This window comes from Chelonia mydas, chromosome 3, assembly GCF_015237465.2.
Source record: "Chelonia mydas isolate rCheMyd1 chromosome 3, rCheMyd1.pri.v2, whole genome shotgun sequence".
NCBI classification, from domain to species: Eukaryota; Metazoa; Chordata; order Testudines; family Cheloniidae; genus Chelonia; species Chelonia mydas.
This window is the reverse complement of record NC_057851.1, coordinates 148,961,309-149,105,487: the sequence shown is the minus strand read 5'-3', so window position 1 is coordinate 149,105,487 and position 144,179 is coordinate 148,961,309. Positions and strand designations below refer to the sequence as shown.

At 47.6% G+C, this 144,179-nt stretch overlaps 1 protein-coding gene and 1 non-coding gene across 3 annotated transcripts; one reads left to right on the top strand and one right to left on the bottom strand.

The window, feature by feature from the left end:
• Positions 1–5,446: 5,446 nt before the first annotated feature.
• Positions 5,447–5,533, bottom strand: TRNASTOP-UCA. The gene has a single exon. It is a non-coding gene; the product is annotated as a tRNA-Sec (tRNA).
• A 34,628-nt stretch (positions 5,534–40,161) lies between these two features.
• Positions 40,162–117,801, top strand: LOC102947796. Of its 2 annotated transcripts, none has more exons than XM_043543518.1 (5): positions 40,162–40,876; positions 64,341–64,419; positions 68,231–68,721; positions 98,239–98,289; positions 115,363–117,801. In XM_043543518.1, exons 1-5 carry the CDS (start codon positions 40,772–40,774, stop codon positions 115,489–115,491), a joined length of 855 nt encoding a protein of 284 aa, XP_043399453.1. In that variant the 5' UTR covers positions 40,162–40,771; the 3' UTR covers positions 115,492–117,801. The 2 variants fall into 2 exon arrangements, with proteins under 2 accessions (XP_043399453.1, XP_007071745.1); XM_007071683.4 differs by having other exon boundaries at positions 40,201–40,876; positions 98,236–98,289.
• Positions 117,802–144,179: the final 26,378 nt, after the last annotated feature.

Sequence of the window (144,179 nt, the reverse complement as noted above, 5' to 3'; positions counted from 1 at the left end):
TCCAGGCTGGACGGGGGGGGGGCCAAGGACACTTGGGCCTAGTGCGAGGGAGCTTCATTGACACTCGTGGTCTTCCATCCCCTCGAGTTACCTAGTGGCCATGCCCCAGTGTCCCCAACAACTACATGATCCATCAGACCTTTTATCCACACCTTGCTGGGACTCCCTTTGCAACTGCAGCCGTTCTCTTAGTAAGGATGAGGCAGAGTGTACATAATGGCAGGTCAACCACTGGGACATTATATGGATACAGCTCAGCTGGGTGTGCACAGAGTTCTAATGCTTACCTATATTGCTGCATCCCTGCCATGACTTATGTTTCTATTGGTGCTATTCACGAACAGAATCAAGGCATACACCTCCAGACCGTTTAACTGTCTTGCTTCACAAGAAGAGTTCTGTATCAGAAAACCTGCAATTTCCTTCCAAATATTATTGCCATACACAGGATATACCATGTTAATACAGTTCTCCAATATAGTTGCCTTTCATGACTATTATTTTATCAATGACATTCACCTCCTTTTCCTTTTCTCAATTTTAAAGAGCTGATATCAACAAACTTTAGGTCCAAAATTCAGATTTTTTAAAAAAAAGGCTGTTTTGCAAACCTTAATAGGAATAGAAAGATTTTCATAGACTGAAGGGAATAGAGGAATCTTATGGATTTAAACAAAACCTCTGATTTGTTGTGACCCAACAGAACTGCCTTGTGCAAGTGTGTGAGAACCAGGAAGTGAAACTGACTTGACACAGATTATAAACCAAAGGACTAGCATAGTTTCCAAGTCTGAGTGGAGTGAAATGCAAAGAGAAATTGAACAACATCAGTGGTAAAAATATATATTTTTAAAATCTTTCAGTTTTAAACTCTAACCAGTTATTTAACATTTAGTAAAAACTTTGGAACATATTATAAACTTAGTCCCACTCAAATACATGAGTTCTATTTGTAACTTTCAGCAAAGCAGAATAGCATGGAAAGTAAAGAAGAGACAGAGAAGTCAGATCTATACTACAGTTTGGCTATAAAGAGTCTGAATCAGCTGAAGACATTAGAACAATGCTTCTGAGAGTCTATACGCTGGCAATAAACTCATAAAAGATCTGGCTATATACCTTACAGTACATGTTGTTTCTCTTAGAGCCATCAGCTGCATCCTATGAAGTGCACAGTACCTCCTGTGACCGCTAAGAGCTCTTAGCTCTCATTGAAGTCAAATGGCATTGTGGGAGCTCAGCACCTCCCAAAACCAGGTCCCAAATCCTGTTTCTGATACTCATGTGAATGGCACTGCCCACTTGAGTAGGGAGAGATGAATTGTCCCTAAATCCCGCTGAATGTGTATCCTGTGCATGCTAGATTGAAATAAAGGGTTTACATTCCTGACTATATGTTCCTCTTTTTTATTCCCACATAGAATGAGTTACCAAATAGCAAAACTAGGGCTGGACAAAACATTTTCTGCTTCAATTTTTTTGATGGAACATTGGATTTTTAAGACAATGAACGTTTTCACAGTGAGGGTCTGCTTTCCTTGAAAATTTGATTTTTCAGCAGAAAAAACCCCAGAAACTCAAAAACTCCTGATCAGGGAAGAATTTCAGGGTTTGATGTTTCAGGTTTTTGACGAAATGCTGAAGTTTTCCCTGGGGCGGGGAGGGGGGCGGGAACATTTTCTGACCAGCTCGTGTCAAACCCAAAGAGATCATTGCTGGATTTGGTCTGGGAAGTATGCTGGAGGGGAGGTGACTGACACCTTTCTAGTTCCAAATAAAGCCTTGCAGGATGGGGGACTGTCGAGCTCTACCCATTTGTGTGAGTCACACCAGCCCCCGTTTTGCCAAGGGAGTGTGTCTGTTGACATTTAAGGAGTTCAGGTCAGTATGCTACTAGCAAACACTCTTTGCCTCTCTGCTGCGCTCCGGCCTCTGTAGCTGTATGTGTGCGTGTGGGATGCACACAGGTACACTCTGTTCAAAAGCAAACCCTGGCTGCAGTGTTTCCGTGACGTCTGTGACTCATACAGACAACAATAGCCACTGGCACTTGCCCAGGCTTCAGAACTCAGCTTTCCCCATTCATAAAAAAAAAAAAAGGGTTGCACACGTAAGCACAGAGTGGCCCAAATCCTGTGCTGTGGTGCAGCTGCTTTGCAGTGCATCACCAGCACACTTGGGCCCTAAAGCTGGCATAGCTGGATCAGCCCAGTGTAGGGAGCCTCTCCAGTGGTAAGGAACCAGCATAATGACAACTCTCAAACTCACACTTGCCCCTGCTCCTGTGTAGAGGGGGGCGGCTTTGACTTCCCTGCTGATTTTTAGTTGCCACATTAGTCCCTAGGGAGACGACCCCAGCGCACAGGCAGCCTAAAATCAGCTGGGCACAGAGTTCAGCTTTGCACCCCCCACTTCCCAAGCTTCGCTCTGTGCTCTTCAACTGTAGCTGATGAGCTGGGCCTGTTTGTGCATATGTACCTCACATTAACCCAGCATGGGGCTTTGTTCCCCTCTAGTGGCTGGACCACAAAAGAGATTTGTGAGTGCTACTTCTTCCAAACTAATCGGACTGGATCCAGAAGTCCTGGGTTCAGCCCTCACAGGCAACCTAGGCAGAGCCATTGTTATCTGCACACAAAAACACATGCAGTTGCACACTCACCCATAAACACGTGTTCACTGAGTCAGATCCCAGTCAGGCATACGCACAGGGAGCCACGTCACCCACATTCACCCAGGAACACCGACACTTCCTCCACACCACACTGTGATTCCGCTTGGAAAACAAAGCGAGGTGACTTCATTTCAGCAAAAGCAAAACTCTCGTGCAATGTGGGTCCAAAGATTCCATTGCTTGTGTTTTAACTATTTTTAGATTGTTCAATTAATTTTAGCTTAGCCCTTTGCATGTCGGGAGTAGCGCTCATTTGGTTCAGACACTGAACACTTTACCAGACCAATCACTGAATGGCCATAGTTTATACAAAGTTTTTAGCTGCTTGTCCAACATGATGTAACCAATTGGTTCAGCATTAATGTTCTACTCTAGCCATAGGGTTCATCGGATGGTACCTACACAAAGAGGTTACCACTCTTCCAAGGGCCTTGCGCCACCCACACCCCTCCAATACATCAGCTGGAAAGCCAGCTTCCAGTTCCCCCATCAAGGGGCCATTCTGTCTCCTGTACCAGTGCAGCAGAGAATGAATCCACTAGCTACCCTTCCACATTGACTGGATTAGTTTGTGCCCTTAAGGTTCCTGTTTACCACAACCTTCATGGAGCAGGAGATCTACTGTCCTTCGGGTGATGTGTCTGCCAGTCAGGAACCCACTAGCTCCCCCTAGGGGTAGACTACTACCCACAGTCTAAATCTGCTACTGTCTTCCAAGACGATTGGATAGGAGCGGGTTTGTTCTTGTTGCTTTGCCGAAACAAGCAAAGTCAACGCCAAGAACAGATGCAAACTGATTGGTTGTGCAGTTCAATTCTAGCTCAGAGCACATAACCCCCATCTGTGTGCTTGTGTGTGAGGCGTGGGGTGGAATATAAGAATTTGATTGTCATAATTTAATCCCAGATTACTTCTTGGAAAAAAACAAAACAGATACAAACAGCATGTTCCCTTATAAACCACACATGAAAGAGCCTTATTATGTTCTGTTATGAAGCTGGCAGCTAGCTTTGCTGTTCTCAGCTGCCCACTGTAGGGCAAAGGCCGTTCCAGAGCTACCCCTGATGGAAACAAAAGCCCAAAGCCAAATTGCATTACATTAATTAATTTTTGAGGCCATGGTGGTATTTCACACAGAAAGTGCATTATGAGCAGGGGACGCAAACTGACTGATTTACAGAAACAGATGGAATGGCACAAAGCGGATAGCCATCTGGGATTCATGTCGCTTCTAGCTGCATTGTGGAAAGCTCACGCAAATATCCTACACATAAATAAAAAGCCTTGATGTGACATGTGCACTTCAGAGCATCAGAAAACTGTTGCCCTGTAGGCCAGTTTATTCATAAAAATGACAGTACAGGCTAGTGCAAAAGTGGAGGTTTTCTGATTGGTGGCAGCACTCAGTAGATCTAAGGCAATTAGGTTTCAGCCAAATATGCACCTGCTGTCTATTACCCCAACATCCACCAGACCAAATGCGTCAATTTGCGTAATGGAAACAGAGTCACTCAGGGTTAGCAATAGGCACAACCAGCAACAACAAACACACACTTGAGGCCTCATGATCTTGTGTTGTCACAACACTCATGGGGTAGTCCATTCCTGCCCTGCAGCAGTGGTATTCACCAGTCAGAGCACCCACTCCTGACAGTGTGACCAGAGGGGAGGAAATTATGGTTCAAGTTCTCTCTGCCCCACTCTGGAGCCTTCTGCTTGCTTGATGCCCTGCAAATCCTAAGGTCAATGCTGGAGCTTCTGCAATTGGACATCTCAGAACTAATGCTTCCTACCTGGACCATATATTTTTCAGCAACACATTAACCTTTATTTTTCATGGGGCTGGGTGACATCGTTAGCACCGATGTTTATCGCTGGAGTGAAGAATCTTCATGACAGGGTATATTCAATATGGAGCAGATCTAAAGCATGGTTTCCTTTATTTTTTTCCTCTCTTGTAGGATGTGAAATGACACTAATAAAGATCTGCTTAGCAGAATCCAATTAAACTTGGATTTTCCTTCCGCATACTCCATCTAAGTCCTGTCAACTTACTCCAGCAGTGCTGAGTACCAGTGCATGCTTTGGTCAAAGGAGGAAGGCAACAGCAGCAGGGTATCAAACTCAGGGAAGAGTAATAAACATGGCAAACTTGTTTTGATGACATGCCCAAATTCAAGAGTTCAGGAAAATGGTGGCTCTCCATATATATATATATATATAAACATGCAAAAAATATCCGCCTGAAGCCACCAGCTCATCACTTATAGGGAAATTCTCTCAGCAATCACTCAATAATAGGGATTCTCCTCAACCAATATTACCCTTCATCCATTTAATCAATAGTAGGGACCTTCACTAATCAATCAATAGAAGGAAATACTACTAATCAAGCAACTCCCACCAGTCAACAACATCAGCAGCCAACATGAAATAACCAGTCAGCAAGAACCTAGCCCATCAATAGCACTACTAATTATACAATAGTTATTGTTATCATACAATAATAAAGAACTCCATCAATACCAATCAATACTGGTGAACTCTCTGCAAAGCATCACTAATCAATTGATAATCGATAGGGAAATTCACAAATCAATAACACCCAATAATCAGTCAGCATTAGGGCCTGCCTCAGTAACAGTGGAGCTGACCAATCAGCCGTAATCGCAATATAATTAGAAGGAAACCCACCAATATTACTACCTAAGGGAAACTCACTGGTGGGGGGGACTAGCCACCCAGCAGGGAGGTGAAAAAGGGGAACATAGACGCCCGAAAGGTGGAATTGAACCACTCTGTCGCTAGACAGCTACAGGTTTGAAGCCTGCACCCCAGACCACTGAGGATCATCCGGGCAATTATATAAATCCAAATGCAACACTATATAAAGCATACCTATAATTTTTAATTTTAAAATAGGGTGAGCAGCATTCTTTTTTTTTTTTTTTTTTTTCCCCCCCAGTACTATCTCTATCTTAGACTTATTAGTGTCTGTATATCTACTTCACTCAGTGGGGTTCAGGGCACTTTCCTTCACCTCGCTGGAAGAAACTATCCCTAGGTGCCCCTTTCTCACGCTTTTCCTACCGAGCTGTCTCCAGCTGCTTTATGCAAATATTGATGAAGCTGATTGGTTGATTCCCCGCGGCAGCCGGAAGGAGAAGGGCCCAGGCCAAGGCGGGGGCGTTCTAACAGCTGAGCGCAGGGCCGGGCGGACCGTGGCCGTCCCTCACCCTGTTCCCTCTGGCGGCCTGAGCCTGGGAGGGGAGCCAGCCTGGGTGCCCCCGGGAGGGGGGTGACTGTCGCCCCTAGAGGGGTTAGTTGTGGCTCTGCCCCCGCCCATAGTGGGGAGGTGGTAGCCAGCAGGGGCTTCCCCCTGTGATGGGGGAATCCTGGCCAGGGAGGGGATGCAGGTGTGAAACCTGCCCTTAGTTAGGCCTGGGGGAGCCGGTGGGAGTTGGTGACTCACGGTCCATTCCCAGAAAGAGCAGCAGCTTTATCCGGCTGTGACTGAGCCCTCCAGGCCCCCGCCATCCTCACCCCCATCCCTTTTCCCGGATCTCCCAAGGGATCTTTCAACATCTTCCCAAAGGCAACATACATGGGCTTGTGCAACGCACATGGGCAAGGGGGAGAGGAAAGCGTGGGGTAGAGGTGGGGGTGGGCAGTCGTTGCTTGTCTCTGGCTTTTGTTTGTAGAAAACCAAATCCTGCTTTCTCTCTCCTCCCCCCAGACCACGGATCAGTGAGGGGGTTAGGGAACCTTGGCTGTCAGTGTGGGTCAATTGCTTCTTAGGCAGGCGGGACACTCCCTTCTTCTGCACTGTAGAGTTCTGTGGTTTCCATTGTCATCTGCTGGATACAAGGCACTAGGTACCTTGGTCTGTTGCAGGGAGACCTTTCTCTGACTCCCTCCCGCCCCCCCAGGAATTTCACAGCTAGATCGCTACCAGGAGGTGCCAGATCAGGACGTTGGGGTATTGGGTACTAACCCTCATCGCTCTGCATCAGCATTCTGTGCTGCAAACAATGGAAATAAAATGCCTACTTGGGCAAAAATTCTTCTTTGATCCACACTTTGTGAACCCCAACAAAGGCGGTGGAATAACACTGAATCTGAGTGGACACAGAATTAGCAGTCTGCTGTACAGGCTTGAGTTCATGTGTACTCCGAGCTCTGCGTCCAAAATCTGATCCCATTTACACCTACATAAACCCAGAATAACTCTATTGACTTAAACTCAGAGTAGAATCGGACAAGGTTTTAACGGGCATGTCCCCTTTTGTTGTATTTTCCACAAGGGAGATGAGGAATCACTGTGTGTGATTGTGTATCCAGGTGGGGTGCCAGCTAATTCTAAGTAAATGTTGTTTCAAAGAACTTTCAGGCACGGAGGGCAAAGGAAGGGGAAAAAGTGAATGAAATTGTCATGAGCCTTAACACTGGAATATGCCATTCATAACTGGGCAGCCTGATCAATACACATAACATGCTGAGTTTGAAAGTTCTTAAAACTGGGGAATATATAGGAGGGAGACTGGCCTAGTGGGCACAAAGCCAGGGACGTGAGTTCTATTCTTGGCCATTGATCTGCTGTCTGTTCTTGGGTCAGTCACCTCACCTCTCTGTGACTTTGTTTTCTCTCCCATCTTCTGAATGTCTGTGACTATATGTTTGGTGCCAAGCATCATGGGACTCTGATCTGGATGGAGGCGTCTTGGCACTACTGTACTACAAATAATAAAAACCTGGTTTGGACACTTGACCTTATCTTTCATTTTGCCACGGTGTAAATGTTTACAGAAAATGCAAGACCGTGCAGAATCAGGCCCCTAGTGTATCGTAGTCAGAAAAAAACAATACCATCCTGGCACTTCTGTGTATTTCTTCTACCTTAAACATGCTTCCCACATGCCTTTAATTGGTAAAGGAAGAATACAGGGCTAATTTCTGCACTTACATCCATGGGGTTGCATGGTTAAGGGCAGAATTTGGCGCACAGGTTTTATCATACTAGAAGACCAATAGCCTAACTAGAGCAGTTTCTTTCTTTCTTTCTTTCTTTCTTTCTTTCTTTCTTTCTTTCTTTCTTTCTTTCTTTCTTTCTTTCTTTCTTATGGTGACCAAAGCGTTTAGGGGAATGCATAAATCCCCCATAATGTTCCTCACAGCACAAGAGTGTCCCATGGGAGAAAATTCCTTCCTGACCCCTAACTGAGGATCAGTTTGTGCCCTGAAGCATGAGGATTGAAAACCCTTGTAATTTTATCCTAGCAAGTGTAACTGTAGACACTATTCTCATAAATGTCTAAACTCTTAAAATATTACTAAGCTATTTGCCTTGAGAGGTTCCTCTGAATCAGAGCTATCTCTTCAAATACATGTGGTTTACAGGGATTTTTGGTGAGGTGCTTCTTTTTGGTATAAGTGACAAATAAAGCTGTAGATCTGATTCTCCTCTCACACCAGTGAAAGTCAGGAATAACTTCAATGGCAGTTCACCAGTGTAAAACTGGGGAAGTCAGAACAGAATCAGGCCCACAAGTCCAAAACTGAAACCATTTTTTGTAGATGTCAGCAAAACCAAGTAAAATACACACAGGGGACCAAAACCTGCTTCATTTACATCCAGGCAAATCTCCTGGGCCTGATTCTGCTCTCAGTGGTGTAAATCTTGAGTAAATCCATTGGAGCTCCACTAGTATAAGGAGAATTGGGCCCATTGACTTCAAGAGAATTGCATGGAGATATCTGAGAGCATAATTTGGCTGCAGGTTTGTAATGAACAAATATTGTAGCAACTTAAATGTGATTCGTTTCAGAGTAGCAGCTGTGTTAGTCTGTATCCGCTAAAAGAACAGGAGTACTTGTGGCACCTTAGAGACTAACACATTTATTTGAGCATTAATTTGTTAGTCTCTAAGGTGCCACAAGTACTCCTTTTCTTTTTAAATGTGATTGTTCGACTAAAGCATTTTTTAACTATATTTCACAGGAGGCAGGGTTACAATAGGGGCGCATGGGGAGGAACACAGCTCCCCTTTATCTGTTAAAGTCAAAAGGGAACTCCCTATCCTCTCCCTGGCTTGAAGGAGAAGTGCTCCTCCACAGCTCCTCATTCCCCTTAGTTGATCTGCCAAATGCTCCCACTCCTCTTTCAATCTGTAACGGAAGGTGCCACGCAGCAAGCAGCTAGTGAAGCAAAAATGCATCCGGTGAGGAGCTGGGAATGGGGGTGTTGAATTACTGATGGTTTCAGCATGGTTGCAAAGGTTAGCACAGAAGTTTGAGGAAAGCAAGTGGCCTCAGAGATCCCTCAGGGCTTCAAACCAGACCAGTCCTGACGTCCGCAAGGAGATGCACGTCAGCAGAAAGATAGGTTCACTTCAGCCCAAAGGCATATGACCCCGCTGACTGTTCAATGCTGGACTAGAATGGCTGACAAAGGTCAGAGGAAAAATTTCTAGCTCGTATGTTTCTTTTTAGTCAAACCTTTATAACTCTTTCACATGCTCTTTATTTTTTCTGTAGCTTCTACCTTTTTGTGTTGCGACTGTGGCAAGGAATCTCCATTTAATATGGTACCAAGTATCAGAGGGATAGCTGTGTTAGTCTGTATCCACAAAAACAACGAGGCGTCTGGTGACACCTTAAAGACTAACAGATTTATTTGGGAATAAGCTTTCGTAGGTAAAAAACTCTCTTCTTCAGATGCATGGAGTGAAAATTACAGATACAGGCATAAATCTATATTGGCACATGAAGAGAAGGGAGTTACCTTACAAGTGGAGGACCAACGTTGAAGCCCAGTTTAGTCAGGGTGGATGTGGTCCACTCCCAAGAATTGATGAGGAGGTGTCAATACCAAGAGAGAGAAAATTGCTTTTGTAGTGAGCCAGCCACTCCCAGTCCCTATTCAAGCCCAAATTAATGGTATTAAGTTTGCAAATGAATTGTAGCTCAGCAGTTTCTCTTTGACGTCTGTTTTTGAAGTTTTTTTGTTGAACAATGGCTACTTTTAAATCTGTTATTGAGTGTCCAGGGGGATTGAAGTGTTCTCCTACTGGCTTTTGTATGTTACCATTTCCGATGTCTGATTTGTGTCCATTTATTCTTTTATGTACAGACTGTCCGGTTTGGCCAATGTACATGGCAGAGGGGCATTGCTGGCACATGATGGCATATATCACCTCTGTTGGTGTGGCTGTTGTGGTTGGGTCCTACGATGGTGTGGCTAGAGTAGATATGGGGACAGAGTAGGCAATGAGGTTTGTTACAGGGATTGGTTCCTGGGTTAGTGTTTCTGTGGTGTAGTGTGTAGTTGCTGGTGAGTATTAGCTTCAGGTTGGTGGGCTGTCCGCAAGCAAGGACTGGCCTGTCTCCCAAGGCCTGTGAGAGTGAGGAATCATTTTCCAGGATAGGTTGTAGATTATTGATGATGTGCTGGAGAGGTTTAAGCTGGGGGCTGTACGTGATGACCAGTGGTGTTCTGTTATTTTCCTTGTTGGACCTGTCCTGTAGTAGGCGACTTCTGGGTACCCCTCTCGCTCTGTCAATCTGTTTCCTCACTTCCCCAGGTGGGTACTGTAGTTTTAAGAATGCTTGATAAAGATCTTGTGGGTGTTTGTCTCTGTCTGAGGGACTGGAGCAAATGCGGTTGTATTTTAAGGTTTGGCTGTAGACAATGGATCGTGTGATGTGTCCTGGAATGAAGCTGGAGGCATGTAGGTAAATATAGCAGTCAGTAGGTTTCCGGTATAGGGTGATGTTTATGTGACCATTGCTTATTTGCACTGTAGTGTCCAGGAAGTGGATCTCTTGTGTGGACTGGTCCAGACTGAAGTTGATAGTGGGATGGAAATTGTTGAAATCCAAGTGAAATTCTTCAAGGGCCTCCTTCCCGTGGGTCCATATGATGAAGATGTCATCAATGTAATGCAAGCAGAGGAAGGGTGCTAGGGGACGAGAGCTGAGGAAGTGTTGTTCTAAGTCAGCCATAAAAATGTTGGCATACTGTGGGGCCATGAGGGTACCCATAACAGTGCCGCTGACTTGAAGGTATAAGTTGTCCCAAAATCTGAAATGGTTGTGGGTAAGGACAAAGTCACAAAGCTCAGCCACCAGGTATGCCGGGGCCTCATCAGGGACACTGTTCCTGACAGCTTGTAGTCCATCTTTGTGTGGAATGTTGGTGTAAAGAGCTTCTACATCCATGGTGGCCAGGATGGTGTTTTCAGGAAGATCACCAATGCATTGTAGTTTCCTCAGGAAGTTGGAGGTGTCTCGAAGATAGCTGGGAGTGCTGGTAGCGTAGGGTCTGAGGAGAGAGTCCCAATAGCCAGATAATCCTGCTGCCAATGCCTGAGATGATGGGGTATCCAGGGTTTCCAGGTTTATGAATCTTGAGTAGTAGATAGAATACCCCTGGTCAGGGCTCTAGCGGTGTGTCTGTGTAGATTTGTTCCTGTGCTTAGCAGGGAGTTTCTTGAGCAGATGGTGTAGTTTCTTTTGGTACAACTCCTCAGTGGGATTGGAGGATAGTGGCCTGTAGAATGTGGTGTTGGAGATTTGCCTGGCAGCCTCCTCTTCATAATCCGACCTGTTCATGATGACTACAGCACCTCCTTTGTCAGCCCCTTTGATTATAATGTCAGAATTGTTTCTGAGGCTGTGGATGGCGTTGTATTCTGTATGGCTGAGGTTATGGGGCAAGTGATGCTATTTGTTCAGAATTTCATCCTGTGCACATCTGCGGAAGCACTCTATGTAGACTTCCAATCTGTCATTTTGGCTGTCAGGAGGAGTCCACACAGAATCCTGCTTCTTGTAGTGTTGGTAGGAGGGTTCCTGTGGGTCAGTGCACTGTTCAGTGCTGTGTTGAAAATATTCCCTGAGTCACAGACAGCAAAAGTAGGCTTCCAGATCACCGCAGAACTGTATCATGTGTATGGGGGTGGTGAAGCAGAAAGAGAGTCCTCGAGGTAGGACAGACTCTTCTGTCGGGCTGTGTGTGGTGGTTGGATAGATTAACAATATTGTGTGAGTTAAGGGTACCACTGTTGTAGCCCCTTGTGGCATGTAGGAGTTTAAATAGTTTACTGTCATTTTTCCCCTGTAGAGAAGTAAAGTGTGCATTGTAAATGGCTTGTCTCGTTTTTGTAAAGTGCAGCCACGTGGAAGTTTGTGTGGAAGGTTGGTTTTGTTTGAGAGTCTCCAGTTTGGAGAGCTCATTCTTGGTCTTCTCCTGTTTGCTGTACAGGAAAGTTAAATGTAGGCTCTAGAAAGTATATACTTCTATGTAACCTGTTGTTTCTTTTATTCTTACTCACTACCTGTTACATCTTGCTCTTCGATAATAAATGATTGTTTGCACTATAAATATATCTTAGCGCTGTGCTGTTAAGTGCTGCTTCTGAGTGGAACCTAGTAAGCTGATGAGTATGCTGCCCCTTGGAGACCTCAGACCTGGGAATTGTGTGAGTGTTCTGTGGAGAAGGGCTGGACACTGCAGGGAAATGCTTCAAAGGGTCTGGAGGGCTGGGGTGCATCTATTGTTAACCTGCAAGGCAACGTAAGGGCTTTCAAAGCCCAGAGCAGGGTGTTTGGGTGGCCAATGGACTGGGGGTGTCAGGGAGCTGACCCCCAGGTTAGCACAAGCAGGCCTCTCCCTCACTGGAGGCGGGGGGCAGGGGGAACAAGGAGATTCACAGTCCTGGGTCCCCTGAGAACCATAACTGCTGACTGGTAAGAAGAAAAGGGGTGAGCTGCCCTTTGTATCCAGATAATACTCAGCTCTGACTCCATCCCCACAGTTGGGTGTATTCTTAGAATATGGGGTCCTGTCCAGCAGCAATGACACTAGTTCCTCTCACAGAAGTCCCCAAACACTTCTCCGAGGCTAGTGACTTTGGGCCAGCTTTACAAAGGGATTTAAGTGTTTAAAGATGCAAATAGATGTGTAGTGGGATTTTCAAACCCAGTTAGGCAACTTGGGTGCCTGATTGATTTCAGTGGGAGTTAGGCACTTAACCTGCTTAAGCACTTATGTAAATCCCACTCAGCACCTAAATACCTTCGTAAAGCTGGCCCTTAATGCCTACCAATATGGAGCAAATTGGAACGGTTGATTGAAGGATCAAAAATCTCCCCATCTGGCATGCTGTGCTCTCATTTAAAACTCTTTTCAGTGACTTTGGGCCAATCTCCATGACCCCGCATCTTATGCAGTCACCAAGTGAGTGCAAACAGGGTGTCAAAACCTCCCAACTGCAGGCTTGATTCAGTGCCCACAGATGTGAATGGAAAATCTCTCCCTGAGTTCACCAGGATTTGGATCAGGCCCCATGCAAGTGAGTGGTGAATTCTGATGTGGCAGTGTTTCACACTCACATTGCACAGGTACCGGTGACTGCAAAAGGCTGTGCAGGACGGCAGAGAATCAGGGTCCTTTGGGCTTTGTGGGGGTGGCTGCACAGACAGAATTTGATCCAAGACATTTGACAGTCACCTGTGCCTCCTACTATCCATTGAGATAGGCTTAAAACAGGTTGGTCTTCTACATGTATATATTTCACGTTATTTTTAAAAGCACATCTACCTCTTTACAAAAATATCACTTTACCTTATTTTATTTTATTTTTGTAGCCTGCCAGACTGTCTCTAGGTGTCCTTAGTGCTTTCTGCTTGCTGTTTTCTTAGCTACCAATACCTGCCCCTGTTTTTGTGGCAGGAAAGATAAGTCGAGGGCCAGACTGTATTAATGAATTGTTATTCGGGGGTAAGGTGGGGGATGAGCAGGTCTGTTATTTTTAGCAGCAGCAATGAAATCTCAGCAGCTGATGACATCAGTTCTAAAATGTCAGCGTGAAACAGGCTGGAACAAATTAAGAGTGTGGTGTCGTCATTGTTCAAGCCACACCGCTCTCTGGAAGGATCGTGGTTGGATGCTGTGGATGCTGTTCAAGGGGGTGGGGGAAAGAGGCTTGTGTGAGAGTTTCTTAGAAGAAATCAACAACAACAAAAAAAGCAACCCTCTGAAAGCAAAAGGTCAAACAAAATGCTATTCAGATGCACCACCCACTCTGTTACATCAACTAAAATCACAGTGAGGCATCTACAAGCAGGATTCCAGGAACTATTTTAGAGAGGAAAAAAAACACTTTCAAGTTGACCATCCTCTAGTCATTTAGCAAACTGGGTTAAAGCCATCTCTGGCGTCACTCCAGTGACTCACATTAAGAAGGAATGTGGGCCATGTTTTATGGTGTTATTTTCCTTAAGTGAAAGTTAACAATTGAGCAGTTCTATCATTTAATTTAACCCTATCAGTCCATTGCAGGGATTTTAAATAAAGGTGTCAGGCTCTTTGGGAAGTGTTGAGATCAAGATGCACAAACCTTTTGATCAAATAGTGGAGCATAACCTTCAAGAACAAATGCATCCATGTTTATTTATAAAGTAAGCCTCCCTGCATGTTTATTTGTGTGTGTGCTCTTAATGAAAAAAATGAATTGTCCATGCATATTAATTCTCACTCTGGGCGTTAGGCACAGATCTTTGCTGGTTTGAGATTACCCTTCCCTTTTTTATGGGTAGATGGGGGGAGGATCCCCAAATTATTTGCCATTGAAACATGGGGTTGCCATGTGGAAAAGGTTGAAAACCGCTGATCTAATAGTATGATTTCTGTCTGATATTCCTGGCACACTAGTATTATTATTATTAATAATAAAAATCATGTCTGTAGCTCTGTACATTTACCCTTCACTGTTTTTCTCGTATGCAGTAAGGCTGGCTGTCTTTAATATCGGTGTTTAAACTGTCCCTGCCAATAGATCCAAAATACATTGGTTTTCTTATTTTCAATCGGTGAGTGGATCTGGTGCATGAATTATCACAATGAGCAACTGCTACTGCTAGTATAAGTAGATGCTGGACAAATCCCACCCCCCTCCGAACCCCCAGCTCCACTAATGCATCTGAGTCCTAAGCTGCTGCTCCTCCTGCCGATCTGTAGCTGGACTCCTCAACAGCCCTTGCCATTGCGCTTCACCTGATCTGTCACACTCCCCACTATCCCAGCTCTGGGCACCCCCACATGTTTGCCAGTGCTCCTCCATCCTAACCTGTACAACCTGCTGTGCTGGCTGTGTCCGTCCCCCATCCCCTGGCTCCCCTAACAAAGTTCCACCCGGACCTGTATCAATCAACTCCTGCTAGTCCAGTTCTGGTTCCGTATTCTGGCACCTCAGCCCAGCTGAACCCACTGATCAATTTTCACCCTTTCCCTCTGCATGTGACCTGCACATTTGAATGTTGTAAAGATTAAATAGTTCTTAGTGCAGTCCAGCTCCTATTCCAGTTCAGCAAGGGCTGTTGGGTCAATACAGTTAGCAAATAGAGAAATATGCAAAAGCATCTTTTTTTAACCTATCAATGGCACCGATTGTCAGGAATAACTAGCAACACGGTGACCACAAAGGAAAGCAAAAGATGTAATCAGGTAGCTGAAACAGCCCTTTATTTTCAGGGATGATAAGGCTGCTGGAAAACCCACAGAGAGTTACAGGAACAAAGGACTTGGTACTGCTGAAGTCACTTCCTGACACATGGGAGTACCCGCTCCTCCTTGCATTGGATTTGCTTTCCCACTATGTGTCTGGGAGCTTGTCTAGACTGGTTCAGAGTCACAAATTAAATGGAGTGATGCCTGGGCAAGCCAAATGTACTGAAGAAGGGAAACTGAAACACCACGCCTCTCTTAGCATATGGAATAATCTCTCAGAACCGGGAGCCCACAGGCACAAGGAAAGGACTGATAGCACTGAATGCTGAGGTCATCTAAGGCCAGGTCTACACGAGAAACATTTGCTGGTATAATAATGTTGGCTAGGTGGGTGATTCTTTACCACATTTTTATACTGGCAAAAAGCCATAGTATAGACACAGTTTTATAGGCAGGAAATTCCTTTTATCAGTATAGCTTATTTTGTTTAGGGAATTGGTATAAACTATGCCAGCAAAAGAACCCTATACAAGAAAGGGTTTGCCTGTATAGTTATATTGGTTAACCCTGCTTGTGGAAACTCAGCTAATACTGCCAAAGTGTTTCTAGTGTAGATTGGGTCTAGGTATCCACAGAACCGATGATGCACAGGCCTACAGTGGTGCAGAACCTCCATAGATAGCTCCACTGAAGTCAATTAAGCTACAACAATTTACACCAGATGTGGATCTGCTCTAATCTTTCTTCAATGCAGCCCTGAGTTTCAAAGATACTACAGGTCCCAGCAGACATTGCTCCAGTTTGATCTGAGTGGCCTGTGCTTAGCTCAAGACAAAGCATTGCATGGGTTGGCCGCTCCCTATCAAAAAGCAGGGTGACCTGAAGGTTATATAAATTAGATGTGAGGCTCAGGGCTCCTGGCAAGTTACTACTGCATCTCTGGGTTGGGAGGGTTAAGTGCTCTAGTGTATGCTCTTGTGTCAGGCAGTGCTGCACACAATATCCAGACAGCACCAGATGGCTTGTTAAATATTACAGGTATGCCTAGGAAGATGTAACCTAGAAGTGATGTAACCTAGAAGTAGTGCAAGGAGTCGAGGGACAGCCAGAGAAGGATTAACAAACAGCAAGCTAGGAGCTGAGCTTTTCATTATGCACATGCCTGGGGTAAGCCTGATGACTCTTTATAATACATTCATCCAACCACTTCTTTCACTTAGGTTTTCCCCCCTTTAGTTTCTGATTAATACTGAGAGGTGACAATCGACATGCTACTTTACAACTGCCAGCCCAGCTCTGAGCTGTGACCAGTAAAAGTGAGAATGGCGGAAGGGTTAGAATTACATGTATTGCATCTCATCTAGTTCAAATGCACTAGAGCTGCTTGGGGAATGGGAATTAAATGTTTGCAAAAAAAAGAAAAAAAAAAAAAGAAGCTTCTATTTATGGCTGACTCTTTCTGCCACCCCGGGCGAATTTCCTGCCCTTCCCTAATATGGATCCCTGATGTAGAGTCAATGGAGTCACACCAGAATGAAATTTGTTCTGGACCTGTTTGTAAATAGCCATCCATATTTCTATGACTAGTCGCCATAGGAGACCAGAGATGATTTGTGATTTCTGTGGTCTCATCCCAGCGAGTGAGTGGAGTGAATGCTAGGGATGCAGCCCATGACTCATAGACTTGAGTCACAGCAATGGGACACTTCAGCATACAGCAGCACTTCAGTAGTGACAGAAAATTCGGGATGATGAGAAAGCAGCTGTTACTCATTCTCAGCTGGACACCGTAAGCATGTTTGTACCAGTCAATATGGCTCCAGCTCCTTTTCTGTCTCCTCTTGCAGACCTGCAATTTCCTAGCTAGTGTGGTCACGTAACACTTGCCTTGGGGTGAGTGATGATCAAGTTCAAGTCTAGTCTCTGGCTCCCAGACAGCCCTGTTAGTCTCTGAATATAGCGATAAATAGCAATTCCCATTTTAATAGCCTCTCTCACCCCAGGATCTCCGGCCACTTTATAAACATTAATGGGTTTATCCTCCCATGAGATAGAAAAGTATTATTATCTCTGTTCTATAGATGGGGAAACCGAGGCACAGAAAGGCTAAATGTCTTGCCCAGGTTCACAAAGGAGGTCCACAGTACAGCCAGGAATAGAACCCAGGAGTCCTGTCTTTTGCTCTAGCTGCTAGACTACACTCTCCATTCCACCTATTTTTCTTGACGGTGGCAGTTTTGGTCAGAGCCAGTTACTCAAAAAGCCACCAGATTTGTTATATTTCGGCCTTTTAATTGTTACCACGAAACCTCTTTCTTTCATGAATTCTTTACATAACCATCCACTCTGATGCTTGAAAAGCTTCCGGAAGGCAAAGATTTTTTAAGGGGAGGGGAATTAAAAAAAAAGCCCATTTCCAGATGGTTGAGAGGATGCACAGCGCTTTGCTATTGGCAAAAACAACCTCTTTCATTTGCAGGCTGTGAAAGTCACAGAATCGCAGCTGGAAATTAAAAAAATAGAGGGAGTGAAGTAAAAATAAGAATTTGCAATGAAAATTAACCCCATTAATACTTGTAAACCCAAGTGCTTTATGCTTATTTTTTGAGTGGGGAAAAGTGCATCTGTTCAAACTGATCTTTGTAGAACAGGTTAAAATATGTAGCTCCTGATTTCCTTTTTAGCTTGTTTGCTTTCCATTCCTTACTCTAGATTTACAGGAAATTCAATCCCTGGCAAGTATAAGCCCCGGACAGGAAACATACTGAGGAATTTCTTCCATGAAGGTACTATATTTGACTGGAAGGATAACATAGAGGACGGATCTATTTACTATGATTGGATTTAATTACCAGAAAGTTACATGTTTCTCCATGTTGACTGAGTTTTCTGGGAACTTTTACTGTTCGCAACTTCCTGCATGCCCTGGCTAAACAAATCATTCTGCTCCACCTGTCTCTTTCTGTGGGAATGTGTGTATCACCTCTGAGTCCAATTCTCCTCTCACTGACACCAGCATTAACTCCATTGGCTTCGACAATTCTCACGGTGTACATGAGAGGGGAATCAGGCCCATTCTATTAATATAACAATTTTCGTCCCACAACTTTTCACCCAATATTGCCCTATTGGCACACTCCAAAACTGACTTTGGGTTTAAAGACATACCAAGGGCGCGTGGCACAGGGGGTCCCAACCACCAGTGCTCACTGCAGATTGGGGCTTTACAAACTATTGTGAAGAGATTGCTTCACCTGCCACTCAAATGGAGCCACTGAAGAGATGGAACTCAGCAGCTGTTTGACATCTTACAGAAATACCAGCCAACAGCTTAGGGCAGGAAGTGAGAAGAATACTGGGTAACCCACACCTATTCCGCATCGCTCTCTGTCGTAGGGCAGTGTTAAAAGTTCGGGATGAGCTTCCTCAGCTAGGAGGCGTGTGCGACCCACACCCACTCAGAGTGGTGCTCTGGCTCCCTTTAGCGGTGGCTCATGAGCCTGCTACAGGCTGGGGTAAAAGAGCCAGTTTTTTTTTAGCTCACCCAGTAGTGGCTCATGTCTTTAGTGCCAGAGGCCAATCCCCTCTGCCAAGCATCCACCCAGGGGTGCGGTGTTAAAAAATGTATCCACTGAAACTGCCAGGAGAATTTGTAATGAAGCAAAATGTAATCCCCTCAGCTGGAATGTAGCCAGGAGACCAGAGCTAATGTTCCTAACCTTATGAATATTGCTGTGGGATTTGTCATAGTCACTGGTGGCCAGGGCCTTGCTTTTATCACACAGCTGAGAGAGGGTGCCTCAAGCAATGCATCCTCCCACACCATTCAAAGGTGCGGAGGCCAGTGAGACCTGCTGAAACACCAATTTGCTACAGCACTTTGGGTTTTCTTGGTGGGGTTCCCATCTGTCTTTGGAGGTACTGGCCAGAGCTGCCTTGGCTTAGTGTGTAAGATCAGCAGAGATCACAGCACATTAGCATGTGGGTGGGCCACAATTTAGAAAGAGCTAAGACTCCCTAGGGAAGTGCCAGGGACTAAATATACTGTAGGGAACAGCCCTGCACTGGCAGGGAAATGGACTCCCTGACCTGTCTCACATATCAATGATTCATTACGAAATTCAAAGAGCGGGCGTGAAATGTGGAGTAACATGCACCGGCACCTCATGTGCTATTACAGTGCTGTTGGCGATTGCCGGCGGCTCCACTGCACTTGCAGGTATGCTCTGGAGAGCAGGAGCTTTGTGTGGGGAAGAAAGAAAACGCGGCCCAAGGACTGAGGAACTCTGCTCCAGCTGGCCAACCCATGGCAACCTAACTGCGTGCATGCTGCTGAAGCATGGATTTTTCTGGGGCAGGAAGTACAAGTTCGTATCCTCCCACTTAATGCTATGGGGGCGAGAAAAGGCTCACAGACTCCCCTGCAGTGTGAACAAAAATACAGCCTTGGCCTTTAGTGGCCTTTGTTACATAAACACAAGAAGTGCAGACATATTAATCAGCCTGCCATTGAGGGCGGAACTGAACAGCAACCTCAAACGCCACCCACTCCCCATTCTCTCTCCCACTTGATGTTGCTATTTTAAGCAACACATTATTTCCTGCTGTGATTTTATTTTTTCACCCAGCTTCTAATTCTGGCTCTGAGGTAAACCATGACATACGTATTCCTCCTCTCCACCTCCCTGGCCCCCCTCCGCTCTCCTGCACCCACTTCCTCTCTAGCATTGCCTCTTAGAAATTCTCTCCCCAGCCTTCTTGCAACTGGGGCTCAGAGGTTAGTTAGCCAAGGGACCCATCCTCTTCCTGCTGAAGTCGATGGCAAAGCTCCCTTTTTGAGTCCAGTGGGAGCAGCATTGGGCCTGCAGTTTGCAGGGCTGAATGCTCTGACAGGATTTTTTCCGCTCGAGGTGGATGTCAGCGCTGCAGAGAGCGAACCTGACAAGGAATGCGAAGGCTGCAGTTGGGAAACAGCTTCCTCCGGGAGATGTAAAAACAATCAACGGTGGGCCAAACTCACCCCCGGTGTAACTCATCTGAAGCCAAGGATGTTACCCCAGCGTTTGGGCGTCTCACGGTAGAGAAGAGACGCGACTCAGTTGCAATGAGTCGAAAAGGGGAGTCTCCACTGCGCCTGCTGGATTGCACATTTGCCCTGCGGTTCTCTAGCTCCCAAGCCAACGAGCACAGCCTGTGCTGCCTTGTGTCACCGCACGCTCCTCCCCGGGCTGGTGCAGGGCTCCCACCCTGCCGCACCACACCCTAGGCTGTAGCCTGGCCAGTTCCGTCCCGCGGAAGCCTGTCCCAGGGTCAGGCTGTGAAGCCTGCTGTCCCAGGGAGGGCCCATCCTTGCAGGAAAAGATTGCTATTTCCCACACATGCTCCAGTGCCCACGCTGCTGGGTGCTGACGAGAGCGCTGTACAAGTCGGTTTGAGCCCCAGCAGGAAATGGGAGGCCTCCTCCCACATCACAGCTGAGACACATTGCAGGTTTGTCCCTTGGCCTGGTCAACAGCCACTATTCCCCTCCCTGCCTGCCAGTCCACCCACTCCAGAAACACCCTCTGCCTCAACTTCCCCCCTAGCAGATAGAACCCTGCCCGCCCCAGCTAGCATGGCAGAACAGTCTGGGGCTGCTGGCTGACTGCTGGGCCTTGCATTTAGAGCACCTAATAGAATAGCTTTGGACTGGCCTAAGCTCAGATGTTTTTTCACACACACAACCTTACGCCTTCCCCTTCCTGTGGGTTGCTTTTGGAGCTGCTTCACTTGGCCTGGATCTGTCTGGGACTAGCACTAGCTCTGTGATAGTCTCAGGGAAATCCCAGGCTGGACGGATACATGTTCCCCACCCTCCCTTTCATCAGATAAGGATCCCACTTGTGCCCTTGCTGCGGTTCCCTGGAGAGAGAGCGAGGTGCAGCCCTAACCCTTTGCCAAACAGGCGTGTGTTCATTATAGCTGCTGGAAGCCTTTGCTGTAATCACGCTAAGATCTTTATTCTTATTTTCCCAGCTTGGCTTCCACGTGGGAGGGCTGAGACTCCCTGGCTGCTGCACGCTCACCTTGCATGGGTGCTCAGTTTATTATTGGTGTCATGTTAGCCGCTTGAGATTCTAGCCCCATGGTGCTAGGTACTGCATGAACACACCCCAGGCGTGGCCCCTGGCCAAAGAACTTGCAATCTAATTCCAAAGGGCTTGTCATCTTCATGTCACGAAGGAGGGGGGGTGGGCGGAAGGGAGTCAGTCAGACTTGCCAAGCAGAGTAATTCTCTCAGAAGAAAAGTGATTTTTAACCCAGAATACAATGTCCATATGTGGAGCTATGCCGGAATAGCGATTGCAGAATAGCTTAGTCCACGGTAGCTGTGCTGATCAGTTTCTCCGTGTAGACAAGGCCTCTGAAAAGATTAGAAATGGGTGGCTGATAGATCTTAATCCCAGAACTTCCCCCCTCTCCAGGCTGTGGTTTCAGATCCAGAATAGTTCAGCAGTGGCTGCAAGTCATCTCTATCCTACCTGGGCTCCCCTCCCAATGGGCCAGTCTCCCCATCACCAAAGCCCTTGCTGTCCCAGCTCACCACCTTGTTGGCAGTCTCAGCCAAGAAGGCAAGAACAGAATGGGCCACAGGACCGCGTCTAAGAAGTAGAGAGTAGCTCACTCTCCATGGTCTATGTGGACTTTAGCCTCTGTGCTAGGAGTGTCAACAAAGGGGGCCAACACTGACACCAACCGTGGTGGTCACTTTTCTGATGTGGGCCCCGGGAAAAAGACTGAGACCCACCTAATGCCATACGAATCACATGACCGACAGCCAGTGATGAGTTTGGGTTACTATTGCGTGGACCATATTTGAAACAGTGTCCTAGGAAGGTCATAAATGACCCACATTAGTATCTGGCCAGGACCGTGGGACTACTATAGATGCTCTTGAAAAAAATGCCAAGGAATCTTTAATAACCACAGCTGGTCAGGTGACAATACATCTCTGCTGAAAAAGGGCAGTTCCAGCAGCACAGCTGACCCCTAGCAGCGTGCATGGGGGAAAGCAGACAGCATTGCCTACTGAGTTATCAAGACAGCTTCATGCAGCCCCCAGGCTATCCCTTGCCTGGACGGTCTCCCTTCCAAGTATACCCCAAATGTTCTTAGCTTGGCCAATCTGTCACAATGGCTAGAGACCAAAGGGAGCTTGGGCAGGAGGGTTGATTCTGTGTGGCGTTTCACTGGGAAAAAGGCAATGAACAGCCTTCTGAAACCATTGTTATTTCCCCTGGCAGCTCGGAAGTGGCTCAGCTGGGACACAAGAGGTGGATCAGGATGACAATTCATGCACACACCGATTATACAAACTCTTCCCGGGGCCATTCAGCTGGGCTCATGCCTTTTCCCTATTCCACACAGGGTTATGAAGCCTGCGTTTGAAACACCAGTCTGCGTCTTGCTGCGCGCCGGGCCCCGGGCAGGGGCCAAGGAGGGATGCAAGAGACGGCAGATGGGTTTAAGAGGCTGCGGCGTCTGCTCGCCGCCTTGGAGCAGACACGCCTTGCAGTTAATAACCATTACAGTGGGAGTCACCTCTGGTCCAGACAGGTTTGAGCATCCTTTCCTGGCTCCCACGGGGGGGGGGGGGGGGGGGGGGGCGGGGAGGGGTGTGAGCTCAGCTTTTAATGAAACAGCCTGTTCGCATGCCAAGGTAAATCCCAGAACCCTGAAGCCAGCTCTGCTGGGATCCAGGGAGAGCTCCCTTCTGCTGCCTTCAGTGTAAACATGAGGTCACCACTGTGTAATGATAAATAAAACAATGGATGAGTGTTCATATCAGGCCTGGTGCTGGTTAAATATTTACTTTATCCCACCCCTCCTTTCCCCAGATCCCCTAGGGCAGCATGGTCTTAAACCCTGCCTTGGGCTCTGTTGTCTCCTAGCAATACCCCAGGAGACCCAGACTGCAGCCCAGATGAGGAAATGGAATGCTGTTAGGAAAGGCACCTGGTTCTTAAAAACAAGCAGGCAGGAAAATGGGGTGGGGCGGGCAAGTGCCTAGGGTGCATGTGGACAGGGAAGCCCTCCAAGATCCCCGCATCCCCCCTCAGTGCAATGCATTGTATAATCACCTGCCTTGTCCTTTTGCTGTTCTTTATAATAGGGAAAAGGCCCCAGCTTTGAGGGATATTTGGAGCTGGGTTTTGGGGCCAGGCCGCTCATTTACAACAGATTAGCCTCTATTGTGCATCTCATTGTACAGTGCTGTACCCTGGCATGTGGGGGTGGGGAGGAGTGGCCTTCCTGACCCCCCAGCAGTTGATCCCATTATGCCCTGAAGCATAAGGGTTGAAAGCTTTAATGACTTCTAGTCCCACCAAGTGTAGCTGCTAGAAAAACTGTGTGGGCCTTATTCTCCACTACCTTGCATGTTAGGTCACCATTCACCTTTGTGCACAGGGGTGTAAAAGAGTCATTTGGACGTAGTAGCATTTCACACTCACTCAGTGCTCACTTTGCATGTATGTAAATGACAACATAAGGTACATGGCAATGGAGAATCAAACCCTAGCCTGCCTGGAGAAGGAGAGGTAAAGTTGGCTTTAAGGGAAGAAGCCAACAGCTACTGCTGGATTTACCACTGCTGGGGAATGAATCTCTAGGAGCTGCTTTTTTCTCAGAGTGCCTCAGGAGGGTGGTTACTAAATTTGGTTACCGCGCTTAAATAATGCAGCATGGCAGAGCCTATTGGGGTTGAACATTGTCATATCCAGACAATCTTCTTCTAGGTGGCTGAGATTACTTGTTCTCTCCCTGCACAGGAGTTTGAAGCTGATGTGAAACATCATCTTTAATAATAATAACTGGCAGAGAAGGGCCAAGGCTGCAAAGTGCTATCTATTTCTAATGTGCTCCCTCAATCTATCGAATTTCTAATGTGCCAGTCACCATGGCATCCAAGCACTTTCTGATCTGGGTCCAAGCGCCTTCAGTGTTCAAGGATGTTTGAATCCTAGCTCTTCATTTAGACACATCTCTCATTAACAGGGATGGGAACGGAGCTGTCTGGTGTGGAAGAATATCCCCGATCATCTCCTGGGCATTTGGCATCACCTGACTGCAGTGACTCTCTGTGCTCTGCTGACTCCTCTACCTGGGGTGTTCCCCCATCTCAAATGCCCCATAGATCTTCTCTCTCCACCATATGGGGGCAGGAGAGAGAACAACCTCTCCCCCCTCTTGGACCTGGATGCGCTGAAGAGAAAAACCTAGTTGTGGAGCTGGGGGAAGAAGCAAGCATCACAACCCAGCAGAATATGGGTTTGGATACACCTGGTGGTCGGGATCTACCAAGTGAGGGAAGGAAAAGAGAATGGTCCACCCAGCTGTGCCCCAGGGTGTCAGTGTGAGTGATGGCCTTCTGCCCCGTCCGCTCCCTCGACCACATGGGGAAACTGGGAAGTAGACAAAGGCTTGCAGGGCTGTGAGTCAGTCCAGACACGGCAGCAAAGGGACTCACTGTAACAAAGAAACATACAAGCCTGTCTGGAATGAAATGAGATAAGACCTTCTCTGCATTGGCCAGGGAAACCGAGTTAGCACCTTCTGAGCAGGAACCTGACTGATTTAGACCGGACCCTAATGTTGTAATTTCCACCCTTTAATCAGTCTTTATTTATTAGGAGGGTGTCTCTGGTCCCCAGCACCCATTATTCCTGATATAAAGTGACACTTGACACCAGATCATATGGACAGAGACTTACTGGTTACTCAGTGGTTTCTCATCAGGGAGCCCTCCACTCCCTGACGAGTGGTGACACTGCGGTTCAGCACTTGCAAGTCACCAGTACCTTTCCTCCTCCCCCATTAATCAGCCTCCTCCATCCTTCCCCGCTACTGCTGAAGTATTTTTAGCCACGTTGAATAAGTACATGTTAAATCTCTCCCCGCTAGCGACATGTCAGAAACGACCGAGGCATCAGCTGCAAGGCCTGCAGCAAAACTGGCTTCTTCTAGGGCGTTTGCACACGACTGGAGGGAGCTGTTACCATGAAAGGAGGCTGGGGACAGTGGGATCCGTAGTCTCCACACAGACACTTCCATTCTTTCGCTCACAGCCCTGTACATTCTCCACCCAGATTCCCACCAGTCTGCCCCTATGCCTCCCAACCTACGTCCACTATTGTCTTCCTCTAAAGCACTCCACCATCTCCCCTGAGACCTCCATTCACTTCCTACAAGCCATGGGCTTTCTCTCTACAGACAGCCCCATTCTATGACCCCAAATCACCCACCTTCTCCCCCAGACATCCCATTTCCTCCTTCCAAAATTATCCCATTTTCTCCACCAATGAGCACTATTCCCTCCCTCTACCCCACCCCACCTCACCTTCTCCCCAGGACACATTCCATTCCCTCCTCAACTCCCTTTCTCCTTCCAACCCCTCTCCCAAACTACTCCACCTCTCTGTCTTCCTCCTTTCTCTCCAACCACCCCATCTCCTTGGGTCGTGAGTGGACACCTCTAATATTTCTAGTGGTTCTGTCCTGCCGTTTGCATCTCCTTCACACCACATGGGGTGGGATCATTCCTTCCTTTGAAGTTGCCTCTTAATGTACCTGGCATTGATCTGCATTGCAGCTGGAGGTCTGCACTCTGTTGGGCTTAGCAGGAGGAAGTCCGCACCGAAACTCTGCTACAAAGGGGCCTGGATAATGGATGATGTGAAGCTTGAAGTGGAACAATATGGAACATTGCAGCTGTCAGGCAATGCCAAAATATTTATAGTTGTGAGCTACAGCACGACTGATTGTGGAAGATAATAAAAATATACCACTAAGGGAGAGGGTGAATGCAAAATTAACACCCCTCTGGAGATTACGTAAAACACCCAGGCGATTTACATTCCTTAAACCTCTTCTTTGAGAAACCCCAGCAAGATAATGTGCAGCTTTAATTATATAGGTGGCTTCTCCATCCTCAGTCACCTCTTTAGAAATGTTGGGTGAGTTATCAGGTCTGAAATACCCAATGGCACATAGGCCAGCTCTGCTGGCTAATAAGACGATCACAATTCTGCACTTCAAGGAAAGAGGAAAGTGAGGTGACTAAAGGGTTATTGTTTTGTATTATTTGTATTGCAGTAGCCCCTAGGAGCCCCAGCCACAGACCATTGTGCTAGGGAGTGTACATGCACAGAACCCAAAGAGTTACCACTAGGTAATCTGGTTCATTCCAGGTTAGGTCAACAGTGATGGGCAGTAGTTGCTGTGTAAAAACTTGCTCTGGATTAGGTGGATACTGGCTATTCCTATGTCAAATTCAAATCACTTTCCAAATGTTAATTACCTAACTCCCCTGTCCCCCGCCCTCATTGTTTGATTGGTATTAGCTCCATTTTACCAAAGGAAAAGCTGAGGCACATGAAGGAGTGGTGCCTTAGCCAAGATCACACTCAGGTGGGACTAGACCGCATGAATCCTATTCTAACTGCTGGACCACACTGCCTCTGCCATGGCATTGAAACTGAAGCGCACAGACAAGCTTCCCGGGTTTGGAGGCAAAGGTGTTGCTCTCAGGTTGCTGCTGTTGGATTCCTTTTTTGTAACACTGTGCAAAGGAGCTACATTCTCAGAGTTCAGCAGTGGACCTGGCTGCAGATAAGGATTTCAGTCTCTGGTGGCACAGAAAGGCCACAGAAACAGAGCCTGAGGCTGTAGGAAGAGACCAGAGGCAGTGGGCAATGTGAACTGGCGTGGGCTGTGTCTTTCTGTCCCATGTAGGAGGCGAAGCATGGAAACAAGGGATCCAGAGAAGTAGATTTTGTTTATGCCCTGTACTTAGGTGGTGCATTTTATTTGACAATTTCCAAGTACTTTACGACCATTAATTAATTATTGTCACATTGTTACAGATGGGGAAGCTGAGGCCCTGAGAAGTGAATTGATTTTCTCAAGACCATACAAGATGTCAGTGGTAGAGATAGCACAAGAACCCTGGCTCCTTATTTGTTATCTTCACTAAAAGATCACATTGGCCAAACTGGACAGTCTCTACCTAAAAGAATAAATGGACACAAATCAGACATCAAGAATTATAACATTCAAAAACTAGTCTGAGAACACTTCAATCTCTTTGGTCACTCGATTACAGACCTAAAAGTGGCAATTCTTCAACAAAAAAACTTCAAAAACAGACTCCAACGAGAGACTGCTGAATTGGAATTAATTTGCAAACTGGATACAATTAACTTAGGCTTGAATAAAGACTGGGAGTGGCTGTCTCATTACACAAAGTAAAACTATTTTCCTCCCCCCCCCCCCCCCCCCCGTACTGTTCCTCAGACATTCTTGTCAACTTCTGGAAATGGCCCACCTTGATTATCACTACAAAAGGTTCCCCCTCCTCGCACCTCGCTCTCCTGCTGGTAATAACTCATCTTACCTGATCACTCTCCTTACAGTGTGTATGGTAACACCCATTGTTTCATGTTCTCTGTGTATATAAAATCTCCCTGCTATATTTTCCACTACATGCATCCGATGAAGTGAGCTGTAGCTCATGAAAGCTTATGCTCAAATAAATTTTTCTTTTTGCAGATACAGACTAACACGGCTGCTACTCTGAAACCTTACAGAGAGCTTTTCATCAGAGGGATCAAATACTTGCAGAGGTGGGTATTATCCACATTTGTCACACTGAAAACAGCTAGGCAGGTTCAGAGATTTGTGTGAAGACAGTCAGTAGAAAAATCTGGATATAGGACCCAGGAATCCTGCTCCACTGTGCTACAGCAGACCCGGGTTGTCGGCGGGCGGGATCGAGCTCAGAACCTCTGGAGTTTAGTGCACGAGCCTCTACCGCATGAGCGAAAAGCCAACTGGCTGTTAGCTAAGGCTATAGAGCAGACTCATTTAACTGTCTCTCTAAGTGGTCTTAGTGCCACTAGATGGGACAGAACACCACGCCCAGGAGGTGTGTGGGTTACACTACCCCTAGACCACACCAGCTACACAACCCTACTGCCTCAGGTTTAATTTTTATTCTCCCTCTCCAGTGTATTTTACGATCATCCCTATGCAGACTGCACACCTCCTCAGCTGTCTCTGGGTGGACTGTGCTGACAAGCTAGGTGTGTGGCAGAGGCCCATGACTGGGTTTAGGTTTGCAGCTCCTCTCCCCTTCTTGATTAATTTGTTTTTCAAAGTTAGAGGTGCTTCAGCTGTGGCTCCTATTGTAACAGTACCTCCGGAGTTTGGGCAGTGGGATTCAGCTCTGTTTTGGGGGCCTGCTTTAGTAATTAGTGGTGTCAAAACTAAGAATAAAGCCGTTGCCGCATTCAGAGAGAAAAATGGGGGGTGGCAAATGACAAGGTAGGGGCTAGACAAGGCTCTATTGTTGCAGTGAGTTGCGAGCGTAAGTCACTTTCCAAGGGGAACTCATGTGTGGTCTGGAGATGCTAATAATATGACTGCAGTAATTCCAGTAACTTAGCAGGATCTGGTGGGTGGGGGAAGGGGAAGGAACTCTGCAAGCCATCACAATGGGAAAATCTTGGCAAGGAGTTGCGACATCATCTAGTGTCCCAACTCACCCAAGACGGGAATCCTAGAGGGGGAGGTGACATAATGCCTTTTCTTGCTCTACAGCATCCTGCTTTCACAAAACCTCATCAACTATCTGAGGAGGGAAGCACAGAGGAGGGTATGTGCAGGAAATAATAAACCCAACCACGCTACGCCATCCCCATGCCTGGAACTGCGTGTCTTACTGAGCTCTCAGATGGTGGGATACACAGGAGAGCAGACCTGACGGCGGGCTGCCTGTGGCAGGCCCCAGTTACACATAGCTAATCCCACTGAGTGACTGTAGTGGTGGGATGTCCTGAGATGCTCCATCAGGGCTAAGGAATCAAGACTGATTTTTTATTTTTTTTTAATGAAAGCAAACTTTAAACAGGAGCCCAGTTCAGTCTGGTTTACTGGAGATCTTCTATATGTCTTTTTGGAGGTGGCATTTTCTAGTGGTCAAGGGAGGCCTTGATGTTAGGAGACCCCCTGCTCTGCCACAGCCATGCTGTGTGACTTTGGGCAAGCCACTTTGCCACTCCATGCCTCAGCTTCTCCCCCTGCAATATGGTGATAATATTCCTCACTTTGCATTTTGTTGAGGCTTCATTCAAAGTGCTCCGCGATCCTCAAATGTAAGAGAGTATATAATTACCCAGGATTATTAGGTTCCTAGGAAGGGGCAGTTTCTTCTTGGGAACACATTTACTTCTCTAACTGCTAATAAAACAAAGTATAATCAATCAAATTTAGACAAGGTAAAACTTCATCAACTTCAACAAGAGCTGGTGCTGAATTAATTAGGGCTGAATCTGGCCCGTTGCCTTAAAAACTGCTCAAAAGTTTCCCTTTTTAGTGACTCCAGTTAAAGATATAATTATGGATAACTTTGGACTGTGTCTTATGTATAAATGGGACTGGCTCTCACCATCACGTTCTTTTGCTGACCCCTGGTGGCTAATAGTCACATTGCTGTCTGCCTGGGTGAGTTCTGCAGGGCTTGGCAGCCCTCTGCTGTTCAGTACTAGCCATAGTGACAAGCATCCACTTTGTTTTCCCTGCTTGGAGCAACAGGGACTGGAAAATTTGAGTGTCCTTTAATTCCAGCTGTTTCAATGAGTCCCACTGAATAAAAACACACACAGTAAGAGAGGGATTATTTAACGTTGTCCATTAATTGTAGTTAAAAAGGAGCCAGCAGCTCCCAGGAGTAACTTCCTGTTATTTAGAAAATATCACCCTGCTAGACTTATCATTCCTAGGTCAGAGGGTTTTCCTCAAGGAGTGCTCTTTGTTTGGCCAGGAGAGTGTGACATTTCCTCTTGGATACAGGCCTGGCCCTCGTTGCCCATGCCTTTGCTCCCTCCTAAACAGCACTCAGAAACTTCTGCTAGTGGAGAATGCGGCTGCTCCACGGCGTTCCCCGCACAGACCATGGTAGAGCGTGCTGGCTTCTAATTCATTTCAGTGCACTGTTCCGCAGCCTGCTTACCCAGCAGTCACCTTTCTCAGCTGTACCCAATGGGCAGCTAGGACTCTCTCTGACAATCATCAAAGTTGGGGTGTCAGTGCCGACCCCTTGACTCTGTAATCTTCTTCCCCCTTAGGCTGACAGAGCCTGGCTCTGCTGAACTTCAGGCAATACCTATATATTTGCTAAGGTTTTTACCTAAGGGGTGATTTGATGGGGGAGGGGGAGGTGATTCTGCGTAGTATTTATATGGCCACTCTTACAGTGGGACCTAGGCATGTCTGTGAATTTATATTAAGTTTGTGTTTTTACTGGGCATCCTCTTTGGGCCCCTTGGCATCAATTTGGCTCTGCATTAATTGATCTGCCTTTAATGGCTATGCACATGTTCCTAGATGACGCAATGGATGTTTTGTATACATTTAAAATGAATAAATAAATTGCCTGTGTTTCTCTTACCCCTTTCAGAACACTGGATCCTTGACTCTTAAGGGATTTGGGCCTGGGCATGCACCTATTAAAGTCAATGGTAAAACTCTCATTCCCATCCTGAAGTTAGAAGTAGTGGCAGGCATGAATGATATTTAATTTACCACAGACAACCTTAACTCTGACCCATCCTCCATGTTTTCACCAACAATCCCTTTCCAACTGATCAAACCATGGTCATTTTTCCACGTTCTACTTCTTGCACTGCTAATCCTCACTGCCCACCCTGGTAATCCTGATCTACCGCTCCCTTTCTCATCATCACCCACAAGCTCCCGTTCCAAACACTGCTCTGCTTTGACTAAGACTTCCTCACTTATGCATCATACACATCCCTAAGGCCAAGGACTGTACTTGGTGTATTATGGTTTGCAGATTTGAAGACAGAATGTTCTTAGAAATCTGGACGTGACAAAGATACTTGAAATGATGGGGTCAGATTCTGCTCTGAGTTACATTGATGTAATCCAGTGTTACACCACTGACATCAATGCTGTTACTCCACATTTACATCAGTGTCACAGGGAGCAGAATCCGGCCAGTGGAGTATGATGTTGCTCTAAGTTTATAACTGTATGAAATTCAAGCAATCTCTCGATGCATATACTTTTTGGGGACTGCTCAGGTTCTGCATACCCCAGTCTTGGAGAAGATGGGAAAAATGGGATGAGAACACCTCTATTTTAAAGACTTCATCCTGGAGGTGTGTTACAGGATGGCCTGCCACTTTAAGGGCCAGGAGGCCTGGGCCAGGCAGCCCTGTTAAATTAGCCCCACCCTGAAAAAGAGGAAGAGGAACAGGGTAGGCTGGCTAGGAAAGTGGGCAGGTTGCTCTGTAGGAGGTAGACCTGACTCAGATGACTCCTGGGTAGAACTGGTGGTTAGACGGTGGAACAAGCCATTGCTGCTTGGAGCCTGCCTGTAGGGAAGGGGGCAGAAGACTCTTGTTTTGATGTTTTTCTGGGCTTGGACTAAGGGACTCTTACCCTGGTACAGGCTGAATGCTTTAAAGTGGCATGGCTGGAGGGCCAAGTTACCTCCTCAGCGGGCGTAGGCTGTAGGGTGTTTGGGGAGTCTGTGGTGGGAGAGCTGCAGTACTGAGTCATGCTGTGAGGGGGTGCTGTTGGGTGGTGAGACTTGTAACAGGGTGTAACATTCCTTAAGAACAGACAGTAAAGAAAGCAGGCCCTCCAGTGAGGGCCAAGCAGCTGTCAGACACAGGCACTGTAAGCCTGTGCTTAGAGACCCAGCTCCTGGAGTGGTGTGGTGAGATCAGCGCCTCAGTTTTCATCTAAAACCCCTGCTTCTAGCCTTTACAGATGCAAAGAAAAGCTTGACAATATGAACTGAGCGTGCTGGATGTCCACCTGAGTATGCAGGCAGCCTGAAACCCTAGCTCCAAGAGGTTTGAACTGCCTCACTCATCCTAACTCCCAAGGAGGGGTGGGACCAATCATAGGGGTGGGCTACAATATGAGGGGCAGCGCCAAGGGAAGTATTCCTTGGCCTTTCAATTGCCTTCACTTGGTCATGCTTGCAGGAAGAGAAATATGCACACTTGGAAGGAGGCAACCAGATGGGAGACTGCCTCTTGGAGAACCCTGTGTGGGGGACATGACAGAACTTGTTTGAGGCTGATGGCCTTTGACAAGAACAAAACAATACCTCTCTCTAATGCTCAGTCACTTCTTGGACCCAGAGATGTTAGCCACATGACTTGGGCTGACAGCTTGGCTCTGAATGGACTCTTGTACCAGAGTCGACTTGGTGGTCCCCTCGGTACACAGAGGGCTTTTTAAACTCTGGCTCAGACTTCTGAGCAATCCCCTAGCTAACATTCCCCACTTGTAACACAGGCTGCCGACTGCCGAGGGACACTTCTGGTGCTGTTGGCCCCTCTTTCACCGATTGTCTCTCTAATTTTTTCCTCTTCTAATGAAGGCAGTCTGACATCGGTAACCACTGAGCTGGGTAGCAAACCCCACCTAGCGACAGGAGACCTTGGTTCTATTTCTGGCTCAGCCACATGAGAGTGGACAAGTCATTTCATTTAGCCGGCATCTCGGCTCCATCTGTCAAATCTGCCACTTCCCTAACTAACAGGGGTGGTGTGAGGACAACAATCCAGAAATGATTGTGAGGTGCTCAGATGCTATGTTGAAGTAGGACATAAAAATACCTAGGCAGAAGATACCATAAGAAATGTATCTGACAGGTCTTACTGAAACTATGCAGGTCTGGCACTGTATATTATAATCCTACTCAAATCCTTTGATAAATCATTGGTATGGCAAATTAATAACAATTCCCCAGTGGCCAGGAACTTGAGCTCAGAGTGAAAGCTGTTTATGGTGTCTCACCTATGAATTTCCTGACTTCCCAACTTTTGGTGTTTTATTTTAAACTTTGAATTTCCTGCCTTTCAAGTCTCTCTTGTGTGTGTAACTCCAATGCTCCAGATGGTTTGTGTGAGTCACTGCTGTGGATTTACAAACATTTATATCTGGGAATCCCTTGAAGATTCAGGTGCCGTGCATGAGGTCAGAGGGAATGAAATGCCTAAGGAGCCAGAAAGACGTTGTGAGTCCAGGACCCAAATATAGTATTGAAGTGCTACCTTCTATTTCTAATCCAGACATTTGTTCATCTCTGCTTAGCAGTACAGGTTTGAATTGCCACTCAGTCTGCTTTCTACATGGCACAGGTGCAGAGAGCTACTCACCTCAGTGCAGGGTAAATAGCAATAATCAGGACAGGATGTTTTAGGGGAACCTGATTTTGCATTAACAAGGATCCTGCATTTTAATGAAACCATTATTGCAACCTTAACTGTGGAGTTTCTACCAAATGTCTCCAAGGGTGGGAAGCAGGGGAGCGTCCCGGACAGTTGCCAAGAAGTGCACGGGGCGGTGGGGTTGGGTGGGAGTGGGGAAAGCATCCCCAACCAGGTTCTTTCCGATATCTATGGCAAGAGCAGCAGGGATAGTGAGAGGCCGTGGCACACTGCATAGGGACAAAGTGGATGTCAGCCTTCCAGCTTTTCTGCAGCTCTGTGTGTAGGGAAGGCTGCTGGAGAAGGAGATAAAGTGTGTGTGTGTGTGTGTGTGTGTGTGTGTGTGTGTGTGTGTGTGTGTGTGTGTGTGTGTGTGTGTGTGTGTGTGTAGAAGCCACACCCTCCTCCAAGGGTTAAAAGGAAGCAACTTCCTAAAGTTGGGAGAGTCTTCTCCTCTAGTCTGCCTTAGTTTGTGAGGTGCAGGATTGCCTTGATAGCAATGGGCCTGGTGCCATCTGCTAGCTGGGCTAAGCACCTGTCAGCAGCCTACTACGAGCATTACTGGTGTAAGCCACTGTGAGTATAACTGTATTACAAGGCCTCCCTCTATGCCAATCCCCAGAGAATGAGTCTGTTACAGTCCCCAACTAGAGGAGTGTTATGACAAGCTGTAGCAGCTGGTGCTTTTATTCTGGAGGTCCCTGGCTCGATCCCTGGTGGGCTGGCGAGACAGTGGCTGCCACACTGGCAGAAGCAGAGGAAGGGATGAGTAGCCAGCTGTAGCCTGAATTATTGCAATAAAGCGGAGGGGACACAACAGTGCTGTTAAGAGACTGGTCCCAGTCACATGGCATGGGTCAGGGTTACAATGGGTGCACTCACACTGAAGGGGTCAGTAGCCACTGAACCCAATGTTACAGTTTCTTTTCTTTTCTTTTCTTTTCTTTTCTTTTCTTTTCTTTTCTTTTCTTTTCTTTTCAATGCAAATAAAATATATCAGCCCAAACCAGCCATCACAGATAAATAGACACTCCTCAAACACACTCTACAGAGACCTCTGGGATGGGGTGAGCATCTGTCAATAACTGGACATTCTCAGTGTCTAGTCCTAAGTGGCTTTCTAATCACACACCCATTCCTTGTTCTCCAAACAGGATTTTTTTGACAGTGACCTACTCAGTTGGTTGGATCTTGTGCCTAAGCTGTTTGCATCCCTTATTTCTAGTAGCCCTAGTGAAGGAATCCTCAGTGACTCATAGTGTGCAAGTTTTTAGGGGAAGCCACTGGGGGCTGCAGCATGAAGAGCACAGTGCTTGCCTCTGAATTCATGCTACCAGACATAAGAGGGGATTGATGTGGATTGCACCTAGGCAGGCCACTTGTCCAGTTTTAAGCTGGACAGCCTTGTTTTTGTGTGGTCTGTCCACTGTCTGGTACTGTGTAAAACCAGACATGGTTTTGTCCAGCATCACACCTGGAGGATGCCATTTTGAAGAGCATGTCGCTCCGTCCCCGCTGGTGCGACTTCGCATGTGCCATGCATGTGAGGTCACGCCAGCAGGGGTGGGGCCACGCATACAGGGGCGGGCCCACAGTGTTCCCTGAAGTACCAGAATGCCCGATATTCTGGGAATGCAGGGCTGGCCACCCTAACCACAACACTCACAGCAATGCCTTGCAGTGGGGTCACTTATGTCATTATTTTTCATGTTACAGTGGTGCATTGAGGCCTCAACCAAGACTGGGACCCCTACTGGGCTAGACTCTGTACAAACACATAGTAAGAGACAATCTCCACCCCAAGGAGTTTATAATCTAAAAGGAATTGAGGATGGGAGGGAAAATAGAAGTGCAGAGCGGTTAAAGAGTTGCTCATGGTAGATTAGGGGCAAAGCCAGGAATAGAGCCCAGTGCCTCTGTACGGTGGTGTGGCCAATGGTCCACACTACCTCTCCTTTACCACTTACAATTTCTTGAGAACATTTCTATACATATCAGGGCTATATAAACAATCCTCCTCCCCCATTTCTTTTTACAGACACTGAAATCTGACTGACAGCCATGTTCCCCTGGATCTACCTCATTTTGGCCCAGTATCCCTATGCAGTCTTGCTCTAGCTTCAGCTTTCACCCTGCTTTTGCTTTGCTGCCCCCGCTTATCAACTTTTGCAAAACTTTTGGGAACTTTTGCAAACCATTTGGGTCCATGGTTCCATGCTTGGGGCCAAATGCAGCCCTGGGGTCATTCCAATTCTGCAGCTTGTTTTGGTGTAATGACAGGAGATGCCCACTAGATGGCGCTTGAACCATCTGGCCTGCAGTTCATTTCCCCTACAGCCTGGCCTGTTCAATCTACAGCCTAGGTTGGAGAGCGCGATGCAGTTTGGCTTGGTAGGTGAGGGAGGGAAGGTAGGAGAGACCATCAGTTTACAAAGTGCTGTGGGCCAAAAAAAATCCCCTAGTGATGTCCACAGCAGCTCTTTTCGTAGAAGAATCCTTTGTCTGGGCCTGCCTGCTTGGCTTGCTGCATGGATGTGGTGCCCCCACTTGTTAGCTTCCTGCTCTTGTGTCTGGAACAAGGGAGTCAGGGGGACAGATGGGTTGGATGAGCTGCCTCAGGTATCATGTTGTCCCCTGGGGTGTAATGGACGGGGGAACGTAGAGGGAATCCGTGCCCTAAACTAATCCTTGCTTAACCACCCATGGTGTCCCGTCCCCCCAGTTGCGCTGCTCTGGCATGGCTCCCACAAAGCAGCATCTCTGATGAGGAAGGTGCATCACACAGACAGTTAAGGCAGGTTCTCCAGGAGCTGCCTTCCCCAAGGCAATAAGAAATGCAACAGGTGGGTCTCACCGAAGATAGCTGGCTCGGCTCGCAGCATCATACTTGGCCTGGCTGTGCAATTGCAATGTTGTATGTCATGTTGTACAAGGAACTAGTCACTTTCCCTTCCTTAGTCTCCATTCCATCCAGATCCCATCCGAGGGGATGAGGTCTGGTTTTGATGGGCTGTCTCATGTCCTAGGCTGAAGCTCACTGGACATTCAAATTGTCTCTAGGTCTGAAATTGTTTAGGATGCTGCACCACAGCATGGGAATATGGGGGTGAAAATGTCACAACACAGTTAATATGGGGTACAGTGGTAAAGGTGGTAGTGTTCTGGGGTCCCTGCTCTTGCCTTAACTTCATCCCTTTCTCTTGGCATGGACACAAGGAATGTGCTATTTTCACTAAACTTTTGAATGGTGCTGAAGCTGATCCGTGGGTTCTGTTTTACATCATCATTGTGCATTGTTCACCATTTTTGTTGTGTTTTCATTGTGCAGCCAGATGGAACTAAACCCCTTTGACTGAGTTTCAGTTTGAGATTGAGCTTTGGTGTGAACCCAATATTCAAAGCAAAACTCCAGGGGAGAGAAACCCACAAGAATCAAAACCAAAGCAAATGCTCATATGAAACCTTGGAAGTGAAACCACTGAATTCTGCATAGCTCAGGTACTATGATCCTTCATCGAACAACAGGTTAGGTTGCAATCTGGTATAGTGCTTAGCGCATGCAATTGGGAGCCAGGAGACATAGCTTCTGTTCCTGGATCTGCCACTGATTTCCTGTGTGACCTTCAATAAGTCACTTAACCGCTCTGTCCCTCAGTTTTCTCCTTTGGGGTGGATAATACCACTTACCCACCACTGGAAAATACTTTGCAATCCTTGTGTGAAAGTTACTATGTTCAGATTTTGCAACCTGTACGCATGTTGAGGTGTAACATCCCACAAGCCATTGGGACTGCCAGTGGGAGCATGTGCTTGCCAGCATGAGAAAGTGGTGGGACCATTCATGCGAGTACGAGCCACTCAGTGTGAGTAAGTGTAACCCACACACCTACTGGGTGTGCTGTTCTCTCCCATGTAGTGGCACCAAGACCACTTAGTGAGAGAGATTAATGAGTCTGCTTAACAGCCACATGGCTTTTAGCTCATGCAGTAGAGGTTCATGACTGAAGTCCCAGGTTCAATCCTGCCCGCCACCTATCTGGGTCTCTCGGTATTACATAAGCACTGCGAGTGAGATGTACTGCTCAACGTAAGTACGAAACGGGCTTGCTTGTTTGAGTTTGTGCTAGTCAGCGTTAGTAAGGGCTGCAGAATCAGGCCCTGTGTCAATACAAAGTATAATTATTATTGGTCTGTCTCATGTTTCAGGCACAATCACAACCCTTCACTGTCGTTTTCTCTTGCATGCTCTGTTAGCAGCACCAATCCAGGAAACGTGTTAGATTCCACTGGTGCTGGACCTGTCACGTCACTTTCATGGTGGCTATTCTGCACTCCGCTGGGTCTATGCTGGTTTACACAGAGGCTGCCAGCTGCAGGCCTGTCAGATGGCAGGTTCTATCACAACCTGCAGGCCCTTTGGAATGGCACTGTGTTCTAGGTAGTTATTTTATCCCCTCTTCTGCCCCGAAGCAAACAAGTGGGCTCTGGAACGCGCCTGTCCTGGTTCCTGGTAGGAAGTGTGAGCAAGCCTGGCACGGTCCCAGGGGTTGCTCAAATACAGGAAAGGAGTCAAACCCTGTAGTTTTAGCTGACTGAGGTTTATGGGTCATATTTTACAGCCCATACTCCTTATTTAGGCAAAGCTCACATGTCTCCAGTGCCTGAATATGGAGTGAATAAAGGCCTCAGGAACTGGCCCTGCGTGAACTTCTGCAGTGACACTCATTAGAACAACAAAATTAGAAAGGCTCTGAATCCTCATGCGTCAGGGCATGTGCCTATTTCCAAATGGGGGTTAGGGATAATTCCAACAGGACATAATATCTCACAGCTTTGTGGAGGTTTTATGTTTTCCTCTGGCGTTTGGTATTAACCTCTGTTGGAGGCAAGATGCTGGATTAGCTGGACCTATGGTCTGATCTGATATACCAATACCCATGTTCCGATGTACATGAAACACATAGATAGAGATATCTAGACAGTCTCCTGATATTTGTTGAGGCATAGTTATAGGGTCTGAGTTTGATTTCACTTTGGTGTAATTTGGGAGTACCTCTTGGAGAGACATAGGGACAATCCACTGAAAATGAAACAGTCAGGCCTGTAGTCTGATAGAGGTGGAGTATGCTCTGAGTACACGATACCAGATGCAAGTGTTGAAGTCCTCCACTCCCAGCACCTTGTAAGGAAGCAGCATTGGAAGATGAAGGGGGTGTCTTCATGATGCAGGCTCAAGGAGTGTGGTGGCCCTTTAAGAAAAATAGCTTTGCTGACTGGAGCTGAACTCAGTCCCTTTCTTGCGAAGCTAAAACATTCTTTCACTTCTCCGCAGCCAGCAGATTATCAGTTCTTGCCTTATCTTGTTACAGGCACTTTGGCTGAGAACAGAGAATTGACGTGTTAACCACGCCAGCCTTCCTTGGGATTCCTACGCTAGCTGAGACCTCCTTTTCCCAGGGACAGGTGGGGCTGAAAGGCTTGGTTGGCTTGAAGGGCGGGCAATGGGGCCTTTCACCTATAAACTGATGGTTCAAATTCAGTGTAAATTGGGAGTGACTGAAATAACTTTGTCATTACTGATCCCGAAGGCCACATGGTAGCCTATGTGAAATGAGCTGGTGGCCGACCATTAGTTCAGAGTGGCCAAGGACCACTGGTACCATTGTTGGCAGGGTCGCCAGCAAGGCTGAGACGTGTATGGCTCCTGGAACCTGCACAACCCCCTTACCCACAGAGTGGGTCACTGCAGACACATTGGCACCGTGGTGTGGGGGAAGTTGGTGCTGTCACTACCCGTACTGCACCTGCGCTGCGGAGAGAAGAGTTGTCTCCAAGGCTGTCATTGCGGTGCCTTTCCCAAAGGGGCCTGGATGGCTGAGGGGTTAGATAGGGAATGTTTCAGTGCTAGGTCATGGGTTTGAATCTGACTTGGATAGACAGATTCCAGGAGGTCAGTTCATGTGGCCCACTCCCTCCTTCTCCTGTGTGAGCAGACTGCTAATAAGGGTGCCCTATAGCGATGGATACACCTGCCCACTGGACAGCGACCACTCAGTGTCCATTAGTTAATGAGGACTTCCTGCCGATATGTGGGTGGATTCAAACCAGTGGTGAAAGGCTCCATATTCCATTACTGATTCCTAAAGCCATCCTGACTCTGAACGTCTCAGTCCATGAGCAGATGATACTCTTACCTCCCAGTATTCTGGTAGGTGGGCTCACCCCTGCCTGCCCTCACTGCCTTGTAGTTCCCTGCTAGAAAGGGAAAGCCAGACATTCTGTGTGCACTTAGGGGGGTTCAGGGAGCTGATGGGCTTCCTGGATTTCAGCTTCTCCCCCGTTTGTCAGTAGTCACCACAGGACAACACAGGCAGCCATATGATCCTGTACAGCAGGATCAGATTGTGTATGAGAGAGGAGGGCAGGGGCAAGGCTAGTAGAAACCCACCTTGATTCTTTTTTGTTTTAATAAGAAACACTTCCTTCTGCTACACAGCAGTGATCTCTCTTGAATCCCCCTTCCAAGGTTTATAGTGTGTGTGTGGGGGGGTGGGGGTTGGGGGGAGAGAGGGAGACCTCTTATCCTGCCACTCCAGGACCCACAAAGTGGTTTGGGGGAGGGGGTGGCTCTCTGCCCCCTTCCATTTCCCTTTAAATGGAAGCCCTGCCCACTGAAATTGACACAGTCCTCCTTGACTGGCCAATGGGAGCCTTGGCTGGGTGTTCTGTTTGTTACAAGTTTCACATTGCTGGAAGACACAGAGACTGAGAGAGAGAAACAGAGAGTCAGTGTGTGTGTGAGGGAGCGTGGATGAGGGGGGGAAGAGAGCGAAGAGGGGCGCGACAGAGAAAGGCAGAGAGGGAGGATGCCTGTTTGGAGCAGCAGGCATCAAGGAGAGAGAGAGATGGCATATTAGACCATTACCATGAGCAGAGCCCAGGGCCTCTGCTAAACAGCTTTTCCATTTCTTAATAAAAACATATTCCACCAAATGTCTCCTGTCCCTTGCAGAGCCCTGCCAGCTGGTACCTTCACTCCTTCTGCAGCCTGTAGAAAGAAGGGAAGTTTCATTTTTTTTTAAGTGTTGAAAAGGGATTTTTTTTTTAAGTGAGGGCCAAAAGACAGAGCGTGGTGGAGGAGGAAGGGGAGGGGCAGTGCAGAAATCAGGGTAGCTGAAGCTTGGCCGCCTTTAGGAGGTCTGTGTACCTGGGGGGTGCTTGAATGCAAGCTATTCTGAGTGCCTCCAAGCAAAGCTGCAGCAGCAACAGCTCAGCAGATGTAGATGTGTGCGGGTGTGCATGCTTAACCCTTTCTTCGCTCCCTGGATTTATACCATGCTGAAGATCCTAACCAAAAAGCTCAGGGACCAGAGTTTGAATGAGATCCAGCCTTTCCAGCTAAAGGTAAGAAAAGCTCCCAGCATGTCTTTTTTTTTTTTTTTTTTTTGGCATGCTGCAGCTAATTAATAACAGGGATAATAAAGCTATTAACTTTCAGCATTCTGTGCACTGGGTCAGTTGCCTTTCACCCCGCTCAGAGTGCCAGGCAGGGTTGGAATTGGCCTGTACTGCATTAATGTTATTAAGACCCATTCCTTTGAAGGCAGGCCTGCCTTTTTGCTAAGGCAGGATATAATATAGAAGGGGTGTGTGGTGGAGAAACATATATATTGGTCTTTTTATCTAGTAATATTTTTAATAAGGTGCATGTTTGAGTGCTGAGAGAGTTGCCTAGCAGAGGTATGTGTGTCTATATCTATATATGTATCACACCTCTTTGATGTTGCAGTAGCACCTAGAGAGCTCAGCCAGGTTGGAGCCCCATTGTGGTAGGCACTGTGTAAACATAACTAGCTCTGAGCTCCATTCGCTTCAGTATGTTTGCAATTCTCTTTCTCCTGGATCTGAAGGCCAGAATCAGAGCTGGATTTTGCAGCCTGGCTCACTTCACTGACCTAAGGCTTTCTGAACCTTGCTTATATCCTTGTTTAGTTTGTACAGGAAAGCTAGGGACTGAAAACTCAGGACAATGTATATCCAAGCCCCCTCTGCAAAAGGCAAGGAGGAATTTATCAACCATATGCTGTGAAATAAAAATGGAGCCATGGTGAGAGGAATACAAAAAGTGCCGGGTTCTGGTTCAGGACACTGGGGGTGAATCTGGAGTAATCCTGCTGAAATCAGAGGAGTTTCACTGGATTTGCATTGGTGTAGGTGAGAGCAGAATCTGGCCGCAAATCAAAGAAGGGACCAGGGAAAAGTAGCAGCCTTTATTGCCTGGTTTCCAGGGGGAGGGCGCTATGCCCCAGTCTCTAGTGGAGTCTTTTGTATGCATTACACAGGGGAAGATTGTAGTATGCATCTGTGCTACTGCATAGTTGCTCTGGCTAGATTGGTGGCAACTTTATGAGAAATGGGGCTGATATTTCCTCCATGTTCTGTGTCCCGTTCACTTCTTCCAGTTTGGATTGTGGATTCTGTTGTTTTTGAGGTGTGGGGGGGAGAGGGAGTTGTTAGGAGGCAATAGGGACATTTAGATTGTGGCGGACTGATCCCGTGCTGGACACGCTTTGTGCGTGGGCAGTGTGCAGGACTATTTCTTTGGGCCTTGTGTGGCGCTAGCCACCTTTTGTTTTACTTTTCTTTTTCTCTTTCTGAAACTTGAATTCCGAAACCTGCAAGGTTTCTGGGGCTGCAGGCGAGACGTTGAGAACCAAGAGGGCCCCATAGGCTTTCAGGATGCACATATGCATCCACAGAAACTGGTGCTATAGGGTATCAGCAGCCATTTTATTCACACACGCGCCAAGGTTCTGCGGCGCAAACAAGCAACTTGCATTTTTGAAGGCCTATTGATACGGCCTTTAAATCTCAGTGTCTCCAAAGCCTGACACTTAGGCCTGTGCAAGTGGCATTGCAACCTGCCGGAGTTGCTAGTACAATGACTGGCACAAATGTGCGTGGGCACGAAGCCAGATTTTCCACACTCTGGACTCAAACGTGCCTTAATGGCCACTGGGGACAATGTGGAGCTGAACCACTGTGGGGAGCTCTGGCTGGGATTTTACCTCAGGCCAGCATCCCTTCCCCACTGTTTCATGGAGTACACAATACTATCCTTTGTGTGTCTGGATAGATCTTCTAGCGGCTGTTGACTTGGGGAAGGTACCACTGGGGACACATGGAGTCCCTGTGGTTTGGAGAGTTGTGCCTGGTGTCTGGGGCCTGCCCCAACCCCACACCCGCTCCTGTACACACGCTGGGAGCAGCTGGTCGCAAACGGGCCCTCTGAGCTCCCCATTCTCGGAGCACACGTCAGCATCTCCTCAGCTTCCTGATGTGCACATTTTGCTGCGTGTGTGACGCATGTATTATTGGGTTACAATTACTCACCCAAGACTGTTTCGAAAGTCTAAGGGGCCAGTCCTGCTGGCAGTGAAGTTAGTGGGAGTTTTGCCATGAATGGCAGTAATATCAGGTCCCTGGCTGTCAGACTAAGGATGAGTGAATCACTTCGGATAAAACAAGATCTGACCTCCAGCCAAAACTCAAACCAAGCAATTTCTGAGCTTTAAAAAAAAAAAAAAAAATCTGGTTAGCTGATTCCATGCACATTGTCCTGCGCTTCTGCACTTCACATGCTTGCTGGAAGTTCCTAATACCATGGAACGGACTGTTCTTACATTTCTAGCGCTACTGGAAGCAGGCAGTATTGAAATCTTGCAACTCACACCATTCTTCAGTGGATTGACAGCCCAATTTTGCAGACTCAAGAAGTTTGGAAAGATTTTTAGATTGGCATTCAAACTTTTGGATGCTTCTCAGAGTAGAGCCCCTGAACATTTTGTGGATCTAACTAATGGTACGGAATGTAATAAATGGGCTTAGTGTGTTTGGTCACGTTGCTTTAGTGGCTGGCTTCATTGAGAATAAGAACCTGCTACCGTAGCAGCTGATGGAATTACTCCTCTGGCGCTGCTTGTGCTGACAGTGCTGGCGGCTCTGGGTTCTATTCCTACTAAAGATGGTGTCTTTATGCATGTGGCCATTCCTTCCTTACACTGAGCTGTCCCATACAGCTTCACCTGTTGCCTTTGTCATGTGACCATATTTGCTAGAGAGGAGGCTCAACTTGAAACGTGAAATACAAAACCCTCAAAACCTCGATGGAGTGTTAGAAATCTAGAGGCAAAGCCAGATCTGAATTTTACAGTGTGGGACCCATCTTCTGTTACAACTGTCAGCTGTAGAACAGACTCTGGAGGGGCCGGGAGGGTGTCTAAAGGAAGGAGAAAGGGAGTTTAAATTTGTGAGCAGCATTCTGTTGAAATTTTCCAAGTGAGGGAGTAAGAGAGAACCATACCTCTCCAAGAGTCCTGCTTTTTAGCTGGGCCTCAACGAGGCCTCCAGAATTGAACCCCTGAAGCAGGTAGTTAGATATCCAAATGAGTGCAGTTATTTGTACCCCAACATGACACACTGGCAAATGATCCCCAGTTCTTTGCTAACAACTGTCGTTTCAGACCTGACAAACTCAGTACATCAAGTACATTGCTTACAGGGTATTTATCCATAAAGAGTAACATGTAAGGTCTCTGTTGAAAGCTTGCAACTTAGTGATATTCATAATCATAGTGTTACGTGTGTACATGTGGTATGTAAGGAATAATGTAGTTATATGGAAGTTTATGCCCTTGTGGTCTTAAGGTTAAAAGGATTACCCAGGGAACGATATTACTTGGTGTCAGCCTGTTCGTGCAGGAGGGAGTTGCCACTTCTCCCTAGTTAGCTGGTGAGGTAATTCCAGGTTCAGTTGTCTACCATTGCCCCATCCCAGAACAGTCAATGGAAAAACATCAGACAACTGCAAACAGTCAAAGCCACTTGGTGGTAAAAAAGGACCATTACAACAGAAAAGGGGATTGCCCTGCCTATGAATAGAGACAAATGAGTGTTTCAGTATAACACAGAGGGAAGAGAGGCACTCTGGATCCATTCACTGAGGAGACATCTTGTTGAACAGGGGTGTTTTCGTGTACGTTTGGATCCTGGTCCCTGTGAAACCAGCCAGCTCTGCAACAGACTGAACTTTGGGGGGAAAGCCTCGTGTATTAGATAGGAAAGGTAACTATTAATACGTAGAGGCCCTAGTTTGTTTTCTGATTTTGTTTTGTATTCATTTGTTTCCATCACTCTCTCTTGTTTCTAGGGGAATCGCTATTTTTTCTTAAATAAACCTTCCTTTGTTTCATTACAAGTGCTGTATATTATTACGAGTGGTGATTTAAGGGAAACCTAGTAAACTGAGGCACAGAGGATCTGGGATTTCTGTGAGTAGCTGGTGTCAGGGGTTGGGAGTCACAGGGAAATGCTTCAAAGGGACATGGCGACTGGGGTGCACTTCTTGGTAATCTGCAGGGCTGGATTAGCCCAGAGGAGAGTGTTTGAATGGTTAATAAGCTGGTGGTATTAGGGAGCTAATACCCAGTGACCACGGGTAAGGGTAAGCCTCCCACTCTCTAGAAGCAGAAGATGATAAGGTGACTCACAGTCCTGGGTATGCAGAGAACCATCACACCCCAGTTTTGGGCTCACTGCACTGGAGATCATTTCAGGAAAAACTAGGCCTAACCATAGAAGGCCAGTTTTCAAAAATATGCCATGAAGTTGTACCTGGGTACATGGGATAAATAAGATGCAGGTAACCGAGTGTGCAAAAATATACAGCGATAGGAGCAAAATGGCTAATTGTGTCCAAATGAGTTTGCATGTGCAGCTGCAGCACTCTCTTTTTATTCACACAAATCACACAGATGCATTTTTCCCGTCCACAATTAACTGTTGGCACCACTGCATGCATGTAGTTGGTGCAATTTACGAATCTAGCTTTTAAGCCTAGATTTCAAGCTCTTTGGGGCAGGGACTGTGTGTTCATTGCGTGTCTATACAATGCCTGTCAAATGAGGGCCTTGAGTGGTGTGCCTGTGTGCTACTGCAATGCAAATAATCAGTGGCAGATTGAAATACCTAGCCCAAGGTGCACAAAATTCATAGCGTTGATGCATCCATCCCAAGTTCTAGCCAATCACTTTTTATTGACACCATGACAACAGTGAATAACTTTATTGACAACACAGTAATTGTTGAATTACTGTAACATCAACACATTTATTATTTTAATCCAGAATATTATTGAAATGACTCTGTATCTGGAATACTAATTCTGTTCTGGTGTGAAGCACTGTTTTCTGGGTAGGGGAACGAGAAGGGTGTCTACTTTTTAGCCCATGAAAGGCAGGCAAATGCTGTTCTCATCTGAGTCCCATTGTAACAGAGAACAGCCGCTCATGACTGCTCAGTGCATAGAGCAATATGGTCTAGTCCAGGGGTGGGCAAACTTTTTGGCCTGAGGGCCGCATCGAATTTCTGAAATTGTATGGAGGGCTGGTTAGGGGAGGCTGTGCCTCCCCAAACAGCCAGGTGTGGCCCAGCCCCCCGCCCGCTATCCGACCCCTCCTGCTTCTAGCCCTCTGATGGCCCCCCGGCGAGCTCTGCCCCGTCCACCCTCCCCTGCTCTCTGTCTCCTGACCACCCCCGGACCTCCTGCACCATCCAACCCCCCTCTCCTTCCTGACTGCGCCCCCCCAGGACCCCTGCCTCATCCAACCACCCCTTCTCCCTGACCATCCCTGAACACCCCGCCCCTAACTGCCCCCCCGCTGCCCCATCCAACCCCTCCTTTCCTTCCTGACTGCCTCCCTGGAACCCCTGCTCCATCCACCCCCCGCACTCCCTGTCCCCTGACTGCCCCGCGCTGCCCCGTCCAACCCCTCCTCTCGTTCCTGACTGCCCCCCCCGGGACCCCTGCTCCCATTCAACCCCCCTGTTCTCCACCTTCTGACCGCCCTGGCCCCTATCCACATCCTCGACCCCTGACCACCCACTGAACTCCCCTGCCTTCTATCCAATCTCCCCCTCACCCCCCGCACCGCTCCCTGCCCCCTTACCCTGCTGCCTGGAGCACTGGTGGCTGGCAGTGCGGCTGCACCAGGACAGGCAGCCACGCCGTGCAGCACAGAGCACCGGGTCAGGCTGAGCTCTGCAGCTGCGCTGCCCCAGGAGCTTGCAGCCCTGCCGCCCAGAGCATTGTGCCGGCGGAGCAATAAGCTGAGGCTGCGGGGGACGGGGGAACAGCAGGGGAGGGGCCGGGGGTGAGCCTCCTGGGCCAGGAGCTCAGGGGCTTGGCAGGAGGGTCCCGCGGGCCAGATGTGGCCCGCAGGCCGTAGTTTGCCCACCTCTGGTCTAATCAATAGAGACGTCTCCTCATCAGCCCCCTCACTCCTTCAATTATTTCCCCCTGGTGTCTGCCTCCAGAATCATCTATGGGATTCTGCCGTGACCCTCTGGGCTTTCGATGGGTCCTGGCAAGAAGCCATGGACAGATTTTGAGCCCTGGATGAAAAAGGTGAACCACTGGTCGAGTGGGCTAAACATGGGACTGGCAGACAGGGACTTCTGACCCTGCTCTGACTCACTACTCTGTATTGCCATGGGCACGCCACTTAACCGCTCTAGCCATTTACCAGGTCTGAATTTGGCCCCTCTCTCTCTCTGTTTCCCCATCTGTAAGATGAGGAAAATAGTATTTACCATCTAGCTCATTACTAATGCTGAATGGGTTCCCTTACAAAGCACTGCATAAGTGCTCATGATTATTATTCGTCCGGGCAGAGTATTGGCTTTCTGATTTTTCTGCTGCTGCTGCAGTTGTGTGCTCCATCTATCCGCTGGCCTCCTACCAGATTGCTCATTCAGCTGATGAAAGTCTTGCTCAATGGAATTTATTTTCATCCCTGTCTCCTTAGGAGGCTATTTCCCCCATCCCTTTCTGCTTGCTGCTCATGCCTGTTTAGTTCTTCCCATCACAAAGAACTCATTCCCTTAAGATCGTCAGGCCCCGTTTAAAAATCTGAACTGAAGACGTTTTCCTCTCCTCATCACTGTTCGCGGCTTTATGCTATTTTGGTTAGTTTCAATCTTATGTAGCACTTTTGGGGAGTCGAGCAATAACTAAGGACCCAATTTAGCAAGGTACTTTTAAGCAATGTGCCTAATTTTAAGCATGTAAGTACACCTACTGATTTAAAATGAACTGTTAATGTGCTTAAAGTTAAGCATATACTTAAATACCTAGGGGACTGGGGCCTAAACTTACACCAGCAGGTTAAAATGAGATCCTTAGTTGATCCATATTACAGTATTGCCAACCCACAGCCATTCAAAATCATGGCTCAGGAGGTTGCCAAAAGTCATGAAAGTGGCTTAAAAATCATGAGACCTTGAACAAATTTGGGGGTGCTTATGGGTTTTGAACTTTTAGGATTCACATTTGCCAGCTTTTCTCCTCAGTCACGAGGGCTAGAAACTTAAATAAACAAAAAACCTGAAAGCTGAGATTTTCATATAATCTCTTGACTTCAGAAACTGGGGATTTAAGAAAAATATCACACAGTGTGAGGCTCGTGTAACTAGAAGTGAGAAGCCAGTGAAATGACACTGATTTATATCTGATAAAGATCTAACCTGTAGTTTTAAAAAAGAAATGTCCTTAGCTGTGGGTCAAGAAGGGACCTCAGGGTTTGTCCCTATATTTACTAATCCCTGAGTTTATTGAATCTAAAAATTAAAAAAATCCTAATATACTTTACCTTCATTGTAACACTATTCATTTACTTTTTGAATTTCAGTGAAAATAGTTTGGTCCACTTGCTCTGGTTTATGGTCCATTTTGAGCTGGGTTCCGTTCCCGGATCCCAGGCAGCAGCGAACATGCACAGAAGTGTGTCTAAAATGCACCACAAGCGTTCAAGGTGCTACCCAAAGCCCTCTATCTGTGTGTGGCTTTGCACATTTGGCCCTTGTCGCTGGTCCAAGCGACCTTCCTAGTTCCTCCTTATTTTTTTCCCCCATCCTTAAAAGTCCCAGAGCAAGTTCGGCCTCTCTGTCCTTTTCAGGCTGGAGTGGGTTCGTCTGAGTGATGATTTCTCTTATCTGTGTTGGAGGTCATAGCTTGCAGTTGCGTACATGGGCATGAGGTAGAAGAGGAGACCTTTGAATGGGGAATTTCCTCTCTCGATATGGGAGTGCCAGCCTGCTAGCCAGATACAGCAATTTGGTGGGAAAGGGTCTGCAGTTGAGCTGGGGGGAAAAGAAATCCTCCTTTGCCCTTTCACCTATTACATATGAAACAACGTGTTTGTTCCAGACGACCGTCTAAAGTCAGATTTGTTATTTGGAGGAGATAAACAAGACAGTGAGGCAACTAAGAATTAATATTGCTGTTGGCACCATGGCCAGTGGCTTTTAGGGAGCTGTGCTGCTGCCAGATGTGTGCGTGCTAGGGCGAGGGGGAGCCCAGCTGACAGACTGAGAGATCAACACTTTTTATGTATATATTTTTGGGTAACAGAGGCCACTTCAGCTGGTTCGGATTGGACAGTTCTCTTTTGGGAAACCTGTCGGTGACATTCCTCAATCAGCCTGCAGGGGTCACTGTAGAGCAATGCAGCTCCCTCCCACTCTTTTTGCCTCCTCTCATCCAGAGACTGAGCAATTTTTTTTCCGGTGCCACAGCTTTCCCTGCCCTCTGCTAGCCTGAGTGAGCGAGAAGATGAGAACAGGGCTCCGGCTCAATGCACAGTATATTGCATTGGCCACCGGGTTGGCTAGCTGGGTTGCTACTCATCTTGAATTGCGTGAGTCTAACCTGCAAGGGTAAAAGCAATCCCAGTTTCTGTTTGGGGCATCACTGGATTGCCATGTAACATTGGCATGTAACCATGCAGAGGCTCGGGTGTGCTGGCCTGTTACCACTGGACCGGATTATGTGTGTGATGGGGAGGAAGCCCTGCTGGCTGGTTCTTGTGCTGCAGGATCAAATTCTCCAAAATGGGAGGACCTGGGGAAAATCTGCTGCCTGGTTCGAAAGGATCCAAAGCACTTAGGGTCACTCCAAATTTCTGGATGGTCCTGATTTCTGCCAGCAGCGTCTCCCGTGATCTGAGATTGTGGGCACCAGAACTGGACAACTGTGTGGCTAACAAGCTCTGAGATTTACTTAGGAGATATTTGAGCAGGTGGAGCCAAGGTCTGATCCTGAACGGCAAGTCCTACGCTCTTGGCTCTCTTGACGGTGGAACGCAAGAGACCTGATGTAAATCCCGAGGGGAGGGGGCCCTTAGATCCACTGGCCCCGAAAGGGTTAAACTGGGATTTATCTGGGTTGCCTGAAACATCTGTGCTGCCCCTTACAATGCATTTCCATTGGGAGGCATGTGTATTTAAAGTCCTACGGCTTCCTCAGCTTCCTCTCTGACCTTGGATGGATCTGGGGATGGGACCGCTGTAGGCAGCACCCATCTCCCCACCCCACCCATAGCTGCATGAGCTGAGGTCACTATTGTGAATAGGTATCACTCCCTCCCAATCTTCACTTCCCTTTCCCTTCTCCCTAACTTATTCCCCCTACTAAGTGCGTGCGGCAGCTTTCTGCAAGTTCCTTCCTCCACTAACCCCCTCCCCGCCCGGCCCTGTGCCTTCCTGTGCTGCTCCCAGAAATCTTTTGACCACATCAGCAAAGCCATGAGCTTTGAGACACAAAAGTGGAGAGAGACTTACTGTGTGGCAGTGTCATGTGTGGTTAACTGCTGACCAAGGTGAGGCTGTGGCAGGGGTGTTTGCTCCAGGCTGGATTCGGGGTGTGTGTGTCTTCTTATGGAAGAAGCTTGTTGGAGGCCAGATACTTGTTTTGGAGGGTGAGATGTGGGATGGGACGTTTGACTGAAAAAGGCAAGACTAGAATCAGGGAATCACACAATTTTCCTCCTCCTCACAATAACTTGCTAGACTCTACCTTTAGGCTAACAACATATGATTGGTTTGAGGAGACAACGCCCCTGCCCCTCACCACCTGCATATTCACTAGTTACCTCTGAGGTTGGGCATTCCAAGGCATAGGAACCCTACAGTACTGGACCCATACCTTTCTGCTGTCTGGCAGGAAGGGCAGGCCTTGTCTTTGCCGGCAGGACCTCGGTGGTATTCAGCGGCATTCACCCTGCACAGCAGAAAATGCCCAGCAGGCTAGGAGGAATTTGAAGGCTTTATGGCTCCAGGGTGGCTGTACCTTTCACCCCTTGCTCCGTCTCGCCGTGGGCACCCTCCTAAGTGCCCGGCCCAGCGCCTGCCCATCTCTTAAGGCGAAATGCAGCTCTTGTGGACACTTCCCCTCCCGTTCGCGATCATGCTGACTGCCTCCTCCCATTCATGAGCCTGTAACATCCCAGTGGAAACTACAGCCACCGCTTACCTGTAAAAAGAATACTGGGAACATATTTAGCAAATTGTAACTGTCTCTCAATTCAGCCTCGCAGTGGGGAAGGAAGCGAGCCAGCACCAGGGGCCCAGTCTGTCTGTGGGGTTTGTAGGATGCCCATCACTGTAAAGTCTGCTGGAGGCACCGCAGTATGGTTGGGCAAACCATTCTGAATGAAGTGAGAGCTGATCCGAGCCCCTTGCCTGAAATCCAAGGGGGGAGGGGGCAGGAATGAGTTCTCCCTAGCTATGTAATCAGCAGCAGGGCTGGGGCCTCTGACTCTCTCCGACAGGTTTGTCTTTGCCCACTGCAACCACTGAGACTAGCTCAGTTAAGTCTCTCTACAGGGCACGCATGATCTGGGCCTTCATTTAGTAGTAGATGAGGTGCTCTCTGGAGAGTCAGGGCTGAGCTAAGCCTGTGCAGCAAGGAGCTCTGTATTCTGAAGCACAGCGGTAACTATCCTAGGAAGCCAGCGTTCGAGAAGTGGCCTGCTTTCCTAGGTGTGTTCGGGGTGAGGCCCCATGGCCTACACACATTCATAATGCAATCCGGGAGTGCAGGCCACCGGTCCAGAAGGAGCATCTGTAGCGAACCCAGCTGCCTCAGACACTTAATGTCACCAGTTTGGATGGAACAAGCTGCTGCCTGAGGAAAGGCAGGAGTTTTCCAGCTTGAAGGGGGAGAGTGAATGAGCGAGATTGAGGATGATTTGCAGTTAATCCCCTGCCCTTCCAGCCACGATGATGGTTTGTTTCATAAATGTATTTACACAGCCCCAGCTTCCCCCTGAGACGATATGTGCGTCATGGGGAGTCCTGGAAACAGCAGGAGCAGATCTCTGATTCAGCACACGTGTGCATTGTGCACTCGCATACGTTCCTAGCCTCTCTGTGTTGAACGCAGTCATGCATGCTCAGCAATGTTGTCACACGCACGCTTGCGTGCAGAGATGAATGTTGCTAGCACCGAGAGGCGAACACAACCACCCGTTCAAACACTTGCACGGATGCACCAAAGCACATACCTTTGCTCTCACTCCCTGGTCCTCCCGTGCACACACAACAGCCACACATCTATATTTGCACCCAGACATGCTTCCAGATGTACTGGCTTGCATTGTCTCACATGTGCACCGACGAACTGCCATTCACATGTAAGCAGAGTCAGGATGAGCTCTACCCTGACATCTGGTGGCGAGTCATGGTGGGTTGTGGAAAAGAACTTCAGGGGCTGATCTCATTTGCATAGGCACACCCACCCCGCCTAGATGGTCACTTTGGCTGCTGTAGGAGCCCCAGTTTCTCTGTTATTGGGGCAGGAATAAACTGTTATTATCCTGATTATGTGAATCAAGGACAGTGGAACTATACTTGGCCTTTTGTTATGATGGAGGGACTCACCATCAACGAAGCAGCACTCGCTAGACAAGGGTCATGGGTTCCAAAACGCAGTGAATGGAGAGAGGTTGGGGATAGGTATTAATACTGGGTGGTGTGGGCCCTATGGTGAGGGTATTACATGCTAATTGCGCTTCCTCCTCTCTCTACTGTGGAATATCAGAGCTAATTTTGATTCCATTGGGAATCTAGTTACAGGCTGCTGAGCTGAATTCACTTTGGGCCAATGGTGCACTAGCACTGAGGCTCTACTATTACAAGCTGAAATCACTGAGCGTTCTGTTAAGTAGTGGGGTAGCCTGAAGATATATTGCGGAGCAGTTTGCGGGACAGCTGGCAGAGCAGAGCAGTTTGCGGGATGGCTGGCAAAGCACAGAGTCTGAGTGTAGCAAAGCCTTTTAATAACAGAGAAACAATGTGGTATTATGTTGGGGAAACACCACCAACAGGATTCATAACACAACCCATGAGCAAACAACCCACCCCAAGCAAATTGGGGCGTGTCCTTTCCCTTTGGTTCTTGAGTCCAGCAACCCAAAATCACCCAAAGTCCCAAAAGTCCAACACCCCAAAAGTCTGTCCCTGGTCAGTGCAGCCCCAGAGTTCAAAAGTTTATCTGCAGAGTTTTACCTCCCAACCTGGGTGGAGATGGGGGGGGTTAAGGGGCACCTTACGTGGTCTAAAGCTGATTGCCCCACCTCTCCATGGGGCTCCGCTCCCCCAGCCATCCCACGAATTGCTCCGCTCTGCCAGCCGCCCCCATGAGCTACTCCAGACATCCCACAAACTGCTCCGCTCCACCAGCCGCTCTGCTCTGCCCCGCCAGCCGTCCCATGAGCCGCTCCAGCTGTTAACCGTTTTACTGGTCTTATTACCCTATCTCGTCTATTGAGAATTTCTGTTGCAGGGGTAGACAGGACATCTTCTTGAGCAAAGTATGGAGAGGTTTCCTTTGAGGATCCCTCGGCTACTGGCATACGTCCCTGCATCTCCAGTTCTGACCGTGGAAGGTCCAACGTGACTAGGGCCCCCTCCCCCTGGATGTCTCCACTGTCCAATAACTTGTGTGCATCATCACAGGCGGGTCCCATCGGTGGCACAGGGGTGCCAGTAACGGGCCTAAATACCTCTGCCATGGGGTTTAGGGCGGAGGAGGGGGAGATCTCTCTTGGTTCAGCTGATTGAGACTGAAATCTTGTCTCCATTCCAGGATACACCATGGTTGTGTCTTCCTCCTCAGACTCACTCTTGGATGTGCTGAATAGGGGTAGGTTAGCTGCAGGGGCCCGCTGTCCGTGTTGGATGGCGGCTTTGGTCTAGCACCTTTATCCTGCCCAGTTGCCCTGTTGTGGCCCATCTCATAAGGGGTGCCTACCAATTCCCCCACAGGGAGCAAAAGGTTTCTATGCACTGTCTTTATTTGCCCTGGACCCTCTTCAGGTTTGATCTTGTAGACCGGCAGGTCTCCCAGTTTTTCCATCACCAGGTAAGGTATTGCCTTCCATCTGTCAGCTATCTTGTGTTTGCCAGCAATTCCCAAATTCCGCAGCAGGACTCTGTCCCCTGCTGGAGCTCCTGCAAACGTACCCTAGCATCATATCGATGTTTGTTGCGGTCTGTGTTCTTCCGAGCCGCAGATGAAGCTAAGTGATAGGCATCCCGCAACTTTTCCCTTAGTCGGGATACGTATTGCTGATGAGTTTCATAGCTATCTCCATCCTCTGATGCACCAAAGCACAAGTCTGTGGGTAATCTTGGTTCTCGCCCAAACATCAAGAGATATGGGATGACTCCCGTAGCATCGTTCTTTGTGGCTTTGCAGGCATGCACCAGAAATGCGACATGTTGGCTCCAAAAAGAAAAGGAGTACTTGTGGCACCTTAGAGACTAACCAATTTATTTGAGCATGAGCTTTCATGAGCTACAGCTCACTTCATCGGATGCATACTGTGGAACCTGCAGAAGACATTAGATACACACAGAGACCATGAAACAATACCTCCTCCCACCCCACTCTCCTGCTGGTAATAACTTATCTAAAGTGATCATCAAGTTGGGCCATTTCCAGCACAAATCCAGGTTTTCTCACCCCCCCCACCCCCATACACACACAAACTCACTCTCCTGCTGGTAATAGCTCATCCAGAGTATCCACTCTCCCTATAATGTGCATGAAAATCAAGGTGGGACATTTCCAGCACAAATACAGGTTTTCTCACCCCCCCCCCCCTTTTTTTTCCCCAAAAAACACACACACACAAACTCACTCTCCTGTTGGTAATAGCTTATCCAAAGTGACCACTCTACCTGCAATGTGCATGATAATCAAGGTGGGGCATTTCCAGCACAAATCCAGGTTTTCTCACCCCCCCCACCCCCATACACACACAAACTCACTCTCCTGCTGGTAATAGCTCATCCAGAGTATCCACTCTCCCTATAATGTGCATGAAAATCAAGGTGGGACATTTCCAGCACAAATACAGGTTTTCTCACCCCCCCCCTTTTTTTTTCCCCAAAAAACACACACACACAAACTCACTCTCCTGTTGGTAATAGCTTATCCAAAGTGACCACTCTACCTGCAATGTGCATGATAATCAAGGTGGGGCATTTCCAGTACAAATCCAGGTTTTCTCACCCCCCCCACCCCCATACACACACAAACTCACTCTCCTGCTGGTAATAGCTCATCCAGAGTATCCACTCTCCCTATAATGTGCATGAAAATCAAGGTGGGACATTTCCAGCACAAATACAGGTTTTCTCACCCCCCCCCTTTTTTTTTCCCCAAAAAACACACACACACAAACTCACTCTCCTGTTGGTAATAGCTTATCCAAAGTGACCACTCTACCTGCAATGTGCATGATAATCAAGGTGGGGCATTTCCAGCACAAATCCAGGTTTTCTCACCCCCCCCACCCCCATACACACACAAACTCACTCTCCTGCTGGTAATAGCTTATCCAAAGTGACCACTCTCCCTACAATGTGCATGATAATCAAGGTGGGCCATTTCCAGCACAAATACAGGTTTTCTCACCCCCCCCCCCCAAAACACACACAGAAACCCATTTCCAGCATAAATCCAAGTTTAATCAGAACGTCTGGGGGGGCGGGGTAGGAAAAAACAAGGGGAGATAGGCTACCTTGCATAATGACTTAGCCACTCCCAGTCTCTATTTAAGCCTAAATTAATAGTATCCAATTTGCAAATGAATTCCAGTTCAGCAATTGGTTAGTCTCTAAGGTGCCACAAGTACTCCTTTTCTTTTTGTGAATACAGACTAACACGGCTGTTACTCTGAAACATGTTGGCTCCAGGTTGTCTTCTGCTCTGGTTGCAAAGTCCCCAGCATATCTAACAGGGTTCTATTGAACCTCTCTGGCTGAGGAACACCTTGTGGGTGATAAGGTGTTGTCCTAGACTTTTTAATTCCCGCTATCCTCAGCACCTCCTTCAGAAGGTGACTCTGAAAGTCCCGCCCTTGATCCGAGTGTATCTGGGCTGGGAATCCATAGACTGAGAAATATTTGTCCCTGAATACTCGAGCGACGGCGGTGGCCCTCTGATCACCTGTGGGATATGCCTGCGCATACCGTGTAAAATGGTCAGTCACTACTAGAATGTTCCCAACATTCCTCCCGTCTACCTCTAAAGACAAGAAATCAATGCATACCAGTTCCAAAGGTTTGTTGCTGGTGATGTTCTTGAGATATGCAGCCCTCGTGGGCAGAGTTTTCCTTTGAACACATCGAGCGCAAGTCTCACATTTCTTGCGAACATCTTCAGCCATCTGGGGCCAATAGAACCTACTACGAATAAGTTCCAGGGTCCTCTCCATCCCTAAATGTCCGAAGTCATCATGCAGGGCCCTCATGGCCAGGGCTCTGTACTCTTTTGGCAGCACTAGTTGTGCTCGTTACTTTTGTAAAGGGTCGGTGGTCATTCGGTGTAGCACTCCCTGGATCAGTTTTAGTTTGGTCCATTCTCTCAATAGTAGTTTACCCTCCGGGTTAGGTGGGACAACTGCAGCTGGGCTTCGCCCCTCCCTTTTGGCCAGTAGTGTATCATGAATGTCAATATCTTGCAGCTGGGCTTCTTGCCAGTCAGCTGCATTGAGCATGGGCAAGGGAGATTGGTCCAATGCAATATAGTTCACTGAAGCAGAAGGCACGCATTCAGGGGGCAGGCCCAAAGCTTCTGCAACACATCCATGAGGGCTCTCACGGGCCTCTGGCTCTCGGCGACTCACACTGCAAATAGCTCTCACTCCATCTGTGGGTATCGCAGCAACTTCTGGTGCCTGCGGACGCCTGGACAATGCATCTGCATCTACATTGCTTCTCCCTGATCGGTATTGAATGCTGAACTCATAGCTAGCCAAGGTAGCCACCCATCTCTGCCCTGTAGCATCCAGCTTAGCACTTGTTAACACATAAGTCAGTGGATTGTTGTCTGTCCACACCTGGAACTGAGCACCATACAAGTAGTCTTGAAATTTCTCAGTGATGGCCCATTTCAAGGCCAAGAATTCCAGCTTGTGGGTGGGATAGCGAGTTTCACTATCAGACAATCCTCGACTGGCAAAGGCTACAGGTTTATGTTTGCCTTCCACTTCCTGGTACAGGACTGCTCCCAGACCCTCCAAACCGGCATTAGTATGCAGGATAAACGGTTTGCTTGGGTCAGCAAAGACTAGGACTGGAGCATGAGTTAGGCAAGTAATGATTTCTTGAAAAGCCCTTTCACATCTCTCATCCCACCGTGGCCCAAATGGTTTGAAGGGGCCATAGTGTCGCTGCACAGGAGGCTATGGGGACCTCCCCTTATTCTTGTTCTTAGATTTGTTCTTGCTGGACTGGTATCCCCTGGTAAGATCATTCAGAGGCTTTACAATCGTAGCATAGTTTTTCACAAATCTGCGGTAGTAGCCACTAAATCCAAGAAAGGTCTTGAGTTCTCTGTAGTTACTTGGACATGGCCATGTAGTGAGTGCTTCTATTTTATCGGGATCAGTACTCGCACCCTCTTGAGACACGATGTGACCCACAGACTTCACTGAGGTTCTGCAGAAATGGCATTTGTCAGTTGAAAGCTTCAGACCATAATCCTCCAACCTATCAAGCACTTTAAGAAGTCTTTCTTCATGCTCCTCTAAGGTTCTTCCAAACACAATCAAGTCATCCAAATAAACCAACACTTGCAGTAAATTCATGTCTCCCACAACTTTCTCCATGAGACGTTGAAATGTGGCAGGTGCTCCAGAAATCCCTTGGGGCATGCGTTCTAACTGATAAAACCCTAATGGGCAGATGAAGGCTGTCTTCTCCTTATCTTCTTCTCCCAGAGGGATCTGGTATCCACTTCGAAGATCCGACACAGAGAACCACTGGCTTCCCAGCAAACAGTCTAAGGCATCTTGGATTCGAGGCATAGTGTACTGGTCAACCACAGTATGGCTGTTTAGGGTGCAGTAGTCAATACACATCCGGATTTTTCCCATTCTTTTTATGGACCACCACAATGGGTGAGGCGTATGGGCTGCGGGACTCTGTAATGATGCCGTTCGCAGCCAGCTCCTGAAGATGATGTCGCACATCTTCCATCTCAGAGAGAGCAATCTTCCTAGATCTCTCCCTGAAAGGTCAAGAGTCATGTAGTCTGATGTTGTGCTCTATACCTTTTGCACATCCCACTCATGCAGTGAGAACACTTTGGATCTTTCACAAAGTTTCTTCCTCAGGCGATCTTTCCACTCCCCGGACACTGGTGAATCTCCAAAGTCAAACTTTGCTGGGTCTGTTGCCGGAACTTGAGTTTCACACTGGGGTTTTACAATCGACTCAGGCTCAAAGAGGTCTGCTATCTTTTGTCCTTGCTTCACAACAACAGCACGACTCGTTTCATTAGCTATCAGTATAGTCACCTTTTCTTGGGCTTCAGCAGGCAGGGTTATGACTCCACTGGGGACCAGCACTCCTTCCAGGAGCTCTCCTCCCATTGGCTGCTCTATTGTTGCTAACGTCCCTTTACTGCCTTTCAGCCAGGTACTCATGACAAGCACTTCTTGCTCCGTCCTTGCAGGCACTACGAAGGGGGTTGTGCCCACGTACTTCAGTGCCCCAATCAGTAGCTCAGATGTCTCCCTTTTAGCGCTCTCAATTTTGCTATAGGCTTCAGCACAAAGCATATGGATCATCAGGGTATTCAGGTACTGGTCCACAGCCCGTCTTCTGCAGTAATCCGTGAGTACCTTGAAGAGGCTGGAGTTGGTCCCTATCAGCATAGACACAGACACAGGTCCCTTTAGGATCAGGGCATATTAAGGCAGCTGTGTCTACCTCTTCTCTTACCCCTGCCACCTCCTCTGGGAATTCCAGGTGCACTATGACATACCCTTGGTAGGGGTATTCATCCATGCTGAGGCCACACAGGCCAAGGCCAGTCAGTGGCTGTATAGGCAGGTGCCTAAGCATCTGTTGGTAGAATGACTGAAATATAATAGTCACTTGAGTTCTAGTGTCAAGCACTGCTTTAGACTCCACCCCTTCAATCCTCACCGTGACCTCTGCTCGAGGCCCTATCAGTCCTGCAGGGATCCCACCTGGACAGTCTTTTCTGGGGGAATCTTCAAATCCTGCAGGTGGTCCCTGTCCCCAGACCCTCTGGCAGCTACCGGATCTCTCCCAACTGATCCTCAGCTTTCCATACACTAAGGAGGGATTTTCTTCATTACGGCACTTGGTAGCACTGTGTCCATCCTGACCACATCGGTAGCAGAAGAATTGTCCTTTCCCCCTTCGCCTGGGTGGGACGGTGGCTCTATTTGCTTGGGGTGGGTTTTTTTGCTCATGGGTTGTGTTACGAATCCTGTTGGTGGTGTTTCCCCAACATAATGCCACATTGTTTCTCTCTGTTATTAAAAGGCTTTGCTACACTCAGACTCTGTGCTTGCGAGAGGGGGAAGTATTGCCTCTTGGAGGCGCCCAGCGGGGGTGGTATATATTTGTCCCAGGTCACTGGGTGGGGGCTCGAGCCAGTTTTGCATTGTGTTATTGGAATGGAACCCCTAGATACTGAACCCGGCCCTTGTTTCTGCCAACTCTGATGGGCAGAAGGGTTACACACACACATGCAGACATTATATGCACATTTGGCCCTCGTGCTCCACCCCATGACCTGTGGCTTGGGAACATTCAGGTGTGTGTGTGTGTGTGTGTGTGTGAACTGGAGACCCCCATTCCTGCTAGTTTCACACACAGGTTTAACGTGGCTAAGTAACAACTATGGAGATGCATGATAGTTGTCTGCAGATATTTGTAAGGTGGAAAGACCAAAAAGGGAGAGTAACTCTTAAGTGTGGTCTCTAGGGGGTCTAACTATAATAAGAGTATTGGGATGTAATTGAACAAAGGAAAAGTCTAGACTGAGTATCAGGTGAAATATTCTACTGGTAAGATCTGTTGGATAGTGCAATGGCCTCCCCAGGGAAGTGCTGGGGGAGAGATAGGATGACTTAGTAGGTGCCAGGGTTCCCTCCCCACTCTGAACTCTAGGGTACAGATGTGGGGACCTGCATGAAAGACCCCCTAAGCTTATTTCTACCAGCTTAGGTTAAAACTTCCTCAAGGCACAAATTCTTTGCCCTTGGAGGGTACGCTGCCACGACCAAGTGATTTAACAAAGAATCAGGGAACGGACCACTTGGAGTTCCTACTCCCCCCGCTCTAATATCCCCCCAAGCCCCCACACCCCCTTTCCTGGGGTGGCTTGAGAATAAACAAGATGAGCACAGACCAACCTTGGGTTTTTTTAGGACAGTAAAAAAAATCCCAATCAGATTCTAAAAGAAACAGAACTTTATTATAAAGAAAAAAGGTAAAAGAAGCACCTCTGTAAAATTAGAATGGAAGATAATCTTACAGGGCAATCAGATTCAAAAACACCGAGGATTTCCCTCTGGGCCAAACTTTAAAGTTACAGAAAGAAAACCAGGAATACACCTTCCTCTCAGCACAGAGAAAATCACAAGCCAAAACAAAAATAAGCTAACACATTCCCTTGCTAGTACTTACTAATTCGAATGGAGTTGGATTGCTTGCTTCCTTGATCTGTGTCCGGCAAGCACACAGAACAGACCAAAACCTTAAACCCCCCCAACCCCAGATTTGAAAGTATCTTGTCCCCTTATTGGTCCTTTTGGTCAGGTGCCAGCCAGGTTACCTGAGCTTCTTCCTTCTTAACCCTTCACAGGTAAAAGGATTTTGTGCCTCTGGCCAGGAGGGATTTTATAGTACTGTATACAGGAAGGTTGTTACCCTTCCCTTTATATTTATGACAGTAGGTATTTTCCATCTCTAATTGCTGTGATTCTGGAATTAGACCTCACTTGGTGGTTTTGTGAATGCCATGTGAGGTAGAACGGAGCATAGCTTATTGTCTCGTGGCTAGTGCTAAAAACCTATTTGTCTCAGTATGATAAATAGTTATACGGATGCTAGAAGCCACATCTATCCATGTGGGCATTTATATCACTCTGCTCGCTGTACCAGAGTATGGGAACACTTATGGGCACTCCCGTGGTATTACTGCCACGGGCTCAGTTTTTCCATTCTAATCATCGTTAAAAGCACAGAGTACGCCCTTTGGGGTAGGGACCATCTCTTGCTGGGCATGCCTTCACTGAAGCGTTAACTCGTTATCTCCACTGGAGTTACTCAGCTTGAGCGAGAGCAGTCACAACGTGAAATGACACTCCAGCTGCCATGGCGTGTGGCATGCTGAGACTTCTGAGGGCATGTCCCCAGGGTAGCCAGCCCTCAAGGATTGTCCTGGAGTCTCCAGGAAACAAAGACCAATCTTTAATTAAAGATAATGTCATGTGATGAAATCTCCAGGAATTCAACCAACCAAAGTTGGCAACCCGACATATCCCATGCTTCTTAGCACTGCAGTAAGCTGAGCTGCTCTGTGTATTCTTTCCCAGGGCATTGTGGGAGAACTTGTCTGCCCTTTCTGGGCACATGGGGCATTGTGGGAAGGCACTGGAGGAGTAGCGATGCTCAAGGAGCTAACCTGCTTCCATACTGCAGAGTGGCCATGTTAGCAGCTGACAAGTTTTAGCCTATCCCCCTTGCTAAGCCAGCCAGCTTGAGTTAACAGCAACCACAACTGAGTTCAGTTTGTGTGGACAGAACTCAAGTTAGGGCCAGCAATCAAGTTACAAGTTGTTAACTCTGCATTGAAGAGAAGCCCACTGTGTGTTTGTATAGCGTGTCCCACAGTGGGGCTTCAGTCTCAGTTGGAGCCTCTGGGCACTGCTATAATACAAATAATAGCAACATATTGTATCAGCTCTGTGGACAATTGGAGGACTTCATACTCCATGGCTGTTAACTTGGCACCTCTCCTCAGCGCTAAATGTCCTTATTAAATTTTGTGTGTGTGTGTGTGCTCGCGCATGCACGCGCACAATATAATCTTAGCTGCTGTGGAGAAACAAGCAACCGCATTAACTTCAGCAGCATGCCAAGCTCAGGAAAATCCAGCTCCTGCAGTCATGGTTTGACAAGTAGTAGTGGGAAATTATCAAACCACCCAGGAAGGAAAATAATTTTCAGTTTCTAGCAGGGCATTGCAAATACAGGAGGGTGAGAAGCAAATGTGAAGGGATGTAGGGAAGACTTGCCAATGTCCACTTACATCAGACTGCAGGATGGTGGTTGGGTTGATACAGCTGCCGTGCCTGTGTTAGGTGCCAGCTGTAGACCTTCTCCACTCCTCTTATTTGTTTTTTCCACATATGGCCCCAGTGAAGTGAATTTTCTTCTTCACTGCTAGTCCTGCGTACATCTGTTGGGCTGTGTCACTTCAATGATATTTCCTGGGGACCAGTGGAGTATGAGAAGATGGATGTGTATCAACATCATGTGTGCATTCTAACTGGATCACCATGCAATTTAAAAGGCAGCCTATTAAAAACTTTTAAAGGAAGTATCTTTTCCCCCCCTCTCCCATACACAACTCATAATTAACCTCTGAGACTCATTGCTACAGGATACTGTTGTGGGCCAAGAGTCTAGCAGGATTCAGAAAAAGATGTTGATAATTAGATGAATAATAGGAACATGCAGTTATTTTAGGCACGATTAAAAATGTATGGGGGATAGAAAATTGTATGCTTTGGGCAACCACTAATTGCCTGGGATTACAAAGAAAATTCTTCTACAGGCAGTTTATTCCAAAATTGTCCATTACGTGGGCTTTCTTGGGATTCTTGCATCTTCTTCTGAAACATCTGGTGCTGGCCACTAGCAGAGATGGGATACGGGCTAGATGGACATCAGGTCTGAGCACTATGGTAATACCGATGTGTGCCACATTCAGCAGCGTTGCAGGCACAGCCTCCATAGGCGTATCAGCACATCTGGCAACACAATAGGTGTGTTTTCCCCAGCTATATGTGGAATGTTCAGCAGAATGTCAGATGTGTTCTATCTAGAATGGGACCCAAGCTGCAGCAATTTGATCCGGGGCTCTGCTTCAGTCCATCTCAGGCACAGGGGCCAGCCACCAAATTTAGATTAAAAAATTCCAAACAAACCCATACCCCTCATGTTAGTAGGTGCTTGGATATGGGGTTTTGGTTTAGGCGCATTGGTTGGCCAAATCCAGGTATATCCGGAATTGTCAGCAGCTTGAAATGTCTATTCCAAATATACCTAGAAGATTTAGCACCAGTCAGAGTGGCTGCTAAATCAAGTCACTGCTAGTGGGGAAAGCCTAATGGTGGGGTGTTTGTGTGGGTTGAGTGGTGGCAGGCCATGTGCGTTTGTGGGTGTGTGGTGGCATGGCATGTGTGCCTGTAGGAAAGGGGCATTGTGGGTGTTTTGGCTTTGGAGAAAAAGGTGTATATGCTGCATGGCCAAGTGTAAGGTCCTTTATGGAAGAGTCTATAGAGCAGTGGTTCTCAAAGCCAGTCCACTGCTTGTTCAGGGAAAGCCCCTGGCGGGCCGGGCCGGTTTGTTTACCTGCCGCCTCCGCAGGTTCGGCCGATCGCGGCTCCCACTGGCCGCAGTTCGCCGCTCCTGGCCAATGGGGGCTGCGGGAAGTGGCGCAGGCCAAGGGACGTGCTGGCTGCCCTTCCCGCAGCCCCCATTGGCTTGGAGCGGCGAACTGCAGCCAGTGGGAGCCGCGATCAGCCGAACCTGCGGACGCGGCAGGTAGACAGACCGGCCCGGCCCGCCAGGGGCTTTCCTTGAACAGACGGCAGACTGGCTTTGAGAACCACTGCTATAGAGCATAATAGCAAATGAGAACCTTTCTAAAGATCTTTTTCATCTGTCCTATAGGATTTAATTTGTTATAAAATTTGGGGGGGTGGTTCTAAAAGGCCTGTAGAAAGAATCTTTCTGTCATATTCCATAGGCTTTTGGGAGTAAATTTTAGACAGCCCTATGACATTTCTATAGGATCTAATTTATATCATCCCTGGTAAATTTCACTGGACTCTTCCAGAAAATGTGGCACGGCATGTATGTTCTTAGGTGGTTCATGTGTTCCTAGAAGGAGAGGGTGGGTGCGTACGTTGGGTAACTGGAGTAGGGCCATGTGTGTGGCTTGTAAGAGGTGTGGTTGTTGACAGGATGTGTGTGTGTTTGCGGGGGAGTTGGTAGCAGCATGGTGTCTGTGTTGGTGGGGAGGAGTTGGGGAAGTGGGCGTACATGTGGGGTGGATGTGGAGACAGGTTGTGTGTGGTTACAGGGTGTGTGTGTTTGGGGGGATTGGGAGGAGGAGATGTGTTTGTGTTACGGGGACACGGGGAGGTGAGGTGGAAGCAGGTGGTGTGCGTTTGTACTGGGTTTCGGTAGCTGGGTACGTGTGGGTGGGGGTGGAGTTGAGGTTGGGGAGGAGGATGTTTACACAGAGTGTCTGCGTGGTGGCAGCATGAGTGTGGTTCATGGGGGTGAGTGGGTGTAGGGTATGAGTGGGAGAGGTTGGGGAAGTGGGTGTGGGCAGCAGCGGTGCAGGGGGCATCAGATGTTTAATACCAACAATGAAACCTTCCCTTTCTGACTTGTTGCCTAGATCTCCTATCCCCCAAGTGATGAGGAGGACAGCGACGACTCTGAGGGAGAGAACCAGGAGCTTGCTCAGATCGACAGAGGTAAAGGGACAAGGGAATCAAGAAGATAAATCAGGGCTGCCATGGTGGAAGTGCATTTTGCCTTGACCCTCTGCCCTGAAAGAGACCTGCCTTCCAGTTCATATTATCCCTCCTGCACCACAGCCAGTTCTACTGTCCCGCCCTCATCTCCCTAGTGGATGCTTTGCGTACGCTCCCATCTCCATGCACATCCTCCTTAGCTTGACAACCTTTGCTCAGGAAGCCCTATGGGGCTGCTGGAATCAGCCCGAGTTGTAAACAGCAGCTCGCAAGGGTATCAATAGAAAGGATCCTTTTTAAGCTCCTTGTACATGAACAGGTCCCAGCCAGTGTACAAGTACACAATTGGACTAATTTCAGTTGTTCTGTTCGAGTGGCTTTAAGTCAGTCTTGCACCCACAGATTCTGAGACCATGCATAGACCTGCTCAGTCCCTGGAGTAAGTCAGAGCAGCCTTGAAGTCAATGGGACTACTCACATCAATGAAATTGTGCAAGTGTTTGCAGGACCAAGGCTGCAGTTCTGTAAGCTGTTCACTAAGGGCTTGTCTGCACAGGGACCTACCTACTGCCTCTCGGGGAGGTGGAATGACGACAGCAATGGGAGAACCTCTCCCGTCGGCGTTGGTAGTGTCTACGCTGAAGTGCACAGTGGCTCAGTTGCAGTGGTGTGGCTGTGTACCATAGGATTTCAAGTGTAGACAAAGCTCTTAATCCTCCTTTAAAAGGAGTGAAGAAAAAGTAAACTAATTCCTCTTTACTTCTGAATGAGGCTATCCATGTGGCGGGATGGGGTTCATGCACTTTAACTTTACACCTTTAGTTAATTCAACTGAGAGTCCTTGTGGAGACAAGTCCTAAGTATCATTAACCTCCTGTTAAGGGCAGGGAAACAGTAGCTCAGGGAGGAGAAGGTCTCAGGGCAGGTCAATGGCAGAGCTTAGAACCCAGTCTTCTGGCTTCCAATCCAGAGCCTTATCTACTGGACAATGCTTTCTCTTCATAAGTTTCAGATAACAGACCTAGTTTTTATATAATATCATGTTACTCACAAAAAAGTACATTTAAAAGAACATGATTAATGTTGCCAAGTCTAGCTCTCAGAAGATAGGAAGTGCTAGAAGTAAGATTGCATGTGCTACCTTAAATCAGTCCCCTTGGGGGTATGCATTATGAGACAGTTTTTAATTACATGAGCACATACTGTTTTTTTTCCACAGGACCCATTGCTCACTGAGTGCCCAGAATGTACAATGCTCACTGAATGAGAGCTCTTCAATATTTTGTTTTCTCATCATTGTTGAGTGTTCATTATTTACTGCACACCGTTCAAACCTTGCTGTGAAGACACAATGATTCATTTCCTCCTGGGTTTTTCTATGGTGCTCATCACGACAGTATCAGAGTGCTTCACAAAGAGTAATGAATTTATTTTCCCAACACACCTGTGCCCCATTTGAGATACATAATACTTGATTTTTCAGCGAACTTATCATTGGATAGCACTTTCTATGTCCAAAGCACAGCTCCCATTGACTTCAATTGCAGCTGTGATGAGTACTCACTTCTGCAGATGAGATCCCAGGTTTTCAGGTCAGGCACCCAGAAAATGAGGAACACACAATTCATGGCCATCTGTGAAAAGTTTGGTTGAAGTGTTTTGCCCAGCACCATGTAAGAACTGTATGGCAAAAGCAGGGATAGAATCCAATTCTCTAGAATGGTGTTCAACTGCCTACATCATGAGTTCACTCCTTCTCTTTGCATAATCCCCTGCCTCGGTCATTACGCACCTGATTCTGTTGAAGTGACTGGACCTGCACTCCACATACGAGGCAGGAGTTGTATAGGCCACAGTCTTCCCCTCCTTCGCTATACAACCATGATTCATCTCCAGAGGATGGTCGATCCTGTGCACTGAATGAGGCAGGGTCCTGTGGAAAAAATAGCGTATGCTCATGTCATTGAGACCATCTCAGAAGGCACACACCAAGGGGGCCGACTTAAAGAAATGCAGGCAACCTTACTTCTGGTGCTGCTTGACTTTTGCGAGCTTGACTTTGCAACCCTTCATATGGTTCTTTTAACTTAAGTTGTTTTGGGGGTGCCATTTCTTAGGTTTTCTGAAAAGAAACGGAGAAAACAGAAATTCCATCATGTGGCATCAGATTAACACCCACGTGGGTCAGCAGCCGGGCGGAACCTTGAGACCCACCAGTGAGACCACTGCCACATGGGCTAACAAAGTAACTGGTAGCAGCAGTAGCAAGTTGCCGTCCCCTCTGTCGACCAGCGCGAGAGGGGGATGAAACATGTGGCCAGTGGGTTTCATAGATATTCGCTGACAGAAGAGGAATGGGAGACTCAGGAATCTTGGGTTCCATTCCAGGCTCTAGAAAGGATTCCAGACTCTTCTGCCCATTTCCTCCCAAACTTGACCCCTTCTACCCCATACAGTCCTGTCTCTTCCCCGCTCTGGCTCCTTGTCCCACCCCATTCTCCTCACCTAGCCAATCCCTTTTTCCAGTCCCCAGGCTTCTCATCCCCTCCAAGTCTGGCTGTCCAGCAAGTCTCCCTCCAGACTGCTTGTCCCATTCCCTGCACCCCATCTCCTTCCCCACCCTTTTCCTTCTGCCGGCTCCCTGTATCAATCTTCTTGCCCAACCATTCCCAGCTTCTTCTCCCAGAAGCTCCCAGTGTTCTTGCCCAAATAGTCCCAGTCTCCACTTCTCCCAGACTCCTTGTCCTCACTCCTTTCTGCTCCCCAACTCTGAGGTCTGGCTCTTGGCCCCTCTGCATTTGAACAAGCAGCATCCATCTCCACACTGTCTGGACCCAGCAGGGGAGTCATTGAGAGCTCTCAGCTCCAGGGCATGGTCCACAGCAGCTGGAAGTGCAGGGGAAGTCTTGCTCAGCCTTCAACTGGAGCAGGCCCAGTGCAATGAAATCTCTGGAGAATTTAGCTGCAAAACTCTAGCAAGCCTCTGCTGAGCTTCTGTGAATTCATTTTTGGGGGGGGGAGTGTGCAAATCTGGGTGGATTTTTATGGGGAAGGAAAAAGGCACATGCCTGACATAAAGGGCTTCCCATGCCAAATTTTAACTCCCTGCTGTGTGAGGGCACTAGAGCTTCTCAAAGAAAAGGTCGGCAGAATTTTTTTAACACTGGCAAAACAAATGTGTTTTTCCCTAGCCTTGTTCTTGGAAACCAGTTGACCATTGTGGCTGAAGTTTTCTGGAAACATTCAGCCTGAGGTTGACGCCTGGCATGGAAAATTTTAGCACAAATGGTTAATGTTTGGCAAAGTTATAAGCAACTGAATACAGGATCTAATAATGAAGTGTTCAGCGACTTTAATAATTGGAGGGGGGTTGGTAGTGCATACGTAGCTCAAAAACACCACTTCAGCTGTTAGAATCTCAGGAAAATTCCTTTAAATAACACTACTTTTAAGTCCCATATCATCTCACTGAGTCAGCCACTGGAAGGCAACGTCATCCACTTGTTCACACACACAAAACCAGCACATTATATAGGGACCCAGCTTTTTAATAGATTCAGGTGCTGAAGTAACTGGTGTGTCAATACACTTGCTGTACAGTCTGTGTCCAACTGGTGGTTCTCCGGCTGGGGTCCAGTGAGCCAGCTTAAAGTTGAGCTGCGATCTGTGGACTTCCAGCCATATGCTAACGAGCAATTGAGGCGATTATTTGGAGGAGCAAGGAGGGGTGATCAGAAGCGAATGGGCCTGATTGTATAGCAGGTGTGATTCAGACCTGTCCTACCACTCACATTTCTCCTCCTTCCCTCAGAGAGAAGACGGAATTGTGCACTGACCCCTCTTGCGACCAATCAGCTCCAGAACCAGGAGAATCAATGCTGTAAGGTCCGGGCCCTTTTCCATGCTAGCCTGGATCGCCACAGCTCAGAAGAGGAATTGGAGCGCATCAACCGAGAGTTTGCCACCGAGAAGCGGAAGTGGTCTCAGGTCAGCAGGCTTTCTTGCTGCGGTGACAGCAACAACACGTCCTCCAGTGACGAGGAAGTGAAGAACTTGTGTGGCATGTCCTTCCGGCCCGTAGTGGAACAAGCCGATGGTCTGCATGCTAGCCCCAGCCCCGTGCTGTTCAGTGCCTCCCCTCCTAAGAGACTCCAGCCCCTGGTGCGGAACCCAGCCTCCAGGCCTCTGATATTCACAAGTGTTGGGGCCGGCTTTGAGCAAGTCATGCCTTGTAAGAGACACCGGCAAGGCTACGGGGACAAAGTCAGCAGACCCAGCCTTGACCTGGAAAAAATGCAGCAGGTAAGTCAGCTTCACACAGGAAAAGTCAGCAACTCACAGGGGAGAGGCAACGCTTGATTTAGTCCTCAGTGGAGCACAGGTATCTGGTCTAACAGGTGATTATAACTGAACCCCGCTTGGTAATAGCGACCATAATATAATTACGTTTAACATCCTTGTGGGGGCAGGAGGGAAACACCAAAGAACACCACCACAGCAGCATCTAACTTCAGAAAGGGGAACTACACAAAAATGAAAAGGCTAGTTACATGGAAATTAAAAGGAACAGTCACAAGAGTGAAATGCCTGCTAGCTTCATGGAAACTTTTTAAAAAACACCATAATAGAGGCTCAAATGAATTGTATACCCCAAATTAAAAAGAATAGTAAGAGGACCAAAAATGCCACCATGGCTAAACAACAGAGTAAAAGAAGCGGTTAGAGGCAAAAAGGCATCCTTTAAAAATTGGAAGTCAAATCCTACTGAGGAAAATAGAAAGGAGCATAAACTTTGGCAAGTCAAGTGTAAACATATAATTAGGCAGGCCAAAAAAGAATTTGAGGAGCAACTAGCAAAAGACTCAAAAACTAAGCAAAAAATTTGTTAAGTACTTCCAGAAGCAGGAAGCTTAACAAACAACCAGTGGGGCCACTGGATGATTAAGATGCAAAAGGAGCACTTAAGGAAGACAAGGCCATTGCGGAGTAGCTAAATAAATTCTTTGCATTGGTCTTCACTGCAGAGGGTGTGAGGGAGATCTCCACACCTGAGCCATCTTTTTAAGTGACAGAGTGGCTGAAGGCCACTGAGGAACTGTCCCTGATTAAGGTGTCAGTGGAGAAGATTTTGGAACAAATTGATAAATTAAACAGTAATGTCACCAGGACAAGATGGTGTTCACCCAAGAGTTCTGAAGGAACTCAAATATGAAATTGAAGAAATACTATTACTTAAATCACCTTCTGTACCAGATAACTTGCGGATAGCTAATGTGATGCCAATTTTTAAAAATGGCTCCAGAGACAATCCTGGCAATTACAGGCTGATAAATCTAACTTCACATGAAGTCAAGCAAAGTACAGAGTTACTACCCCTACCTCAGCAGCAACGAGGCCAGTTGCATCATCAGTCCATCCCTCTTCTCCTCTCTAGAATTTTAGATCTGTGGCCAGCTAGGACTTCTTGTTTGAGGTAAAGGCTCCATTAGCTGTATTGACTCTGTGTGACACGGTTGAGCAGTCCTGATTTCCATCCATTAAGAGGGCGGAGGTGACACAGCCACACTAGCCAGTTCATTGTGCTATAGAGAGCCAGATTCAAATCAGCTGACTTCAGTGGAGTTATAGCTACTATTTCTAGGTCTTAGGTTCACCCACAACGTTCAGTTATTCAGAGGCAGGGATTGTTGGTAGCCCAGTTTTTAAGTCTCATTGTATGAATAAATATGGTTCTGTAAGTCAGACAATGTTGGATCCCTTTCTAAATGTTTTGGACTCTTGAGCCTACTTCTTCACTGACTCGTATGGGTTTTACTCGGGTGTAACTATTGACTTAAATGGCATTGCTCCTGATTTCACAATGTTGTATCAGAGCAGGATCAAGACATATAAATCACTGGATCTTGCACTGACTCTTACTGAGTATAAATAAACTTGGTATTTATGGGCTGGATAGATGTCCTGCTTCTGGAAGGACTGGCTGTTCTGTTTCATGCCTGTTTGATCTGTCTCTTTCACTAGAATATTATTCCAGTGTTGAGTATCTCAACTCTCACTTTATTATTTGCTTTTCTTCCTACACTGATGTAGTGTCAAGTTTTAAAATCCACCAGGTGGAAAATGGGAGTCATATGCCTCTGGACATCTGGTGACCCTAGTGGAGTGCAGTAGGTTAAGACAGAGCCTCTTATTTTAATTCTGAATTTCCTGCCTTCAGGCCTCTAACTTAGACTTTTCCTGCTCTGTTTTTTGCCTTGGTGTACTGAATTTAGCCTTGTTAACAAGGCCCCTTTTCAACTTGTGTGAGGGTCCCTCTAAAAGAAAGATCAAATTTGTTCTGTATCTTTAAAAAAAATACAGAACAAAGGGCCCTTTTTTCCATTGTCTCCAAGACATCATCACCCCTATCACAATAGCTGTCCCTCTCCATCACGGCTGGCATCATGTGCTCCATGAATGCATAATGCCCAGCCTCGTGATTTCAGCACATTACCCCCATCCGCCCACCTCTCTGCCCTGCTCAACGAGCAATTAATGACAGAACATTCAGAGGGCCCAATTCTGTACTCCTGGTGCACCCAAAACTTCCACTGATGCCTACAGAAGTGTTAGCTGGGCAAGGAGCACAGATCAGGGCCCTGCATAGTTAGAGAAGAAAAAACAGAAGAGCCAGTGCTCAGCTGAGCAAAATGCGTCCGTTTCGGGAGGTGTGTGTGTGTGTATGGTTGGAGGGACTGGGACCCTTTCTTGGGACCTGACACATGTCTCTAATGTCAGAGTCAGGGGCATGAATTGGTTCTTCCCGTGGTCACTGCGCAGCACCATGATTACGAGTGTGCATTGGCAAAGGGTGAACTTCAAAAGGGTTGGAGGCTCCTTCGATTCAGCTTCCCAAACTGCTGAGGCTTTTTAGAACCCGTGAAGTGGAGCTGGGGAATCTTGCAGAAACAAGCTTCTTCCTGCTTTCAGCGAGGATGGAAGTTCCATTGGACAGGCCTTTTCCACAGTAGTTCCTCTCCGCTCGGATCACAGCATGAGAACTGGAAGAGGAGAGTAGGCTGGAATTATTTTGAACATGATGTTTTTGTTTTTTTAATGAAACATTTTGCAAGTTGCCGTTTTAGAATTTTTTTTGTGACTCTCTTCAAAGAAAATTTGATTGAGAACATTATTGACGCTTTTCATTTTCAGAAACCCCAAGTTTTGGTAAATGAAAAACTTCAATAATGGTTTTGATTTAAAAAAAAAAAAAAGGGGTGGGGAGGAATAAAATGGGTCAGTCCATCTTGACACCTGCGAAATGGAAACAATTTTGAATTTTTTCACAAATTTATTTTTAAAAATATTGAACATAAGCTAACCAAACACTTGCAGACTTAGAGCTTCGTGATCACAGCTCAGAAGGGCTGTGTGGCCTCTAATTTATGCCCTCATTGGTTGCTACTTGTGCCCAGTTCTGCAGGACAGACCCAAGTCCAGGGGAACTTCCCTGTGTTCTGAGGATTGGTCTAAAAGCACCAATGAAGGGTGGCTACTGCCAGAAAAATCCGTATAGAAGTAACATGATTGAGTGGACTGTTGAGGCCATGTCTACGCTACAGCGACTCAGTTACGGCACCATACACTTCCTACAGCAATGGAAAGGGATTTTCCATCACTGTAGGAATTCCACCTCCATGAGCGGCAGTACCTACATTGACAGAAGCATTCTTCTGTAAGCCTAACAGTGTCTACAATGGAGTTTAGGTTGACATAGCTATGGTGCTCAGGGGTATTTATTTTTCATGTGCCTGAGTGCTGTAACTGTCAACCTGACTTTTAAATGTAGACCAGGCCTTAGTCTCCCCCAGTCATTTCAGATTCACTTTGCTTCAGCTAAATCAATGATCTTGTGGATTAAGACACTTGGCTGGGACTTTGGAGATCTGATTTCTGTTCCTGCTCTGCCACAGACCTCCTGTTTGACCTTGGGCAAGTCATGTAATTTTCCAGTGCCTCAGTTCCCCATCCATAAAATGGGAATAACCTAATAACCCTTTCTTTGTCTGACTTGACTCTTTAGATCGCATGCTCTTCAGGGCAGAGACTGTCTCTTTTGATATGATATGCTTGTATAGCACTTGGTGCAATGAAGCCCTGGTCTCTGGATACTGGTGTAATTCAAATGAGTAGTAATAAAAATGGCCAGGCGTTGCAGATGCCACCTGAGCTTTGAACATCAAGCTGTTCCTTCTGCCTTGTTCATTATCTTTACTAATACACATTCAGCCAGCAGAATGTAGCTGATGGTTTTGTTTGATGCAAGGAGGAAAATAAGCTGGCTTGCTTTCCCCTGGCTGCACTGGGTCTGCACGGCCAGCAGTGGGTGCTGGAAGTTGGCAGGTAGGACTCAGACAGGCAGGGAGCAAAGATGTGGGCCTGAGCAAGAAGGAGCCTGTTTGTTTTGGTGAGTGGGGACTGCATGGTTTAGAGGCAGAGGTTGGATGTTGAGTCCTTCACCTCTATGTCAAACCCAGTCTAGGTTGAATAGTGACACAAAGTGGATCCAGACAGTTGCTTGGGTCTCTGTGAAATGAGATGGTGAGTCTCAGTCCTGTTCCCAGTGTCCAAAGAAATTGACACAATTGGCCACTCCCTGGCAGTCTCTGAAGAGAGGCCAAGGACTGGCTAGTTAAGCAATCTGGGGCAGGGACTGTCTGTTTATTCTGTGTTTATACTATGTGACGGGGCAAGGCCAGATGACTAAAGTAAAGTAATGGGAGACAGATATATTAGCCACAGGCTAAACAAATCCCTGTTACCAGAATAAGCAAATGGCAGCTGCTCCAGGTCAATTAAGGCACCTGGGGCCAATTAAGATCTTTCCAGAAGGCAGGGAGGACAGCTACGTTGATTGGGACACCTGAAGCCAATCAGGGGCTGGCTGAAACTAGTTAAAAGCTTCCCAGCTAGTCAGGTGGGCACGCGTGTCAGGAGCTGTAGGCGGAAGTTGCGCTGTTGGAGAAACTGAGTGGTACAAACCATATCAGGCCCAAGGAAGAAGCTTGAGGAAGTAGAGCCTGCTGTGGGGAAGTAGCCCAGGGAATTGTACGCGTCCTGTTTCTAAAAAGTCAGCTACCATACCTGATACTATTAGGGTCCCTGGGCTGAAGCCCAGAGTAGAGGGTCGGCCCGGGCTCTTCCCTTTGCCCCTCTGATTATTCACTGAGACTGGGAGACAACAGAGACTGTGCAAGGGAGGGTAGCTTCTCCTCACCTCCTTTTCTGGCTTATGATGAAAATGGCTCAGTAGGCTGTGACCCTTGCCTCTAGAGAGAGAAGGGCTACGTGGAGGGTCACAGTGAGCCTCTGAGGCTAGCGAAATCCGCCAGGAAACGCAGTACCCACGGAGACAAGGACAGAGCTTTGTCACAACAATGTCTAGCACAACAGGGTCCTGGGCCCTGATGAGGGGAGCTCCGAGATGCTACAAGAGTACAAATAATGGACTTTGAGTCTGAATTCCCCTCTCTCCTCTGGAGGTATGGTGCCCCTGGTTCAGGACTGATACCCATTTATGAAGTATAGTGTATGGGGGAAGCTTGCCCTGCTGCTTCTCACACCTTACCGGTCCTGTAGATAACCAGAGGACTCTGGCCTGGCCTCTCAGTCTAACCTAAACAGGTGGAGTTTTAAAAGAAAATCATTCTGGGCAGGTGTCTGGCTATCCCTTCCCAGCATTACATCACAGTGTGATGGTGCCGCATTGTGCCATAGCAATGAGTTCGGACAAGTGGCAGCCCCGTTCCCTGCCATGCCTGGCTGCCACACAGTCTCTGCCTTTTGGAGCTGGCATGATGCGGTCAATAAACTTTCTTTGCTACTGCAAAGGATTAAAAAAATTTAGCCCAGAAGATCTTTTTCCATTCTTTCTTTTAATTGGGCTGAAATGCCCTGGCATACGCAGGCACACACAGCTCCAGTGACTAGCCGGTCCAGCTGCCGTTTGATCATTGTCTTTGGGCAGCGTCCATGCCAGCTGCATGCATTTCAATGAGGGTTGTGCATGTCCCTGAAAGGCTGGGGCCGCTGTTGGCCTCTGGGGTTGGGTGCGGTGTTTATTTGGAACTCCCAAACTCTGGGCAAGTCAGTGCACCTCAGTGCCTCAGTTTCTTCATATATCAAAGGGGATAATATCTAACTCCCAGAGGGTGATTTGGGGTGTAATTCATTCCTATTTGTAAAGTGTATTCCAATCCTCAGATGCAAGGGGCTATAGAAGAGGAAAACTTATCCGGTGTTTTCATTTGGAGCGTCTCCTAAGGGAGAAATGGAGCTCCCCCTGTTGACTTTGTGTCCTCTCTGGCGGGCGGACAAACCTTCAATGTGCGAGCAAACCAAGCTGGGAGGAGGGCCTAGTGATGTCATACCAAATGTGAAGGATCTGAGAAACATCTGCTCCACTGACTACTCAAGGCAATCCTCTCCTCTGGACTTATCCACGAAATCCACCCTTTAGCTCCTTTGCTCCAGCTTCTGTATGGCTGCAGGTTCACATTGCCATTCCTTTCTCCTGCTGACGAATACTGGCATTTCAGGTGGAATGAACCTGCCATGTGGGGCAGCATTGAAAGCTCACTTGGTCCTCATAACGGTCATATGAAGGAGCAGAGAAAGAGTGGGAAGTGCGTGTGCGTGTGTATGTGTGTGTCTGCCCCAGTGTGATGGGAATTCAGCACCCATTTAGCTCTGGTTGCTGAGCTGTAAACATGCAGCTGACTTCACTGCATTAAGTAAAAGGGGACTGCGGGATGGTGGTGATTTACAAATCGCCATGGTGGCTGGGGCTTGCCCTTGTCTGGTAAATGGAGACCGGAAAAGCAGCCTCTGGACAGAGAAGGCTCTAGAGGTCACCAGTCTGAATCAAGCCCAGGTTGTTAATGACTGAAAATTATTACCGTCTGCTGCAGAGGCCCTGCGAGCCCATTGGGGGCCCTAAGCAGGAGTATTTTTGTGCCTCCCAAACACATACTAAATAGTGACTAGAGGCCCCTTTGAGCTGCTCGGGATCCGGCCTAGACTATTGCTTAGAATGCTTATCTGCTGGCTCTTTTGAGCCCTTCATCGCCTGCTTGATGGATCCTGCAAAACAGCTGCCACAGTTGGTGCTAACTTGCCACTACCTATGTTGTTCTTTTTTTGTCGTTAAGTGGCGGACTTCAGTCTCCAGGGCCGTACATCACGAAATTTCCTGGCCTGAGTTTTGTAGGTGCTTGGACCAGAAGAGCCCAGTGGTCCCTTCTGGCCTTAAACATCTATGAATCTAGCCCCAACAGCTCCTATTGGTTTCAGTGGAAGTTGTGATCATTCAACAGCTCTGAAAATCAAGCTGTTGACTGGGTGGCGTAATGATAGGCACTGGAGTGTGAAAATGTGGGCCTTAGCTGCTGTTGTGTCTAAGTGCTGCTCCGCTTCCTAGTTGGAGCCATATTGTGAAAAACCATGACAGCAGCAGCCTGATCCCCAGTGCACCATCAGTGTCCTGATTCCTGCTTTTCATAACCCTCTGGCCTCTGCAATTATGAAATCCTGGATTCCCCGCCAAATTGCATCTTGCAATTCCGCCTTATCACAATGGGGGAGTCTCCTGCCGCTCTGTGCTCCTTCCCCCAGCCAACATTCTGGGATGATATGCCAGGCACAATGAGGGGTTCAGAGCATTATGGGGGGGGCTTGACTGCTGTGAGGCAATCCTAGGACTGTAGCAGTTTCGGACTGAAAAGATTTATTAGCTCATCCGATCCGTCAAGCCCACAAAGATCTATAGCCCTACAGCAGAGAAGGGATCAGACATTACCACACTCGCTGCCCACGAGGAATGGCAGATCATTCCCAATCTCTCTCCCACCCCCTGTCTCTGTTTCCCTGGAGGAGGCAGGGAGATAGCGGCTGTTCTGTCCTCTTGGTCCAATGTTTACTGGAGAGAATCTCTGGCTCTGTGCCGTCGGAGCTGACGTCTGATTTGCTGATTAAGACATTTATAGAGTCCGTGTAGGCAGAGAGCAGGGGAGGGAGGGAGGGGTGCCATCTGAGAACACCCAGGTGCTGGGAAGTAGAGAGAGGCTCAATGGGGAGGGTGTGGGCACCCCCACCCTGCCTCTGAGGAGGTGATTATAATTCTGCCAGCCAGCAGCTATCTCTCTCTCTTCCATTGTGCCCTGTAAGTGCGCTGTGGATGGTTATCATCATGGAATGCCTGGGAGATGTTTTCTGTGCAGACACACATGACCGTGGAAGCTCTTGTACGCTGGCACGGCTGGTTGAATTGGAGTAGGAGGAGAGCTGCTTCTCAGCTAGAGATCAGCCACTGTTCTGCAGGAGCTGCAGCTCGCTTTGATCAGCAAAGCTGCCTCTGAGCATGGGTCACCACGAATCCTTTGGTGCGTCTCCACCTCAGTGACTCACCGTTCATAACTTCTCCTGCAGCTCTGATTGGCAGTGCCTCCTGCTGTTCCAGTCGTGGGCTCCCTGCACGCAGCTCTCTGGGTGCACATCAATAATCCTGATTTGTGAGCACCCCTCTGCTCTTCCAGTTTCTGCCCCCCGGTCTGCTCTGCTATTGCCCCTCAGTGCTGTCTTGGAGCAGCTGCTGCTGCTCCATTTCTAAGTCTCCTTATAGCTGTGCTGCTAATGAACCCAGTTCCCACCTTCTAGCATCTCCTGTTATTCCAGCCACAACTCTACCAGCGCACTTCAGTCCTGATGTGGAATACATTTGCTATTCCATTCCTAGGCCCACACATCTCTGCTACTGTCCCTCAGTGCCTTCCTTCTGGTTTAGGTCCTGGCCTATCTTGAGCCAGTTAAGAGTTGCCTTTGTCATACACGCAATGGAAGCAGGCTGAAAGAGGATGGATGGGTGAGTCTCTGCATGGGTGCCTCTGTCAGGAAAAGACAGCTGTGCTTCCATCTTGTTCTCCCTAAGGGACCAGCAACACAGCATCGCCTCCTCTGCGCTCTCCGTCCCTGTGAGCTTGTGCAACTGAGAAACCTGCACGGTGGATATAGCTGTTCGGAGCGTCATACTATCTTACCACCACGCTTGCTGTTATCAGCTAGCAGCAGCAAACTCACGTCTGTTCCTTCTGGGAGCATCTGGAGCCTGTTGCCCTGATGAGCTCCTGCTTTGGTTCCTGACTGAAGGCAGGATTGGGCGTCTCCTGAGGGAGCAGGAGTCAGTCTCCTGAGATCTAGTGGTCACCTACCAAGCAGGAGGTTACACTTGGATTAATAGTCCCAGTCTCTCCTTCCCCAGGACAGCAGAGAATGGGAAACAGTAATGGATTCAGCCCCCATGGAGAAAGGCAGTGACCCAACAGCAACCCCTTCCGGCTACGTAATGGCGGCATCAGCAAGTCCCCAAGAGAGTCTTGTTCAGTCCTCATGATGCTTGTGGCTGCACTGCAGGGCGTTGAGAAGGGAAGGAAATCGGATGTGCATGGGCTGGGGGAGAATGAGTTGAAGGGTATGGAGACCCAGAGGAGCCCACTGAGGAGCAAGAGAGGAAGCCATCTTGGGTGTATCGGGATCTTCAAAGAGACAGTAATAGCACCTGGCATCAGGGACACTAAACTGTGAGCCTGAAGTTACTGGAGCCTGAAGTTGAAGTTACTGGCTTTTAATTGGGGTTGGCAGGCTGGCTGGAAACCTTTCCAGCCCTGCTGTCCGGTGCTCTGGCTGCAGGCCAGAGGGAAAGGAGGTCAGATGGGCACATTGGCATGGATACTTCAGAGATGATCCAGCACAGGGCAATGTCCGGAGTGTTTCCAGTATCTATGATTGGACTGGAGCTGAAAGTATATGTGTCTCTAAGGACCAAATCCGTGAGATGGGGTGGTCTAGCCCAAGTTACTGGTGAGAGGTGGCCTGGCCTGGCTGGTGAATGGCATGTGACTTTGCCCCCGAGCAAAAAAAACAGGCCGCTCACTAAGAGGCTGTTGGGGAATCTGCATGGGGGAGGAGCATGTTGGGGTCTGAACCTTAAGTGTCTTTGTCACTCAGTCATATCGTTGCATATGGCAGGGCTTGGCAAAGCCTGACTCCTCCTCCTCCGCTGGGTGCTTGTCTGCCAGCGTCTGGAATTGTTCGTGTTGGACTGGCAGGCCGTGTACAGGCCAGACAGTTTCTTGGGGGTGGGGTTGTAAGTCGAGGGCTGTCCTAACACAAAAGTGACTTGGTTTAAATTTGTGACTTGAGGAGGAACGAGCAACTTTCACTGCGTGGACGCAAGGGTGGATCCTTAGGAGCAGCGGTCCACTGGGATTTCCCTCCTACTTCTCTTTCAGATAGCTGGGTGCTTCCTTTCTGCAGAGGGTTTCCCGAAGGCGTTCTTTCAACCCAGCCCAGGAGGACAATGCCAGCTTTCTCCCTGGCTTTGGACTTGCCCCAGCTGGCTCTGAGGGCTCTGGCGGATTAAAAAGTTTTGCTGGAACCTGTTTGTACTTTCCTGCAGGACAAGTTAGTAGATGCTGCTTGGGAATGCACAGATGGGGTCTGACCTGTGCACTATAGGTCTTGGATAGAGAGAGGGGAGGGTTGGGTTGGGTTGTCCCACCGACATTCTCCTTGGCATATCAAGGCTAGGGAGACAGCTAGGATTTGGAATGGACTGTTTGTCTCTCGGGCCCAACCCACCCTGGTGTGGGTGCTTCATTGTGATGCAAATACCGCACGTTTTCTGCACACTCCTTACTGCACTGTGGGAGTGGGAGAGGGCAGGCAGCTCCTCCATATGCTGTTGCTGCCCATGTTGTTTTTGTTCTGTGGGTGAATCGATTTCAGTTTCCAGGCCTGGAAAGCCACACCTTTTGCTCGCATTGAAAGCCCGAGCCCCAAATGGAATCCCCAGGGGAAAGCATTTGATGGCTGAGGACCAGGAGGTGTTTGGGCAATGGAAGGCACGTGGCTGTTGGAACATGCTCAGCTATTCTCCACATAGTTCGGCTAATCCAATATTAGCGTCAGTGATACGTTGCACTTTGGCTTGCATCCGATGGTTTCAAAGCACTTTACGCTCATTAATTAAACCTCGCAACACCCCTGTGTGTTAGTGTGTATCTCCATTATATAGATGGGGAAATTGAAGCAGAGAGGTTACGGGCCAGATTTTCAAGAGACCAGCTCCTGTTTAGGCACCTAATTCAGTGGCCAGACTTTTGAGAGGGGAGTAGTGGGAGCTGGCTGCTGAGCGCTCTTGGCTGTAAGTGACTTGCCCAAAGTTATACAGAGTTGGTGGCAGATGTGGGAGCAGAACCCCGAAAGACATATCTTTGCTCTAGTCATTATACCCCCTCCCTCCAAGAGCACCCTCCTGCACTTAACTGACAGCACCAAGCATTGCTGCAATGAGACATGGCACAGATGTGTCTGGATCACGTAATCTCCCCATGGAGAGATCCTGGGTACAAGAAGAGCAGGGAAGCGAGGGAAAGACTGCGGCTTGGATATGGAAGCGGTAGAAATAGGATGGTCTCATGATGATATGGGATTAGCAAGTAATGCCAGGCTTTTGCACTCCCCTTGTGCCACAACAGAATTAGAGAGACTTATTACAGAGCTTTCCTGTGCCAAGTTTGAGAGTCTCTGTTGTTCCAGTTCGATGGGCAGGACTGGCTGTGCCATCGGTCCTGTAACTAGTGTTAATACTCCAGGAAATAATCTTTTGGAAAAGCTTTGGCTTGGGAGTCTGTGCAGCCCAGCTGTTACTAGCACAGCTGTCCTAGCGTGGGCTGAGTTCCTAACTTAGATTTTTCCGCCTTAACTCTGAGTAGTCCATCTCTTGTTGGTTCAAAGGAGACTTTTAAAGTTACAAAACTGCACCTTTGTGGGCCTATCTTGCCTTTCTTGCACCCATTGAAATCAGTGGGTGTTTTGCATTCAGGACTGGGACCTTTGTGTTTGAACCCCTAGGCTGAGATTTTTAAAGCCTTCAATGTTGGTCTAACTCTGCTCCCCCTGGAGTTAGGCTAATGCTGAGTGCCTTTGAAAAATCTCACCCGGCTCTATTCCCGTACACATAGCACATAGCTTTGGTGAGCTGCAGTTAATGTGGAGAAAGGTCAAGGGTTTAAAGGAAAACCCCTGGAAAGCAAAGTGTAGTTTTAAAGTCACGCATCGAGAAAATGTAGAATTTCTGCTGGCTAAAGGGAAGTGAAAAAATAAAAATTGGAGAGTAGAGCTGGGAGATCTCCCCCCCATACCCTTCATGCCTATTTCTTATACAAAGTGGTCTCACATAGGAATGAGCTTGCAAAGCTTGGAGTTCTCCTAAGGGTTGTAGGAATCCTGTAGCCTGTGTTGTAAAATCTATGGCCATTCCTACACCAGGAAAAAAGGTGTGTTTTTTACAACGAGATAGTTAACATTGTAAAATCCTAGTGTAGCCAGGTCAACCTGTAGTTTTACCTCTGTGTAGCTGGTTAAGGTGAACCCTAGTTGCCCAGGTACATCAAGATAACACTACAGCTTGCTCTGCCTATATTAGGATTTTATAACACGTTAGCTATTTTGTTGTAAAAACACACACTTTTCTTAGTGCAGATATCACCTTTGGCTACTCCTGCAGAGTTTGCAAGCTCTGTAGGGTAGAAATCCCCTTGTACGTTCGCCAGATGCTCTTGCAGGCTTTGGCTTAACAGTGCATGGGGCAAACGTAGTATTCAGGAAGCATCTGGCAGGTTGGTAGATAATTTCTGAAGCTCATATAACTGGGCCTGCACTGTGGAAATGTGGAAATGTCTACAAAGTGAGAGCACCTCTGATTTTGCCTCCTCCCCACCCCGTTTCATTTCAAATACCTTGTCCAATTTTCCTGGATGGATAAATTCTGTGCTGCTGTAAGTTCATGCTTGTGACATTGCAGGCAGGATGGTATGGTGAAGCTGTTGGAGATCAGGGAGTATAATGAGGTTTATAATGGAAGGCTTGTTTCAGCCTTTACCTCTGAGGAGTCTAGTGTCACTCTGTACCGGAGAAAGAGAAGAGACGCATGCACACTGATACAGAGAGAAAGAACACACTCTGCCCAGAAAGGTGAGAAGACTATAAGTTCAGTGTATCTTAATGCAAACCTCCAAAGCAAAGCTGGAGTGCTTTGGTCAGTACTCACTGCCTGACATGTCGCTGTGATACCATGATGGGTGCTATTTGGTTGTCGTTTATTTATAACACAAAGACACCATGTGCAAAGTGTTTTTAAAACATTCTTTCAGTTTAATCAGAGTTCTCATCATTCCCTAAATCACACCTTTAGCCCTCTTGTCTCTTTTTGAAATGCTTTTTGGAGTGAGTCTAATTGTCAAGGATGGAATTGGTGCCACATGGAAAATGCTTTCAGGGCTTTTGAAAAATACATTGTGCACTGATCAAGATAGCGATAGTACAGGATCCTCTTAAATATGCCTGTGTCTTCTCTCCAATTTTGATCATCACCATAACGTTTTTTCTGTAATATCTAACTGAGTCATCCTGCATGGTGTGCTTGAAAGGCATTTTATGTTGCCATAATCCTTCCCTTCTGCTCGCTACATTTTGCAAGCTCTCCAACTACAGGCAGATGCTCTGAATATTCTACAGGGAGACCTCAGAGATGGGTGAAACCATAAACCACAAGAGGTTGAAAAATACCAGGTTATTTTCCTCCCAGTGCGGCTGCTGGGTATGTGGTGGGGCTGTTGGGTGAGATAGAAAGCGGCAGGAGTTAGCAATTTTGAAACTTGCATACGTTGCTCGTTCTGCAGTACAGAACTCTCCACTAAATTCAGCCACTGGTTTCTTTTGCCCTCCAAACTTCTGGATCCAAATCATGTGTATTAAAAGACATAGGCATGCGTGGCACGAGTTTATATATATATACATAAGCTCATGCCTTTTTTTATCCTAATGTCGTTAGGCATAAGGGCCAAACACAACTTGTGAAGTTCAGATTTGCATCTGTACTCTGAATGTTGCTATTATGGACTGAATCAAAATCTTGGCTCCAAATGCATCACTAAGGCAGCAGCTTGTTTCAGTCAAGGTGCTAAGAATGAATTTGCTTGAAAGAAGGCACTGACATACACTAAGATCACGAATGCAGAGGAGGCAGAAGTAGTTTCAAGAGAGATCTGATGAAGTCCAAATGGATCTCTCTTGCCATAAGAAGTTTAAAATGGTGTGATGTGTGGCGGCTGATGTGTGCTAACAGCCAGGGGCAAGGATAATTGCTGAAGCTCAGTCCTGTCTGGGTTGAAGTGTGTATGTGGGTACGGGGAAGAGTGCTGCCTATTGAATTGCCCACTCCACTTCCTGCAGTATCTAGCTCCTGTTGGCCTGATTCTCCACCACCGTGCACCACCTGCAGTGATTTAGAACGGAGCAAAGTGGATGTAAAATGCTACCCGATCCAAATAGTGCTTGGAGACTACAGTGATGAGGGCCGTATACATGCATGCACTGAAAGACAGACAAAGCGCTAAGGCAGTGGAATAGCAAGTCCGACGTGTTCCGTAGTGATTACTCAACCAGGTGCATGGTCTAGCCCTTTAGCACGTGAGATCAAACTCCATCACAGCCCAACGTGCTATTGCCACAGATGGTGCCCTAAGCCTTGCCAGCTAGTGAAACGATCTTGATGTGAAGCAGGTGCAGACAGGGTTCCGTTGCGTTCAGGCCTCATGCAAGTCTTAGGAAGCCGAGCAACTGCTGGGGAGACTGTTCTGCAAGCACAGCGGTTAATTACGTGTCGAATAAATGGATTAGCTCACTGGAGAGTGAGATCCTTTTATCCTATTAGCCAGCCAGCAACTCCAGTGTGTTCCCCTGTGTCGTTATTATGTACATGGTGTTCAGAAGGGAATACGGGGGCAAGTGAATGGTGGAGAGCAAATGGGTTAGTCCAGCATTTCCCTCTATTATTTATTATTTTATTTATTATTCTAGTCGTCGTCTTGTATTATTCTCATCCCCTGGTAGCTCATAATGCTATGAGAAGTAGTCCCTTCAGTCTGTTAATCATCCTGGCCTGTAATTTCTAATGTTGTACTTATTTATGCAAAACTGTGCTCATTTGCATACACAAATGAAGTTAATCCTTCATAAACAAGCCCAGGCATGTGAAGGTGAAAGGCTTGCTAAGACATTGACGGGCTGTCGTGACGTGGGTGCGTATATGTTGGGAGGGAGGGATGGCGCTTAGAGAGATCAAGCAAACCCCAGGGTCTCAGCAGCGGCCTGTGTGTCTGTTTTATGCAGCCTTGTTTTGGCTTTGCAGAGCCCTTGATGCAGTCAAAATAATGAGCTTTGGCCTCTTCAAAGCTGCTCCACCACGCAGGCATTTAAATCTTAGGTGAAGATCAGATTTTGTGGGGGGGTTTGTTGACCCCCCCATAAATGGCTGTCTCCTGGGTTAACAAAGCAGCCTGTGGCAACATAAACTCAGCGGGCTAGATCCTGAGCTGACGACGGTCCTAAGTCACCTGAGGCTGCTGAAAGACCCCGGTGTAACTCAGAGCAATGTGAGGGCTACACTTTACACTGGCGGGAGAGGTCCCATATAGGGATCTTTGTGCTGATCAAGGATCTGCTGAACCAAATGCCAGTCCCATACTTGACAAACTCTTCATACACCCCTCATATGTGGGGGAGGGGAATGGAGGCAGGTGCCATAGAGCTTGCAATGCTGGTTTTATGCCACCTAGAGATTCCCCTGTGCTAGCTGCCCCTTTAGGACAGCCTTTTGGCTACTTTGAGCTGCCCCAGGGATCTGGCCCATTAAACACAAATACACAGTATTGTCCACCACATGCATTCAAAAATTGTAAGTCACGGTCCAAAAAATCATGAGATTTCACAAACAGTTAACCGTTTGGTTGCTTTTATGTGTCTTCTAAGCCTTGAGGCTGCCCTTGCTTCTTGTTTTCTAGATTTTTCTCTGCAGTCATAGCAGCTAGAAACTTACTTTAAAAAAAATGAAAGCTGAAATTCTCATGCAATCTGTTGATTCCAGCAGCTGGGGCTTTAAGAAACAAAACACATGTTATTAGAAGGTGCTCAAAAAAATTGTGAGAGTTGACAGCAGTGAATACTTGAAACACCACTATAATGCTGGATTTAACAACATTCAGATTACAGGTTCCTTATTGCAAAAAGAAAAGGAGTACTTGTGGCACCTTAGAGACTAACAAATTTATTTGAGCATAAGCTTTCCTGAGCTACAGCTCAACTACAGCTCACTTCATCCTTATTGCAGGTGATGAATGAGTCAGAAAAGACCAGATCAGACCAGACTCTCAGATCAGAGTGGAAAGGTTTCAGGGCTGGCAGTTAGGGGGAAAAAAAAAAACCTTTTCCAACCTTGCAAAGTGAGTAGATTTGGTCTGGAGCCACTGCAAGGCAATAAACATTGTCAGTGGTGTTTACAGAGCCACTTTTCAGAGTACACCTGCCCTTTAAAGGGGCACTTGCTCTCAGATAATTTTAAAGCTTAACATTTAGATCCTGTTTTCTTTAAAAAGTTTTATAAATTTGATGTAATAACTGAACTATCTTCAGAGTATGTAATGGATTTGTGACTTAAGCATTGGACACCATTGTTACTGTCTAGTTTGCATATGTATGGTATGGAGAAGAGACCTCTGAATGCACGGTCCAAAATACCAGCCTCGGCCACTTATAAGGTAATGGAGAATCTCAAGTCTGTCTACTTATATGGCCCTTAATGCCACCCAGGGCTGTAAAGGGTTCTGTCACCACCTGGCCTGTAATTTCAGGGTGCCGTGGTTCCATATCGCTATGGTTCAGATCCCTGACACCAGTAGCCAGCCGACAAGCATAAGGTCTCAGCCTAGTGCTCACCAGCCTAGTTACTTGTTGCAGGATGATACAAACAGCCCATCATGTATCGGGTCTCCCCAAATCTGTCCTCCCCATGTTCTTAAGTACCAGACACGTTGACCATTCTCATCTGGTTTGTAACCCCCAAAAGCGTGAAACCTGCCTTCCAGGTATCAGTTCATTTTGGCACACATGGTCCACATGGTTTGCACAACAGAGACCTGTTTGGAATAAAAACAAAGCAAAAGTTTATTTAATAGAAAACCAACAGATTCAAAGATGAAATAGCGAGGGAGAGGAAACATACACAAGTTACACAGAAAATAAACATAAAGATGTAACCTTAGGCTTTACGCTTCAGTATTAGACAAAATCCTTTTTCTAATACAAACTACCTAATGCCTTTGAACAGGTTCCCAGAGTACCCACTAGCTATAAGAGGGATCCAGCATTCATGGATCCACCTAGATGTTGTTCTGAGTTGCTGGATGACCAGCCTCCATTCCAAGCCTCTTTTTAAAAGGCTTTTTCCTTTCTCCTCCCCCCCCCCCCCCCCAACCATGTTGCCTCATGGTTATTCAGAGTGGGGAATTCCCATCAAGGAATTCCCTCTTGACATGATTGCCAGGATGTCTCAGTGTCTTCCCATTAACATCATTTTTTGTCCTGGGCTGGACATTGGATGGTTATTTGAAGCCAGTTCCGTGTACACATCTGACTTTGGAAGCGCCACTCCTCGCTTAACTGCTCACCACCCTGCTGGGAGATGGAGTTGGAGTTTGTGGAGTTTTCTATATACACAAATACATAAATTCATAACCATGGTCTGTATACATGTCTTGTGATGACCATTGAGTTCAGAATATTATAAGCTTTCATAAAATACCTTACTTGATATGTATTATAATATAATACAGTATGCAATCAGATGGTTTAACGACATATTTTGGGGGTTTAAACCTTCTGTTTTCCCCTGGGGGTTCCTTCAATTTTGATTTTTCATGAGTGCCTCACAATTTTTAATGTATTTCTCCTTCCAGCACTCCTGTGATGTAGGAAAGTGCTATTATCCCCAAGTTTCAGATGGAGTATTGTGGCACAGAGAGAGTAAATGACTTGCCCAAGGTCACACAGGAAGTCTGTAATGGAGCAGGGAATTGCACATGGGTTTCTGGAGTCCTAGGCTAGCACCCTAAGGCCCAGTACTAGTCTGATTTATAATCACTAGGGTCCTCCAGCCACTAGAGGGCTACATATGCAGAAAGGCGTCAGCAGGTCTGACTTTCCATTCAGCAGAGGGCAGTGTTGCATATATACATGAAGAAGTGCATTGCAAAGGCTCCTCAAGTTCTGGAGGGGAATGTTTGATTTGAAGCAATTGAAGGGATTTTATTTTGGGTGCCAAAAGATTACGTTTAGCAGTGCTGTTGAGGCTGAGGGAATCACCTTTCCCGTCATAATACTCAGGGCCACAGATCTCCTTGATCAGCGGGCATTTACTGGGGAAGAGAGCAGCAAACTACTAACAAAACGAGGTGGTTTCCACCTTTTGTTGATTCCCCAAGACCACTCCTTTTTTAGAAACATTTATGCAGTATAGGGACATCTAATGCCTGAATAGCATAACTGCAAAGACATATCATTACATCCCTGAGCCTCTTGTGTGCCGCATAATGCAGTCACCGAACCTGCATTGCCTAAAAGCTGATTGCTTTTCTGGCAAGGGCTTAGTCTCAAGTGTAGATGATAGTGTCCCCTCCTAGTGGCCCCAGCCTGTATTGGTTCTAAGTCCCCGTGTTATTTGCAGGTTGGCACTCATGTCTGATTAATTTTAGAAATCCCAGTATTCCCAGTACAACTGCTAGGCATTTGTGTAGATTGGTGCATGCGTCTGTGCTTCCTTCTCCTGGAGAAAACCTGCTCAGCTGTATGTAATTATGTTGCCCATGAAGCCTAAATAAGCCCCTCCTTTAGCTTAAGTTGTAAGTGACCTTTATTTTGGGAGCAGAAGTTTCTGAATCCTGTCCCTCCTGATGTCCAGCTAAAAGATAACTGTTGACAAGGAAGTCTGCGTCTTGCAGTGATTTCTTTCCCGTCCAGGGACTACAGTGGAGGTTCCCCAGCTTGAGAAGTCCCTGTGTTGCTGTTGAAGGAACAATCCTGCATATACACCTTAATTTACTCTACTGCCTGATTTGTGTTAACAATTTAACCCCTTCACAGTGCTCAGGGCCATCATGCAAACAACTAACAAGAAAACCTTGGATGGGCACATGTTGGGCCTTGTGGATGAGAGGTACGCAAGAATTTCCTCTTTTCTTTGGTGATGCTTCAGCACTTGAAAGGGAGCAAGAAAGTGGTGCAGGAGATGTCTCCATTGGTGTAACAGCTCTGCCAATGGCAAACATTGCTGGCAGGATTGCAGCTCACATCTAAGCCAGGACTTATTTGTTAATATTTCCAAGGGTCTCTGGCGGTGACTGCAAAAGTGAGATGAACCATGTAGACATCAGATAATATGTTAGGCGAGACTGGACATTCCCTATGGATTGCGAGGGAGCCGGCACCAGGAACCTGGGGAGGAAATGTCACATTGGCAACAATGAATCAAAAGCCTCTGAGCTGCTTCTGAGGAGTCCCCTTCCAGGCTTGACAGCTGTGAAACTAAAGCCCCAGACATTTCAGCAGGGTCTTGCAAACAGGAGAGTTAACTTGTTGTCTAAGCAGTGGCTAATCTTGGCACATACTGTACAGACGAGCTGGACTGAAAGGGATTTAATGAATGCTGCCTCTGTGTTTATTTTTCACCTTCCAGGTGTCTGTATTTTCAAACAGGGCCATTTCCATGTGCAAATGGAGTTTTGCTTGCCTAAGGCCTGAGAGAAAACTGAGAAAGGACTTTAATATTTGGCTGTATGTGAATAGATGGACCTGTTGACATGCTCTGCAGATCAACAGGCATGGGCCAAATTGTCAGGTCAAATTGGGAAGTGAATGCAGAGCTGAGGACTCTCCTCTGAGGATATCCAGCTCCCTGGCCTCAGAAATCAAATCTTAGGGCTGTTAGCAAAGATGCCTTTGCTGATCTTGCCAGTTTGAGCAGTGCATAAGGAGATGAGCTGTCTATAAAGATACCTGGAGCCCATACATCATAGAGACAACCCAGAAACAATAGAGAGTCAGTCACCTACGTATATTCAGATAATCCATTCCCTAGAGAGCTCATAGCTCTGTGCAAGTGGGTAACTGCACTTTGTACTGCCTGTAGCTTCCAAGTGCTATTCAAGGGTGGTCCCAAAAAACGTCTGTGGGCTTGTCTGGTGTCACTGACGCTATCTTGGACTTTAACAACAGGTGGGATCCAGAAGCACTGTCAATTGCAGACCCCACCGAGCTGTGATGCAGAAATTAGGGTTCAATTCTATTTTGTTCTGTTCTAGATTTGTTCTTACTGTGTCCTCCTCACTATAGGATCTGAGCGCCTTCCAGCAGTGCATTAAGTGAGGTGACTAACATCTGTCACCTGTGGTTTGTTTAGTCTCTCATCCTCTTGCGGGGCAGGGGAGAATTTTGTGTGTAGTGAAGTAGTTGCTTCCTCACACTTAAGCTCCAATTTTCATATGTGCCCCCTGATTTTGACTCTCTAACCTCAGATGACACATAGGATCTGATCTTCAGAGGTGCTGAAGATCCACAACTGTAACTGAAATCAAGGGGAACTCTAGGTACTCCATAGCTCCTAAATTCAGGCCCTATATGCCACCCAAAAATAAAGGCTCCTACATTTAATGGACACTTTGGAAAACGTACTCCTTAAACTCTGTAGGTCTCAGCTGCTGCCCCATCTGTAAAATGGGGTGGTAATACTTCCCTCCTTCCCTCCAGTGGGTGTTGTGATGCTATGTCCATCAATGGTTTTGAGGAACTAAGATACTATCTTTGGCGATAAGCATAATGGGAGACCGATGATTAATAATACTTGCACAAGAAAGAGATACTCCCTCATATGTATGCAGTGCTGTAGCCGTGTTGGTCCCAGGCTATTAGAGAGACATGGTGAGTGAGGTAATGTTTTTCATTGGACCGACTTCTGGGACCTGAAAAAGAGCTGTGTGTAACTTGAAAGCTTGTCCTTCTCACCAACAGAAGTTGGTCCAATAAAAGATATTACCTCACCCACCTTGTCTCTCTAATACTCCCTTAAAGAAATTCAACGATATTCCATGGTAAAGGTCAAAATCACTGCAGCTTACTCTAGTATTACCCCCCTCACCACCTCTCCCCAGGGTTATGGACTGATAGTGTATTATTTTTCGTTAGGGCTACCGGGGCAGTGACTGTGTAGGTGAATCCAGCAGCCATTTAACACGCTGCAATAGCTCAGATGCAACCAGGGATGTTAGAATCTATTTTATTGCAAGACAGAAAGAGGGGGGATGGGCCAGGATACCTGAATTATCCCATACTCCTTTTCTAAAAGTCCCAGGATGTCTGTAAGTTCCAGTTGAGCAGCTCCCGGAGCTGGGTAGAAGAGATTTTGGTGTAACATTTTATGTGAAAGACAGCACCCTGCAGTGTTAGCCCTGGGCAGGGACCCAAGTCCAAGCGTGGGACATGAGCTCCCAGGGCTTGATTCATTGTGCTAGCCATAAAGCCAGTGGATCCGGCCACTGGGGAATTACCTTCATACAGAGGAATTGGTTTAGAGCAAGGGATCAATTCTCCCTCCCCCCCTTGTAACCTTCTCCTGCTGTAGGGGGCGTAGCTGAGGGAAAGAGTACATAACCACAGTGACACTGGCCTCTGGCTATTCCCAGCTGCCTCAACGGCCCCTTGGGGTCACAGATAGCCTGGGATAAATTAAGGCAGCCCTGAGAACAGGGGAGGTGTAAAAGTGGTGTAAAGCCACCTTAGCCTTCCTTCCTTACCCCACCTTGATGCCTGTGTTGAGTGGAGCAAAAAAAAAGATAGACTGCCTATCTGTCTAATCTAATCTAGTTAATTAATAATCTGTCTAATCTGCATCTGTCGATTTGCCTCTCTGATTCCCCCCACCATCCAGTCTGAGCCTGATTCTGATCCCACTACCTGGTGTAAATCTGCAGCCCAGTGGAGTTACTCTAGATTTACTCCAGTGAAATAGAGATCAGAATCTAACCCTTCCCCCCATGTTTTTTTGCATTGTAGGCTCCTCACCAGACCGAAGCATTTGTGCCCAAGGTCTAGCAACATTGCTTAGTGCTAAGGAATTCAAAAACCAAATACCCAACCCAAGGCTTGACAATAGGGAAATCACTCATTGTTCTCTCCAGACTCACAAGAAGGTGAAACCTGTCTTCTGCTTTGGGGAAACCTCTTGCCAAGGAAATGAAATGAGGGGACAAGTGAGACCCGGTTCTCTGTTGCCCTGCACCCTGCGCAGTGATTCACACCAGTGCAAAGCACAACTATTGTGATCAGAGGTGCTGGAACTGTGGGTGCTGCGGCACCCCCGTGCTTGAAATAGTTTCCATCATAGACATGGTTTACAGTTTAGTTCAATAGCTCTCAGCGCCCCCACTGTACAAATTGTTCGAGTGCTTCTGATTGTGATCTGGCAGCATGGCACTGCTCCGCTGCGGTGTACATGACTGCACAAAGTGTGGGGAGTCAGGCTTTGAGATGGTTTTATGGCGAAACTGTGAGGTGGCAGGGGAAGGAGAACCTGAAGGAGCTGGATCTGATGCTGAGCTCTCATTGTGTCCGGCAGGCATTTTAGAGGAGGCTCCTGGCGGGGAGGGCAATGTATGGGAGGGCAGCCCTTGGCCAGTTATTGGAGATGGCCTATCCCCATGTCCTCAATCATTCTTTCTGGCCTTGTTTTGTGTAGAATCCAGCTGAAATCCCATTTGGGCTGATGGGGTGAGGGATGGGGCGAGGCTGCAGCGTGTTAGATGGCACGGGTATCCCATCCCCCCACCCCGACCCCGCCTGCGTCCTGCCACGCGGTGAGACTTAGGTGGAACTCGGTCAAGCAGAAGCCTGCAGCGGCAGCAGCGTGCCTCACAATAGCCACTTTGTGCTGGGGCCTGACCTCATCTGTCCACCACGCTGCAGCTGCTCCCTCCCCTGCACGGGTGTTAACCCTCGGCGCGCCGGGCCAGACGCAATAATTGCTGGGGAGGTGGGAGGAAGTCGCTTTGTTCCTTCGCTGGTGCTGTTGGCTGGGGTGTGGTAGGTTGCTGTTCCCGCCCTAATGACGGGCTGGTCTCCACTGGGGCAGTGGGGGGAGACTGGGCTAGCCCCTGGTCTCCTGGAGCGCCTGCAGAGGAGCGACACTGTGTGGTTGCCCTAGAGGAACCTTCACCTGGTCACATGCTGCACTTTACTTTTTGGCAGCGGCAGTTCTTGTCTGTAAAGCGGATTAGTGCCCCTGAAAAGCGACAGCCCTGGAGGCTGAACCCTGCACAAGGAGAATTTCTCCCACCCTGGCCATCTGTCTCATCCCACCTCTACGGGCAAGAGGGGAGTCTTTCGGTGGCCCCATTGAGTCCTTAGCTTCTCTGGTGGCTCTGCCAACAAGGGGGCTAGTGAGTTATTGTGGTTTTGGTGATGTGGACTCCTACCCAGTGGGAACTGGACAGGGAGCCCCCCACTCCTTTCACCTCAGCCACCAAGGAGCCATTGGAGGGCCATGGCTTTCCACCGCAAGTGCCCTCGGTCTCATTTGGCCTGTTGATCTGGAGGTGAAAGGGTTGCCCATTGCCAGTCCCCTGAGCAAACAAACTAGTCCTCAACTCTTCCATGGGTCCATCCAGTTCTTTATATATGTTTCCCCTCCCCCTTGCTTGCCCAGTATTCTCCCTTCTCTCTCACCCCAAAATCATCCTGATCCCCACTCTCTGCAAGTTTGAAAGCTTCTGCTATGCTTAAAAAATGATGTCTCCAAGTGCCATATGTTCCCTTTGTGTCACAAGTTAATGTGGATGTCTTAGAAGACAGAATGCACAGGGCAAGACCCTGGAGGCAAGGCGATTCTTTAAAGGTGTCCCGCAAAGGGGGGAAAATGTTCTCTGCCTTTTTTACTTCTTTATGATGGATTAAAAAAACCCTGAAAAGTTCTTTTTCAAGCAATTGTTTCCCTGCATGTTATTTTTACTTTAGAAAACCAGATCTTGCCTGCCCTGTTTTTCCTAGAAGACTCTTTGGACTACTGGAGAATTAGTAAGGGTATGATATCCTCTCTAGAATGGAAAGTAAACCTGTCTGAGGACAAGTGACTTTTATTCAGGCTATTTACATTTTTTTGCTTCTTTTGTGAACACCTATTTAACTCCAACCCCTGACAAAAAACCCGCACACCTTCAATAAAGGCTGAGACCACTCCCAGTCCTCCACAAAACCAGGGAAGGGCAGATTCGACATTCCTTGTATTATAATGAAGGCGTTATCTGCACATATAGTTACAGCAGTTAAACTAAAAGGTGTGTTTTAAAATTATTTTCATTAAACTGGTGCAAAACCTCTAGATGGACATTCTTCATTCACTTTCAACTTGATTTATTTCAGTTTATCTTAAGCTGATCTCTTGTTCATTTAAATTAAATTGATGGAAATCAATATTAAACTGAATTAAGATTCTTCACACAGGAGTTTGCACCAATTTGTCAAAATTGATGTAAAACCCAATTTTTCTTTACTGAGTTCAACTTTGGAGTGGAAAGCAGTTGAAAAAAGAACAAAACAATCTTTTTTGGTTTGTTTTAAGTTGTGGAGACAGTAAAAATGAAACCGAGATTTCTAAAAATTGTTTCATGTATACATATTTGAGGCTGAATAGGCATATGGGCAGAGAGTTAAGGCTGGTTTTCAGCGTGTAGTGTGATATTTTACACTTGTACATTGAAAAGATTGTCTCAGCTGCAAGTGAATTTGCATATTATTAACCCACAGCACTTTCCTTTAACTGTTCATTTCCATAGTTTTAAATGCTCATTTTCTAAAAACTGTAACATGATTTAGAATTTGTATCTTTTAACATTCATGTTAATTAGTGAAGCAACCTTAACTTAAGGGATAATTATGTTTTTGTCTGTTAATATAGATTGCAAAGAACTTGGTAGCATGGTAGCTTATGTGTGGTTGTATAAACATAAACGTGCAGTGACTTCTACTGGACAGAAACAGAACTGCTCCAAAGCATATCATAGGCTCTATACTGCTAATGCCTACATGGAGATTTTCGCTGTAGCACAAGTGTTAGGAGGGTGGTGCTTTAAGAGCAGCAGGCTCAGTATTTTTTCTCTGCTGTTTACATGCCACTCTGAATGGCTGTGATATATAGCCAAGTCCTAGGGGATCATGGGTTAGTTGCAATATTTTATTCAGTGGCTATGTAACTCTCTAAGTGATTGTATTGAATCACTGGAATTTTCTTTTAAATCCCAGTCTGGGATAAAGGGGATCGCTGTGGAGCTCTTGTGTGCAGGAGATGGAGTGGGTGGGAGGATTTCATAGGCTGAACTGATTCTGCTGTGCTCAGAAATTTAACCCTCGGTCAGCTCACTCAGCCTTCACTTCAGAGCTGCTCAGCATGTGGTCCTGGAAGAAACTTTTCTTTTCTTCAGTCAGTTTGTTTTTGCCTTCACTTTGGGAGCCACCGGCCTGTTAAAATATGCTTTCCATTGCTCTGGTAACTGTAGTTCAGCTTGTAAAGCCTATAGCCAATTTGAGGTCGACAAGGAGGACATTTTAGTTTAAATGAGGGGGTTGGGAGTAGGAAAGGTGCCTCTTTCATCCCGTTCCCTTTATTGCAGAGGGAAGAAGGATAGTCTTGTGATTAAAAGGCCTCAGAATCAGCATCCAATTTTATTCACAGCTCTGCCACTCATTTGCTAGTTTGTGACTGCAGGCAAATCATGTAACCCCTCCTTGCCTCAGTTTCCCCATTTGCAAAATGGGAAATGAAGGGTTACTAGCAGGGTAGCACAGTGGTAACTGGGCATGCCACCTTTCTTCCAGGCCTTTCCTCCTGGCTTTAAGCTGCTCCAAGTCATGCAGCCAAGTTAATGTTACTTCAGCCATGTCTGTACCTATGTGTCTATGAATTAATGAGTCTCTGCTTCTTAGAGCCGGACTGAAAGCTCCAGAGAGCCAGGATGAGAAGGGGCTGCCTTGGAAAGCCCCCACATTGTTGCTAGGCAGCAGCATGCTTTAGCTTCCTAATCTGAAAGGCAGCGCTCGGGCTTGGCAGTGAACTGGCTCTGGAACAGGGAACCAGAGGGACGTAAAACCATACAAAGAGGCTTGATTTTATTTTGTAATTGTACCATTGCTGGGGTGCTGCAGCCCAACCTGGAGAGGGGTGATGGCAGCGTGATTAGGAGCAAAGCAGCAAGAAATTTCACTGGATAAAATAACAGCTGGACCCAGCCTTATTTTGAGGGGCAAAAACATTTAATTCCCCGCCACTTCATGCCCCTCTGCACCTCCTGGATCCTCATGGCAAAGCTGAAACGCTGCAACACAGTTGCTCTCCCCTTATTTCCCGCCTAAGCAGAAGTCGGACATCTCTGCAGCCTCAGAGGAGAGAGCCTTTTCAGCAGAGATTTATGGCCCAACTTTGCAGACCCAAGAGCCTGGGTGGGGGCACGCATAGAGGCATGGAGTTTAAGGCCAGAAGGGACCACCAGCTCCATCTAGTCTGACCTTCTGTACATCACAGGCCACCAGCACCTCTCAACAGCCACACATTAGACCCGACAACTAAACTGAGACCAAAGTATTACAGCCCACAGGAGACGAGACCATTATGTGCGACAGGCAAAGAATCAAAGGGACTGAGTTGCACCAGTTCTTGTCCAAACCTCAGAACCTCTTGGAATTCCCTCATCCCTAGATTTTACTTCTGTACCCAGGGAAAGTCCAGCAGGGGGCATACCAGAGAGGTCATTACCAAATAACATGTCCATGGCTGCCTAGGACTTCATAGCTAACCAACATGCTGTCTACCACAGCTACCTGGAACTTCATGGCAGAAGCAGGGATGGAACTAAGATCTTCTCACTCTTAAAGCTTAGCCCTGCTACTTTAGGTAAAAGAGAATCTCCATTTATCTGTTAGCAGTATAGGGCTTATGATACAGATGAGCAATACTAGTTCCATTCAGAGGGCTCTGTCCATCCATCTATCCGTTCACTCCCCCTCCCCCCCCAAGCCAGTTCATTAAAATATGTAGTATTTATTCAAGTAATTTTTGGCTTCTTCTTTAACAGCATTAGGCACTTACGTAAGTGCAGCTGCAGTCACAGTGAATTGTCCCCACATTTAGTCAGAGGCTGGGTTGAGTAAACACCAGGGCCTTGGTGTCCAGGCTAATTTGAAGCTGGCAATTTGGAACGGTGTGAATACGTGGTGCCTTGCCGGAGTAAAGGGATCTGAGTGGGAACCCTTGAATCAGTGGACACTGTGCAGGGGAGACTGGGAGGTACCATGCTTGCCTCCTGTAAGCAGGGGCTGGGCTAAGCAGGCTGCTTGACAATGCTTTGCTCTTTTCAGCTGTGGAAGATGCTTTACAAGTATTGTCGAATTAAGTGTTGAAACTCCCTCCCCCCGGGGGATTGCTGAGTAGTATAAATTCAGTTTTACAGAGGCATGGGCAAGTCAAGTGACTTGCCCAAGGTCACACAGTTTATAACAGAGCTGGGATTGGAACCTAGGAGTCCTAGCTACCCAGTTCCCTGCTTTAGCAACATTCCCCTCTCAGAGGTGGGATTAAAACCTAGGCTCTCACCACTAGACCATGCTGTTCCCCTTTGTATGCAGTTCCTCCCCTCAGAGCCAAACAGCATGTAAACTTGTTGTCTTGGGAGGAGTCACCTTACCCTCCCAGCCAGTGGGTAGATATGGTGAGAGTGAGACATCACACAGTGGCTTTGAAAGAGAACCTTGGGGTGAGGACCAAACCCTGTAAGACCCCACGACTCTTTGCTTCCGCATGCCCTGTACCATGCAGTCGGTCTCTTTGTAAAAGGACATTTAGCCCCACTAAGTTCCCCGCCCTGCCCTCCCCTCATCTCACTCAACAATTGTGGGGGGGTCTTAAAAACAGGCAGTCACCTCTCAGTAAATACCAAGTTTAGAATAACTCCCCCATAGCAGTGCTGGGAATGGAGCCCTGCATTGTTTTATAGGAATTCCCAAAAAAGTACTCGCTGATCCAGATGGCACAGGCCTGGGTTAGTTCAGCCGTTCTCTTTGTCTGCCTGCACCTACTTTGTGCTAATCGCTGCTGGGGTCCCTTCAGGGTGAGAGACCTTGGGGCTGCACTGACACCACAGCCTGTGGCTACAGGGCAGAATTCTGGGGCGGGAACTAATACGTGTGGCTGCGACAAAGCCCTTTGATGGCCAGTGAAAATGGTGGATTCAGGCAAGTAACTAATTATATTTGTCAGCTATTAACAGTCCTCAGCGCACCTATACTTTGAAATGTACTTGGTCTAAACAAACCCAAATCTGTTAGCTTTCAAGATGTACTGCAAGACCCATCTCTTTCCCCGGGTATCTGGGGAGGGATGGTTTGCGGAGGGCTGGGTGCCCTGCCCTGGTATTTGTGCTGGTGGTGGGTGGCTTTTTCTTCCCTTTCTAAGTTTTGGGAGGTTGCTTTGTTTTCTTTGTTTGCACTAGTACTGTAAAGGTGTGTTTACTTGTAGTAGATTACTTAGAGCTGGTAAAAAAATGGAATTATTTTTTCCCCAGTGGATCAAAATTTTTTGGTTTTCATGGGAATTTGTTGTTTTGTTTCAGGAGAAAAAATGTTTTTGTTTTTTTTTTTACCTCAAATGTTTACTTTTGTTTCTGTTTTTTTAACCAAGTATTTGTGTTTTTTTGTTTTTTATTTTAGTTTTCAGATGCTTTGTTCCCCCTTTATGTATTTTGCCTGTTTTTTCACTGGAAAAATGAAGAGAAAGGTTTTAAAAAAATGTGAAAAACTGGGGAGTACCCCAGTCTTCTCACTTTGTTACTATTTTCCAATTGGCAAAAGTTGGAAATCAGCCAGAAAGTGGGGGAAAGTTTCTCAAGTTGAAAAACAGTAGCAAAGTGTAGGAAAGCGAGGAAGAAAACGCTTTTCTATACTTTGTTACTGTTTTCCAGCTAGTAAAAAGTGGAAAACAGGGCAGAAAATCCACTATTTGTATAAAAAAATAAATAAAATAACTGGTGTTTCCTCCAAATTTTTCATTTTGAAAAACTGAAATATTTCACTGAAACATTTTTCCATAAAATATTTAGTTTTCAATAAAGCTCTTATTTTCCAACTACAAAAGTTTTTATCAGATTTTTTTGGACTAACTCTGATGTTATTCAGCCCCTACTTGTCTGGGTGCTGTATAAAACTTTCTGATGAACAAAGGAGACAGAGCTGGGACTCAAGTTGTGTGGAAGCCTGGTTGTCTCTGTAGCTGTTTTCTGTAAGAAACTCCTCCTGTTCAAGGTGTATGGTTCCATATTTTATGACAAGTGTGATGGCTTTTTGAATACCTGCTAGAGGAACCTAGAGCCATGAGTCGGTGCTTTTAAAATCTATTATGTAACTCTAAATAAATAAATATAATAAATACGGATAACAGGAACATCCACACGTACATTAAATAGGATAATTTTTTCTTCCAAAAGGAATATAAACTCTCCTGCTTCAGGGCCTGAACCAATCACTAATTGATGAAAACTAGGAAAAAAAACTTCCCTGTGGGCAAGTTCTTCAATAATTGTTCTCTATAGGGTTTCTTTCACTGTCCTCTGAAGTACTTGGTATTGGCCACCATAAAAGACAGTATGCTAGATGGACCACTGGTCTGATCTGGTATTCCTGTCTTATTTTACTCCTCTGAACCTTCCATCCTGTTTGACGTAAAGTGACTCCATGCAAGCTTTGTGTTCCCACCACACCACTGCTACTAATCCCTGCATTCTGTTTCTCTTCCAGAAGATGCTGCTCAAGAAGAACTGTGGAGCAAAGACAAGAGTTATTAAAATTCGCGTAAGTTGCCTATTTCCAGTGTGTTTCCAGATGTGTATGAATGAGGTGGCACTCTTTGAATCTCTACAAATGAGAGTTGGTCTGTAGAGGTTTCCTTTGGGGAGGGTTACCTCTGAGTTGTCGGTCTGGAGGGTTTTTCCAAGCCTGGACTACAATCAACATTATTGAGGCGTGGTGCTAAAGAGGATCATATATTGGCCTTTCCGCTCTGGAGACCTTGGGGTCAAATCTTGCTTGAAGTGAAAGTCTATGGCATCCTGTAAATGCATGTAATTACACAAAGCCACTCTTTGATAGAGCACTTCTGATCCTCCTCGATCAGGAGGGGACCAGGTCTGCAATAACAGGGCTATAGCAGCGTGGGAGTGAGATGCATCGGCAGGGCTGTGCGGGAGTCCCAGATACAGAGTAGCAGGGAGCGTGGCTACAGGTTACAACTGAAGAGAATTGTGTGGGACTCAGGACTGGAATAACCAGGGATGGGAGCTGAAGGTCAGGACTATCTTAAGTATTTATGTGGCCCCCATTACCAGAGTACCTGAGCGCCTCACATTCTTTATGAAGGTATCCTGACAGCACCCTAGTAAGCAGGGCAGTGCTATTAGCCCCACTTTACAGATGAGGAGTTGAGGCACAGAGAGGCTAAGTGACTTGTTCAAGGTGGAGTGGAGCAGGGAATTGAACCCAGGTTGCCAGTGCCCTAACCACTGAACCACGCTGCCCTTCTCCAAGGGGACATTGGCATCGAGGTCTGCTGGTAGAGCTTCATGGGAGGGTTTGCACAATACTCTCCTAATACACTGACTTTGTTCTTGCTGACACTTTGACTAACCACCATCTCATTCAGAGGTATCTTAGCTCCATATTGGTGAACAGTAGCTAGCAATTCTATCTATAGGGCATTGTGGGAGATTTGTGTGTGATATCCCACACTCTAGCATTCCTGAGACTAAACCAAATGCCTCAGTCAGCTAACAGCTGAGTCCCAAATGATCCTCAGATGATCTGCAGTGTAACTGTAATGTACAGGCGAAAACAACACCATCAGCTAACCAGAGAGAAGAAAGCAAATGTCCCTTGTGTAAAAACAGCCACTATCATTGCAGTAATTGCATTCAACAATTAGGCAGCTGTAGGTGATGAATGGCAAATGCAAACCAACATGCATGATAGTGTCTTCGTGGTTTACGCTGTATCCTCATGACATCTCACCCCAAAAGCAAACTGAACTGAGAACTGGAGCATCAAGGCCCTCTGTGTGCCCAAATCTGCTGCACTATCTTTCCATGCCATCATTTCCCCCCCTCCCCCCATCCCCATACTAATCCTCTCTGCCAAGGCACTCCAGTTGCGTCCTGCAGGAACCCCAGCTGTGACCCAGTGCAACTCGTATCAAGTCTCTCCATCCTGACTTGAAGTGCACCCCCTCTTTTTCCAGCCTGACCCTCTGGAGCGCTCTGTCAGTGCAGCTCATGCCTTCCCAGCAATCATCTCTTGCTGTTCCAGTACTGGGCTTCCCCAGGGCGGTATCTGTCCTGCACACACACGCTGCCAGTCTAGTCGTGGCCCTCGTATTTTGGTGTAAGCTGTTTATCAGCTTCCTTCTTTTCCATACACCTGTGCACACGCACTTTCAGTCCCCTTGTCTTTTCTGTCCCTGGGCTGGTGGCTATTCCTGTGCTGCTTGGGTAACTGGTCCCCACAGGTTTCAGTGGCACCTATTAAAAGGGAGGTGAGAGACTCAAGGGAGGTTTCCCCGAGTGCTGTGAGCTCATTACTCCAGCTCACTTCGTATGCCCTGGAGAAGCCGAGACAGAATTATTCCTTCCCTCCCTATTGAGACCATGTCAGGCCTCACTAAAACAAACAAGTAGAGCACAACCTTTCTGACAGGTGGGGTGAGATTCATGCTTCTGAAGTCACCCCAGGAAAACAGGGATAAGGGCATCTCTCAATCTGAGATACTTATGTGAGCCCCATTACCATAGGATTTGAGCACCTGATTGTCTTTGATGGATTTATTCTCGCCCCCCTCCCCCCATGAGATGCTGTTATCCCCATTTGACAGCTGGGAAACTGAGGCACCACACAACTAAGTGACTTGCCTGAAGGTACCCAGATAGTCTGTGACAGAGCAGGGAATTGAAGTCAGGTCACCTAAGGCCCAGGGGTACCCTAACCACTGGACCATTCTTGTTGTCAAGCCACATAACCAGCTTCTTACATGGAAGACTTCTAGTGCCATATGCTCAGCGTTGAGTTGGGTGGTTGCCTTGGTTTTGTGTGACATTGGTTCGGTAGCGGCTCGGGCTGGGTCAATCCTGTTGCAGCATTGCTGATAAATAACAATGCAGTGCAGTCCTAATTGGTGATGGGCTAAAAGAAAGCCATTTGGAGGTTTAATTCAGAAAAGAGCCAAATGTTTGAAAGGTAGAGTTGAGGTTAGTGGTTAGAGCTGGGTCAGAAACCACTGCCTCACTGTGTGACCTCAGGCAAATCTCTTAACCTTTCTGGGCCTCGTTTTCTTCATCTATAAAATGGAGATAATATTTAAAACATGTTGAGATCCTTAGGTGTGAGGCCCTATTGGAGTGCAAAGTATTACTACACTTGTATTGGTCCAACTCCTGAAGCATTTACTCAGTCCCTGCTCTGGCGGAACTCACGTGGACTTCACAGAAGTGGAAATTTGTCTATCTGGGTTCTTATGACACCATCCAGGGATGTAAAATATCAGCACCTTTCTCTCTTGCTGCTCTGCGGGAAGGAGCAAGTCTTGTGATTAGACTGTTGGGGTTTTGTGAACGTGAGAGGATCGTATTGAGGGGAAGCCATGTCAGTGATAGTTTTGCATTTGTTTCTGAATGAGGTGACATTCCTGGTCATCCTTACCTCTTGTGAGAGGTGAGTTCCATAGTGTAGGTCCAGATCCTGTCAAAGTTCTGTACCCCATGCTCATTTCTTCCCCCCTCCCCAATAGTTTCATTTTTCCAGTGGAATATAGTTGTAGTGGGAGAGGTGACCCCTCATGTAGCTAGGCCCAGTGCCATTAAGAGCTTTGAATATCAGGAGACACCTTGAACTGGGCTAGCACTTCTGCCCTTGTGGTTGCACTGTTTCCCGTAACTGCATCATATACATGTTGAGGAATATGGGAGAGAGGACTGAAGCGTGCGTGACTCAGAGGGGAGGGCTCTGAAAGATGCCCATAATGACCTTCTGGGTTTGGTATGAGAAGAAGAATGAGTCATTTCAGGGCATTTCTGTTCCCCCTTCAGCTGGTGGGATAGGAGTACTTGGTGATGAACAGCATAAAAGGGGCTGAGAGACCTAGTAGGATGCGTACGGAGCTCAACTGTCTGAGCAGCAAGGCTTCCCTCTGTACCATGGCCCGACCTGAAACCTGACTTCGAGCGATCCCAGATTATGGCGGCTGACAAGCGGCCCTGGAAACTTTTTTGCTAGGTGCTCGACTCAGCTTGCCTGGAGACAGCCGCTGAGACACTGAATGGTCGTTTCCATAGGTCTCTATCACCAAGTGAAAGTTTCTTTTGTAGTGGTCAGACTCTTAAATAGTTGAAGGTGAGTGGTAGACCTGCCTCAGCAAAGGAGGTGTTGACAATCTGTGCACGTAGGGCCCCAAACATTTTCTACTCTATTCTACCATCCAGGAAGGTCAGAATCACAGGCGAAGTCTCTATTTACCATCAGTGCTTCCATGAGTGCCGCTTGCGGGAGGGGGCTGGGCTGCTGGAAGGAAGCCGGTTACATTTCCGCTCCTGTGCGTGGCTTGCTGTTCTTGGTGGCCCATGAATCCACCTTGGAAGTCAGTGATCTTCGCAGTGAACTGAGACGATTGCTCCTCCCACTGAGAGTGCTGGGTCCTGAGTGGAAATGGAAGTATTTCCAAGTAAGGATGCTTTGACATTAGAAGCAGGCAAAAATTTCACATTCCAAATACATGTACATCGTTGATGCAAAAATGGCAAGCTTTTCAAGGTCTTAGGTGTGTAAAGGTGTGAATATGCACCTGGTGGGATTTTCAAAAGTGCCTAAGCAGGTTAGATGCATAAGTAGCTAAGTGAGATCAGTTTGCATTGCAGTAACGACAAGAAACCCCACTCAAGGACCAGGACCCCATCATGCTAGGTGCTGTACAAACACAGAACAAAACAACGGTCCCTGCTGCAAAGAATTTACAATCTCTCTTTAAATTCAGATTGCTAGCAACTGCCTAGATTCTGTCGCAGCATAAGGAGAGATTGCAACAGAGTCAGCCTGAAGTGCAGCAGGGGGAGAGGCAGTGTGGTCTAATTGTTTGTACAGGGGCAGGGCTGGCTCTAGGTTTTTTGCCGCCCCAAGCAAAAAATTTTTTGGCCGCCCCCCCTTTTTGGCCGGAATGCCGTCCCTGGAAATGTGCCATCCCTGGAAATGTGCCCATAGGTGCTGACTCCTTGGGTGCTCCGGGGCTGGAGCACCCCCGGGGAAAAATTGGTGGGTGCTCTGTTTCCACCGGCAGCTCCCCGCCCCGCCCCCCTGCCCCAGCTCACCTCTGCTCCGCCTCCGCCTCCTTCCCTGAGTGCGCCGCCGCTTCTCTTCCCTCCCTCCCTGGCTTGCCATGAAACAGCTGTTTTGCGCGGCAAGCCTGGGAGGGATGGGGGAGAAGCGAAGTGGCAGCGTGCTCGGGGGAGGAGGTGGAACAGAGGTGAGCTGGGGTGGGGAGCGGTTCCTCTGCCCCCCACCGAGGGTTACTTCCTGCGGCCCTCCCCGTACGCCCCACCCCCCCGCTCCAGCTCACCTCCACTCCGCCGCCTCCCCTGAGCGTGCCGCCGCTCCGCTTCTCTCAGCAAAGGAGGCAAGCCTGGGAGGGAGAGGGGAGGAGCGGAAATGCGGCGCACCCCGGGGGAGGAGTGGGGCCGGGGATTTGGGGAAAAGGTTGGAATGGGGATGGGGAAGAGGCGGAATTGGGGCAGGGCCGGGGGGGCACCAGCACCCACCGGTGCTGGGTAAAGTCGGCGCCTGTGAACGTGCCACCCCTGGAAACGTGCTTGCTTTGCGGGTGCCTAGAGCCAGCCCTGTACAGGGGCCTGCAATCAAGGGCCTCCTGGGTTCTGTTCCTAGCCCTGCCACTGACTTGCTGAATAGTCTTAGGCAAATCACTTCACCGCTCCATGCCTCAGTTTCCCCATCTGTGAGATTGGGAGAGGGATACTGATCTACCTCCCAGGGGTGTTTTGATGCTTAGCGCTGTAATGTCGGGGGAGCACTTTGAGATCTCAGATGTAAGGCTCTACAGGAGGGCAGCGTACATCTCCGTGAGAGAGTTGCTCCATTGCCAGCATTATCATGTCTCAGTGAGACATTGTGAGGATGTTGCCCACACCCCTGGAATATCTGGGACTTGAGAACATCGTGTGAAAAGTAGCACCTCTGAGTAGAGGTCAGGATGAGCGATAGCGGTTTTGGCCCTTCTGCTCTGGAGCACACACGCTGCATTAGCATTTAGAAACATTTGTGCTCCCGGGAGTGGGCTGCTGACCTAGCCTGGGTTTCACCTTTGCATGGACTTTGTCTCACCCAGCCAGTTGCACTAAGACGCTGCTTTCCTTATGCCAGCCCAGGGCATGTGAGGCAGCAGCCCTTCCATCCCGCTCAGCAGTTCTTTTTCTTAAGCAAGGTGATGGGCTATCAAGAACCTAGGCAGATTAACAGAGAGTGATTGATAAAACCCCAAACATTGCAGTGACTTGGCCTTGTAGGAAACACTTGCAGGAGTACCCGCAGAGCAACTCTGAGGCATCAGGTGCTATGGTGGAAGACAAGATCCCCAGAGAGGGTTCAAGGCATAATGGAGTAGGAGGATCACCACCCACAGGCAGGAGCGAACAAATAAATAGGAGGTAACAAACTGTGTGTGAAATACGGATGTGTGCGTAATGGATATGTGGAGTATGTGTCCAGGCAATACCTTCATGTGTGATAAAGGTGCATGTGCACAAGGTGTGGTAAAGTGCGCATTGGGTTTCTCTGTGTGCAACGTTTGTAATGGCTATATGCAGCTGTGATGTAGTGTGGGGATGTGTGTGTTGGGGATCTGCGTGAGTGCATGTGAGTAGTGCATTTTTGTGCAGTGTACATACGCATGCGGAATAGCGTGTGTGTGTCTGTGGGTATAATGTACGTGAGTGCGGTCGGGTGTGGGTGTGTGAAGGGAAGCATCCAATTGGCCGAGGAAGGTGGCTGCTTGATAATATTGGAGAATCTTTTGTCCCCTGCCTCTTGGGGATCACCCTGTGTTATTTCCTTGTTCTTCACTCACATACCGTGCGTGCAGGAGCCCTGAATGGGAGCCTGACAGAGCTGTTCTTATCTCAGCAGCAACAGGCATGGAGAGGACACAACCTCTAAGAGCCCATGTGTCTCAAGAGCTCTGCGGGGGCAGGCAGAGAAGGAGTGTGGATTTTGGGCCAATCTGATAATCTGCCCGATCAGGGAGATGTTTTCTGCAATGTGAAAATAAAACAGGGATTAAAAATCAGAACATAAACTCCCTTGTGTTCTTGCCTCAGTCTTATCAGCGCCTGAGAATGTCCCCTGCTTGGACAGGGGCCAGGTCCCGGGAATGGCTTCCCCGCCTCTTATCTTTGGCATCTGTATCCTAAATGGCTGCTGGAGAACGGCACCATGTTCTCTTCTCTTAAAACAAGGGAACCTTTCATCTTGGAGCCAAAAGGAAGATGTGCTGGCCTTAGCCCCTTTGCCAAAGGCCCGCGCTGTTTGCCAATGAGAAGTATGCCAGGTGGCAGAGCATCACTGATGCACATCTCCGCTCTGCAGGGAGGCGCAAAGAATGTGCCTTCCCAAGGAGCTAGAGGGCGATGGCATTTTGCACATCTATCAGCGCTTTGCAAGCGTTAATGAATTTAGCCTCACAGACCAGTAAATCTCATGATCTTCATTTCACAGAGAGGCAAACTGAGGCACAGGCAGGCGAAGTGACTTTGCCAAAGCCTCGCTGGGTGACCTTGGGCGAGACAGGAAGAGAACCTAGAAGTCTTTAACGAGGTGAACTCAGTCCTGGGCTTTAGTCCCAAGACCCTCTGTTCTAATCACGTGGATGTGGGAGGAATGGCTCTAGTGAGGAGGCATCATTGTTCATCCCATACCATGTAGTGTTACACCCCTTCCTTCCCTTCTAGGGAGCTGGGGCTGACAGCACTATTGTGTACCGTAAGGAGCTCCAGTGGCTCATGGAGAAAGGAGTGGAAAGTGGATATTAAAGTTGCCCAAACTCTCCTTGAGATTTTCAGTACATTGTTGAATCTGAATCCAGAGAAGTATCCGGATATTCAGCTGCTCCTCCAAACTGAAACCTTGCCCCTTCTGAGGCTGGCCCAGCACCAACGGAGGCGCCATCCTTGATGTTTGCTGCTGTGCTCCTACGTGAGGGACTTGCGAAGAAGATGAGTTGGAAAGCGCCGTTCACATGGAGAGCTGCAGCAAAGGAGCAAAAAGCCCAGGACTGTGACAGTTGTGGGGGGAAGGAAACAGGCCTGCGGGATCACAAGTGAGGTGGCGGGAGAGACCTATAGGGTTGCACAGAGGAATTGAGACGGGGGCATGGGGTCACACAACTAGGAAAGGGGCCTGTGAGGTCACCTGGTGGGTTCTGGGAATGAGTGGCCCACGAGGTGGCACAGCACGAATGTTTTGGGGTGGGGGGGAGATGAGGGTTGCACCGTGGCTAGTGGTGCTGCATCAGAACTCTTCTGTTTGCCGGCAGGAAGTAAAATCAGAGGTGGTGGGGCACTTTCCTTGTTCACTGCATCTAATGCTGCTGCAGTTGTTTCCAGGTTCCCCTTTGTTTGCGAGGCTTGTGAGAAGCTGGCTCCCATTCACGCTCACACAATCCACAGCAGAGTAATCCTCTTTCCGTCTGTGCCTCGTGTCATCCTACCCCCAGTTACTGTACTTGGCTTCCCTGACTGAGGCTGTTTGTCCAGAGGCAAGTGCACTGTGCCAGCGGCCTAGTTATGCCAGGATGATTAATATTCACTTTGCGCTGTTAATTTTGATTCTTTCTAAATTGGAAGGATAATCTCCTCCATGCCAAACTACCTAGTTCTGTGGAATTGCACTGCCCTGGGCTAACACAGAGTGGAGGATGGAGGTCACACATAAGCACAACATGTGCAAAACAATTGGTCCCATTGCTCTGCAGGTTCCAGGGCCAGCCTCTGAATGGAACTAAAAGTGAGTGTAAGTTTCAGACCCAGGCCATGTTGCCTTGTAGGGGGGTGGATGTCCTTGTCATAGGAAGAGGACAGGGGGGCACTGCACTTCAGCGAGAACAGACAAGTGATCAGGGAAGACTCGGTGGAGTTGTAATTGAAAGAATAAGGACCAGGTGGTCTCTTGTCCATGCATGGGTGTGCTAGGTCAGGAGATCCCGCCTCTCGGCACAGGGGCCAGGCATAATTGCAGTCCCTGCACTATACAGGCTACAGCTTGGGGCACTAGCTATTCCAAAGCAGCGAGGGACAAAGCAGATGAGCTGTGACCCTGCTGTGCTTTGCACTGGCCGGCGCATGGGAGCATAGCGAGAACAGTGTCCAGAATGCAGGTCTTCATTTAGTCTCCGTGGCAAGTGAGCCACGCAGCTTGAGCCATATTGCATTCAGAAGCATACCTTGCTAAATATATTGCTGTTTTCATTTCATCACATGCCCTCTGGGCCTCAGCTTATTAGGCAGGCTAAATCAGGGCCTGTGATCTGCTTTCTCAAAGGCACAGTAACATGCCAGAAAGAGGGGAGGAAAAGGCTTATCTTGTAGGATGGCGTCAGCAAGAACCCAGATCTGGCACATTTCCTGCTCTCCTGGGTTATGGGTAACTGACCATAAAGCATGTGTTACGCCTCTTCGAAGGTCTTCCCAAAGAAGTTCACATATTATTGTCTGGTGGCACCTTTGTAGCACTGCCAGTTGCCACCTGACAACCCTGCAAACACATTTGCAAACACTTGGCGGTTTTGTTTTTTCCCCTCCCTTCTGTGAGGACACCGGTGTGTTTATGTGACCTTCACAAGCTGAACTGGCCCTAGCAACATTGCTGTACAACGTGAAGTGGGTGCTGGGTAGCTCTTAGCTGATGGAGGAAAAGACCTGGAGAGTTCCATGATTGTACAGAAGGATGTGGGGAGATGGAAAAGTCAGCAAGATGTCCGTAAACATTTGGGACAGGCCACAGCTGCAGACTTCAGCTCTGGCTCTGAACTCCCTCAAGTGAGGGAGTGTTTGAATCTGGGATTTCATGCCTAACTCCAGTAGAGGGACCTGTGTTTACATATAACCCTGGTCCCAAAGTTAAGTTCTTTCAGGAGACGTATTTTGGATATTATCCCAGACTAAGCTCCAAAGCCTCACCTGGTGCAAACCATTGGACCCCCATGGAAGTTAATGGAGCTACAGCAGTTTACCCTGCCTGAGGAGCTATATTTTGCAAAGTACCTGAAGCAAGAAAGTAAATTATAGGAAACTGCCTTTCTGTGGATCTCAGCACATGGACATTAATTGATTAATCCTGAGCACATCCCTGTGGGGTGGGGATTATCCCCCTATTTTGCAGATAGGAAACTGAGGCACAGGAGAGGTGATGTGACTTGCTTGGTGCCACACACCGAGTCCATGACAGGGCTGGGACTAGATCCCTGATTCCTCCCCCACAGTTTATGAGTTTATACATCGAAGTTGAAAGGTCTCTGGTGCTTTGTGACAATATTGCAGGGGTGACAGGAAGGAGAGAAGGAACTGGCATTAAAAACACTGCGCCCACCAATGCTGCCACGTGGACTCAGGCAGCATTAACTCTCCCCGACTTTCCTGTAGGCTCCTCTGCAAGCGGTGGCTGGGAAACATCCTCCTGTACACTTCTGGTCCTGCCCACTCAGGAAGGCAGAGCACCATGCACAGTCATGGTTTTCCTTTGCAGGGCCCCACTGTGGACTTTTTCCTTTCCATACATGGTGGGGGGATCCTATGAGCCTTTACATGGTACCTTTCATCTCAAAGGACTTCACAAATGGACCTACAAATTTCACCCACCACCAAGAGGCAGCCACCTCTGGTGTGCAATGCAGCAACTATTTAACAGAGCACAGCAGCACTTCGCAAGAACGTCGATCAAGGAGAAAAGAAGACTCCTGTGTCCAGTTGAAACTGCAAAGGAAATTTAGGCTGGCAGAGTGTGCGAATTAACCTGAGTTTGAATTTGGCCAGGAAACCAGTGCTAGGTTCCTCGGTCTTAAGACAAGGACCAGGATTTTGTTAGGCTGTCAGGCCCCTGGTTTTCTATCAGCTCCAAAAGATGGCATCGCCAACACAGCACCCTACAGCAGTGTACTACAGCATTGGTTCAGCACTGGCTTCATCCTTTTCCGTCCTTGGGTTTTCCTGGGTAGTGTTAGGTTTTAACTCCTATATGGGGCTAAGCTCTGCAGCCCTAAACCCACCATCTCTTCCCCATTTAGCTTTTCCATGGTTCTTTATTCATGCCTAAGGTACAGTTCAGGCAGAAAGCCAATTTGTGGGGTAGCTGCAAACTCCTCTGCTTTCACAGAGAGGCCAATCAGATGGGCTCTGGAATTCTGGATTTCTCCTGTCATCTTGAATCTGTGTGGTGTCCCTGCCTGCCTTTGGGGCCCCTGGGTCCAGTCGTCATCCAGACTTTCTCTAGTTGATCTTTAGTTAATGTGTTTCAAGATGGGTTTCTTATTTATTGCATTTGTACAACGCTGGTAATAGGCTGTTGTTATGGTCGAGATTTGCAAGAGTGTGCAAGTGGGCGAACGGGAGTCCACGTGAGCAAGTGTGTCGAGTGAGTATATACAAACAAGGGCAAGTGTGTGAGTTTGTGTGTGTGTGCGCGCATTAGAGCAGTGGTTCTCAACCAGGGGTCTGGAGCCCCCTGGGGGGGCTGCGAGCAGGTTTCAGGGGAGCCGCCAAGCAGGGCCAACATTAGACTAGCTGGGGCCCAGGGCAGAAAGCGGAAGATCCACTGCCTGGGGCTGAAGCCCTGAGCCCTACCACCCGGAGCTGAAGCCAAAGCCTGAGCAATGTAGCTTCGCGGGGGCTCCTGTGGCGGGGTGCCCCGGGCAGTTGCCCGGCTTGCTACCCCCTAATGCCGGCCCTGGCTTTTATATGCAGAAAGCCAGTTATTGTGGCACAGGTGGGCTGTGGAGTTTTTATAACATGTTGTGGGGGGGGCTCAGAAAGGAAAAGATTGAGAACCCCGGCATTAGGGACTGCATGTGATTGAGGCTCAGGGTACATCTATGTTGTAGATGGGAGGGTATGAATGGCAGCTCCTGCTAGTTGGACTCGAACTAGCTCGCTAAAAATAGCTGCCATGCAGCCACAGCAGGGGCTTCAGCGCCAGCTGCATAAGCCCGCCTGATCCCCCCGGTCACCTACGCTCGTGCCCCGCCCATGCAAAGTCCAGGCTGCAGCGTCCTCCCTGCTGTTGTGAGTGAGGTGGCTAGAGAAGGGCGAGTGCAGGTACAGCTACCGCAGCTGCCATTCACACTGCACTCGAGTTCGCCTAGCTGCAGGGTGAAGTGGCACTCCAGCTGCACAGAGGGACCGGATTGCTGCACGGGGCAATGGGGTCAGCAGCTGGCGATGGCGCAAACTGTAGCCGATACCTCCTGCCAGGCCCAGGCAACATGAGTTAAAAGCACCACCCCACCTGCGTGAAGGCTTCTGGGTGTGGCTGGGACTCAAGTTAGGGCAACGGTGCACGGAAGCCAAGCCCTGTGAGTGCCTGCATGTCACAGTGTGTGGGGGGCAGGCAGGGTGAGCGATCGGGGGGGTGCGTGCGTGCAAGTGTGCTCATGCATGTGATTGTGTGGGAACGAGTGTGCAAGTGTGAAGGGGCAAGTGAGCCTGTGCAAGCAACTGTGCCAGTCGGTGCCAGATGTGTGTGTTTGAGCAGGTGTGGGGCCAAGCAAGTATGCGCCCTTCTGTCAGCAGCTGAGTTGTGGCCTGTCAGCCTGCTCTCCAGCTGTGTAAATACATTGCTTAATCCATTAAGGCCTCCCCCCCCCCCCCCCGCCCCCCGGTTAATGATTGCAGTGAATGTGCAGCCATACTAGACTGCGGCCTGTCTGAGTCTCCCAGCTGCCCAGAATGCCATTACAGTGGAGGCCGTGCCTTGGAGCCTCACCCACCGCAGCGTTGCCTTCCAAGGCGCTGCCCCAAGAATCGGGCTGCAGCAGCTGCTGAGCAGGTTTATGGCAAGCTCTGCAAAGACCTGCCAACAGGGGAGTGACTTGGATCTCCTGTGTCAGCAAGAGTCAGCTCTCCTCACCTTGGCCACAGTGCACAGTTAGATGCCGGAGGGAAGGACAGGGCTGGTAGGAAAGCTCCCCTGATTAAGTGAAGGCACTAGGCAGAACCAGAGGGTGACTCTGTTCTCCCACCTGGCAGTCCTCCTTTCTGGGAGGAGATCAGTAGGGCTTCACATCATCCTGAGTATTAGAGCGAGATGACCACACGCTGCATCCCCAAATGGTCTCGCAGGGTCAGGTCTGGTCACCTGGAGGATGGGAGGCTGACCTCCAAAGAAAACACCAGCTCTGCGGGAAGTGATAATGGCAATTCAGTCAAGGGTGCTCTTCCCTCTGAACCACTACTGAATCCATGATGCTCAGGGGTGCTGTGCTGCGGGAGAGCCCATCTTTTGGATCAGACATCAAACAGATCCTGAGCACTTGAGATTTTAAAAGATCCAGTGGCAGTTTCTGCAAGCCTACGGGTGTCCTAAGTAAGTTTCAATTCGAGTAATTCTATTCATACAAAATGAAAACCGATTGCCTAGGGAAGGAGTTCTGCAGAAAGGGATCTGGGGGTCATAGTGTATCACAAGCTAAGCAGTGTGAACAGTGTAACACTGTTGCAGAAAAAGCAAACTCATTCTGGGATGTATTAGCAGGAGTATTGTAAGCAAGACACGAGAAATAATTCTTCTGCTCTACCCCACCCTGATTAGTCCTCAGCTGGAGAATTGTGTCCACTTCTGGGTGCCACATTTCAGGGAAGATGTGGACAAATTGGAGAAAGTCCAGAGAACAGCAGCAAAAATGATTAAAGGTCTAGAAGACATGAGCTATGAGGGAAGATTGAAAAAATTGGGTTTGTTTAATCTGTAGAAGAGAAAACTGAGAGGGGACATAACAGTTTTCAAGTACATAAAAGGTTGTTACAAGGAGGAGAGAGAAAAAATATTCTTCGTAACCCCCAGGATAGGACAAGAAGCACTGGGCTTAAATTGCAGCACGGACGGTTTAGGTTGGGCATTAGGAAAAACTTCCTGTCAAGGTGGTTAAGCACTGGAATAAATTGCCCAGGGAGGTGGTGGAATCTCCCTCGTTAGAGATTTTTAAGAGCAGGTTAGACAAACACATGTCAGGAATGGTCCAGAGAATACTGTGTCCTGCTATGAGTGCAGGAGACTGGACTAGAAGACGTCTCGAGGTCCCTTCCAGTCCTACAGTTCTATGATTCTGTCTCCCCTGTGGCTTCAGTTGGACACAATATTCACTTCCTGTCCGCAGCTGTTGTGTGGGGCTGTTGTGCATTGTGAGCCAACTTCTGCCTCAGAGGTGGCTGCATTCCAGTGATCCTTACAGTACCGTCCCTACAGTGCCTTTGTCTTAAAGGAGTGACACAAACGTAACATTAGTTATTGTTCTTTTATTATGTCATTATTACCCAGACCAAGAAGCCAGAATCGGGGATGGGGGTCCCATTGTAGAAGGTGCTGTACATAGATATAGTAAACAGACAGCCCTGCCCCAAATCCCTTTCAACTGCGTGTGATGTGAAACCGCAGCTGGATACAACAAACAGGCTGGGCTGGAGGCAGGGCAACAATGGATCAGTTAGAAGCAGCTCTCGGAGCAGACCAGCCTCCTGGGAACTCTTCCTTTCCTACCATGTCTTTCTCGGCTCCACCTCTGCTCTTGCTCTGTGCCATGCTCCTCACGTTGGGTTCTTCAGGGGCCAGTGTGAAGGCCGCTTCATCCACACGTGGATCCCGGAGGACGAAAGAGCTCCTTTCTGCCCAAGACGTGATGAATTTTTTGGGTGGCTTTTCTTAGGTCCTCTGGGTCCCTCTCTCCCCAGATCTTTCTCTTGCTGCCTGGGTCTTTGCTCCCCCCCCCCCCCCCCGCAGAAATCATCTCATTTAGACATCTCCCCTCATCACAGCTGGCATTTCAAAATGGAGGGCACTGCCAGCTCTTTGTTCCCTTCCCCTCTTCGCATTGACAGGCAGCTTCTTTGCTCAGGAGAGGGACAAATCTGCTGATTTATTCTGCCCCCTTAGCTCTGAATAGGGGTTGCTACGTTACTCTCCAGCTCCAAGCCCTGCCAGAGCACGCACCATATATAACCCCACAGCAGGTGTCTATTGAGCAGAGGCTCTTAAATATGCCTCTCTTGTTTCTCATTGGGCCGGCCAGGGTGTCAGGGGAAGTAGCAGAGCACGATTTGTTGGCTGGAGCTGTGGGCCGAGCTGATGCCAGGCACAACCTTGGCATCTTCCATGCTGACGGACCACCTCGATTTGGGGATGAGGGGGCAGCCGTGCTTGCAAGGCAGGGCGCACGCATGCTTTTGTGCGGGTCTCCTTTTAAAATAAATGCTGTCACTTGGGGACACAGCGGATTCATGGCAAAGCTGGGAATAGAACCTAGAAACATTGATTCCCCCCGCACCTCCTGCATCGCACGCCAATCCCTGCTCTCATCGCTACACTAGAGTAAATGCTGCAGGGGCTGGATGATCTAACAGATTTTTTCCATCTCTAAGGTGTAACAACCCCATTGACTACCTCAGCTGGCCAGAAAGCCTGCAGGGAAAGGCTGGGCCCCCCCGCTGGTCACAAATTAAAATTCATCAGGGAGTGGGAAGAGGGGATCAAAGGTTGAGGCCTCTGGGTCTGGTGACCGCCACATGTTAGACATGACCTTGAGCTGTCAGAGGTCATGGCTCTGTACCATGGGACAAAAGAGCTGCGAATAGTTTCTAAAAGCTCTGCTCCCTCGACAAAAGGGCCGTCCACCCAGGCTGGGTGAGTAACACTAGCATTCAGGAAAACGGCGAGTCCTTGTTAAGAGATGCAGAGGAGAGACTGTGTGGAGGCTGGAGTCGGGTCCTGGTGCATCCAACCAGCAGCCTTTGAGCCAAATGTAGCCCGTGGTGGCCTAAGGTGTAGCCCACAGCTGCCCTCTCTTCTGGCCGCACACTGCTCTCAGTGATGACCACAGCCAAACTCCCAGTGACTTCAGTGGAAGCAGGATGGGACTGGAAGGAGAGGACTGGGGAATGCTAACCATAAGTTGACAGTACCCCAATTCCAGGGCATAAACTCTCTGTGGGGCTACACAGGATTTCCACCTGAATGCTCTGCTGCCCCCTGGTGGTGCTAACGGATACCCACTCCTGGCCAAGGGGGAGATGGTGTCATGCTCTAGGGGTAGATTCGTCGTTAGAGGAGTCTATGGGGGCTGTGGTACAAACCAGGCTGTGAGGCCCTGACTGCGATGATCTGTAGGGCCCTGAGTGAGCTCCGGCCAGCTCCTGGGCATTCTTCGAAGGCAGTGTGGTTTATTTTGGGACTGCATTGTCTGCTGTGCGGGACAGGCTCTCTCCCAGCTCTGCAGATAAGATCAACTCCATTGGTCACCACCTACCCGCTTTCCATCCTGGGCTGTCTTTGCAACCTTGTGGGTTGTTATATTTCTTGTTTATTCAACCTGGTTCACGCATGTGGAATTGTTCCCACGGAGGAAGCCTGGACAGTGACGCTGGTCTGAGGCGTGGGGCTCAGTTTAGCCCAGAATGGATGGCAGGCTGGATGTCTCAAGGCCACGTGTAAAATCCAGAGAGGGCATGATTATTAGATATGCTGAGCGCACGCTGCTCCAGCCGATTTCTGTGGGAGCTGCTGATGCTCAGAGCTTCTGAAAATAAGGCACAGACAGAGGAACCTGCCTATATTGAACTGAGATAGGGTAACTCCTTTGGGAGGGCGGGAGGGAGACTGCAAATCCAAGAGGTTCATGGGCAAACTATAATCCCAATTAGACTCAAATCTCCCCAGAGAAAGGGTGACGTGGTTCTAGGTAAGAAGCAACATACGTGTGTGTGTGTGTGTGTGAGAGAGAGAGAGAGAGAGAGAGAGAGAGAGAGAGATGGATTTGATAAGCAATGGGATAGATTGGAGAGGTAGACAACAGAAAGCAAGAGGTGGGTGGACTAGAGAAGGGAAAGTTTAAAGAGACATTAGAGATCAATGGGGTAGAATAGAAAGAGATTAGAGAGAGAGGAGATGTACTAGAGAGAAGCTAAAGACAGAATAGAGAGAGATGAGAGAGAATAGATGGGAGACTTGAGAGGGACATGGTAGAGATGGGCCCAGGGTGCAGAGCCTGGATCCAGATCCTCAGTGTTTCAGGGTGCATGAGCCCAGGGTTTTGGGTCTGGGCCACCTCTAACAGATACTGACTGACATACCAGAAGCTGCTTATTTTGTGATGATAATCTGGTGCGTAGCTTGGAATTGACAGGCCTGGGAGTGGTGATTCTTAAATTCACATCCTAACCCAGCACCCACTTGAGGAGCTAAATTCAAGTTGACTGGCCATAACTGGGATGCTTTGTGGTTGCTTGACTGTTTTGGCCCCCCTGTCTCTGGTTGCACCCTGTACATCCTTTCCGCTATTTCTCACTTCTGCATTACTGAACTACTGGCAAAGGCCAGGGGTCCTAATCACACAGGTATCCAGGTGCCTCCAGTCTGACATGGTTTTGGGACGAAGAAAAAGAGGAAATAACTTTACCGTTTGTGCTGTTGCTATTAGCTGTTGGTGTAGGGCCTGTGACACACATTGGGGCAGATATGATTGCATCCAGGAGAGGATAGTCATGTACGTACCTACAAACCAGTTTGCTGCTTGCAGCGTGCATGAGCACTGACAAATTTCTTTTGCCTTTATTTTTTTCCATACAGAGTGTGAACGGGAGCCGCCCACCATCCCACTTGGTGTACGACCCATCAACCTTTGCCTTCCGTTCCCTCAGCACCTTGAAGCCCCTGAGCCCAATAGCTCCAGTTGAAGAACCGTCATGTGCCTACTGAAGGAGTTTCTCCGAAACCTCAGGAATTGTCGTACCACCAATCCCCCTGGCAAGGATGGGATGGAATGTGGGTGGGACGGGGACATCTTTGCAATAGCAATCTCCGTGGCAGTGGAGAAACAGGTGGATTTGCACCAGGGCCCAGTTTCACATCATTCGGAGTGAAATGAGCAAGTCTGCTTCATAAGCTACTGTGAAGCCATGAAGATGGCGTCAGCCCCACGGACATGCCAGGTGTATTTAGCCCTCCAGGGCTAGCAGGCAGTCACTGCGTAGAGGGCAGTGGTGGAGACCGGGCAGGTTGCTACCGCATGCCCACCAGAACTGAGCAGATTTCTCCCCAGATGCTCTGCCTTCTAATGGTTTGCTGGAGGGCCAGCCGCTTCCCCCAAACTGAAGAGTTCTCAGGGCTGGAGACAGAGGTTGCCTAGGGCGCCCTACAAAGAGAATGGGCCCCTTCTGCGAGGTTGCTCATTTGAAGCCCTGCTGCAGTTGACGGGCCCTGGGAATTGGGGGGTGGGGAGTGTGAATGTAGAGCCTGCAGGTGCCTACCCTGATTATTCTGCTGTTGGGGCATCGATCCAATCTAAAGATGCTTAAAATGGGCAGGCAGAGAGCACTGGCATTAAGGGAATCCCCATGTCCTCTGCTGGGCTTTGCGGTAGGAAATGGAAGGTCTGTCCTCAGCAGTCCATGGATACAGTGAGACATCCACTTTCAGTCCTCATGCTACAGGGCTAGAGTGAAAAACCGAGTCGGGTGGGGCGTCCTTGGGGCCCCTCTCCACTGGGGCTGTGTCCACCCTAGAGGTGTGGTGGGGTTCGGCGTCGGGTGTCTCCCTGTGACTGGCCCCAGACAGGGTTGAGTTTGGTGACACCACCCGACGTTCAGCAGAGTCCAGCACGCTCTCTGGGAAGCCTGCTGAACCCACATTCTGCTGGTGCCTTGTAGACTGTGCTGGGGTGAATGCTGAGCTCACCTGAGTCTGGTCACACCAGCAGAGCAAATGATTTTGACACAGGTATGGCGGGTGGTGCATGTTGGAGGGAGCTCTTGTTGTCAGACCACGGCAGTTTCCAGAGGGTAGGCATGTCACAGGCATGTCACAAGGCCTTGTCACCAGTGAGACTTGAACGAGTTTTGAGGTCTCGCTGGATAGCTGGATAGCTGGTTGTGCCATGAAAGGTGCAGTTAACGTTGGGCTGCCCTTGTTTCACTTGGCTGAGCTGAGGAGGCCCCGTGCTTGGTGCACTCAGATCCTGTGTCCCTGTCTGGTACAGAAGCCCCTGTTCCCTGGATGCTCCCCCGTTCTGAGCCATAGGCAGGTACGAGGGGGCATAAGCTGCATCCTTTGCACGGCTGCAGTAACTTCCTCTCCTTCTCTGGAGTACAAGTGGCCCAGTGGAGGAATTGTGAGTTTCTGAAAAATTTCCATGAGCTCTCGTATGGAGAGCTCTTTGGTGCCCCATATAAAATGAGCTGGTGGGCTCCCAGTCCCGCTCTCCTAGGACAGCTCACATGGCAAACCAGTACTAACTGGCCTCTTTGCTGCGAACCTCAGCAGAGAAGCCAGCTGGGCCACAGAGACTGAACACCCCTTCTTTCCTTGCACTTCCGAGTTGGGGCACATTTGCAGGAGAGGGCAGTGGGAGGGAATTGTGTCTTGACACTGCCCTTGCTGTGACTAGAGGATTTCAGGGCCGCAGATAAAGCCCCTTTCACCAGCATTAAATAAAGGGCATTGGCTTGATTTATTCCCTGGGTGCTTCTGTTGGGAATGAAAGTTCTAGTGGCTTCCGGCAGGGCATGCTCATTTCAAAACAGATGTCGCTCCCAGTTGATCTTTCTCCCTGCGGGGGTGAAGGGTTTCTGTTTATACCCTCTTTTGATGATGCACATGATCTTTAACTGCCTCCGGCTCAAGGTGGAGCATTGCACAGTGAGAACTGTCATCCCCTGGGGCCGCACCCCTCCATATTAAAGACGAGGGCAGCCATATCATGGCTCCCTTTTCTGCATATTCAGTATGGGCCTCAAACTGCCAGTGTAGCCCTCAGGGGGGCAAAGTTTGGGTGCCCCCAACTCTAAGGCTTCAGTTGGTGCTGCTGGAATTGGACCCTGATCGCCCAGCAAGGTGAGGTGTTTTTATTGGCCCAAGGAGATGCCGTCTCTTATGATATTCCACGAGGTGGGACTGGACAACAGAAAGTTCCTGTCAATATCGTTGCCTTTCTTTAGTACTTTTGTAACTTTTCTCTCTCTTTTCTTTTTCTATCAGAAGAAAAATAAAGTTAAACGTTAACAGCTGCTATATTCACGCCTCTTGTTGAGCTCGTCTCTTTGGCTTTTAAGGCTTGGGTGTGTTTACAGAGGGAATGGAGAATGAGACAAGCTCTGAGGCAGTACGGCCATCTCCAAGTCTTCAAAAATTATGAGTCACGCACCCCCTCCCACCCAAATCAGGAGATTGACTTTAAAACCCTGCATAAATATGTCGTGGGGGGGGATCATTTGCTTTTTGGTTTCTGAGCCTTTAGGGTGCATTTGGGTCATGTTTTCAAGCTTTTCTTACAGCCATGAGGGCTAGAAGGTTACTTCAAAAAAAACCCAAAGCTGAGTCTCCGCCCATGTCATTTGGCTTTAGGAGCTAGGGCTTTAAGTTAAAGATCAAATATCACAATTCTTGCGCTAAGATCCCGCGAGCTGGCAAAAGGGAATTTCTCAATCAACTACAATAGCAGTAATCGAATAAATAGCTTGGATGTGTGCAGCTCCTTTCAGCCCTGTGGATTCCCAAGTACCTTGTGCAAACTATATCCAGGAATCATGTCACCCACTATAAAAATGCGATGTGTGAACAAAACACGTTCTAGCTCAGCATAGCTTCTTTTTGCTCCTCCTGATTCCTGGGATCTCAGCGTCAGAGTGAGCCCTTCCCCTGCTGCACACAATGGGGGGGAAGAGGGCGGGGGGTTGCTTGTGGTTGAGTAATAGGGCAGAGCCTGTAACTTCTCTTCCCAGCCGTCACCCCTGCTACTAGTGTCTCTGGCTGGAGACATGCAGGTGTTTCCCCTCAGAGCAGAAAACAGACTGTTGGGCTCTGCCTGGGAAACATTGTCGTGCCTCAGTGTGGCCCAGAAGCTCCCATTCTGCTGCCTTCACCATCCCTGGGGAGGCGGCTGGGGAGAGGGGAGCCAGATTCTCCATCGATCTTGGAGGCCTTCCTCATGAATTTCAGGGACATGAGAGGAGAATGTGGCCCAGGGCATTACCCACTGGGCTGCTGTATGTACCACCTGACCAGAAATCCTATTAACTTTATCTGGCCCCATTCCCAGGGCAAAGAGCTTGAAATGAGCATCTGACCTTTTGGCTGCTTATCCAAACTGCCAGTCCTTTTGAGTTTCATCCATCCCCATAGAAATCTATTTACTATCCACTTGACCATCCAAAGTCCCCCCTCAATACGCCCAGACCATCCTATGCATTGCTTTACTATGACTGGTTTGCGTCACACCTGCAGCAGGCATGTCTTTTTTATCATCCACACACTAGGAAAGGTAAGGCATTTAAAAACCTGCTCTAACCGCTAGCTGGTGTTCCAGCACAAAGCTCTCGTTAATAACCCACCATTAGGCAAATTTGAGGGTAAAACAGAAGTCATGGCACTGAAGCAAGGGGACTTACTCCAGTCAGTGAAATCATAATCAGGCCCAAGGTAACTAATTGAAAAACAAACACGCCATCATAACCCCTTCTTAGCCAGAAGAAGGAGATATACAATGGGGAGGGGGCTGATGGGCATTGAGGTCCCCTACAGTATGTGTGTGTGTGTGTGGGGGGGGCAAGACGTGTGTTTGGGGTGGGGGAGTTGTAGGTGGAGGTGTACGCATGTAGGATATGTGTACACGTATTGGGTCAATTTTTGGAGCAGGGGAGACAGCAACATTTCTGGAATGGGATTCTGCAGCATTTTGGCAATTTGCACTACAAACTGGCAGACTTTTTGCACCCCTTGCCCAGCTTGTCACACTGATAAAGTCTCCTCAAATTGTGTTGACTGAAAAGTCAAGAATTTTGAGAGCCTCATTCTGCACCTTTGACGTCAGTGCGTGTTTTTGCTGTTCACGTTAACAGACACATGATCTGGGCCTTAAATGGACAACTATAATTAAAAACAAAGATGCTCCATCACAAATTGCACTTTGTCACTGGACAAAAGTAGTTTTAATTCTGTTTCATAGGAGGTCACAGTCTGCTACCAAATGTTCTGATTCTACTTGCCTTGAAACCAGGGGCCAAATTCCTGCTCCCTTAAATGGAAGCAGAATCAGGCCTCTATTTTGTAAAAGTCTTAGCAAAGCAAGACCTCACTAGTGACTTTGCCCTTGAATCTCTGCTGAGAAATGGCGAGAAGCCACCGTGCTTTATGTGTGAAATCCACATGGGCATAGTGCAGGTGAGCAAGGATCTATTGTCTGGGATTTGGGACAAGCAAGGGCAGGCTTCCCTCGATAATTCGCTGCCCCGTGATGCAACGGGCAAGTGGACTCACTAAGGGAGAGAGGAACTCTTCAAAGGCCAATGGCATCCTCAAAAGGAAAATTAGGCAGTATTTGTGAAGAGAACAAATGCATTTAAACAATAGGCATCTTGGCAGAGAGTCAGTTAGATTTTAATTGACTTATTCAAGGAACAAGCAATGAGCTAAGGAAAGAAAAGACGTTGAGATTTCAGGAGCTAGCAAATGGCGTAGCTGTAAGCCAGGCTGACAGTGCTTGACCACATGTTTTCAGTTAGCCCGGGACAGGATATGCAGATAGCTCCGGACATACAAGGAGCCCAACAATCTGTTTTCCTTTTTGTGGCTGCAGCACATCACGGCCCACTATAATAATAGCTCTGCCTGTTAGCGGGTTGGCCAGCTTGGTGTCGATTGCCTGTCCCAATGCGACTTGTTCACAGCCTACTAGCTGCGAGGTCAAACGAGTGCAAGCACTGAAACTGCTGGGGGCGGGGGGTGGGGTCAAAGCGCTGAGCCGAGAAACGCAGAGAGGGATGTGTTTAAAAAGCATCTTATGACAAATGCAAAGAGTAACCACTTCCACTGGCAAAACATTCATCATCTTCAATAGCAGGAAATTTGCTTTCTACAGAGTGGCCCTCTGGGAATTTCACTGTAATCACAACGGTACACACCACAGCCACCTTGAACTAACGTAGTAACTGATGGCAGTAGTACGTTGTCATCCTCTATCAGCGGTGCTGGGCCAGTTTTCAGAGTGGGGGTGCTGAGCAGCGCCCCCCCTTTCTCCTGTCCGCACCCCTCACCGCCCCCTAGAGCTGGGGCTGGGAGCAGGGCTGTGGCTCCGGGAGCGGGGGACGTGGACAGGGGTAAGGCGGCCAAGGCTGGGGCTATGGCTGGGGGCAGGTGTGGAGCCCCGGGCCAGGGCTGGCAGCAGAACACCTGGGCACAGGGCCAGCAGCCGGGACCTGGGGCCAGCAGCAGAGCCCCTGGGTGTGGGGCTGGTGGCCGAGACCCTGCGCAAAACCTGGGGGTGCCCCTAGTTCCTGTGAGTATATGCTTTATGTGGGGATGGGAAGGGGATGAGACACACTTTGCCAATGGATTTCAGAGGAATTTGCTGACAGCAGAGGACTGGTAAGACTCAGGAATACTGGGTTTCATTTCAGGCTCTGAGGGGGCGTGTTCTCTAATGGTCATACAACCTTCTGTCCCTCTTCCCTGCAAGACTAACCTCTTTGCTCTGTGCCCTCCAACCTGTCGCAGCCCTATATCTTCTACCCCTCCCTCCAGTCCACCCCCATCCCTGGCTCCTTATCCCAGTCTCCTTGCATAGGCAGCCCCAGTGTCCCCCCGCTCAGACCTCTGAGTCCCAGTCTCCTTCCCCAGGCTCTTTGTCTAGCCAGTCCCAGTCTCCCCCACAGAGCACCTCATCTGATCCTAGTGTCTCTCCCACATGCTCTCACTCCAGTCTCCCTCCCTGGGCTCCTTGTCCCAGTCTCAGTTGTAAGAAAGTTTTGACATGGGCAACTGTAGTTTTCCTTAACCCCATTCTTGGAAATGGCTGAGCCATTTTTGCTGAAACTTTCCAAAACCAATTCTGCCTCAGGCAGGCACTTGGCATGGAATATTTCAGCCTGAACGCTTAAAGTTTGGCAAATGAATACAGGTTCTTATGGTGAGAAGTGTTGGGCAACCCGAGCACTAGGCAGTGCTACCAATCCATCTATAATAGAGCAAAGCCCTGAGTGTATAAATCTCCTTTCAGAGTAACAGCCGTGTTAGTCTGTATTCGCAAAATGTCTTCTGCAGTTTCCACAGTATGCATCCGATGAAGTGAGCTGTAGCTCACGAAAGCTCATGCTCAAATAAATTGGTTAGTCTCTAAGGTGCCACAAGTACTCCTTTTCTTTTTGTAAATCTCCTTTGAATCTGAAGTGCCTTTGTAAATTTTCCAGCTTGTGAGTGGGTTATTGGTCCCTCTCCTGAAGGGATGCTTTGCCCTTTTCTAGCTTTAAACTAATCCCCGCAAATAAATCCACCACTATTTATGGGCATTGTTCAGTGCTGACAAATAATCAGTCCAATTATGTTATATTCATGTCAGCTCTGGTGGAAAATAATTAGAACAATTACTACCCAATCAAAGTGCGGCTGTTTCTCCTGGTGTCATTAGCATGTCCCAGACATTTTGTTCTCGTGCTTTAAAGTGCAATAATAACACAGTCTCGTACAACACCCTTTTCAGTGTAACTCCCCAGCACTGCAAGCTTCCCAGCCGCATCGCCTCTGCCTCCTCTGAGAGGCTGTTAATTTTCAATCATGGCCTCAGCTCCACTCCTACCTCAGGGAGAGTGCCTGTTAAGCCTGTGATTTACCTAATTTACTTGGGTAATAACTGAGCTGGCTGTGTGGCCATCTGTCTGCTATACATGGTTCTCTCCCCACCTCCCCCGGGCATACAGAACAGGAGCAGTGTCCTCGTGGCAGGAAAGAAAGCAGAGCCAACTTTACCTCAGTTATGAAATGGTCCTTGGTGCACTGGCTGCAAAGGGTGCTGCTCCTCCATGCAGCACCCAGGAATGGTAGCGGTGAATGCAGCAGGCCTGTTTCTCATTGGCTTTGTGAGATTGTGCCTGGCATTAAGGGTGTCAAGTGCTGGTGCTGTTCAGCTTCAAGGAACCACCAAGTCATTTCAACATCAGTCACCAAACAGGCTGTTGGACAATGGACAGTGATCGCTTTAAGCCTCTCCTGACCTACACCTGGATTGGCCCCAGTGATATACAGGTGAAAAGCTCTCTATTCCCATGAATAAGCCCCCAAGATATCCAGTCCTGTTAACTTTGTTTTGTGATGGCATGTCAGAACAGCTATACTCAGGCTGTACAGTGTTATTGCACTTGGGAAAAGTCTTGTTAAAGTCCCTCAGTCTTTGAGTCTGATACTTGCTTGAGGCAAGCCGTAACCAGCCAGGTCAGAAATCCAGTTTTGGCTTATTGCTACAGTATTAATAATACCTGGAACTTCCATAACACCTGCTATCCAAGAACAGTGAAGGACTTCAGAGATCTTAATGAACTGAGCCTTACAGCATCTTGGAAGGCAAGGAAATGTTATTCCCATTTTACTGATGGGATCACTGAGGCACAGAGAGGTTAAAGATTTGCCCAGGATCATATAGGGAATATGTGGCAGAGACAGGGCTAGAACCCAGAACTGCTGAGTCTCTTTCTTCACGAGTGAGCACAGTCACATGTGATTATGACAGTCAATCTAAATGAGTCAATCTGGCTTGACTACATGGATCCACCACCCATTCCTCCCCCTGAAGAGGAGGAGGAGGAGGGTTTTCACAGTAGCATCAGGAGCCACTGCATCCTTGAGATGGTAGCAGTGGCCATGGATTAGCTCCCCTGCCACTCCATGGCCTGGCAGGAAGTTTGTAAACTACCAGGATGTTTGGGTACTCTGCTATGCACTGGTCCAGCATTTGGGCCTAACCATACTGAACCCTCAGTTGGATGGGGATAACTCTGAAAGGCTCCAAGGGCAGAACTGAGGGCTCAGGGCCTGCTCCAAAGCCCATTTAAGTAAATGGAAAAATACACACTGATTTCAGAGGGCTTTGCATTAGGCCCATAAACATAAAACCCATGGTGGTACCACATGCTGCTGTCTATGATGATAAATACTGCATTAACTAGATCATTATAAAACATTTAACAAAAAACCCTACTCATTTGTGGCCTATGTAATATTATTCAAACATACCCACCCACCTCTGTTTCAAAGCAGATATTAAACAAGAGAGGGGAAAGCAGAGGAGCCGGGTCAATGGTAATTCAATAGCACAATTACCTGAGACCGCTGAGAAAAATCCAATACAAATAGAAGCAGAAAAGGAATTCAAAGCCATCACAATTGTACTGGAGGAGCGTCTTCGTCCTTTATAAATCCAAGAATAAGGGGTGAAAGTGCAGCATATATGTATATGTATCCAACACATTCTTTACAAAAAGAGCTGATTGCTTACAAGAGTGGAAGGACTAGAAGCCAGATTGATGATTGCCTTGGTTCCTGGTGGAAAATAAAAGATATAAGACCTCAAGGAGATTGCAGAAGGGAGTCTTACTAGTCAATATAGACCGCGCATCTTATATATGTCTCTTAGAATGAAGATACAGAGGAAATCAAATAATATAACACCAAAGATAAGGTGGCAAAAACTGCAGGGTAAGGCTGAGAAGGACTTTAGGGAGTTGGTTATGGAGAAGAAGAGGTCCGTACCACATGGAAGGAATGGATAAGTTTTGGGATTTGATGTCCACAAATATACTGGAGAGTGCTATGGAAGTTATGGGTGAATCGAAAGGGAAAAACCTTTCTTCAAAAAGAAACTTGGTGGTGGAGTGAAGAAGTACAAGCAGTGATAAAAGATAAGAGAAAAAAGTTTAAGTTCTGGCAAAGGAGTAGGAACACACAAGATCTGGAGGAATACAAAGATGTAAAGAGATTGGCTAGGAATGTCGCTGCAAAAGTGACAGCATTGGTGTTTGAGGAACTTTAAGTAGGACTAGGAACAAAGGAAGTGGGAAAAGACGCACACAGACTAGTGAACACACGGAACAGAAGTAACAAAGCTCTGAAGGAAGTGAGGTTCATCAAAGATGGTATGGTGCTGATTAATAATAGGCAAATAAAGCATCGATGGAGAAGGTATTTTGAACAGCTTTTAAGTGCAGAAAACCCAAGGACACAATGTGACTTCAAAATAATGAACTTTGGTGTAGTGAAGCCTATCACACCAGATGAAATAAATGAAAAATAATAAGACCCTAGACCCACACAGAATTCATTCTGAAGCATGGGAAAAGCTTGAACTAGAAGGCATCCATCTGCTGACATTCCTGTTCAAGTCAATCATGAGATAGTAAAGGATCCCTAACCCATGGAGGTAAAGTCTCTTGGTGCTGAGATACACAAGAAAAGGTGCTGCTGGCAACTGCACAAATTAGAGCAGTATAAAGCTCATGAGTCCTACAATTAAACGATGAGAGAGAGAGCGAGTCATCGATAAGAGACCAAGAAAGGCAGTAGATATTAGTGCAAATCAATATGGCTTTGTGCCAGGAAGGTAGATGATAGATATCCACATGGTGCTCATTGATCTGGAAAAGGCCTTTGACCAAGTTCCAAGAGTCATCTGGCGGGGAATAAGCGAGTAAAGGGTACCAGCACTTTATGTGCGGCTTGGTCCAGCTACATAGGGTAAGTGCTCAGAATTTCTAGTGGAGAAACAGATGAACTGTCAGTAAAATGGGAGTGCATCTGTGTCCTTTCTTGTTTATTCTTGTCCTGGATACCCTCACAAGGAGCATACAAAAGGAGGCACCTTGGTGCATGCAGTTTGCAGATGATATCATTCTGTGCAGTGAGGAGAAAGACTGTCTAGAAGAAGATCTTGATAAATTGATGTGTTGGAGAGACATGGACTCAAAATAAACAAAGGACAAACAGAGCGTATGGTATATCATTTCAATAATCTAAATTCTGAAGAATTATCCTTGAAACTAGATGGGTGCACAGTACCAATAACACAATTTTTTCAGGTCTGGGTTCCAGAAGCCAGGAAAATGGAGGATGAAATTGGAACTAGGATAATAAATACCTGGCTCAAATGAGAAAGACATAAGTAGTATAGTATGCGACAGGAAAATACCAGTCTATAAAACGGTAGTCTGTCTGGTTTTAATATATGGTGCTGAATGCTGGGCAACAAAAAAGAAACATGAACAAATGATCTGTTCCACAGAAATGCGAAGGTTAACATGGATGAGTGGTGTAAGCAAGAAGACCCATGTGAGGAATGCGTATGTTAGAGACATGTTCGAAGTAACACCCATAAATGAAAGAATGAGGGAGTGCAGGCCTAGACTATTTGGTCAGGTAAAGCGCAGTCCAGACAACTATGTGGGTAAGAGAGCCCAACAGATCAAGACTGAAGGAAACAGACAGAGGCCGACCCAAGAAGAAGTGGTGGCATGTCATAGAGGAAGACATAGAGGATATGGCATTGAACAGAGCACTTTGGAGGGAGAAGAAGACTCATAGAGGGGACTCCACTTGTTGGGATTAACACAAGGAAGAAGAAGAAGAAGATTGCAGCAACCATTGTAATGCAGTGGTTCAGGCCGAGTCCAGTGCAAGGGGCCACTCAGGATGCTGAGTTCACCAGTAAATATTCCTTGGGTAGTATACACAGTTCATATTATGCCACAGAACCTCTCTCTATAGTGGTATTTATACAGTTCTCATCATCATTACGAGATTTCAGCCTCACAATACCGCCATGAGGTATCAGCCCCACCTTACAGAAAACTGAAACACTTGCCTAAGGTCATATGCAAAGTCACGATAGAAGCAGGAATTGAACCAATGGCTTCAGAACCTCAGTCGACTGCCCTGTGCAGGGGACCATCCACCTGTGCCCCAGAGGCAGCTTGTGCTGTTTGCTCAGCTGATTGATGTTTCCTACTCCCAGGATGTATCGTTTGCTCACAAATCCCCCCAACCCCTCCCCAACTGGGTGGGCCTGATTTTCATGGGTGCTGATCAACCACAATTCCAGTTATAATAAAGGGGCATGTAAATGCTCAGCAGCAGCTCCTGAAAATCAGGCCCTACATACTCTGGAGCCCAGAACTTGGAAGCGGTTGCTCCCATTAAAAGTGAAGGAACTAGAGGCCTGGCGTGGCGTGTGTACCCCCTGCTGGTGGAGTGGGTGTTACACCGATGGGTGTTACCGGCCCTGCCATCTCACCCATTGATGAGAAAATTCATCCTGCCAAAAATAAGAAGGCTTCAGCACTCACACTGAAAGCTGACCTCCTGGTCAGTAAAAGCTTCTGTACGTTGAGGCAGCTCAGTCAGCGGTTCAGCCCTAATACTCCATCCGTACAGCCCTGCTTAACACTGGATAGCCACAGGGAGCACATCCGGCTGGTGCACCATATGCTGCACTGGTTGTCTACTTCTGGGAGCAATTCAAGGTGATGATACTGGTCCGTACAGGACCGATCCTGTGAGGTGCTGAGTGCATTCAACTTCCACGGGGATGTTGTGAGTCTTATTTAGTATTTGCCAAGTGGGATGTTCACAGATCCCATCCACCAGTGGCTGTGTTTTAATAACCGTACTTTGTCCTGGTGCAGAGCTTTCCGTCCAAGGACTGCAAAGCATTAGTAATCAAAGCCTCCAAACAACTCAGGGAGGCAGCAAAATAGCTCGAGCTCCATTTCACAGACTGGAAAGCCAAAGAGATGTGATGCAAGCTGCCTGTCATCACCAAAAATCTGAAGCAGAGGCAGGACTAAAACCCCAAAATACTACCCCCCCCCCCACACACACACATTAACCTCACCACCACCCTTCCTTCATAGTGCACAGTGTGCCTAACACAGCCAAGCAATGGTTGGATCGTGCGGCCATTCAAAGACTAGTAATTTAGGTGCCCCGCCTCCCATGCACACACAGCCAGGTGCTATAGAACTGCTGAAGATCTGTTTTCTGTTTTCACGTGTGCTGCTTTCTGAAGGTGAATATGCCAAAGCTTGAGTTGTACTGGGAAAAGATGAACTGTCCCCTTCAGCTGCCTGCTGGTTGAGTCAGTGGTTGATGGCTGGTAAATTTGGTAAAGCGGTGATGGGTTCTCTATCTCCTCCTAATGGTGATGTCATCGAAAAAAGACTTCCCCCGCACCCCCAAAAAGCCTGCACCATCCCTTTGCCCCTCAGATACTCCGATGGAGCTGTGCAAATCCTGGTGGTTTAGTTAGCAGAAAGTTGTGTAAACCTTTTTCCTTTGGTTCACATGGCTTTGAAGCCCTTGAATTAGAAGTTCAAATGCCCCAGAAACTCAAAGCTAAGCTCAGGCAAAAAAAAAATGAAGCTTTATGATGAGGCAAAACCATACCATAAGGGCTTAGCCATTTCTTCTTCCAAGGCTCAAAGAAAAGTTCGCCAACCTGGATTCATCATCATAACCTTGCCCAAAGCCAGGCGAGTCCTCTAAAAACAGGGAGGGACACAAATCAGGACATTTGGAGCTGGAATTTGGGGTGCTCTGGGTTTATAGTTCAGCCCAGCATGGTAAGGGGCTATTTGCAAAATTCAACCAATCCCCCTCCCAAATTCCAGGGTTTTGGTTCACACCCATCCGTACTGAAAACTCCACTAACACTGGAAAAATGAGCCAGTAGGATACCAGCTATGACAGAGGGTGACGATTCAGCCAGTAAAGCCCAGATCCTCCAAGACATTGAATTTCAGTGGCAATGCGGAGCCTAAATACCTGTGAGGGTCTGGGCCTAAGAGTGCTCTGCCTGTGCACCTCGCTGCACAGCCCAAGAGCAGGACACTCGCCATATGCAGCACTGCTTTCTTATGTACAGCAGCCGGGGCATTAACTAATGGTGTTAAGAATAAAACTTGGCACCTTGCAGTGAAGATCTCAAAGTACTTTGCAAAGGTGGGGGAATATTATTTTGCCCATATGGCCAGTAAGAGCATCAGAGCATTTAAATGACTGGCTCAAGGTTACACAACAAGGTAGTGGCAGGATCAGAAAAAGAACCCAGGTGTCTGCTGCCAAGACCCCTGTTCTAATTGCTATTGCCTTCCTTCTTTTCATGACTTTTCCTCTTGAGGAGCAGCTATGGAAGGTATCTTGAACCAAGACCTGGACTTCAGCTGATCAAACTTCAGGAGCACGCTTTTTAACTTTGATCTACTGCTGTTTCAAATGGGATTAGGTCAGCATGCACTAGGGAACTGATAGTGTGGCAGTAGGGTCCACACAGACAGTTAGTGGGCTGCAAACTCGTGCTCCACAGCTTGACACCCCAACTTGTCGCACACAACCGCTCCAGCTAGACAAACCCTCAGAGCGTCCCATGTAGCCCGCAGACGGCTGAAGAATCACTCAAATTTTTCCTGACACGTAAAAGGAATGTACAGGAAGCGAGTCAGTACTGGCCACATGCTGGGCACGACTGGCCAAAACTGAGAGATCCAAGCATCTTGTTATGCTGAATTTCCTCCAGTGGCTGACTTGGAATTTATGATTGTGGCAGAAATGGAATTGGGTGGTTAAAGTGTCTGTTCTATCCAGGAAGCTTTAGATAGATCTTGCAGGATGAGTAACCATCCAAATTACTACCAGATAACTGGCAGTATCCTCGGCTGGAGTTATGTTAAACGAAAAATGTGTATTACCGTTCGTGGGTCATGGGAACCCTACCTCCTTTGTCCATATATTTTTGGCTCAGGGCAATGCTGTCTAGGTATATTAATACTAACATAATAATAGTCAGACTTCACACTTACTCACTGGGAGCACTGGTCCTCTCAGAGCATGGGGCAAAAGGTGACCTTATTACCCAAGATCACACAGTGAGCTAGTAGCGGGTTGGAAATAGAACCCAGGTCATCTCACACAGCTGTACTAGTCACTGCTGTCTCCTTGCATGGGCCTGTTAGACTAGAGATTTCTAACACTTGCCTGGCAAAACTGAGCTCCTTCCTTGCAATAACCCTGTAGTGCTTCAGGTCTTCCTCAGGGTAAATTCAGGGCCAAATTCATTCTTGGTGTAATCCCATTGGCTTGAACAGAGTTACCCAAGAGATACATTTGGTCCATTGTACCCAATTCTGCCCTCACTGTCGGAGGCAGGGCACAAATTCTGGTGAAGTCAGTCCTTGACCTGAGGTCATGGCTGCTGCACTATGTCAATGAGAGTAGGAATGGATCCTTTGCCCTAAGCCCTGTCGGATTTGACCCTTTGTGTTAGATCCTTAGCTGGTGCAAATTGAGGTGGACTTCAATGGAGTTATGCTGATTTACACCAGCCCTTTGGGTGAAATCCTTGCCCTATTGAAGCCAATAGCTTTGCCATTGATGACGGCCCCAGGATTTCACCCTTTATTTTGCGTGTGTGATACTTGACTCTACTGAGTCTGCCCATGAGGGCTGGCTCCACTGTGGCATCTTGCTTTATAGAGATTGTTACAATGAACCTTTCTCTCCAGCCATGGCCACTTTAGCCTGAGGTGGAACAGTCTCCGGACAAGTGCCGTGTCTTTTAAAGCCAGCCCCTGGGCCTGGATGCTTCTTGGTGAGATTTAACAGAAGGGAGTGACAGATTTCCTTTCTTTGCTGCCTGGGCGGGATAGCGATATAATGCAACAGAGTGGGCAATATTTCTTCCTCCTTAAAATCAAAGGTTTCTTGATCACAAAGTCATTCCCCATCCCCTCCCTCAGTGTCTGGTTAGCAATCTGGATTGGGATTGGGCCAAAAGAGCGGAGATGAAAACACACAGGATGTAGCTCAGATTGTCCTTTCATGTTATGAACTCGGCCTAACTGAGCTGCTTGGTATACATGACAGCAACAGAAAAAAAAAAAATCAATGGGGCAAAACTGAATTGCTTTCTCCAACAGCCCTCTCTGGGTGACTCTGCACACTTGGAGGAGTGAGATCAAAATGAGAGCTCTGGTTTCACAAACCAGCGGACAGTGTCATGCAAAATGAAAAGTACCCCTGATCTGAAATAGCGATAGCCCTGAACAACAAAGAACCAGTTAAAAAAACGTTGCATGTGGAACTTGTTTCCTTCCCAGCAAATGCAGAGCCTAGAAACCCTAATGTGGGCTCAGTTAATACCAAACCCCAACAAAGGTAGAGATAAAAGGAGTTGTTTCTACGCTGAGGTTTTATTAAGGTTACAACTGTTGGTTCAGTAAAGCAGGAGGACAAAGTGCATCACCGAAAGGGCATCCTGCTCAGAGTCTGGGCTAGAAACTCGAGAGCAAAGGCCAAGCAGCCCTTCAGCCTCCCCACACACTGACAGGCAGCCAGCAGCGATAGTCTGAGCTGGCATCTCACCCACTGAGCTGAAAGAAAGGTGAAGGGATCGTGGGATAACAAGACTCAGGCTGGCGGCTGGCAGAGCGGCAGCACTTTCAGTATTGCAGTGAAATAATAACCCTCCGCCCCGCTGCAGTCTGCCTCGGCTTGGAGATCGCTGTGGTAACAGTCAGCCCTGAAAGACATGAGAATGATAAGAGGAGCCAACTACCTCGTGCTCCGGCCTGCCAGACATCGGGCCTGTTACAAAACAGATGATTAGAAGTACAGCTGAGGGAGCCGAGCACAGCTTTAACCCGATAAGGGTGCAAGCAGGAGCCATTCCTACTGGGCAGACAGAACACCCAGTTGCTCATAGACCTGCCCCTTAAATAAGGTGGTCTGCTGTCATGATAGCTGCTGGAGTCAGTCCATGCTGAGCCTTGCCATGTGACAACGAAACAACCTGTTGTAACCCTGGCTCATGTCATGTGACTGGCATCAGGCAATAACATCGGTCTTGTCCTAGCATTCCTTTGTGTATCCTCTTTTATTCTAGGGTGGCAGGAGTAAGCTTCATCCAGAGGACGCGGTTGCAATGCTTCCAAATGCTCCTGAGGGCAAGCTGGTCTGAAGAGTAGTCAGAGAGAGTGAAATCTTCCCACACTGCATGTTGCTGGTCCAGTGGCACTGGAAATCTGCCGTACAGCCCATAATGTACATCCACAAATGTCAAGAGTCCATTGATCCAGGCCAGTATGTCAGTTTGGAAAGGCACACACATTACGAGATGCTAGGACCAGTTGAGAGCATCGCATGCGGTACTGTTGTAGCTGCGTTAATCCCAGGGTATTAGAGAGACAAGGTGGGTGAGGTAATATCCTTTATTGGACTGACTGACCATTGACCATCATGCTCCAGACACAGGTAATGAAGTGAACAGTTGTGTCCATTTGAACAGGTAACAGATGTAGTATTGTTAACCTCAAGTCTTCAAAAATCATGAGTTGGGCCCCCAAAATCATGAAATTGGTTTAAAAGTTATGAGATTTAAAAAAAAAAACATTTTGGGTTCTTCTTCTTCTTCTACCTTTAGGATGCACTTGAGTCTCATTTTCAAGATTTTTCTTGTAATCTCAAGAGCTAGAAACTTACTTTTTGAAAAATGCAAGCTGATGTTTTCATATAATGACTTGGCTCCAGGGGCTGGGGCTTTAAGAAATACACCAAATTTCACAAGACCGGTGATAAAATTGCAAGCGTAGGCAATGCTGCAGACCCATTAATTAGAGACTAAATTATTGGCTCGCTCAATACATTTTCAAAAGGGAGCTGTACAGCAGATTGGTTTGTGACGCTGGAAGTAAAGGACCAAAGTTAATGCAGCCTGCTGCCTCTCTAGCAGGCAACTAGCAAAGGCTTGGTTAACTCAGTACATACAGAGCCAGATCCAAACCCATGGAAAGGCTCCCATTGAATTGAATGGGCTTTGGATCAGGCTACTGTGGGGGCGGAAACAAACCTTGGTCTAACTTATGCCACCATGTGTGGGAGGAGAGGGGGACTGCTCTAATTTACTGCCAACTTCCCAGGGTGGCCTATGGCTTGCAGCACAAGCCACAGTGGCCAAAGCCTGGTATGTGGTGGCCCTGCCCCCACTCCGTATGACATGCCTCCTCTGACCCCCAACACAGCCCCTGCGTCCAAGCTGAGGGTGGGGCCTGCATAGGATCCTCCATGGTGGTCCAACATAGTTTCTGCTCTGGAGAAATTCCGCATTTGCACCTTGCTGACTATCTATGACCCCTGCAGGCTGCCACAGCAACATAGAGGGGCCAGAGCAGGAGAGAGACTCCCTCACTCTGTTTTAATGAGCACTTTTAATGATGGCAAAAGAGAGACAAAGTGGGAGGGGATGTGACTGGGGCAAGAGGGACGGGTGAAAGGTAAAAAGGAGGGGTGGTTAAGACAGAAGAAAATGGGACTAGTCTGTGCAGGGTAGAGCACTAGATAAAAACAGCCCCTCCATGCCCTGCGCCTAAACACCCCAGTGCAGCAATGTGTTGCCAACATTTTAACCAGGGGCTCCCATAGAAATAGCACCCCCATCCCCAGTCATGAATCCTGTGCCCAATGGGGGTAGTCGGGGGTGGAGCTGAATTTGCAGAGGTGTTCTGTGAGGGACATGGGAAGCTAGTTTGTTTGTTTTCCCATTTAAACAGAAACACTTTCTCCTAACCATGGCCAAAGAAGGAGGCAGCGCCACTTGGCAAACCAAGCTCTATGAAGTGCACTTGCTGCTGGAAATGTTTAGACTTTGTTCCAGAAAAAGATCCTGAGCATGCTGAGATATAGCATGGTGCTCAGCTAGGGCTGTTGGTGGAGCAGGGGGGGGGTGAAGAACTTGTGTGTGTGTGTGTGTGTGTGTGATGGGGGGGAGAGAATCCTCCTCTGGGACATTTCAAAAAAATCTCTGCAATGGTCTATTCCAAAGGCACAAATAATTGCACTTCAGAAATATTTTTGGAGCCTCTGGGATGGTTTTACAGCATTCACAGAGGAGGTGACTCCATCAAAAGCTAGGACATCCTCTCAGTATGGTGGCAGAGTTTTAAGAACGGTCTTCCCAAGGACCTCACTCCTCTCACCTACACCACTGACCCCCATCAAATGCTGACAGGTATTTTTATCCCTGAGCCAGGGGTTCTGTGCCATCCTTCACTTTCATTTATTTCTCTACTTACACAGCCCCTGCCTATTCATTATCATACTGTCAGAGCACCTCATGATCTTCAATGCACTCACTCTCAACCCCCCTGTGAAGTAGGGCAGTGCTTTTAGCTCCATTTGACAGACAGGGAACTGAAGCACAGGGAATTGAATCCAGGTCTCTGATGTTCCAGGCCAATGCAACAACCACAGACCCAGCCTTCCACGATACACATAAGATGCAAAAAAAAAAAGAGGTCCTGCCCACTTTTGGAGCTAACGCGCCCACACAAGATCAAGGCTATTAACACCACTCTCCTGGCCAAATTCTAACTCAGTTACGACATTCTATTTCCCTAAAACCCCTTTGCACTTTCAGTTGGAGAGAGTGACCTACACTGTCCAGTGACTAGTGATTTTGGGTGCCCAAAGGGGACACATTACCATAGCCCGATTTGCAGGCAGTGAAGAGAGCAGAACTTTCTGAAAAACAAGAGATGCAAGTGGGATACCACCAAATTGAGGCACACACAATTGCTGGTCACGGGTGTTCTTCTGCACTTGTACGAAATTGCTGCACAGCATTGCCATACACTACAGAACCGGTAGCAAGTGCCACCTGCCAATGGTGAGCAAAGTGACTCCCCTCTCTGCTGAGTTTGTAATGCACTTTGGGATGAACTATAGAAATGTAAGATCAGTACAATGAGTGTGCTGCTTCTGGGAAAGATTTACAAATGCTTACCTAACCCCATCTGACTTCACATTTCCTCTGACTTTCACCATTTCTATTTCAAACCAGTGCCAGCTTGTTAACTGCAGGATGGCAGGGCTCACGTGCATCCCCACACTTGGGTTTTTATTGTTTTTTAAACAAAATACATTTGTGATGTTATGCAACTCTCTACAAAGAATTCATTCGACTGCATATGAACCCACAGCACCATTGGCTAATACAACGCTGGTGGAAAATGCAGTCCTCTGAATTCAGAGCCCTGGAGGGCAGCCATGTTGAAATTATGATTATTTTGGTCCATGTCTTTCATTAGAGCCTGCCAGATAAATATTTACAGCTGACAATGGATGGGGGTGGAAAGGAGGGACAGCTGCAAATTCTTTGGAATCTCACTGCTTTTTTTTTTTTTTTGGCCTTCCCATCCACACATTATCAGTGTCTCCTTTCTTAAACACTGGAGCAACTACACGAAGCTTTTTCTGGACATGTGAGAAACAGAGGTATTGGTGAAAGGCTAGGGGGCCGGATTCTGATCTCGGTTACAATGATGTAAAATCCAGAGTAACTCTGTTGAAATGAATGGTATAACTGAAAGCAGAATTTAACCCTGGCTTACTAATGGGTGTAAATCTGGTGTAACACTATTGATGTCAGTGGTGTTACTCTGGGTCTTATTCTCCACTGCCTTTCACCCAGGGCACTCATTTACACTCAGGTAAACTCAGTGTAGAGTAGATGTAAAATGCTCACAAATCAGCATGATAGTGTTTTCACACCCATTTCACATTGGTGTGTCTAACTCCCACCCATTGGCCTATATTTTCAAGTGACTCGCCTGATTTTGGGTTTCAGAGTAACAGCCGTGTTAGTCTGTATTCGCAAAAAGAAAAGGAGTACTTGTGGCACCTTAGAGACTAACCAATTTATATGAGCATAAGCTTACCTCAGCTTTTTTTTTAAGGGGCCTTATTTGACACAATTAGGCCTGATTTTCAAAAGTGCGGCGCACCTGCCTTGTGAAACTCCATGCCCTTTAAGGTGTCTCAAGCTGGGATGCTGGCCCTTATCTCCGGAGGCTCTCTGTGCAGATGTATGCCTAGCTCTGAAACACATGCAGGAATCTAGAGCTATAAAAGTAACTGCACCACCCTATAATCCAGCCCATATGGAGCTCTCCTTTCATGGTGCACTCAAGAGATTGCTGTGAATTAAAGCAGGCTGTGTTTGAAAGCATTGCTAGAGTTTACTAAACCAAATTAAAAGGGACCCTCAGCAAGCAACCAGCAGAGCTCCAGAGCTCCTCCTCTCCTCCATAAAGCTGGTAGCAAGAATTGACTTCAATGTTGGGGTCAGAACACAAAGCATCTGCGCTTTGGCTGAGCTGTCAAAGAGCATCCTGAGGTAATCAACAGAGCCCTGTCCCCATCACGAGCTCTATGAGGAAATAAAACAGGCCTCAGATTCCTGCTTGAGCTTCATAAGCTTGTTAACCAAGATCCAAATAGATACGTTAACCTCTGGAGAACCATCGGCGGGGGTTACAAGTTTCATCAGGATTCCAGCAAGAAAAATAGAACCTGGCTAATGACATTTTGAATGACCTTGCAAATGTGCACGACTACTGCCCTCTATAGGAGAAAATGAGAATGGCTCTACTGTGTGTCATAGGCCCTAGTTTGCAAGCAGATAAGTGGGATCCTCCTTCTGCTCGACTGAGAGCAGTCAATGCTTTTTAGAGCAGAGAGGTCTGAGTTTTAGCTCCATTGTTTGTAGTGAAGTTTCAAGTGACAGGTGTGCAGTACTGCAACAGTTGTGAAATCCCAGGTTATCACAGTTTTGTTACAATGTAATCTGGGATGTTAGTATTTATATAAGCATCATAAATATCCATGATACTTAAAGGAAGACTAGAAGACAAAGTCCCTATCTTGGGACTTTACAATCTAAATCTGAAGGGGTTAGTTATAAACAAAGTTTGAGACTCCAGGAAGTAAGTTTATGTCTTGGAAGATAGACTATAAGCCAAGACCCACATTAGTTGTAATGTCAGAGTTTATTAATATATTCAGAGATTTTTAGGCCAGAAGGGACCATTGTGATCATCTGGCCTGACCTCCTATATTAAACAGGCCATAGAACTTCCCCAAAGTAATTCCTAGAGCAGAGCTTTAGACAAACATCCAGCCTTGATTTAAAAATGGTTAGTGATGGAGAAGCCACCACAACCCTTGGTAAATGGTTCCAATGATTAATTACTCTCCCCATTAAAAATGAATGCCTTATTCAACTGTCTTATTCCTGATTTACACCCATATAACTCCACTGGAATCACTGGATTTACACCAGGATAAAACTAGAGCACTGCAGTGGAGAGTCAGGCCCTCGTCATTTATGAAACTCACAGACATAAAAGCATCTCATTGTCTGAAGACCTTGGCAGGGTTAGGCTGTTTCCATAGGATGGAACAATGCCACACAGTTAGTGACCTGTTTTCCCATCAGAACCTTAAACTCAGTGTCATCAGATTTCTGACGGTGATTTGAGTTTTATAGTCAAGTTCACACGTGTTACTTCCCTAAGACTCCCAGTGGTGATATTACCTCAGAGCTGTGACCTTCATTGGTAGCCCATCTGGAAGACTCTTGAGGTTCCAAATGTGAAGAGAGAAGGATGGAACAGTGTGAAGCTCATGGAGATTTGAAGGAAGCAAGGAAAAACATCTACAGCTCTCCCCTTCCTCCCCTCAGCTTCCCCATGTTTCTGTCTCTTTGTTCTTGACTGGAATCTGTCTTCACACTCCCTCCTGTGTGAAAAGTAAAGGCATCCCACCACTTTGTCCTGACTTTATCTGTCAGTCCAACATCTGCCTGAGACTTGTTAAGGCATTCCCAAGCCAGCCCTACTATTTTTGCTAGTCCTTCATATTGCAGGCAAGGCACTGAAAAGCTCCTGAAACATCTTCAGTGACAACACAATATCTGACATCTGCTTTGTGATCTTTGGCATTGTAATGTTGCAATGTGGCATTAAACCACCCAAGTGCAAATGTCTCTGTGCATTCATGTGAGACTGGAGGAGCAAAATGTAAGCAGGGAAATGTCTTTTGACAGCTCCTGGGATAGTCCATTGAAGTAAGTCAAGATCAGAGGGTGGCTACCTCTCACTGGAGTCTCTGCTGCTCAGCAGAGATAGGCACCACGGTGGTGTTTACTCCCATGCAGAAGTATTGCTGTTCATCTCAATGGCTACAGCATAAGAACGGAAGAATCAGTTTGGGGAGAATCCCGACCACCAATAGCCACCCAAACTGGGACCTTTTACAGAAGTTCTGAAAGGTTCGGTAACTTTGAGGGCCAGATTCCTAGCTAGTGTAAATTGGCATAGTTCCCTGGGTGCCAGCTGAGCTACACTGATTCACTCCACCTGAGGATCTGGCCCCATGTCTCTAAACTGGGCTACCAGACACAAACATACCCATTGGTGCCAAGGCTCCTGATGTTATCTCATGTCTCACTAAAGCCCCAGCTCCTGGAGTCATGTGATTATGTGAGAATTTCAACTTTCATTTAAAAATAAAGCACTGTTCTAGACCTCGTGGTTGTAAAGAAAAGCTTGAAGACATGACCCCTAAAGACTCAGACACCAGAAGGCAAAGAAAAATAACCCCACATTTATTATTATTTTTTAAATTTCATGGTTTTTTGGGGGGAGAGAGCAGGGTTTCAAAATCCATAGCTGAACCTGAACTTCCTCCAGGTTTTGGATGGTCAGATTTGGCTTATTATAGAGACAGGTTCAAGGTGAAAACTTGGATGTTTGGGCCCATGTCTCTGTTATTCCTCTGCACTGCCTAATTTTGATAGGAAGTGAGAGTGGAAATACTTCAGTTAAAAATGTATTTCTTGAAAACTTTTGCCCTTATGTAGCTCCTACCATGTAAGGATCTCAAAGCACCGCACCAACATGCACAAGCTAAGCCTCACAACCCTCCCACTCCCATCTTCTGTGAGGCGTAAGTGCTATTATCTTTTTACACATGGGGAAACTAAGGCACAGAGTGTTGCAATGACTTAGCCATCCAACAAATCAGTGGCCGCAGTAGGAACAAAACTCATCTCTCCAACTCAATCCCCAGGCTTGCACTGTAACCACTAGTGCTAGTGTTCATTCAAATGTCCTGAGAAGGGCTGTTATCATTGCATTTCTAACTTGACCTAAGAGAGGTATTATGAGAAATCTCATGAGAAAACCAGTTTTCTCAGGGTTTTCAGAGCTAAGAGTCTTGACTAAGGTTCAGATGAGAATCCAGGGCTTGATTTTCCTCTCACTGACACTGATATAAATCAGGAGTAACTCAAGCGACATCAATAGCGTCAGACCAGTGTCAATCTAGTTTAAGTCAGAGGAGAATCAGGCCCCCAGACTTTTGGATGCTCACCTGAATGGAACCCCTGGGACCTGGTGATGTTTGTCCACTTCTAATAGAGTGCCCAGGAATTCCTTCCAGTCTCTGTTCAGATATGGGTCCGGAAGGTTAGTTCCTGTGTCCTAACCTGCTGTATGGAAGTAGGACAGCATGGGCTCTTCTCTCCCATAACAAGTGTCAATCACACTGAAGTCAGCCCTCCTTGCTGTAGGCTTCAGTGAATCCTGAGGCAGGAAACGGCAAGACTCCTGAGACAGAAGCAAAAAACTAAATGATTAAGCATCTCAAAAGAGAAAGGAGAGAGTGGTTAGAGCATTAGCCTGGGACTCATGAGTTCTAGTCACAGTTCTGCAACTTGGGGCCAGTCACAACTTCTCTGGGTCTCCATTTCTCCTGCAGCCATCACTCACAATAGACTATCCCTCACGGATCTCTGCCTGACAGAAAATGCATAGTCCACTCCTCAGCAGAGAGCATCTCATCCACAAACCTCAATCAAAGCAGCCTTCAATGGCTTGGAGTGATAGGCTGAGAAGCAGCTGGAGTGAAAGCTCTTTTGAGATCGTTAAAACCGTAATGGAAAAAAAAATCCATAACAGACTATTGGGAACTCTGCATTCTGCTCAGCCCTTCTGCCTGTGATATACGACCTACATCTGTCTAAACACCAGCCCCTTCCTCCGCTTCCCTGAGATGAATCAACAACAGCTCGGCATGGTTTGCTTCCAGCTCACACTGAGGCCTATAGAGCTCACCGGATCCCCCTTGTCAAGTTGTCTCACCAGGACTTGAACTGTGTCGGATGTCAGGGGTTGGTTAAACTCGCTCAGCAGTATTTACAGGAAATTAATTTGCGTCAGATGATTTCTTCAGTCCTTCCTTTGCTTTGCTGTTTTTGGGGGACCAGAGGAAGGGAATATGAAGAAGAAACTGATTCAATAAGCCACTGATATTCTAACTTACCCTGTCCCTGCTGCAGTGCATGCTGATTCTGGGAACATATCTCCACCGGATCGACTGCTAAAAGCCAGAGTGGTTGCCTCAAAGCACCACGTGAACCCCCTAACTCCTATACACTTTGGGGGATGGCCAGGCCTCTACAACCTAGGGCAAATAGGAGTGGGAGGTTATGGAACTGGAAGGCTTGGGCCTAATACTCGTTATGATCCACCCCTTTATGCCTTGGGTGGGTAACTAGCAGAGATGGCCCCATGGAATGTCCCCAGTGCAGGGGGCCTCCCCAGTCAGTCTGGAGTGGTGTCCAGGTGCTCCCCATGCAACCCCCAGCTGTTGCCACATTTTCATTTTTTGATATGCCAAAGATTTCTCTGTTGACAACAAGCATCTGCATTGAAAATGCTGTCAGGGGAGAAGCTGGAGGTTTTGGCAGGTGAGCAAGGGGCACTTGGGGCTTTTGGTACCAGGGGAGGTGTGAGAGGCTGGTTAGGATTGTGGCAGTGAAACCTCAGCTGCATGTTTCTGACAAAATGCCCAATAGTGAAACAGTTAAACAAAACTGACACCTGAATCATCTTTAGGTTTCAGAGTTAACAAGCTTTTTGAGATGGAAAAAGTGCATCACTCTCAGACCTATTGTTTCAGGCTCTCCTCAGACTCAGGAAGACAACATTGTATCACTTACACTCAAGTCATATCTTCAAGGTGGTTTTTTTCATGACCATAAGGGCTAGAAACATTTTTTCAAATGAAATCTTGGATTCTAGAAGCCCAATTCTGTGGCCAACATACTGCAGAATACACGGGGGCTTGACGATTACAAATATTAATGAGAAGCAGCGACTTTCCCTTACACAGCGCTTCACAGAATCTCACCTCCCTTAACTTCATACTCCCAGCTTCAGGCCGCCCTGCAGACAGAGTGGAATCAGCTTGCAGCTCAGACAATAAGCTCACAGTTCTCCTACCTCCTGCTGAGAGCCTGTCAGTTCATATCAATTAATCAGGGTCAGTCCAGGTCAGTACATGGATGTGAACCCTTAAAGGGAAAGCCTGGCTATTGCATGATGTGATGTCAGATCAGCAAGTGGCACTCTTGTCTCTGAGCCACGACTGACCATTAGCCCGGCATAGGGACTAGGAGGTGCTGTGCTACCAGTGCTGCCATTTTGTTTTTGAGTGCTTGACTTTGCAACCTTAATAAAGTTCTTTTAACCTGGTATTTTGTGTGTGTGTGTTATACATTTCTGTCATGCTTAGAACTCTGCTATGTCCATTAACGCAGTCTCAGTGTGTTAGCAGAGAGTAATGTGTTAATCACAGTGGTGTGTAGGATGGGGGTTGCATGCCACACATCAAAGGGAGAATTCATCCCTACAATGTTTATTTCAAAAAGTGTATCTGTTGCCGTACTGCTGCTCAGCATCTTCAAAGAGCCTCTGATTTATTATCTCAGCAGAACTGGGAGATATTTGTAGAAGATTAATAATGGATGAATTAAGGAAGGGAGCCAGGGATGTAAATTGCTAAGTAAAAATAGGAGCGGTTGCATTAGCTGGCTGTGTGACTTTGTGATTTGTTGGGTTTTTGTTTTTTTTTTTGCTGTGATTATAACCCCCGCTCCTCCTTCATTCATCCTTCTGGGCCAAGGAATCCTGTCTGTGTTTCCATGTGTGGCCACATGGACTGTATCCTGACAGCTCTGCTATCTCCTAGGTAAACATTGACATTAGCCAGGCATGGCTCTTAGGCAGAGAAACTCAGCCCAGGACAGTCGGCTTGGTTTTTAATATTGAGGAGAGAAGGTACCGTTTAATCTCAGCCCCTTTATTCCCACAGCAACTTTCCTTGCGCAACTTAGTCCTCCCACAGCAACTTAGTCCTCAATGCACTATATAACGAAGAAATTAGCTCTAAGCAGTGATCATGGATTTTAAGACAAGAAGGGACCATTAGCGTCATCTAGTCTGACCTCCTGCATAGCACAGGCCAGAGAAGCTCGCCCAGTAATTTCTGCATCAAGCTCATCACTTCTGGCTGAGCTAGAGCATCTCTTTTAGAAAGATACCCAGCCTTGATTTAAGGCTTCCACCGAATGGAGCATTAATAGGCATTATCTTCCGAAATCTTACTCACCTACACATGAAGACAACAAGTCCTGTTGTTTTTTATTATTTGTATTACTTTAGCACTCGCAGGCCCCCAGCTGAGATTGAAAACCCACTGTGCCAAGGCATAGGCACTGACTTACTCAGATCCCAGGGGATGCTTGGCCCCCACTCTACCCCTTCTTCCAAGCCCCCGCCCCGCTTCTTCCCATCCTTTTTTTCCATGGGAGCACCCATAGAGTTGGCGCCTATGGTGCCAAGCACTGTACAAACACATAGTAAGAGACAGTCTCTGCCCCCAAAAGCCTACTCTCTAAATACACAAGACAGATACAGGGTGGGTGGGGAAACTGAGGCACAGAGAGGCAAAGTGATTTCCTGAAGGTTGCTGTCACTGGGAGAGTCAGAAAGAGAACCCAAGCCTCCTGAATCCTAGTTCAGTGCCTTAATCACTAGCTCACACTGCTTCTGGGAGCCCTTTAAAATTCCTCCTGTCTTACAGAGGATTTCCTACCTGCAGGGTGAATTCCACTGAGTTACACTGAGCTTCTTCCTCCAGGACTGGAGCAATTTTAAAGGGCTAGGATGTATGATTCCACACTCTGTAACCCCAGGGATCAGGGAAGTGTGTTTTCATAACAGATGAAGCTCAGGGCTTTCAGAGACTTGTTTTACATGAGCACCCAAAGAACAGATGCCTGCACCCCAACTGTGGGCCCGGTCCTGAAAGGTGCTGAGCACCAGCAACTCCCATGAACTAGAGTGGAGATTGTGCTCAGAACCAGTTTGGAACTTCTTTGGTCTTCAGAAATGGGGCTGGACATCTCCTGAAAAGGGCTGTCTGGTGAGATTTCCAGGATTGCCTGCTTCCAGCCAAAATGGAAACAATGCTCTTTCTGCTTCCTCTCTAGCCCAGAGCCAGGATGTGCAGAGAGATCCCCAAAATGAAAAATGACAAGAGGGAGTGAGGCAAAATTGACGGAACTTTTACCAGGCTTTTAAAGTCACTGTGGCCAACAGCGACTAGTGAGAGACATGGTCTAGCATCTACCATAGTGCATGTGATCATGTCTCCCTCTAGTGGCTAGTCACAGTGATTTCAACAGCTTTTTACTAGCCTACACTACTTCAGTTCAGATTCAAGTGCTGTGCTTTGGGTGAGGAACATTCTGGGTTCAATCTCCACTCATGACCATTGTGCCCTTATATTTATGGAGGTCAGTTACACTTGTGTGATCCTCACACTTTTACCAGCCTGAGCACCTCCAAAGCAGTTCTCACATCTTACCCATGGATCCTGCTTCCAGCTGCAAAGGCCACCACACTTTAAAAATTGGCATCTCCAATGAGGTTTTCATTTAGAGTTAATATCACACTCACAGCATGTAAACTAAATACCACTCGATTATTAAACCCATATTCCAGGAGACTAAATTCCCATGCAAGAGATGCATGTGCATTTAATTGCTGTTAAACTTCTGCAAATGTGCTTTCAATAAGGCACTGGTATTGTTTAGTATACGGATAATAACAACTACTGAAATCTAGAGCTGATACTGGAGTTTACTAAGATTGGGTTTCGAACGCTGCACTGGACAACAGATTATTGCGAGCCAGTTTTCTGAAGTTGTGCAGTGAGGGGCATGCTGTGTGTCAGTGCTCGCCATCTCTGGCCTCAGACAACTCCACTGGCTCCCCTCCCTGCTCATGTCAAGGTCCAGATCCAAACTACCCTCCTTGCTTTTAAAAATCTTCCAGGACAGAGCTAATTCCACCCCTCTCAAGACCCCGGAGCCTGATTCCCCTCTCACTGACATAGTGAAAATCCAGAGCAACCCCACAGAAGTCAATGGAGTTACAGGGATGTAATATCCTGGAGAAAGGAGAATTAGGGTCCTGACATCTTTTTACAGCCCTCCCACCCTCTCTACTCAGATATGCCCTTTGTAGCCCTTCACTCGCTCCTCACCATCTTGGCATTATTGATGCAAGAGTCTTCTCCTTTGCAGCTCCAACAGTCTGGAGCAGCCTTCCTGTATCTCTTGGCTTATCTGATTCTCCATCTCTTCACTTATTCTCTAACTCTCTTTTGAAAAGATGCTGTCTCTTTAATTCCATACCAGTGCTTCTTAACACGCTCCCCTCCTCCTCCTGCTATTGAATACTGTAACTGTGTTGTCTAGCTCTGGCGATGTGTTTTGGGATAAAAGTATCTATGAAAAACACAAGATTTGGTTCTCTCTAGCACCTTCCAGGCCCTATACACCCCAGAGATCTTTGCTAAGTGATGCCTTGGATACTGAAGAGAGAAGAGGTTCT

What these genes read in the sequence shown, in the direction of transcription:
- LOC102947796 (XM_007071683.4), top strand. Translation starts at nt 40,772, where the DNA reads ATGCTTAACCCTTTCTTCGCTCCCTGGATTTATACCATGCTGAAGATC. An exon ending in TCCAGCCTTTCCAGCTAAAG is followed by an intron (nt 40,877 to 64,340) that starts GTAAGAAAAGCT and finishes CTTGTTGCCTAG; the next exon opens with ATCTCCTATCCCCCAAGTGA. An exon ending in CAAGAGTTATTAAAATTCGC is followed by an intron (nt 98,290 to 115,362) that starts GTAAGTTGCCTA and finishes TTTTCCATACAG; the next exon opens with AGTGTGAACGGGAGCCGCCC.